General features: G+C 43.7%; 6 protein-coding genes across 10 annotated transcripts; 3 read left to right on the forward strand and 3 right to left on the reverse strand.

The window, feature by feature from the left end:
• Positions 1–18691: 18691 nt before the first annotated feature.
• On the reverse strand, positions 18692–20488 carry LOC136943455 (dickkopf-related protein 1-like). The gene is made up of 4 exons (XM_067236787.1): positions 20225–20488; positions 19960–20101; positions 19688–19810; positions 18692–19545 (listed from the first exon to the last, which is right to left on the reverse strand). Exons 1-4 carry the CDS (start codon positions 20438–20440, stop codon positions 19280–19282), a joined length of 747 nt encoding a protein of 248 aa, XP_067092888.1. The 5' UTR covers positions 20441–20488; the 3' UTR covers positions 18692–19279.
• Positions 20489–23468: 2980 nt separating this feature from the next.
• LOC136943259 (cGMP-dependent protein kinase 1-like) lies at positions 23469–76605 on the reverse strand. Of its 2 annotated transcripts, none has more exons than XM_067236520.1 (18): positions 76142–76605; positions 68583–68749; positions 55732–55845; positions 41836–41941; positions 38409–38472; positions 36124–36201; positions 34692–34786; positions 31018–31083; positions 29856–29930; positions 27279–27375; positions 27012–27151; positions 26511–26600; positions 26191–26332; positions 25880–26043; positions 25657–25779; positions 25510–25572; positions 24889–24955; positions 23469–24760 (listed from the first exon to the last, which is right to left on the reverse strand). In XM_067236520.1, the coding sequence occupies exons 1-18, from the start codon at positions 76396–76398 to the stop codon at positions 24662–24664; spliced, it is 2007 nt and encodes a 668-aa protein (XP_067092621.1). In that variant the 5' UTR covers positions 76399–76605; the 3' UTR covers positions 23469–24661. The 2 variants fall into 2 exon arrangements, with proteins under 2 accessions (XP_067092621.1, XP_067092620.1); XM_067236519.1 differs by lacking the exon at positions 76142–76605 and adding an exon at positions 72093–72458.
• An 11497-nt stretch (positions 76606–88102) lies between these two features.
• Positions 88103–105591, reverse strand: sgms1a (sphingomyelin synthase 1a). Of its 3 annotated transcripts, none has more exons than XM_067236549.1 (6): positions 105442–105591; positions 94838–95754; positions 94495–94612; positions 92448–92601; positions 91239–91405; positions 88103–90930 (listed from the first exon to the last, which is right to left on the reverse strand). In XM_067236549.1, exons 2-6 carry the CDS (start codon positions 95458–95460, stop codon positions 90754–90756), a joined length of 1239 nt encoding a protein of 412 aa, XP_067092650.1. In that variant the 5' UTR covers positions 95461–95754; positions 105442–105591; the 3' UTR covers positions 88103–90753. The 3 variants fall into 3 exon arrangements, with proteins under 3 accessions (XP_067092650.1, XP_067092652.1, XP_067092651.1); XM_067236551.1 differs by lacking the exon at positions 105442–105591 and adding an exon at positions 99206–99302; XM_067236550.1 differs by lacking the exon at positions 105442–105591 and adding an exon at positions 98966–99107.
• Positions 105592–106574: 983 nt separating this feature from the next.
• Positions 106575–111107, forward strand: LOC136943667 (multiple inositol polyphosphate phosphatase 1-like). The gene is made up of 5 exons (XM_067237074.1): positions 106575–107181; positions 107354–107548; positions 108006–108103; positions 108528–108658; positions 110185–111107. The coding sequence occupies exons 1-5, from the start codon at positions 106611–106613 to the stop codon at positions 110558–110560; spliced, it is 1371 nt and encodes a 456-aa protein (XP_067093175.1). The 5' UTR covers positions 106575–106610; the 3' UTR covers positions 110561–111107.
• A 305-nt stretch (positions 111108–111412) lies between these two features.
• On the forward strand, positions 111413–118993 carry LOC136943196 (bifunctional 3'-phosphoadenosine 5'-phosphosulfate synthase 2-like). The gene is made up of 12 exons (XM_067236441.1): positions 111413–111584; positions 113766–113880; positions 114035–114270; positions 114424–114562; positions 114757–114875; positions 115572–115685; positions 116044–116155; positions 116259–116464; positions 117125–117260; positions 117482–117750; positions 117826–118055; positions 118224–118993. The coding sequence occupies exons 1-12, from the start codon at positions 111558–111560 to the stop codon at positions 118363–118365; spliced, it is 1845 nt and encodes a 614-aa protein (XP_067092542.1). The 5' UTR covers positions 111413–111557; the 3' UTR covers positions 118366–118993.
• Positions 118994–120465: 1472 nt separating this feature from the next.
• Positions 120466–129685, forward strand: LOC136943492 (phosphatidylinositol 3,4,5-trisphosphate 3-phosphatase and dual-specificity protein phosphatase PTEN). Of its 2 annotated transcripts, XM_067236834.1 has the most exons (10): positions 120466–121220; positions 124424–124508; positions 124628–124672; positions 124767–124810; positions 125055–125293; positions 125463–125604; positions 126990–127058; positions 127700–127866; positions 128155–128445; positions 128588–129685. In XM_067236834.1, exons 1-10 carry the CDS (start codon positions 121142–121144, stop codon positions 128771–128773), a joined length of 1347 nt encoding a protein of 448 aa, XP_067092935.1. In that variant the 5' UTR covers positions 120466–121141; the 3' UTR covers positions 128774–129685. The 2 variants fall into 2 exon arrangements, with proteins under 2 accessions (XP_067092935.1, XP_067092936.1); XM_067236835.1 differs by lacking the exon at positions 126990–127058.
• The last annotated feature ends 9058 nt before the right edge of the window (positions 129686–138743 follow it).

The following is a 138743-nucleotide window of genomic DNA, read 5'->3' on the forward strand; positions in this document are numbered from 1 at the left end:
CTCTTAGATCTACAGCTTCTGGATTCAAATGTGACCAGTTGTAGCTCTGAAGCTGTGGAGCTCAGCAGTGTAGAAAAGTCAGACTGTTGTTTTGGATTATTTCATTTCAACTGTAGGGAATGGGTTAATATCTTTCTCTCTCTTTCTCTCCTCCTTCTGCGGTGAGTTGATAGCATATGTGAGTGTTATTGGGCAAATTATATGCAATATGAGAGCAAACACACAGTAATAATAAAAGGATCTGGGTAAACATAACGTTTATGACTGCATGCCAATCTGTGTGGGCTTGCCAGCAAACACAATTAGACTGACTGAGAGAGGAAGAGAAGATTACTATCCAAAGCTCTCCTGTTAGTCAATTCAAAGCTCTAAAAAACGAATATTTGGTACACTGCCATCATAAACTAATAGTCTCATTAGCTTTTTATAAACTGTTGAATATCTGTATTGAGACAATTTAATACCCAACAATCCTCCGATCTGTGAACAGAAACCAACCCTGGAAACCAGAAGGGGTTTTTAAGATTGCCGTCAAGCCTTTGGGAGGAGATTCTTTCACCTTCTACCTGCTAGTTCTTGGATCAATTCCTGTGGAGGTTCTACCCTGGGCTGGTTGCTCAACATAGAAGACATTCCACCATGTGCTGAGAGAAGCTGGAGCTAGGGAGTGTGTGTCTTTCTGTCCAAACACAGATGAAACCACAGTCAGCGGACTGTGTCTCCAACACTCATGGAGTTGCTGGAAGGCTGCAGTTTCCTCCGCTCCCCAACCCCTGTTTGTCCACTGTCACACCAACAGGATTATGCTTTCATCACAGAGGTACTCTGTCTGAGCTGGGCGGGAGAACGTTCTAGAATCAGGCTGTTCGCTTGTTCACTTTTGCCAGAAATGAAACGGATAAACGTCTTGTTTCAAAAGAAGCCCTTTCTCCACTGTAGTTGCTAAAAGTGTGTATTGACCCCTCTATCCATTCTCTCAAACAGACTGGAACAGTCTTCCAATCTGACTGACAGGATGCCGTGGGCCCAGATTGATGACTCTACTACTCCAAAGAATAACATGGAGACTGCCTTTGTTTCTGATCTCTGATCAGGTCTGTGGTAAGGAGAGGCTGACACTAGACGTCTGTCTACAGGACGGCTGGGCCTCTCATGCCCAGAGCTCTAATCTGTCTGTGGACAATTTAGTTGATTAAGTCTCTGATGAGAGGAGTCTTCAGTCTCCAGTGCTGATGAGCTGCTAGCCGGCACTGTTCTCCTGCCTGGCTACTGTGGTCTAGACCTCCCTCCAATCCCAGAGTCCGTCTGTCCCAAGACTAACAGACACAGTAATTGTAATTAAGCTCTGCTATTAGGGACCGGGCTACAAAGAGATTAGGGGAGGAGCTGTGTTTCTTTATACTTGTATAATTGTAAGCAGTGAATTCATTATGTGAGGATTAGGGCAGTGTAATTAGGGAATCCACAGTTCAATCTCGGTGGAGCATCTGAGTATCCTGTGGTAGGACACATCTTGGTGGTAGGCAGCAAGATGCGAATGGCAGGTCTTGGAGGGACCCTTTGAAATGACCGAGGGAGCCGGGAGGGTAAAAGTTTTGAAATTGATATTTTCTACTTCTGGGAGGATTAGGATGAGTGGGATGGTACCTTGTGAGTGACTGACAGAACAAAGTGAGAGAAAGAGGGAGGGGGGTGGGGGGAGCAAGGCAGGAGCCTGTGTGGCGGACCAACAGCAGCTTTACTCTTCAATCTAGGAGATGAAAATTACCACTCCTGTCAAAGTGGAGGTGTTTACTGGGAGAGGGATGAGAGAGAGGGAGAGTTATGCAACCTGTGCTGGAAGCTTCAGAGAGAGAGACAGAGTATTGGCTAAAGAAGAGCTACAAGTTATACTGGTCTGACCAATCAAGGCTGTGCTGCATGACTGTCGATAGGCTGGGTTGGAGAGAATGGTGTTGGCAGGTTTTGATTGAAGATTTCACAACAATGTTTGCTGACACACAAAACGAATTGTTATTGCTAAACTGGGCTGAATAGAAAGTGGAATTGCAGTCTGCCAAGAATGCCTGAGAGATACACCACATCACAAGGGAGTAAGGAGACAGATAGCTTTGTATTCAGCCTTGTCTCGCAATGGGGGATCATCCAGAACGCCCCAAAAACTGAAACTGTACCCATGACATGGAGCGTTTGTAAAAAATAAAAAGGAGAGAGAAACACAGTTGTTTGATTGCCCTATTATTTTGAAATAGTAGATCATAAAATACCTTACTCATCACATTTGACAAAGTTGCCCACATATACTGGAGCACTATTCAGTTCCATGTCCTCAGTAACACCATGATAAAAATGCCCCTATAATGCCTTCAGAGAAAGTGGATCACATTTTGTGAGGCGAATTCTGACGTCTTCATAAATCAGCTTAATGGTAGGGTTGTGGTACACCCCTGCCTTGTTTGCGTCTTTGTTAATACCATGCACATGTGGCCAATGACATGTGTGTGTTTATCAACGGGCCGCACCACTTTCTTAGCTGTAGGGGTGGTTAGTTTGACGTCTGCTTGAGATAGACGGTACTCCACGGAAGAGGGGATGCCAGACGTTGTTGGGATGTTTGGCTTTGGTGTTTGGCACTAGAGACAGCCTTGCTAATGTAGCGTGTAGCAATGCTCTAAGTCTTAGAGGCTAACCCCCTACAGGGGACTGTTATTGCTCTTCACTTTTATCACTCTTGACAAGGACTTCAGAGCTGATGTTTTTCCCTCTTCCAGGGGTTTTACCTCAATTTAATTTAAAATATTTGTTGGTTGACTTCCATGGCTATTTTTGTGTATATCTATATGTTCTTGATATTCTGCTGTACTTTCAAAATGCACTATTTATAAATCGCTTCGGATGAAAGCATCTGCTGAGTGACTGGAATGTAAAATGTACAGGATAATGTCAGACAAGTAAAAGCAAATGTGTGTTGTACAAGGCCTCTCTTCGCTACACAACTTTCCTTAGCTGTGTGCGTCCTGCAGTTTTGAGTGATTTAAAAGGTCCATTCCAAACTTCAGGCCTTTTTCCACAAAGGTTCTCAGTTCACGCTGAATGTAAACCTAGGAACAATCTGGTGAACCGGGTTAAACTTGACCCTTCGCAGACAGCCCCCAGCTGGATAACACATGCCCCCATAATCTGGAACATTCCACCACCCCATCCCTAAACAAGATGGCTGATCCTTGCCTTCCTGCTCTCTCGCTTTATCTCTGTTCCACTCCCCTATCGACAAACAAGACATGGGGGTCATTTATTTTCTCTTCGCTCGTCACGTGTCCACGTCCTCTCTAAGCCAACGTACGCTGTCTAAAGTGGAGACAGCCACTGGGGTGATAGCTGATGAATGTTGGAATGCTTTTGGTCTCTCTATATCACTGACATGATCACCGCAGCGACAGCCAGGGGTGCTCCAGACTCGTGGCCCAGACAGGGGCCATCCCCTCTCCCCCCACCCCCTCACCCCCTCTCCCCCCACCCCCCCACCCCCCACCCCGAGGGACCCTCTGAAGTGGGAGACACTTGCTAAATCAACATGACATCTCTCATTTCTCTGTGCGACTAAAAGTGACAGTCTTTCATGGGACACTGAAAGGGGGAAACAGGCTCAACCTGGTGTTTTGCAACAGCGTTATTTGCTGTTTGATATTATTTGTTATTTTACTCTAAGCAAAGTGATGAAATTGAAAGTTTATTTTCTGTTCAGTCACTATCCCCCCATTGTATATTATTATTATTATTATGGTACTTTTCAAAGGTAAGTTGTGGTTTTTGTCCCGATGTACCGTGTCTGTTTAGTCTGGTGGAGGCAGTGTTTGCTGTGTGTGAGTCGGACACACATACTATATTCTGCCTGCCTGCATGTCAGACCGTGTGTAAGATCTGCATGTGATTACTTTAACGGAGACTGTAAATCACGACACAGCGTGAGACCAATTTGTGGCAGGCGGAGAAAGAAAAAAATGCTGGTCCAGGTTTATGAGGTGGCCGTTGACTAAACACGACCCATTTACATGTGTGAGTGGGACAGGCTCAGCGGCAGCAGGACTCTAAAATAGGTGTCAGCTGTATCGCTCAAATATTATGTGGGGAAAAAGTGAATATCAGTGGGCCTCTAATACAACCACATGTAGCACACTCACCGTGGGCTTTTCACTAGCGCTGACAAAAACTCTTCTCACGGAGGGAAACATGTTCATTCTCATACGCAGTGTAAATGGTGTACTATAACTGCCTGTGTGGTTGTCGTTGACCTGTGTGAAGTATATATATTGACACAGACGTCCCCCTGTCAGTCTTCCAAACAGTTTAGTCACAAGTTTCCACTGTGGGAGCCCAATATAGTGAGTCAGCATCAATCAATGTTTGAGAGCCATCAGGTCTACTGTGAGCCAGAATACAACTATCAGATGGTCCAGAACGGCTGCAGATCCTCTTACTGGGCCAACCAGAAATAGAGAGTTTACCCTATGTTCCCTACACCCTTTTTAACCATTTCAATCAGTAATTTGGAACAACTTTAGAGTATTCACGCTACAACAAGACAAAAATGGAGATGTGTAGTGTACGTTCTTACAGGATTAGGGTGTTGGAAAACATGAGGACTCAAACACTCATGGCCTTTTTCCAGCATGTTCTCCTACAATATCAATGATGTCATCCCGCATATGCCATTCCCAAGAGCCCGTGTGAGGTAATACACGACACAGGGGCTTGAAAGCGTTTACCAAGGACATCTGCGTCTCTTCACATAGGACAGATGAGAACCAGCGCAGACACAAGTCCTGCCGCTGCTAATGTTCCATGCCTCCTTCGCTACACAAACAGTGTTTAAACAGCCCCAGCGTCTCCACCTCAGTCTGAGGCTGAGATTGTTTTTGTCTCTAATGCGCCCCTGTTTTTTTGGTGGGTTTTTTACCTCTTTGAATCGTCCCTCTCTTTGTCACCAGGTCAAATGATTCCCTGGCTTCAACAGCAGTTCTGCGGTGGCTCCACTAATAGCGCTGTCATTTGACATCTCTTTGATGTCCTCCCCGACCGTTGTGTTACCTGAAGTCTCTGAGGTTTCAGGATGGGGCAGGCTCGCTCCCCTTTGCAGCCTAATTAAATGTAATTGCTCTATTTTGTAGTGGTGCCCATGTGGAGAAGGGAAGCCTTGTAATAAGGGAGATTGCGTGAAGGGTCCGAGGATCACAGACGCCAAAAAGGAGCCACGAGGAGACGATCGGAGGCGCGTCCCCCCCCCCTCCCCCCTGTCGCCTCCTCTGTCCTGAGCAGACCTAGTCATTACCCCTCCACCTCTCTCTCTATCTCCATCTTTTCCCCCTCTCTCTCTTTCTGTCTTCTTCCTATCTCTCTCTCTCTTTCTCTGTGTCTCTTGCATAAAGTGTGAAATTGTGGACCTTGCGCTTGTTTTCAGGAACAAGTTATGAGCATGGGAGCTGGCACCAACATCTATCTCCATTCAAAGTGAAAACAGAAATGTTGTCTCTTAGACCTTATAAGTATGACTGCATCCATCTTACTTTCCTTTAACTTGGAAGGAATCCCGCAGGGAGAATTCCATATTGCTAGTGCAAGGAAGTGTGTACTGTGACCTGCATGACATTCTCCTAGGTAGCGTCACGGCTGTGGGCGCGAGTGTCGGGATTCTTGGAATAACTCAGACACCTCCAGGTCTCCATGATTTGAGTCAGACACTCAAATGGGCTGTTTAGACCCCGAAGCTGGCTCTCTGGAGCGACGGGAGACGCATTCTTTCCGGGAAAGAGGAGAGGAAAGAGAGGAAATTACAGGCCACAGGAGGACAACATGACACAGGGAGAGATCGAAAGAGAGACAGAGAGGGAGAGGGAGAGAAAGAGACAGAGAGGGAGAAAGAGAGAGAGAGAGGGAGTGACAGAGTGAGGGAGCGCCTGCTCGACCGTGACCCTAGAGTGGGCTGAGAGGTCGTGAGGGGCATGAGGTCTGTACACGTGTGTACAGACCTCATCAGGGGTTTGGGGTTGTGTGGGAGGTGTGTGTTAAGAGGTGTGTGTGCGTGTTTCATGTCCAGAGGTGACTGAGGGGGGGGGGCTGTGGTGGATGATGGAGGCTCCACTGCTGAGATGATGACACTCCTTCCTGCTTTGGCTCCACATGCCTCTCTTGTGACAGGATGTCCAGCCATCCTCTCCCTCCTCTTCCTCCTCCTCCTCTCCCTCCTCCTTCCCCTTGTGGTGCCAGTCCGTCTGCCACTGGGCCCGTTAAGGCTAATGTGACACAGGCTCCAGATCGGGTTTCAGCCCAATGTGAGCCACCCGCATCTTCCACTCCCATCCCTCCACCCTCCTCACCCCCCCATCTCCTCTCCTCCGTGCTGACCAGGTCTGGCTCAGGAAGCACACGTCCGATTGGGGCTCACAGATCAATCAAAACACAGGATACCACTGCCACCATTTTGTGTTTTATGATCCAGGAAAGCGTCCGCAAAATGATTTCTCTGCTTGTTAAAATACTTTCATGAAGATGTCTGGAGAAAGGTTTTGGGCGAGGGGCGTTAAGAAAGAAAAGACGGAACGATAGAAGACAGAGAAAGATGTGTATGCGTTGGGTCGGAGGGGGAGGGTGGGGGGGGGGGGGGTGGGTGGGGGGGGGGGCGGGATTTCTGTTTTTGCATCCCGGTCGATTTGAGCTCCCTGGTTTACTGACTGGAGAGGGAGTCTCTTAAGTAGCGCCCAGTGAAAGGGGGGGGAGAAACTTCAAAAGTGAGACTGAGAGGAGCTGTGGTGGGATCCCACACAGCGTAGAGGCCTCTGTCTCTCCCATGACCCCCCTCTCATGTGGTCGCTGGGAGAAGCCACCACTCCCTCAGCCACAGTTGTTTCCATATAAAACAAAGCAGCTTCGGTGATCTGTCTGCTTTTACCACACGTTACCACAATACTAATCATTTGGCCGACTCTGGGTGTTTGCAGGTTCTGTCCCCTTGCATCAACATCATGCACCTGGCCTCATTACCATACAGAGCACGTCATTTGTAAGTATTGTGAATATTTCCATGTGTGTGGAATGTTAGGAAATGTTCAAAGGTGCACATTAATATTAGCTCTTGGAATATAAATACAAGGCAATGTTTTATTACTTTGGATTGTTTACTGTTAAAGTGAGCTTTGAAAATTATCTCATCTTGAATGAAGCAATTGTTTACTTACATATAATGAGGCTGTGTTATATCACCCTGCCAGCCAAACAAATGTGCCCTCCCTGTTCTGCATGGGGTTGGACATTTAAACAGCCCCACGTGCTAATTACCGGTAGCTGTCTGCATGTTAAATAACTGTTCTCCCCTACTCCCTATTAGTGGTTTAAGGGTGTGAGAGCTTCATAATTATGTCATGAATTGTATATGCTTGATTTTGTAATTATACACTTGATGTAATTACATATTCATGCTTCCTCTGCTACCTGTTGTGACACACATCCAACTCACACAGTATTTGGAATCAGAGAGAGAGAGGGAGAGAGGGAGAGAGGGAGGGAGAGAGGGAGAGCGGGAGAGAGAGAGAGTGGGAGAGAGGGAGAGAGGGAGAGCGGGAGAGAGGGAGAGAGGGAGAGCGGGAGAGAGGGAGAGAGGGAGAGAGGGAGAGAGGGATAGCGGGAGAGAGGGAGAGAGGGAGAGCGGGAGAGCGGGAGAGAGGGAGAGAGGGAGAGCGGGAGAGAGGGAGAGAGGGAGAGAGGGAGAGTGGGAGAAAGGGAGAAAGGGAGAAAGGGAGAGAGGGAGAGAGGGAGAGAAAGGATCACCTACTGTACTGTTGCTGATTGACTAAGCTGAGGAATGCTATCATTCAGGTTCTTGTTTTTGTCCAAGATCGCTAAACCACATGATAATGTTATATTTACCTGTTGTGAAGGTGAGTATTCATTCACATGTGATTAACATGGCCTTGGGGAAGATGTTGACCCAGTACTCAAACCACTCCCTTTCCCATTTCAATACTTTTACGGTTTCTTTCTCAAATCTTCTGGACCGTGACTGAGGGTATTATTTTCACTGACTTACAGACAGCTATAAAATATTATGAACGTGAAAGATCACACTTCCTAATCATGAGTCTGAATTTTCATTAGCTCAATATTCTCTCTCAATAGCCAAAGCATGGCAGATTAGTTTGAGTCACTGGCATTGTTTGAAGTGTAAAGTGTAAAATCAGCTTCAGATGGCCTTCATTTAAGGAATTATCAGGACCATATGGACCCATATTTTTCCCAGCATGATTCAAATATCCCACCCGTACAGTCTGCTTGCAATTAAATCACCCAGTGAACTTTCAACAGCCTGAGAAAAAGTGTGTCTTTTGGAATAACAGGGACACAAAGCAGGGGTGTGCTGTACAATGGAGAGGACCACCCTCACACACATAGTTGTAAGTGATTACCATGCTAACTGACAAATGTCAATGTAGAGTTTATTTCTCCTCTATCTCTCTCTCTTTCTCTCTCTCTCTCTTTCTCTCCTCATAATAATAATAATAAGACTTTATTTATATAGCACATTTCATACAAGAATTGCAGCTCAATGTGCTTTACATGGAATCAATAAAAACAATAATACAAGTGATAAAAGTAATAATTAAAGTAGCAAACAATAATATAACTAACAAAAGTAGTAAAACCCTTCTGAGAACAAATTAGTTAAATGCTTTGGTAAAAACGTACGTTTTAAGCTCATGATGATTCCAGTTTTAAGGTATTTCTTCCTGTGAAGAAACAGCTGTGACCTGCTGACCTGCCAATGGAAGTACAGCACACTGTCCTCCTCCAATCAAGTTCCCTGAGCACAGAATGAGAGCAAGCAGGCCAATGAGAGCTCTCAAAGGGAAACTCCCAAGGTGGAAGAGAGCCTGTCAGAAAATGCCCTCGGGGTACATGAGCTTGTAATTCTTCCCTTATTAAGACACATTAGTGTTAATTTGTTTAAAGGCAAGGCACTGTTGTGTTTTGATAAGGGTGCCTATTGTACTGAGAGCTGAATGTGAAAGAGCAACAATTTAATCTACCTGCAAAGGTTGGGATGGGAAATGTCAGTTTTAATTAGGTGTTGATGAATGGAAAATATTTGCTCTCGCCTAATAAAAAACACAAGGGACCACAGACATTGTTGTACATTGGGTTCATGGAGTCATGAAATACATGGACTGGTGAACATATCCTTTTCATAAATGGTACGTTTGATGAAGATATGGAGAGTTGTCCATTGTTTCCCAAAGAACAACAACCGAGCCATGGATCAGAATGGTCCAACTGTCACATCTGGACTTATTTTCAAAGCTCTTTTTCAGTGCATCTGAAATGTTCAGTGTCTAGACCAGGCTTCCCGGTCTCCTTCGTGACCTCTCTGACCTCTCAGTCTGAGCGCTGCTGGTCACCTACCAGACTGGAGGGGTCATGATAGAACAGTGGCAAAGACGGTCAGAACGTGAGCTATAAGGTTATAAGACAAAACCAGTTCCTTTCAAAGAGATGATCCAATGTGATCTTCGGGGACTGAGGCAGTTAACCCTAGCCACTGAGACTCCACAGTAGTGATGTATGCTGGTGAACGACAGCAAGGTCAAAAGGGCGATATCTAAATGAAAACTTTAAATTAGAGGAAGGTCTCTTTCATTAGAGCTGACTACACCACAGGGACTTCCTGGGCTAATAGGCAGGGTAGAGACTGCATCAGGATGTGTCTCAGCAGCGGGACATACACACACATACACACACACACGCACATACACACATACACACAGGCCTCTAATTCAACGGCTTCAATTACACTGCATCAGTGAAAGGATGCACGGGAAGGTCTCATTCACAAAGAGACACGTGAAAAATGATGTGTGAGTGTATGTCACCTTGACTGTTACACAAGTGGGTTTTCAGAACTTCCTTATTCCATAGGAAGGTTCCTGGGTTCCTGCAGACTGTGCTTTGGTGTAGTTGTCCTCCAGACTGTTCTGGAAAGAAAAATGTATTAAAAGTCCCCAGCAACACTGAAACATCTGCTAAATTGCTCTCACTGATAATAATCCCAACTACCGGCAAACTGCTCCATCTTATCGTCAGCAATTAACAAAATACGGAACTTCTAAAATACCCTCTGGCTGTCTTTCTCTTTCTCTCCTTCCCTCCCTCCCTCTCTCTCCCTTAGTCCTGTAGGCCGGTTTCTCTCTCTTTCTCTCTCTCTTTCTCTCTTACTCTCTCTGTGCTTGAAGAGACTCTTCAGAAGATAATGCAGTGTTTGGGAACGTCTGTTGCAGAGAATGCCCATTGAAGGAAACTATTTGCCATTGAGTGTTGCTTCATATCCTGTCAGATAAGCCGCCACAAAGACCTCTCTTTTTTCCTCCTGCTGTCGAACCATTCTTAACATCCCAACATCCTCCTCTCTTCCTCCCCCTCCCCTCCTACTCCCCTTGTTAGTCGATAAAGAACGCTGTAATGTCAGGAAGGGCGCACATTCCTCGCGACAAATTCACAGATCTCAGAGGGGAGAGAGGGGGGTTTGCTTCCACGCGACAGTCACCAGCAGATCAGAGAAGAAGATGGAGACGGAGAGAAAAAGGAGGAGGACGATAGAATGACAGATGAGTTTAAATTTGAGGGGGTGTAAGGAGCAAGATAATATGAGTTGAAGAGAAAGAGCAAGCAGAAGCGAAGGAAAAATCGTTTTTTTCTCATGATCCACTGTGTTGCTGGTTAAAAGTATACCAGCCATGGCACATAAACAGGGTAGACTCTGTACTACCCACCTATGAACCACAAATGAGTTTTGTTTTCCAAATGAATCAGCAGCTATTCTACTATATGTCAAGGCTGTAAGGGTCCTAAGGGCCAAAGTGCTGACTGTTTCAAGTCTCAGAACACCCGTGCTAAACAAATGTACTCAAATAAACTCTGTAAGACCTGGTTTATGTGATTGCGCCACGGGAGTCAACGGTAGCAAATTTTAAGTGCATCAAATTGATTGTAAATGACATGCAGAGCTCGACAAAGCCTCAGTGTTAACAAACACGCCAGGGTTTTAAAACCTCCTTTGTGGCTGTTTTGGATGGCTTGCAGCTCGTATGCTCCATAAAAGACCCGCTTGGTAACCAGCCTCAGACCATTCCAGTTGGACTGAGGCTGCTACAGAGAAACCCAGGCGTTAACTGTCGGTCATTTAGCTATTTGGAATTCTTCTGTAATGCGTTTTTGTACACAGGGCTGTTTGGAAGGGATGGTAAGCACCTGTGTCCTAGGCAGAGAAGTGATCAGGACACTGTCGGAGAATCTGTCTCCAGCTGATAAGTTTATGTAATGTTATCAGCATGTCCACAGATGGGGGATTTCTGCTATCTACCCAGGCTTCGTTTTTCTGAGTGTTCGTTTATAGGCTTTTATCCCTCCCCCCCCCCCCCCTTTCTCTCTCACTGTCTGTCTTTCATCCTCATCCTCTAATTCATCCTCCTCTCCCATCCCTCCCTAGATGGAGCTCATCTCTGGAGAACATCTCCGTGATATATGGCTCTGTGATTGGTGCCAGGTCTGGACAAGTGGAAGTAATATTGTAGAAGCATGCTGATGGAGCCGTGGCTCCTTTCATCCGAACACAACATATTTTACCTATATACTATATCATCCTTTCATCTGAGAGAGGATATACATTACCTTTAGCATCAGCCTATTCTGGACCATACACCCCTCAGCAGTCTACTTCCAAAGTAGCTGACTATGGGAGGATGTTCCAATACATCGATTCAAAAATAATTCCCTTCCATATGGTAAGGTAGTGGCCTTGACATATGTAACATTTCAATTGTTTTCAAAACAACTTTCACTACTGGAGAGAAAAACAACTTGTACATGTGACAATGCCATGAACAGTATTACATGTGAAGCTTTCCAGCATGGTTCCCTATCAAAATGACTGAGCTGCCTGTGGCTTTGTGATTAAGCTGTTCTGAACCACATAGGCCGAAAGAAGTAAAAACCAACATTTAAACTCCAGCCCAGAAACTGGCAGGCCAGGCAACAACAGTGGCATATTAGTAATTACCCCAAGACAAAATGCCCGTAATTTGTGTCTGTAACCCACATTGAGGCAATTCTGCATCTCAGCACATGGAATTAAGTCTGGAAAGGTTTAGAGGGAAGAGGCTGCGTTTACCAGTCCAGCATACTGCCTTGAGGAATCAAGATTACTTTTGACAAACTAGAGAGGGGTGCACTTCTTGCAACTCAACACAGAGAGATTAATTGCTGACTGTGTTTTTTGTTATTGTTCTGCGCGTTAGCTGGGCATTCTGACCATTTGAAAGAAGATACTGGAAGGGTGACTTCTATGGGACAAAGAGAGAGAGAGATACATCATCCAACTATTTGAATAGATATCAAAGTCCCATCAACAGAAGATTGGGATGTTACAAGTCCATGTGAATCTTGTTGTGACCAGCGGGACCTTGTCCAAAAGGGAACAGAACCAATCTGCTTGGGAAGTGTTTCCATATGGACACAAAGAGAGGGGCGCATTCTTGTGGAAATGAAAGTCGGTCCTTTAATCTAAGAGACATAATCAATACATGATAAGGCTTGTAGCCGCAGGACATTGCAGTAGTTTGAAGATAGCTAAGAACAAGATTGGTGATGGGACACAGAGGGGGGGGGGGGGGGGGACTATGGCTGAATTAAAACATTATGGAGTTAGCCCTTCGCTAATCAAGACTCCCTATCAGCTTCTTAGATCACTTCCTGCAAGCTTAACTATGCTTTCTTCTTTTAAGTGATCATTGGTTTATCTCTTAGGAATGCTAATTGGAGTGGTCAAAAACTCAACCAGAGATCAGTAGTGACAGCAGTGACATCAGCAGGGGTGTAGCAGGTTACAAAAAAATTGGGATGTTGCAGCTGAACACTGACATCACAACGTAGTCGCATGGAGAAAAGGAGCCAACATATGGCTCATAGGGGACAGTTTTATCTTACCAACCGTAAATTGAGTAATCTTTAAATAAGATGTTAGGACATTTCAGTTACATTGCTCTGCACTGAGGGCTGTGTAATGTGATAGTAACACACGCTTTTACCAAGAGAATGTGCTGATTAGAACTTTGGTAGTTTGCAAGATCAAAGTCATAGGATGAATTCTGCTGGATCGTCATGGTACAGTCTCTAAATTGATCCAAAAATATCACCAAGGATTCAAACTCATTTAGACTTGGCTAAGTGATGTACATGACTGTGGACTGGGTATCAAGGCCTCAGATTTGGGCTGCTAGAGAATGTCTGGCGCTATAAAGTATCCAATGACATTACAGTTGAAATCTAGATGGTTCCACTTGTCTGACCCATCAATCTAAGCAAACACATCATTTTTCATTCTCCATGAAATATATTGTTCTTTATGTATAGTATGTATTAAAACTTGGTTCACCTTTGTGACTAGATTTTCTCATCAGAACAGAGTTATACATCTTAACATGTACAAGTAAGCAGTTACCAGAAACATGAGGACTGGGTATCTTCACTGATAACCGGACCCTGGATTATGGGGAGATTGATGGTTCACTGGTCATGTCAGCTGTGAGAATGACAGTAATGGGATGTTTCCCACCCACAATGGAGGAACACACACAGGCTGCAACCTCAACACTGCTCCATGGCTTGGCTGTGGGGTGTTCTCGATCACTCGCTAACCCACAACCCTGACACAGTGGGGGCTCGCTAGCACCAAGGACAGACAAGTCTGGATCGAGCAACCGAGCAAGATGAGCAAGTTAGTGAGTCTGAAATGAACTTCAGACCTCTATAAATATGTGCATACTTGTCTAATCTCTGTTATTTGTCAGATAAACATATTCAATGTAAGAACGTTTTGATCATGCCAGCCCCAAATGTACACAAACGTGTTACTTGATACTTAATGTTCACTATTTCCATCTTTGGAGACTTCTATTTGGAGAAAGGATAAGAGCTGTAGGAATTTAAGTAGGGGCCTTTGTGTTCACAGAGTTGAACTTGACCACTGCGGTAATTTACGAGTGTTGACAGTCATTTAACAGTCATTGAGTGTGCCTTTTAACACACCTCACCCTAAGCTCCTAGGATGTTGGTGTGAACGAATCAACATTTAGACAGAGAACTAATGTGCTGGAGATGACCTCTTGTAGATCAACCACCTTTGATTTAACCCCCTGTGACTCCCACCATCTCAGCCTATGGTCCCTCCAGCCGGGCAGGGGCAGGGGGATCCAGCCCATTTACCCCTCGGTGAGATCAAAGTCCCCGAGTCTCCCCTTTCATTCTACTCTCCAGACTCCAGACCTTTGTAAAGTCCCTCACGCAAATGAGATTGTGCACCCACCAGACCCTCTCCTTTGTTGGGTTTAAAGACAGTCTTTTTAGGAGGAAAAACAAACAGGGGCATTAAGAGGTTGGAGGGATGATGAGGGGAAGAAGTGGGGGGGGGGGGTATCAAAGGAAGAGGTGAGTGGCGGAAGAAGCACAAGGGTTTTTTTGGTGTGGAGGAGTGGGGGGGCAGGGGGTCAAACGTTCCCTTATTAAGCCCTGATGACTCTTAATAGGACAATGGAGGGAGTGCTGAGGCCATTACTGTGCCATTGTCTGATAGGGGAGCTTCCCTCTGAGGTGGGGTGGTGGGGGCTTCTGTAGGACTCAGGCCTTTGATGCTAAAGCTGCTTTTTGGGCGCTAGGGTGCTGGCCAGGGTGAGTGAGGGGTGATGTTCTCCATGTCCCCTGAGAGTGGGAGGGAAGGGGGGGACAGACAGGTAGACAGACTAATCTCCCGTGGAAGACTGTCTTCCATAGTTTCATTTCCAAAGCTCTGTTATTAAACAGAAGGTTCTGAGACACATATTTCCTGTCCCAGCGAAAGGCCAGTGGCTGGTGTGTCAGTTGAGAGCATACTAGATTAGCTATGGTCACCCCAATTCTCTGTCTATGTCTCTTTCGACTCTCCAAATATCCCCAAAAGGTTGTTCAAAAACGTTTTAACGGTTGTGTCTTTTGAAATCAGCTGTTCTATCTAACTATCCACTGGAGTCTACACTTTTACAACAATAGAATAACAGCTCTGCCTTTTAACTTTTACTGAATCATGATTATTCACGCTGTAAGAGTTCATTTTCCACCATGGCTCTCTTCACACCAACCTTCTTTTTTACTTTAACAAATAATGAGTAAATTATACGTGTGAAGCGGCTTTTGCGCAATGTGGTTGTGGCTGAGTATGGCGTCGTTTCTCCAGCAGGATTCTGGCCAACTCTCTGGAGCTGGCCGCCTGCAGCAAGGCTCATGTAAAGTTGGCATTTTTATTTCCCTCTGTGACTTTGCCCCCCTTGAACATCTGTTCACTTTGTTTTGTCTGGCATAGGGGCACAGACATGGCATATTGTCTTACTATTTGTATAAACAATGGGTGAATTGTTTGCTGTGAATGAGCTCCAGCTGTAGGAGCTGCACTATCTGGAAACATCAGGAAGGAGGAGACGAGAAGGGAGAGAGGGCGGAGAGATGGAGGGATTGAGTAACAGATGAAAGTACAGGTGGTGAAGAGACCAGAGAGGATAAAAATACTGGATGGCCATTGGCATTATTTGATCTGGAGGTGATCTGATATGATACAGTATAAATCATTGTTTCTTTTCTTCTTCTATTCTTAGCTTCCTTCATGTGTCAAAATGTTCATGGTGTGACAACACCAAAGTGGGACTTGGGACCACATCTGTCAAGCCCAGATGAATGGAACACCAACCTGGATCAAACCAGACCCCAGGGCCCCCCAGGAGAGTCAGTCCAGCATGGAGCACCTTCCCAGGGGGAGAAAGAGAAAGCTACTGGGCCCCTGGCTGCCACATGGGAAGCCCCCCCAACCATTCAAATGAAATGTGTGAAGAAATAATGCCCCTCCTTTTCTCTTCACACAGGGTTTAAGATACTTACATTTACATTTAGTCATTTAGCAGACGCTCTTATCCAGAGCGACTTACAGTAAGTACAGGGACATTCCCCCGAGGCAAGTAGGGTGAAGTGCCTTGCCCAAGGACACAACGTCATTTCACGAGGCCGGGAATCGAACCGGCAACCTTCTGATTAATAGCCCGACTCCCTAACCACTCAGCCATCTGACTCCCTGCTTAACCAAGTACAGTAAGTTTATGGCAATAAACAGTTAAAGAAAAGTAATCTGCAAGACTGACTTACCTGTGAGTGTCATAACCTTTAACACATGAACCTTACTTCTTGTAATCATGGCTCTGTTCCAACTTTTCGATTTACGTCATCCAGGAGTTGAATCAGTGCGCCTTACTTGTTTTCACGTTTAGAGGTTGGGCACACACACACACACACACATGCAAACACAACCGTACACTGAGAGCTGTCCTCTGTTTAATTACAATTTCCCAGAGATGGGGAGATTTCCACTGTTGCGCAATCAGGGCAGATACTGTGATTGCTGCACAATGATGAATAGTCTGCATTGTGTTTCTCTGGAGATAAACAGTGACAGCATCGAATGGTATAACATCTCCCTGTGAATAATGTTTTGATAAGAACGGGGTTTTGCTCTGGATCCACATTCCACATGTATGCCCCTTTCATGTGACAAAGAAGCACGTATAAATCCTCTGTACACGCCACCTGTTCTGGGAGGTGCCATGGATTCTGTAGCTTGTTTAAGACACAGTATCAAAGATCTTTGGCAACCCTGTTACAATAACAACAGAAGATACACCAGGTACTTGAGCAGAGAAAAGCTTTATTTCAACTGCCTGATGTGGAAATTAGATAGGAGATTTGAATAAGGCTCTCAAAACAAACAAGTGTATTGTTTTATTGTCTTTTAAGTATTATATGCACACTGAGCAATCTTTTGATTCAGGTTTGACCTATGACTACGCCAGGTCCCTGGGCTCTGGGATATGAAAATAATCTCCTAAATAAACAACTGGCTCAGTAACTGTATCAATAATGATTTAACGTTATCAGCAAAGGTCATTGCAGATTACACATCATATGTCACGGTGACTGACAAACAATATTATTCGTGTGATCGTCTTGATAAGATCAAACGAACGGTTGTGGATGATGATTGTGAGCGCCCAGATCATTCCCAGTGTGGCTGCTTTCAAGCCCTTGTACAGTAGCGTTGGTAAACACAAATCCGCTCACTTCTTATTTCATTGGGAAGGCTGCCACTGATTTGATGGTCCTTCTGGGACGGAGACTTTCAAACTATTCAAGGTTACTATGTTGGTTGTGTTCCACAGTTTTGCAGAGTTGGATCCCAATAAGGGTAACCACAAGTGCACGCACAGATACACAGACAAATACACACGTACACCCCTGGCCAGGACACATGCCTGTGGCCACTGGGAGTGTGTGGTTGGCCTAATGACGAGTGGTTGGGCACACACACACACACAGATTCCAGGACCCCCTCAGAAATGACTTGGATGCCATAACAGCATAAAGATGACAAATGGATTTAAATAAGGGTTATATAAACCCAATTCACAGTGTGAAAACACATCCCATCTATCTCACTCCGCCATACGCTGTAAAAAAAAATGGTTTCTCCATTCAAGGTGGTGAGCTCTGACATGAACTTCTACTTTGCTTGTTCACGAAATCAAACTCCCATTCCAGCATGTTCCCTTTGATGTACAGTGCCTGGAATGTCAACAAAAGAATCCTCCTGAGTCAGAAGACTCAGTCATTTGCTCACCCGCCATCTTGTAATCCAGACAGTCTTAATTACAGACAGCCAGGTATATGAGGTTGGATGCTCCTACATTAGAGCCCATCCTTAACACAATGCCGGGATCTGTGGCGTGCCACACCGTGCCCACCAGAATGTGAATGGAGATCTCTGGGATTGCATCATCGTAACCCCCTTTGTCGTGTTGTAGCTACAATATCTTTCTCCCATGAAGTTGCTATGTGTAGATTGAGAAAGATGAGGAAAATTAGAGGCTTAGCCTGGCTAGCAAGCTGTCTATGTAATTAGATATTATCCAAGAACACCAAAGGCTAAGGTGGGTAAACACTCAGCATGACACCATCATGTGTTATTACTTATCCTTTGAAATATTAGTTCCGCATTATATTTCCTGCCTGCACTGAAAATGTGTTTTCCAAATGATTGATTTAAATCATTCAAATTTGAAACTAAATGTTTTACTAGTATTCTGTTTAGAACTATTTGATTTCAGTGGGAAATATATAGAACTATGTGGTAATGTGTCATAGTCAAAACATCAACATGTGTTTGTGTATAGTTTGGTCTCTGATGTCCTCTCTGATTGACACAATACATCACAGCCTCAACATTTACCTAAACTAGTGTGTGTTGTGTGTGTGTGTAAGTGGGAGAAGGCATGTCTATGTGACTGGGTAACACATGAGCTGAATCTGGGCCAATAGGCCATGCTTCCATCCATTCTACTGAGTTCACACAACTGGTGTAGTGATAATTACAATACTAACTCTTCCTTTCTTGGAAAGGTTGCGAGCTTGGAATGCGAAAAAAAGAACAAAAAACACATTCCTCTTTCAGTTAGTAGCTGCCTCATAGTTTTAGTTAAAAGCTGAATCGGGACTGAATACAATAAGAGACAATTCAATAATGTTATCAGACCATTGATTTTAATAAAACATCTTCACATTTTCTTTACATGTAACTTAAAAATATAGACATTTACATTACATTGTATATAACATTTTGTGTACACATTTACAATAATGGAAGAGAACCATACAACACCAGGAGTGTATAATATTGGTGATGATGGAGTTCGATAGCTCACTTAAGTGCAACCCCCATTATAATTATAATACAGTAATTTACTGCAATAATCAAGGCTTTAAGTTTCATAAAAAGAGAAACATAACAGTACTGCCATTTATGATGACATGGATTCATCGCCTGCATCCTCATTTCCGATTCTGTTTCCGATGGTGGGGAACCAGATAGTTCCAGGTCAGAACTCTGCGTCCCTCTGGGTGTATCACGTTCCTTTTGGATCTGTTCTGTTTGCTACCGTCCTGGTGGAGTGTGAGTGTCAGCATCTTGGACGCTTGGCAGGTTTCAGTTGGTGGAGTCAATGTCAGCAACCCCGGCAGTGTGTGTGTGTGTGATTAACTGCGTGTGTCAGCATCTGGGACATATGTGTACGTTCCAGTGCAGTGTCTACATATGTGTGTGTGTGTGTGTGGGTCAGCGTCTCTGGCAGGTGTGTAGGTTCCGGGCTTGGGTCCTGCTGACGGCGTGATCTCGTTCCCCTCTCTCTGGTCGGCAAGCGAGGCCGTCGCCACAGTCACAGCGCTGGAACAGCTCCAGGCCGTGGGAGCCCTTCCTCCGGTGGCGCGTGCACGCCTGGCCCTCCGTCAACACCGGCTTACAGATACGCGACCAGAAATGGCGGGCACAGCACAGTCCCTCTGAACAGTCTGTGGAGCGCAGGCATGTCTCCCCCTCCAGACCTGAAGCAAGAGAGAAAGAGATTGTGAGGGAAACGGTTTGCTGTTGTACCATTGTGTCAATGAGGTGTACTCCGTCACATAAACAATTGAGTCTTTCAGTCAACATGGTCATGTTGCTCCTATCTGCAGTGCGCACACCTACCTTTGACAGAATGTACTTGATGTCCCTGTGTAGGACTTTTAGCATGGACGTCTATGGTGTGGTTGTGTCTGTTTCCCACACTGATAGTGTCCATGACATCCATCTCACCAGCCTGACACACACCTAGAGGCGCCAAACATGTTAGTCACTTCATGAGTAAAACATTTTGTTTTTTTCAAATGGGAATCACAAAACTATACATATACAATTGAGCTGCACTTCTATATTTACTTTCTGGAACTTTCTGAACATGAGTAGGCCAAAGAGCTCACCATTAATGCAATGATTCCCTCCGCAACACATCGAGTCCCGAGCGCATCGCTTGCGGCTCTTTCGACATGGAAGGCACGCGCCTCTAACATCGTTGCAAAATTCATCGGTCCCGCACTCGTCATCATCCGCACATGTATTTGACTGTAATGATGAAACGGAACAGAAGATAGGTGTGACTATAATGATATGAAATGCCTGGAGATGACACAAGATTTTCTATACATTTTAGGAACTGCGCACGGTTAATTGGAGACATGGGCTTACCTGTACTGTGTCTACTACCAACCTCTGGCCATCGCTACCAGATGATGGGGAACGTGGGCTCGGGCTGACTGTGTGGGCAGGATTAGGACCCCCGCCACCAGGCAAGTTTTTAATGGCGTTGGAGTTCACTAAGACCGAACCGGCGTAAGTATCCCCAACGTATCCGAGTAGCGTAAGATACAGGGCCATAAAACGACGCATTGACAGTTGAGACATGCCTGTTCCTTCTTTTCTCTCTTGGTCGGTTCAGGATGAGATGCGTAAAATCCTTTGCCTCAGGGAAGTATTCAGCAAAAATGTCCAAGTTATACTTGAATCCTCTCGCAGTTCCAAAGTGGTTGTTGCAGGGTAGTTGGAGATCTCCTGACTCACTACACCGTGATGCTGTCTTTATACATGTGGAGTTGTTTGTATTCCCGCCCCTAGGAGTGCACAACAAAGGCGGAGGGTGGAATTTCAAAGGCGCCTAAGCTTCACTGTACGGAAATGGCAATCAATTTAGAATTGAGTTTCACAATGTTTGTCTGTAGTACTGATCAACAAGTCTGTGACTGTCCTCATAAGATTGCACACCACGTGCATTCTTATGCTACGGTTATTGGAAACATATTTTACCAGAGGTTGTTTAGTGTAGTAGTCACTACATATTTTATTTTGTTTGTATATGTTATTTGTGTACTTTTTACATTCCTATGTAGCCTACGTTTTAGTTTTACTATTTTGGCGTTTCCATTTAATCACTACTAGGTTATCCCAAATCCAATCCAACTTTTACGCACAACTAGAGTGGAAGGAAGTCTTTCTTAAAACAAATTATAATACTAACATTGGACGGATGTGTGGATATTCATATTCAACATCTTCAATCGTGGTATTTTGATGTTCAACTGTAGCGGATACAGATGAAGTTTTCTGATGGTGCGTTGACATTCCTTTGACATTCAAGTAGCCTAACAGCCCGCTGGCTGTGTGTAAACGGTGATTGAAGTTACTTTCCGTCGATTAACTACTTCATTTGATCCTTCTGATTGTAAAGGGGCAATTATCCTTTAAGTGTGCTTGATTACACTAGCGGCGGACATCAATGTAAGATATGTGGACCATTAAGGGGTGTGAAAAGTTTACCGAATTAATGGACTTCCGTGGAGAGGTCTTTCAGAGCTGACTGGCACTTCGAGATGAAAGACAACTCTGATCTCTCGTACTCTGATGATCCCTCAAACTAGGGGAATGGAATGACTTGGTTGGGGAAGAAACGACACAATTCAACTAATCCGCATTCTTTCAATTATGTGATCCGGCCCGTCTATTGTATAAACCTAAACAAAACAATCAGTGTAGATTCTAGACTAATAGTTCCTTTCAGTAGGATGCATTATGTTTTAATCGTAATAACATTTGGGAACGTAAGGAACACATTTTAGGAACGTTTTCAGAAATACTATTTGTTTCCACTGTTTTGTTATGAACACGGATTTAATCTTAAACATGTAGGCTACAGAACCACATAGATAAGGTTTTGAAATGAACAGGTGCCTTATGCGCCAAGGTTTCACAGGAAGACAGAAAACAACCTTAGCACATGGACATCATCTGGTGGTAGAATTTGTCTTCCTATTGACAAATATAGCACTTTATCTCGTGAATTGCCATGTTTCTTTTATCTAAACGACCCACTAACTGCTAGGCTACTACTTTTTAAGTGACCGCCTTTGATGCACCTTGATCTTTAATCTCACGAAGGTGTCACCTGATTGTGGACATTAGGAAAGAGTCAATTTCCGCATGGATGAAAACGTATACGTTACATACACCTTCCTTGGAGTAAGAGAAAATTGTTCTTATATGCAGTAGCATTAAGGTGCACTAGTAAAACTAATATTTTATACAGAATTATGCATCATTAGAATCGGTCCACGAGCCAACACGTTTGGTCGTTTGATGACGGAATGCAGACACACGGCGTCCTCTAGTGTCTGAGTGATCGTCATTACATCTCTCATGTCAGAGGTCCTTTCCGAGAACGCAAATCTCATTATCAACAATGTGACCGTTAAATTGCAACCAATCTACATTTAGTTTTCAGATAAATCCGAAAATGTACACATTAAAAAAGTGGTCACTATTTATTTATTTGTGCCCATTTATTAAATGTTGAGGATATCGAGAATATGAAGTGTCATGAAAGAATACAATTAAAATGTTTTTCCATGCAGTAACATTTTTAAAAAGGGTCAAACTGGCCCGAACGCTATCAGGAGGTTAACTGGGGGTTAATGATAGTGTGTCTTCATATATATAATATAATTAAGTTTGTGCTAATGCTGCAGTCCCTTTAGCCTCACCCACTCTCCTTCCACGTTTTCCTGTTCAGAGGGTGATTGGTATCAGGACGGGGTCAATGTGAGAGGTGCATCCTTCCTTATGTGCTCTCAGTCTTCAGATTTAGCCAATCCATAAAAACAGGATAGACCAGGTGTACAGTAAATATCTCCTTCTTCCTATCTATTTTCACAATAGATTCCACATAACTTGAAAGCGCATTCCACAGAACTGTGTCTGAGGAACTGAATAGTGAAATGAAGTAGAACAATTGTTTATGTAAAAAAAAGAAGATGTGCCCTCATAGTGTTTCATGTGTTTTATTGTAACAGGGCCCATGGGAAGCAGCCAGCAGAGAGCCAAGAGGACACATACAGGTTTGAGGTGGTTCTTTGTTCATGCAGCATTGAAACAGTGACGCCATGTTAATTTTGGGATGCCATTGATTTAAGGCACTTGCATTGTCCTATTGGTCGGCCATTGTAATTGGTGGTTGGAATGGGACAGGGGAATGACAGACTGACCTATAGAGAGAATATGATAATGAGGGAACTAGTAAAAGGGTTTGTGGCTCCCACAAAATAGAACATCGCTGACCATTCACCACTCGTCGTCAGAGCACGGCTTCGAGACCAACTGACATGGGATGAATTTTCAAAGTCTAGAGTTTACCCATAGTCATTTCAATAAGGCATGTGTGACAATAAATTCTTGATTGTTTTTCTGAATTGTGTGACTTAAATATTTTTGGGCCTAGGGTTATATCAGGTGGTGAATAAACCATTATATTACAGAAATAGCACTCTTGTAAAAGTCACTTAATTAACAAGTCATTTTATACAAACCAACACAATAAGCACATTTTCTAAGGAAATCAAGTGCATAAAATCACAAGCAATACAACAAAAACAATAACCAGGGCTCTAAACAATATCACCTTTTTATTACAGCACCAAAGTCCTAGTAAACACTGTGTCTACATAATTATGGAGTGAGATTACTGTCTACATTGTTCCCAAAAATGCATTTGAAATATATTGAGCCATTCATTATTTGTTAAAAGTAACAAAGGAATCAGCTATAAATAAGTATGGTTGATGTTCATTTGAACTAATGGTTCAACGGAAATCTATTGGCTCTCACATACCTTAAAATTGTAGTTAGTCAGAGCATCTCTGTTGATGAATTTAGTGGAATTAACTGCATAAAAACACATTGCTTACATGTAATGTGTGTTTGCTGAGTGTCTGTTTGTGTGTCTGTGTAACATAAGCTGGTAAGCTGGCAGGGCACTTGAAGGGTCATACGTTTTCTGTCAAAAGCACAAAACAGCACTTGTGCGTCATTAAGGTATGCAGTTGTTCTAAATCGATGATTGTTGTCTACTTTATGTGCATGTGTGAGAATGTAACTTCAAATAGTATGTACAGTACTTACAACCTATGCTTGTCTCACAGTAACAAGAGGAGGTACAGGAACATTCAGGTTGGTCTGAAGCACTTAGTACCTGCTTGACTTCCTAGACCCAGTGCTGAGATGGGACTTCAGTTTTCCAGGTGAGTCAGCGACCAGCGACCAGCGATGCAGACAAGCTACTGCAGGGCACACAACAGCTACAGCAGTCTGGGAAAGAACAGCGGTTCTGGCCAACCTTTTTAAGAGCAGTAAAGGTGTGTGGCAGCAAAATAAAATTCAATTTCACCCTCATTCTCATCATAGTCTTTTTTTCCCCCCTCTCCCTTTCTTATATTCTTTAATATTTCACCTGCAATCCTCATCTCTGCCTAATGGACGGAAGTGGTCTCGCTCTATGACTCATTGTCTCATGTTGTGTGTGTGTGAGTTGTTTGTTCCCGTGGGTCTGTGCATGTGTGTATATGTGTCTGTCTGTGTGTGTGTGTGTGTGTGTGTGAGAGAGAGAGAGTGTGTGAAACAGAACACTGAGGGGAGTGCTACAGTCTCAGAGTCCCAACGTAGCGAAGGCATATCGGTGACCCCGAGGGCTTGCCGTCTGTCTCTTTCCTCTTCTTCTCCTCCTACTCATGTGAACGCAGTCTTTAAGATGCAGCTATATCCTGAAGATGTTTTTTTGGTATGTGCATGTGGAGGAGAAGCTTAAAAATCGGTGTCCCAGCCAGAGTTGTCGTCCGGGGGTGGCTCCTCGTTGTCCTCTGGGAAGCTGTCGAAGTTACTTGTGTCTGTTGGCGCGGTCACCTGATGGACAGGTAAAGACACAATGAACCAATCGGTGGGCATTTAGGAAGCAATTGCTTTCAGTGAATGACTGGTGTTTTTCGTAGGGCTGCTGCGGGGGCAGCAGGGCTGCCGGCGTCTCTACTCACGTTGGGGATGATCGGGGGGGTCAGCGTGCCCTTCTTTAAACCCTCCCAGTTAAAGCCCTCGAACCATCTGCAAAATAAAGTGTATGCGTCAGTCTGTGGTCTTTAAATAAGGCCCTCGAGAATTGTTGTAATGGTACCAAATATGTAATGGTATTGTGGGGTATGGTTAAGGCTGTACACTGGGTGGCGCTGTTTGGCTCGGCTATATGAGCCAGGGGGAGACAGGTAGTGCCAGGTGTAGACCCCGGAAGGGCAAATGGTTTCGACCGTTTATGGCGGAGTTTGCAACAACTACTCGTGCTGTATGGATGTTTTAATTTTAGTTGCAAACTCCGCCATAATCAGAATCAGATCTGATTCTGATTATGGCGGAGTTTGCAACAACTACTCGTGCTGTATGGATGTTTTAATTGTACCAAATCCCTGGAATAAAGGATCATATCTTTAGCCGGCTTCTGGACTCATTGACCCAAGACGAGCAGCAGGTAAAGCCATAGCCGCCTAGCGCGTCCTACCAAAGCCTGGGGCAACAGCGCAGCATTAGGCTGCCTGTTATAATTGTAGCATGTTCTTGTTAGATCTGTGTCTACGAAACTGTGTATGAGCGTTCTATGAACTCACTTGTGCTTCTGGATGTCTTTGACTCCGTTTTTCAAGTTTCCGAGGCGTTCCGAAGGATTGTCCCTAGACACAGACAGATGTTGTCAGACTGGAGGATCACAAAGAACACTGGGAGATTGTTCCAAATGAGACGAGACAGGTACTCACCTGCATAGCTTCTTTATGAGATTGGCAGCGTTTTTGGTAATTTTCTTTGGGAATTCTATCATGTCAATGCCTCTAAGGATGATGTTGTAGGTCTTCATGGGGTCTGGTCCAGAGAAAGGAGGGCTGGAGGGAAGGGATGGAGAGATCAAATCTTTTGACAACAGTCCTAAATGACTAAAAGTAGGACAGAAGTTAAAAAGCCTCGTCCATGTTTGTGGTTTACCTGCCAGTGAGAAGTTCAAACATGAGGATGCCTAGGGACCAGTAGTCAGCAGAGATATCATGGCCCTTGTTCAGGATGATCTCAGGAGCCACGTACTCTGGAGTCCCACAGAATGTCCAAGTCTTCTTCCCAAAGCCGATCTTCTTTGCAAAGCCGAAATCCACCTGGATGAAGACAAACATTCCCACAGACTTAGCATTGGCCAGGGGTTCGGCTTGTGTGAAATGTTGAGAGCCCATGTTCAGGCTTGGGCTCGTTTGAACAACCAGTTAGAGATAGAAGTGAGTCTTTAGGCTCTCCTTTTTCCTCACCAGCTTGGCGTAGCCCCGGTGATCCAGAATGAGGTTCTCTGGTTTGAGGTCTCTGTAGATGATACCTTTGGAATGCAGGTACGCAAAGGCCTCCACCACACACCCAGTATAGAACCTTGTAGTGGAGTCCTCAAAGGAACCTCTGGAGAATTAGGAGACGAATACAGTCACTAGACCGACACAGAGGTGAACACACACATTCCTGATTTTCAAGGTTTCGAGATGAGGAATTGATAGGAGTCACAAGTGGCACATTGCAAAGAATAATTGAAACGTTACGTGGAGGTCACAAGGGGAAGCAGACCGTGTATGAGACTGACCTGTCTCTCAGAATGGTCCATAGCTCACCACCCAAACACGCCTCCATCAGCATGTACAGGTATTTGCTATCCTTAAATGTCCTGTATAGTCTGGAGGAAAAATACACATAATCTCAATCAGATCCCTGAACATAATAAGAAAGAGACATAGTAAACAGATAAACAGTATATGCATGTGTGTATCTATATATATATGTACAGGTCTGTACAGCATGTAGGTATACTTTACAGTATGTTACGTGTCACTTAAAATTTTAATGGAAAGTGATAAATTATTATAATTATGCATTATTTATTACTTGACATTTTATAATAGTTTGTTTGATGATTGATCAAACATGTTTGTTATCTGATGTGTGTACCTAATAACATATGTTGTCCCTTTACTCCGGACTGCTGAGGTGGCATTATTTAACCCGAACTATCGTGCCAATGAAGCATATCGAATTGAATTGGCTTGACGGAGAAAGCTGAGGAGAGAGAGAGAGAGAGCGTGTCTACCTGACGATGAAGTCCGAGTGGGCCTCCTGCATGATGAGCTTCTCCGAGCGGATGTGCTCCTGCTGCCTCGTGTCCACGATGTGCCTCTTCTTCAGGATCTTCATGGCGAACGTCCTGGTCTCGTCGCTCTTCAGCTGCACCTGAGCGCGCCAGGAAAAGAACGGGAGACGGCAAACGAGAGATGTCATCGCGCCCCGGCTGCCTATGCGTTTCCACATTCCGAGCCCGTGGATGCTGAACTGTTGGAGATGGTGAGCGGTGACCTACCAGCTCCACGCGGCCAAAGCCCCCGACGCCCAGTGTGTCGATGATGTTAAAGTCAGCCAGGTTGATGCTGAAGAAGAAGGCATTCTCTACCTCGTACCTTTGGGGACAAGAACAGACAACAGCACAGGGATGAAAGGAGTGGAAAGGAACAGCAGCCTTGCTGTCCTTTGTCCCCAGGGTTAGGGTTAGCGTTCGTCCAGAGAAAGCAGATGTCCCCGTCGCACACACACACACCCAGTTACACACACATACGCTTCTGTGTCTCCAATGACATGGCTGGCAGGGGCCAACTAGAACACACCTGGCCCCCAGCCTGTCACAAACTCTGATAGCCAGCCCCAGCCCCCCCCCCACCCCCTACTCATTGTTTAATCCTAGGGGGCCTGATCAGATCAGGTTTTAGATCTGCTGGATCAGAGCGGATAGGGCTTGAGCCCAGAGGACGAAGACTTTTCTGGGTCACACAGAAAAAGAGGGACTGTGAGACACGAGGCCCCGTGAGCTGGCGTGTGCGGAGGCAGTCCACAGCCCGGAAAACAGCCACCAGCACGTGCAAGGTTATGGGTTTTCCACTGTAAAGACCAGTGGCAGTTTAAATGTGTTAAGCCTCAAACTCGCAGTCTTAAAATACAGGGCGTGTAAAAAAGAATTGCCACACGGTTGACGGTAGGAGAACGATCCTTAAGCTTCACGTCATTCCCAGCTGTCTTGTCTGACCGTTTGGGTTCTCAGAGGGAATGTTTAACAAGGCAGTGGTGCTCACCTGACCCTGACCTTAGTTCCTGGGCCTTCCCACAAGCTTGCCCTCTCTGCTCGCAACTTGTCAGAGCCTTTTCTTGGTGGCGGCAACATTATAAATCATATTATATATATTATAAAGCATTTTGCATAAATATACTGACCACTAGATGGTGTGCTTGTACCATTTTCCTCATAGCTTAACCCAGAACAGTAGCTGACATCCAGTTGGTTTGAATGGAAGTAAAAGAAAGTTAAAAGAACTTAAGCCAATAAATATGTAGAGTAATGAGGAAAATAACATAGAAACTTTCTCTGTTTCTCTTATTACTTCTGTAATACGTTCTGCAATAATTCTCGGAAAAGCAGTTTGCTCTGTTTCTGACTGTTGTGTCAAGCTGTTTTATTGACTAAATACCAGGATGCATGCAAATGTATACAACCTTTTGCAGTTAACATCGGAATTTGTTTACCTCACTATTTCACCAGTTTCTGTGTTACAAAACTATGTAATAGTGCCTGAATATTTGTTGCCTGAAAAAAAAAATCAGCAAGCTATTTCTTATTATGAATAAATCCCATACTGCTGACAGAGGGACCAGCAAAAGAATAGCAGAGGAAAAGAAAAAAAGACTGCTTAACTAATAAACAAGGAGGTTTCTTTGAGGAGAGAGACGAGAGGAGTGAGTTGTGTGGTTAAGATACTGCTGCATGGTGTTGAGCCCACTGTGACCAATTAAAAACTGTTTCCATCTCAGTGACGGTTTGAGACTGGCTTTCCACCAGCGACAGCCTTGCCTGTGAAGAGGCAAACATGCTAAGCTGGGTTGGAAACACGCACACACACAGCGATGAACCAGCCATCTTAATCAGTGACAAAAGCAGCATCCTTTGATGTGACAAAGGAAAGAGGAAAGCAGAGGGGACTTATTTATTGAAGAGGATATGGGAGAATAGGGAGGAATATCAAAGGCAAACTCACCATCAGACTAAACTTGGAATATGTTGGTGGAGCTAGTTTGTGTCTTTCCTGATGTCTACTTCTAAAGCTGAAAGTAACCTGACTGTAGCCATATTGGTGTGGTCCCATTCCATTTGGCCCTCTATTGACTTGGGTTGGAGCCTGTAGACATTGGTATCATTTGTGGTGCTTCACATGAGTGCCAATGACCGGCCACTCACCAGTCTCTCTCCTTTCCTCCTGCTCTAAGATGATCACAATACTAGTGCTGAGTGACCACATAACTCAATACATCTCTTCTGTCATAAATCTCTCTGACTATGGTGATAAGTCTTTCTTTCTAGTATATTATGTTACTCTTAGCTTGATCTCTCCTCAGTGTTCCACACTTAGTTCTGGTTTCTCCTTACCATGTCCCACTAGGCCTGAGCTGGCACCCTCTCTATCCCCCCCAACTCCTCAGCAGCCTGAGCTGCCAGCCCTGTCAAACTCAAGTACTCTCTTATGTCTGTGGTTAAAAAGAGTTCCTCTCCAATAATGTAGAGCTCCTCGTCGGTCGAAAGACAACAGCCTTGTTACATTTGTTCTTTTATACTTTTATCCAAGGCAAACAATATTTTGGTATGCTAATACAGTAATATGCTATGTCACATACCACACTTACACAAATATGTGTATCTTTTGGTATGATAGCAGATGTTCATGTTGACAAACACACTTCAAATCCTAAGGGGACTTGATGGGAAAGTGTGGAGGAGGAGGTTGAAGGGGAATAATAAGTGACGGTGTACTTTGAAACCCTGACATTAGCCTGAAGGACCAGTGAGCATGCACAGAGAAATGATTAGACAGACAAAGAGGTGCCTGTCTGACTTTACCTGGCATCGGCATCAGCATCCTCATGACCTTTACTGGAGACATCCTCTAACCCTCCAATCAGGTGTTTGAATGAGCTGCAACACAGAAAGAGAGACCTATATGGATTTTTATGAAACCCGCAAGATCAAATTTCCCATCAGTTCTAGAGGGGATTCTTCCATGGTTCATTGACCATATTTAATGGGATATAAGATAGCTAAAATGCGACTGGAGATCAAATCAAATGAATTATTTGTATAGCCCTTTTACAACATGTCACAAAGGGGATTGCTTATCTTTCAACACAAGAAGTAAGTAGAGAAGACAAAGAGAAACTAAACATTGTTTAGAGCTTAAATAAATGTGAAAGCTAAATTAATGCCATTGGGTTTCTGTTTGTCTCCTCTCAGGCAGTTATGAAACTACAGCCACAAGCCATGAAATATTTATCATCCTACTTCAAAGATCAATTTCTAAGCATAGTCTGCAATGGTAGAGTTGGGCTGACATGTCTGGGCAGAAGTTCTATTTAAGGATTGAAAATTCGAACACACATCAAATGGAAGAATAGCCCACAACAAAGAAGTTGGCTTTGACGTAAATTAGAAGTCAACATGAAAAGTAAACATTGCTAATTGGTGTATTAGTTTCAGTTCATCTCTGATCTGATGAAGCAGTCTTAATTGGCCTATCAGAGTTACCCAACATAAATGGCCTCTTATTCTCCCCCCTTTAACACTGCAAGTACCGCACACAGTTAGTGCGGTTGAGGGTAGCATCAGCCGCATGTGTGATAGACAGGTTGACAAACCATAATAATCACATCGCTCTCACCATGGGTGACTCACTTACTCCACACTCACTTAGAGCACAGCCATGTGTGGTCTTCTGCCTGAGAAAGGGGACTCCTGGTGTCAGCTAACACACGCACACTACCCAACCTGCTGCCCGCTTTCACAACCCAGCTCAGTATAGAGGTATTAAGACAAACATGTCCCAGTAAGACCCTACATCATCTTACAGTGGTGTGTGTATGTTAGTACTTTCCAGTTCACAGGATTTCACATTGGACCAAAAAGAAAACACATCAGATTAGAGTAAAATAATGCATTTATGCACTGTGTTATCCATATTAGAAACGTGTTGACACCTAGGTAGTCCCAGGCTGTTGTTCATACTTACTCTCTGTCGATGACCAGACAGGTGACCGTTTCTGCAGCAATAAAGTTTGCTGTCCTGACGTCCTCACTGTAAAGGCACACATACGCACAATCGGTTATCAGCGACAGGCAGGTTCATACAAAGTACTAAAACCATCCACAGTGAGTGCCAATCTAGTTCAACTGGAGTTGTGAAACCAGCATTACTCTGTATTGTCTGTGACATCATCAATCTCATCTTCATCCTCATCAGAGGATGAAGACGACTTCTCGGAGTCTCCCCAGTCACAGGAGTTTAAGTCTGAGTCCCAGGGGTCCATGTCCTACCGTACCCCCACTGCACACACACACACACCTTACACACACACAGCTGAAAGGTCCAAAAGTCTAACCGGGTCTGTACGACTGGTGCAGTGCACTTGAACACACACTAGAGACAAAAAATTGAGCACTTTGAGGGGAATTCCATATAAAGGCTATATCCAGGCCAAGAAAGGTTATGGCGGCTCTCTGATTCCACCCCAAAAACAACACACTCCGATTCTCTGTAGACTATTAAACCAGAATAAACGCTTCTGCTGTATTCCAGACCAGCGCATTCTCAACTGACTCTGTTTAACTTGCTGAACACACACTCTCGTCCTTGACCAAGAGGAGGATAGCACACACACACACACACACAGACAGAGGGCCCTGTATTTCATAGGGAGAGAGGTGACAATCCTGTGCATGTTCTCTATCCAGTCTATGCCTTAATCCTCCAAATAGTCATTCGCCAAAGACACACTCAACACACACATTCAACACACACACACTCAACACACAAACACACCCCTGGAAAAGGTCACAGCTGCTGGGGAAACAACAAGCTCTGCTTTGTCAGAGACATGAGGAGAGGAGGAGAAGTGAGGAGAGCACATAAGAGGATAAGAGTGGTTATAGTTGCTAAGGGGAGGGGGGGTGAATTAACAAGAGGCCAACATCCAAACCCTGAGTGGTAGGTGTTTGTCTCTCTAAGCACCTGCCATATGTCACCTGTGAATATGTGCCAAGCAGAGCACCACTCTCAGAGCCATTGCTGTCAACTCCCTGGGATGCAGTGCCAATGTGTGGGCATATTGTCTCTTCCACACTGATGTGTTTTAATACAAACACACACAAACTCACATCTATGTTCTCACCTCAGATAATGACCTGCTTCATTAGTCTTAGCACTAGGGAGAACCAATGTTTCTTGAGAAAATTCACCCGAGCCCTATTTGTATTCTTCAAGCAATACAAACTAATCATTTAACCAAGAGCAATGCACAGGTCCATGAGTTATATATACACTTAGTTCCATAACTAATACTTCCTTTTAAAGGTTTTGGGAATGGTATCTTTCACCTGGGGGGGAAATGGTTACCTCACGCCCTTGTTGATGTATGTGGTATTATGTTACTGCCGTAAGCTAACCATATCTGTCAGCATGAATCATTTTCTAACTTCTTCGCTCAAAATATCATTAGGACTAAATACGCCTACAAACTTGTAAATGCACACGCACGCACCCATGCACAAAACCTAGCACAAACAGACACACTTGTCAACACACACAAAGCAGCTGCATGTGTCTGAGTTGTCACAATTCCCGCATGCGCACCCACAAACACATCAATCTCATGTACACACACATGTACACACAGCACCCTGTGGTGCTCATATCCAGTGGATGGATTAAGCTGGCAACTGGAGGGTGATCTGATGTCCCGGGGAATGGGTTATACAAACAGAGCGTGTGTGCATGTGCACATTTGTGTGTGTGGGGGTGGGTGTGTGTGTGTATTTGTGTGCGTGTGTGTCGAGAGATACCAGGACCAATCAAATGTTTTTGAATGTTAAAAAGGAAATGTTTTCCTTTTTAACAAGCTTTCCCACTCCTCAGACACTCCCCCCACACACACACTTAAGAGGACAGCTCATTTCAACACAGCACACATTCTCCGAGGTGCTGATGGATCAACACCTCAAATTGGACCTCATACTGGGGCAGGAAGAATGTGCCATCACACATGGTGTTGTCCAATGAGGGACCACAGCTATGTTTGAGGGTGTACCATTTCCTGGAACTTCCACCAATCACAGAAAAAACACTCTGTCCCTTATTTGAACACTAATTAGACAACAAAAGTATACACACAAGCACACACACAGCCAAATACAGATGGAGACCCACATCGAAAATGTCACAAATCTGTGACACCACTCTCTGAAACCAAACCAACATGGCAGGCTAAAGCAGCCATTTGTGGTTTGTTATTGAAGATCAAAGGCATTGTTTCCTGCTGCTACAGAGAGTTAGCGTGTAGAAGGCTAGTGAGCTTCATGGCCCTAGGCGTACATGGCCCTAATTAAAAAGCTGCTCTTGCACTTGCAACAAGTCTGCTGAAGATAAAACTCCAGTAAAGACGTTGGGTTCAGTATTTAAATTGAGAAGATATGCTTGACCATCAGAGTCTCTCTCCTCCAGCCAGACCTAGACAACAGCACTTGTGACAGGGTGATAACAATGCTACAGTAAGGAAGCCCTGGTGCATGCTGGGACTTTCTCCAAGTGGATGTCCTTCTGAGATGTCCTTCCCAAGAAGAATTCATGTTAGATAAGAATGAGATTGATGAATTAATAGATGAAAAGGACAGAAGGGAATCATGGAAGTGTTTCATATGTGTTGTCGTGAAGGGCGCAATTTTAAGCAACGCACCAGCTTGATTTTTTTTTTTCGATATACAGATTTCATTGAGGAAGATTATGAATTTCCAGAGTGAAAGGATTTCACTGATTTTTTGCCGTTTTGGTCCTAGCTGGCATCATTAATCTGTCAACCCACATTCATTTTAATGACATGTCATCTTTCATCTCCCATATTCATTAGCCTCCCAGCTCGTATGAAGTGGTTCCAACCATCTGTCTACAGACCTGAGAACATACTGGAAACTGACAGTATGGACCTGGAATCATAAACATGATCTTAGATTCAACCATGATTCACATGATACATGAACCAGATAAATACTTGTATTTATCTTGTTTGCATTTAAACTTACATTAGTTTCACAAAATGGCCACTGGATGGCACAATTTACATCCTTTCATTCTTACAGAGAAGTTAACTGGTGTTGCTCTCCTTGACATTAACTGACAGACAATGATGGAAAAGTAAGTGTGGTGTTACAGATCTAGATTAAGTGAATACTTGGACCCCTCCAGAAGGGGAGGTGGGGTGCATTGAAAATCAAATCAAAAGCCATGACAGAATTTCAGGAATTCAATTATGTTGTTGCATATATAGGGTAGTTGAATGTCAATATAAGAGTTAAGGAATTACATATACTTGTTATACTTTGCTTTCTTATTTTACAATTAATGTTTCTAATGATCAGATGTCACCGCCCCCCCCCCCCCCCCCACACACACACACACATTTGTAACCTCTCCTTGCTTCCAGTTCTGTGTTTGAAAAGTTATTCACTAGGAATAGACAAGGACGCTTTGCATACGTATCCTTAGAAATCGTGGGCCTTCTAGTTTGTGTCTGAGTGGGCTTTGTTGAGGAGTATCAGCTCACTGTAGAGTGAGAGAGAGTGATAGAGAGAGGGAGAGAGAGAGAAAGTTTCAGAAAATAGAGAGTAGGTGAGGACAAAGGGAGGACGCCTTACCCCTGCAGTGCCATCTCTCCAAACCAGTCTCCCTTCCCCAGGCTGTGCAGAAACGCTGCCTCACCGCTGGGCACATCCTCCCTGGTCACATTCACCTGGGGTGGGGGTGGGCGGAGTTGAGGGGGAACAGGTAGAGATGGTCACGGAGGTCCACACGTTCACACGTTCAATAGTTACACATTAGATATCTCTCGTACACACACACATATGCACTTGTGTTCACGTGCAGGGGTACGGCTTCAAGCAACAGGCATCCACATCAGCAGTGTGCGTCCCTGTGTCTAGCTGACCTCCGCTGTGAAGCTAGGCTTCCTCAGACCGCTTTTATCCCCAATGTTGTTGCGCTATGCTTCAAGTAACAGGCATATGATTTGCTCAGACACCCTTTCTGAACAAATGAACCTTTCAATTCTATTTGATTTTGTTTGCGTGAATAGCTGCCGGGTAATAGGTGGCTCTTTATGCCCCTGGCTGTGCTTTGCAGACTGCATGCAGCGGTAAATGGCTGTGAGCTCTCCCTGTGTGTGTGTTTGCTGATGGAGCTCCCCTGACCAGCTCGTTAACCCTTGTGATATGCGAGTGTTGGGCATTCAGCCCAACCGGCAAGAGAAGGAGCTAGAAGGCTCTTTGATTTAATGAGAGATTTATCTTCAGCTGTTTCGACAGGCCTTTGGAGAGGTATGGAGCCACGTCTAACCAAGGGACATCCTAATTCCTTCTTATTAAGAGAGACAGTGGCGTTCTTCATCCGTTATTAAGACATGGAGGACAGACAGGGGTTGAGCCCAACATGGAAACAGATGGAGAAAGAGAGAAAGAGAAAGAGGAGAGAGAGAGAGAGAGAGAGAGAGAGAGAGAGAGAGAGAGAGAGAGAAATATAAGAGAGAGAGTGAACTCAGAGAGGGAGAAAGAGAAAAGGGGAGCTTGAGAGAGAGACATGAAAGAACCAGGAGAGAGAGATTGAGGCAGCGGGAGTGGGAATGAAAAGAGCAAGTAGGGTGAATAGAGAGATATGTGCACCTTCTACACAGATACATATTGATCATCCGAACGGGGGAAATGATTGACCTTATTTGGCTTTCTGGACGGGACTCAAGGTGATACATCTGGCTCGGAGCCACACGTCTCCAGCGCCCTCGCTGTCCATGCTGAGTACTGCAGCGGACGAGCTGACTGTCCAACAAGACCTGTTTCTGAACATGCTGATGGAGATGAGGAGGATAGATGATAGCTCATCATACGCCTACTGCGGGGGGTCTTGCTTATAAATGACTGGAGATAGCGCTTTGTCTGTGCCTGCCAGAGGATGATGATGATAAAGAAGAAGAATTCCCCTTGTCTCCCTTATTGATGTTCGTGACTTGTGCAAACGAAAGTGTTATGGTACCCTTTGTAACGATGAGGAAGAAGAACACGATGATGATGGTCTCACCTTTCCCTTGCTTATGATGAAGAAGGTGTCTCCTCGGGCTCCCTGCCTGATGATGTACTCTCCATCTTCGTAGTGTGTCTGTCAGCAGAGGAGAGGAGAGGTCATTCATAAGTAGGGAGTCAGGTGGCTGAGCGGTTAGGGAATCGGGCTCGTAATCTGAAGGTTGCCAGTTCGATTCCCGGCCGTGCTAGATGACGTTGTGTCCTTGGGCAAGGCACTTCACCCTACTTTCCTCGGGGGAATGTCCCTGTACTTACTGTAAGTCGCTCTGGATAAGAGCGTCTGCTAAATGACTAAATGTAAATGTAAGTATAATCTTCCCTGCGAAACCCAATGAAGCCATCAGAAGACTGTTGGGTGTAATATGTGGGGCCTTGGTAGGATAGAGCCCTTGAACACGAACCTGCGCACCAAAACCTCCTACAGATCCTGTTCTGTCCTCTCTCCATCAGTCCACCACTCCCTTGCTGTCTTCTTCATCCCCTGCCCCCATTCTCTGCCCCCCTCCCCCGCACTCTCCCCTATGTGCCCTGCTTAATAATGGATGAGGGAGGGGTCTCCTGTGTCAGGTAGATGACTAATACCAACCAGGGCTGGAGGGGACGAGGAGGAGTTGAGTATGTCACATAAGTTAGAGGCTGCTTCCTTTGGCTCTCCCCCCCCACTCTCTCTCTCGCTCTCTCTCTCTCAGTCTCTTTCTCTCTCTCTCCCTCTCTCTCTATGTCTCTCTCTCTCATTTTCTCTCCCTCTCTCTCTCTCAGTCTCTTTCTCTCTCCCTCTCTCTCTCTGTCTCTCTCTCTCTCTCAGGCTTTCTCTTTTGCTATGTGGTCTTATGCACTGAAAAAGTGAAAGTTATTCTTAAAGGTGTCTGGAAAATATCTGTACCTATCAATTATGTCTCACATTACATAAGAGTGTTTCCACATCTCTACCTTTTCACAGTGAGGAACTAAACTTAATTTTGTCCTACCACGGTTGACTTGCTGGTTCCAGAAATGATTGGTTCCGAGCTGTCTTGTTTTAATGATAGCCAATACATAATTGGATCATTTTTTGTCCCAGCTGAATATACACTGTCACTTTCTAAGAATAAATCTTCACATTCGTACAGAAGTCCAGTGGGAGACAGAGCACATCATAAAAGATGTTAGTCCAATCTTCCTTTAGGGAACTCAGGCATAGATAGAAAGGAGACAGCTAGCAGTCAGTACATCAATTCAAAACGGTTAAATCCACTCCTCCAAATACGCACGATTACTTCAACAACAGTCTGTTTTATAACTTTGTATCGTTCTTCAAAAGAAAACATGCTCTTGGTGCACTGAACACAAAACATATCCAGCCATATGTGGTGTTCCTTCGCTCAAGCTTTAGTTAATCAAATAAACTGGAACACTTTTGGACGGATAGTCTTAAGTAAGTCAAGGGTGGATTGATTTGCATAGTTTTACATAAATAAATCCCTTTTTCTGTCGTTAAATGAACGCTTCAAGGTAAAAATCGGAACCACTTTCTCTATAATTATGCAGACATCAAACACACAGTCAAATACACACACACACACAAGGACACACACTCCTGTACACAAGGACACACACGCACACATATACACAGAAAAGCAACAGGCTTATAAAAGCCTCCAGCTCAGACAAAATGTCAAATTGTGTGCTGCAAAGAGATCTGTTCTTTCACAAATGTAACCAACTTTGCAACACATGAAATACATCTAAATCTCTAAATCTGTGAACACACAGTTCACATTAGCAAACACCCAGATAGTGGAGACTCATACTTAGCCTGCTGTAAATGGAGAATATCTAATTACCTTGATGTTTTTGTTCACAAAGCAACTTTGCCCGACTTTCATTCATGTCTAAACACAATGTTGTTTCTATGGAAACAGGCGCGCTCAGTCTCTGGCAATGCATGTGATATTTGCGGTGGGTGAGCACATCATGGACTTAACCTCTCAGTTCTGTTTGACTATTACTGTTTGACCTAGATCGTGTTAGTTCTTAAGAAGACCCTTATGATGGTCAAACACTGTCTTTAAGTCAACAATGTTATCATGATGGGAGCCTGGAAACACAGTTGGTCCTTCCGAACAAAGACCAGTTACGGTAATTGTGTTGAAAACAAGAGAAGCATGTCTACGCCTCCTAGAATAGCTGAAGTATAAAACCCTGAACCAACAGTCTCCCATTCACCAGCATGCCTCCTGATTCCTGTCGAGACGAGTGGCCTTGGTCTCACAGACGTCACTTGCTTTCGAACGAAGCACCCACCTCTTCAAGTACATCCGCAAGCTTGCTTAGAATCTCCTCCTGAAGACCTTGGAATGTTGGAACGCTGTGGAAAAGGAAAAGAGAGAGGAGGGGTGAATCCTTTGACATACTGCATGGTTCTTGTTATAGACACTAGCATTTAATAAGCACAGCGGAGTTGTCCTGCACTACAGGCAACTAGGGATATATAGAATATGTGGGGCCGAACAAGAGATTGAACGGATGTTAAAAATCCTGCGTTCTGAAACGTTTCTCATTTGACAACTTAAATGTGTTCCATACTTAATTGTGCTACAAGTAAAAGGTTTGACAAAAATATTGAGTTTCAGTTCACTATGAATGCTCGGTTACTGAAGCCTAAATTGAGTGGAAAAGACAGGGCACGATGAACCGACTGTTCCTACTGTTAAAGTTGAGATGACATACAGTATTTAACTTGTCTGTATTTGTTTCCCTAGTGCCTGTATAATGTGTTGGTACCAGCTCCTGCGTCAGACGAGAATGAATAGACTTGGCCAAGCTTCTAATGTTTGTTCAGTTTGTTCCCTTGAAGCCCTCTGAACAGTATCTGCCTGTTATCGTAGCATTCTAAATAAAACATGGCCAATGTTTATCAGGAGGGGAGAGAATGACCCAGGCTTTGGAACAAAGACCTTAATCTCCCCATATCATCTCTCTGTTTCTCCATCTCCCTCTCCTCCTTTTTTCCATGTTTTATTACAGTATCTATTACAGTATCTACACCATCTCGTGGGCGGAATGGCTGGCTAGCTACCGATCGCCTGGCTTCTGAACTGACTGACCGACTGTTGACTAGCTGGCTGGGTGCTGACTAACTGGGTGGGTGGGTGGAATACTCCTTTTGCTGTTTGTTAACCTGGCTAGGTGACTTGCTGCAGACTGGATGGCAGGTTTCCTGGTTGGCCGTTTGCCTGACTGGTTTGCCGATGTTGCTGCGTTTCCTCCATGGAATCAAGCCAAATTGCGGATGGTCCGATAACCTCATTATTCAAACCATATGAGACCCTGAACTGACACGGAACTGTTAACAAAACGTTAACAAAGATCCTGTGTTATGGAGAAATAGAAAACAATTCTAACAACTTAATTGTGTTGCAATGAAAAGGCAATTACATCATTGTAAGGCCCTGAGCATAATCATGTTGTTAGTGTGTCGAGTCCAAGCTTTAGTGGTGTGGTAGGTGGGAGCAGGGATGGAGACTTGTACGTGTTGCTTGGCTTCCTCTCCTCCCAGAATCACTACCATCTGCCTATGCCCTGGACCACATGGCAAACAGTGTGCAGATAAACACAGTGATTAGGTTGTGCAGGAAACACTGGAAAGCTGAAACTGTTGCACGTCAACATGAAAAATACAGTCAGTAACCATCTACAAGAAGAGGCCTTCTGGCAAATCAACATCATCAACTATTTCCCATTTCTTGGAGTGGGTGCTTGACAGTTGTTAAGTGTCTTTGGGTTGCCCTGTCTGTATCTTTCCCTCTGAGAGAGATATCTGGAGGCGCCTGGCCTCTTTGGAGTTGAAAGAGGGTGGAGAACTTGCTGTCTGACTGAGTGTCACTGTGAGGGGGCACACATGTTGAGAGAGCAGGCAGCAGGGATGATGTGAATGCAGGAGAGCGAGGAGTAAGATTAACCACAGAAGGAAATGGTAAGGCCATCCAAATAACAAGTTCAAGGATGTGCATGTGATGTTTGGGCGGGTGAACCACAGGTACACAGACACACATGCGCACACACACACAAGCACACACACACACCACATAATCCACAATAATCCCTTTTTGTAGAACGTTTTACCAATATCCCTCACTCCCTCCATTGAGAAATGATGCACGTATTCCAGAGGCGGTGGGTGGCATATGAGAAGGTTGTCTTTAAAGTGCTAACAATGATGAGAACAGAACAGTGTTTCAACAGCATCTCTTCTTTTAGCCAAGCAGTCACACTCAACAGGTCTATAACGAATGCATGTTAGTTTATGGTAGCGTTAAATGAATGTCCAAGAACTATTCTGTGGTTCTTTACACAGAGTAACTTTGAGTCTTGTGTCACAGATTGTGACTTTGTCAGAATCCAGAGGTAAAAACATATTTCTGCTGAAAGCTTAAGCTGATGGACTGTCAGAAATGGCATTCCATTCTCTTTGTAACCAGGTGCAGCAGAGTTGTTTTGTGAATTAGCTGCCTCAAGCTACACCCGCCTCTTCCTGTATACAAGGTTCTCTAAGTCAGAGTGCTCAAACAGAAGACTGAGTCCCCAAATAGCTTTAGGCTGCTTTAGAAACCCAACAGTGCCAGGGTTACTTTATCTGTTCATACCGGTATTTTTTTGGTTCACTATGTTTCTATTTTCTGTGGGAAAATACAGAGCTGATACAACTTAATCCTGCCGTGCCCCTGCCCCTGCCTTGTCCTGTCCTGGCTGAATAGTTTAGTTTTTTCTCCTCAACTTGCCTTCAGAGAATGTGTCACCCTGTAGCAGAGACTGAGATGAGAAACGAGAGATTAATGAGCTGTGAGTCCTTCAGAGCTGATGAGAGGTAATGGACAGAGAGAGTGGCAGGGATACAGACTCCAATAAGGTGAATATCCGTTGAGTTGCTCTCAATGACTGTCATCGGAATGAGGTTAAAAGAAAGAACTGCATGACAATCATGATTAGGCACTGACAAACAAGGCTATAGATGACATATCCTATCCAATTCCTAAGGGTGAAGCTCATATATCAATCACGAAGGTTCAATTTCATATTCATATTATTATCCACTTTGTAAAACGGATAGACGGAGAGAGAGATAGGCGTAAAGACAGACTGGGAAAAAAGGATCCTAAAACATCTTCCAAGCTGCACCGTTTTCTCCTCCCCTCTTTTGAAGAACACGTCTTTTATCCCACACTCTCTGCAATATTATAAGACTGACTAGCTTTAATATGATAATGCTGTGTCTCTGCCTCCAGCCCTCCTGCTCCAGCAGACCTATGCTAATGTCATCTGCCCTCAGACAGAGAAAAAAGAGAGAGAGAGAGAGAGAGAGAGAGAGAGAGAGAGAGAGAGAGAGAGAGAAGAGAGAGAGAGAGAGAGAGAGAGAGAGAGAGAGAGAGAGAGAGAGAGAGAGAGAGAGAGAGAGAGAGAGAGAGAGAGAGAAGAGAGAGAGAGAGAGAGAGAGAGAGAGAGGGAGCCGGCAGAAGAGATGGCTGTATCTTCTTAAATAGTTCCCAGCAGAAACATCCAACATTAGGGACTTCCATGGCATCATCCTACCAGGAACATTTAGGAGAACAACATTTGGGGAGAAAAAAGGCTCTCTAACAGGTCAGTTGGACTGACTCTAATCAGGATGATTTCGACGAGTATGTTGGATGTGTATTAAAGCAGGAAATGTTCAGAGTGTCACTGTTCTCACCTCTTGAGGTACTCCATATACTCTGTGTGTTTGATCAGGCCAGTCCTCATCATGATGGTCTGGAAGCACTGTCTGTCAATGGCCCACAGCTTCACGTTGGTGAGGGCTAAAGACAGGGAGAGCAGAGACAGGGGACAGATATTAGTACCGTCAAACTTTAGGTGTATACTAACCACTTGATACCAGGCAATATGTTTGCTTATATTGTATGTCCATCTGTATGTTTATGTCCAAGTAAATTAACAGTAAACGCATACCTACACATACAAACAACCAAAAACCAAAAACACAAACATACGAACAATAAGTGGAGTATTTGGGAAACAAGTCTTCTGTTGACAGTTTTCATCATTTTGTAAATAACCTCAGCAACTTATAAACTTTCCTCTAGGGTTCAAATAGTCATTTAGATAAGACCCTGTCAGACTTTACTGTATAAGATAAATGAATGATTTTGGAACCAGATCAGAGTGATAAGGCCGAAATATACTACTCCACCTCCGTTAGGGACAGACAGACAAACGGAGTCGGACAGATTCATTGAATTTATAGTACTCCGAAGGCTGTGGGTGCTGAAAACAATTCACAGCCAGAAAAGTAGGTGGAGAAACGTTTTTGAAGCCTGCCACATGACATCTTTGTGTGTGGAACCAATTGCGAACCAATCACAGCCAAGGGGTACCCGTAAATATACGGACTAGCGGACGGATAGTCAGGAAAATCAGGAGGTGCACATAGAGAGGGCTCGGAGAGGGCGTTCCACATCGGAGAGGACGTTCCCTGTGTCCGTCTCCGTGAAAACGGAGTAGTATAATTCGGCCTATAGACTCAAAGCTGGGGGTCCAACACCCAAAGCTGCTCCTCTAAGATAGCCCCCATGCACACACGCACACACACACACACACACTGTACATCCATACAAACACAGTCTAGCAGGACTTGTTACTAACATAGCTTGTGTAACAGTGATGAATGGACCCACTAGTGTGACTATGTATCTGTGCCCTTATCTGTTTGTAGTTTTTTGCTTGTTCTGAATCCTCCCCTTGGAGCTGTGTTATTGGGCAGACTCTTCACCCATAACAAGACAGACTGGGGTGACCTCACATCCTTGTGTCCAGGGGATTTCATGGAGATACAAATACAATTGCAATACACACATACAACCCAAACACTCACGCGCACACACACCACACACAGACACACTCACACTCACACACACACACACACAAATAGGTCTTTTAGTGAGATGAAAGTTGGCTTTGCTGTAAAACAGAACAAGACAGGGAGAGAGTCTTCCTCATTAGACGAGGCTATTCTCCTCAGCTGCAGTTTTATGGCACACTCTCTCTTAGGGATGGTAAGACCCCTGCTCACTAACGATGTAGAACACAGGAACCAACACAGAGGCCACAACAGGCTCCTTAACACCATTCGGGCCTGGTTCCAATTTCTGACCAAAAGCAAATAAACTGATTAAGTCAAGGACCACCGAGTCATGTAGAGTATATTATTCTGTTCTCATTATGTGGTGATGTTACATTTACATTTACATTTAGTCATTTAGCAGACACTCTTATCCAGAGCGATTTACAGTAAGTACAGGGACATTCCCCCGAGGCAAGTAGGGTGAAGTGCCTTGCCCAAGGACACAACGTCAGTTGGCATGACCGGGAATCGAACTGGCAACCTTCGGATTACTAGCCCGATTCCCTCACCGCTCAGCCACCTGACTCCCAATGTTTCAGTGGTTCTATAAAGCTTTATTTTGACTTTTGACCTGGAGTCTCTTGAATCTTTCAGGGGATGCATTTTAAATGGGTCTCGAAGACTGGCTAGCCATACACTATTGAGTGGAGACTGTTCAAAATCGAGTCATGTAGGAAACTCTAGCAGATGTACTTGTAAAGCAGTTTCCAAAGCTACTCAGATGGAACCCTCCAGCATCACTTAGAATAAAGGACTTTGGTATGCACACAGACAGCAACTGGGAGCTCAGGACGAGAGAAAGAGAGGGAGTGTGTGATGTGTGTGTGTTGTGTTTGTGTGTGGGCGGGGGAGGGGGTGTATGTGTAGATATGTCGAGGCCTGGAGCGCACTTCAGCAGAGGTAAATGGGTTATTTGAAGACTTGACTAAATTGCGCTGAGACTTGGGGAGCTTGTTAGCCTGCAGTGGGAGCAGAATAATGTCCTCTTGTTTGTGGGCTGTTGGCCATTAACAGGACAGCCTATCAAATGTACGGGCTACAACCACGACTGGGTCTGAGAAACAGGCGTGAGGAATGTGAGAATGTGGTGGCACAGTCAATGGGGCATAGCCCTAGTGGGTTTGGTCTGCTGGACATGCATTGGGAAAAACACTTCAATCTGTACCCTTACTGCCCTTACGTACACCACCCGCCTGTCTTCATTTTTTTTTTTCTCTGTCTCGCTCTCATTTCCTCCCACTCATAACTGCACACACACACACACATAAGCAACCATGTGTGATTGGGAATTGACAAGCTCCAGAACAGGTGTGATGTCACCTCACAATACCTGCCTGTGAAAAGTTGCTCTTCAAGGGACAACAGGCTGCCTGCCTGTCTGTCTTTTCAATGCCCACACTACCAAGAGAATACTCATGTACTTCTCCACCCCCACCGTCCCTGGAGCAAGAGGCTCTGGAGTGCCCCTACAGAGAGCTGATGAGTCTCTCTCTGTTGTGTCCAGGCTGTAATAAAGGGGGCTCCACGCTCCAATGGTCAGTTGTGGAAGTGTTGCTGAGAGCTGGATATACAATGATGCCATCACAGGATGCATTTGCTGGAGCCCAACCATGTAAGAGCACTGGTGCACTAAAAGTTGTCAACCACGTCACATCCACTGTCTCCATTAGTCACACCAAGCAGACGGCAGCCTTGGAACCTTCCGGAGAGTCAATTGAACGGGCCATTCAGCGGACGCTGAGTTGGGAAAACACCAATGAATAATACACTGTAACTGACAGCAAGCGATGATGAGTGAAGCAGACAACCAATCGTGGTTGTTTGCTTCGAGATGTGTTTTTGAATGTATCTCTCAGGTACGACAGCGCCGCAACGCTCTCCTCTGTGTCCCACAGCTCTATCAGTCAGAAGGGAGGCTGATCGATGGCCCCGTGATCAGAGCCCCGGAGCGTCAGTGAAGGACTCACGGAAGAGCGATAGAGAGAGAAAGCCTCAGAGGAGAAGCCAAGGTCATGTCTCCAAGGATCGCACAAAGGATTGAAAATAATCAACAATTATTTCAATTTACTGTGGAATTGATTTGGTTTGCATGCTGTCAGTCTCTGAACTGATGTTGAGACCTGTGTTAACCCATTGAATTATGTGGTATTGATGCTTCTGTCAGGGTGTGAGGTGGGGTAGGACCCAAATGCAAGGGAGTTGCATTTGGCTCACAGTGACATGGGTAGTAGTAAGGACAAGACAAAGACTGGACACAAAACATAAACCTAAATACACAGAACCAAACGACACACTGTGGACACAATGAAGATAACGAGACAGGTGAAGACAATGACAGGGAAACACTAGGGCAGGGCAAAAAACTGAAACCGGGGGGGGCACGGCTGTGGCCGTGACAGCTTCCACAATTCGTTTTCTCTAGTCTGTTTTATGAGTTTGATTCAACATGTATTATGTTTTCTGTAACATAACTGCATTATAAAATGTGTCAATGAACTGTATCCAGAAGGTATGACCTTTATTGATTGTGCCATAATACTGTATATAGACTTTATATTTGAGTCTCCCAGCCAAATGCAATTTTCTCAAAATGATTTCTGAGACACTGGAAATTGAATATTCTTTATATAATAATAATAATAATAAGACTTTATTTATATAGCACATTTCATACAAGAATTGCAGCTCAATGTGCTTTTTATATTAAACAAGTATTCAAACATGAACTGCAATAAGTTATGATCTTTGTTATTACTTTGGTCTGTAGCGTGGCATAATGGCCTTAAAATGACTCTACAATCTCTGAATAACAGTCTCTCCCTCATTCCTGGTTCTTTTCAAAACACACTGCATCTTAAGCTTCAAGATGCTGGCAAACCACATTAGTCAGTTATTCACCTCATACCTCTGAAAACACAACAGGATCATTTCTGGGAACCTTGCCACAGATAAGTGAGGTAATCTTGAACTATCACACAAAAGGTATTTACCATGTCCCAGTTTTTGCCTCCATCAATGACATGGCACAGTGATATATGGTTAATGATTACCAGGTGTTGTACAGTCTTCCATGCATCAGGCTGCATTGTTGTGTCTGTTTGGAGATCTTTGAGAGATGATTGTCTGTCAAGATTAGCTCATCAGTCCCGGCCCTGGAGGGCCTTGTTTACTGACCAGCATACTTCACTCTCCTCATCAGATATTTTGATGACATGACACGAGAGATCAACGTGTTTTGATTACAGTACATGAAAAAGAATTTCAACAAATACGAAAACTCAAACCAAATGGTCCAATATGTTTGTACAAAATGACTGAGTGTACCCATCTTAGTTCAAATTTGAATTATGTGAAACATAATCAGGATGTATTTGTAAAACGCAGACATCTCTTAGGACCAGAGCTGTGTTCCAGCTGTTACTGCAGCTTTCTGGTATACTATAAAAAAAAGTATCAGCAGGCAAATTTTCTTGCTCAAATTCATTTAAATTCTATTTTAATTTCCTCTACTCTTACTTCATATTTACTGCCTCTCTTCTCTCTTTCTTCCTTCCATACTCTCCCACTCTGTCAATTTCTAGTCTGTCTCATTCTTTCATTAACTCCTTCTCTAAAGCCCTATTTCCAGTCATCAAATCCCTGAAATGACATCACTATTCCACTGAGAAGAACATGTCATAAAACACCATAAGAATATTAATGAGTGTGCGTCTTGAAAACGATGGTGATTATTTTTGAGACATGCAGCTACGGTGGATGATTAAAGCTACAGTCTAGTCTATATGTAATTAACCTAGGGTTAGGCAGGACTGAATAAGTTCCCCTTCCAATGCTAACACGTTGGTTTGATGCTTTGATGTTGAGAACTGAGGTCTGTTCATATGGATAAACCCTTGTCTCTTTCTAAAACATTAGTGCTGCTAAGTGGATGCAATCCTCATTCATAAACTCCCCGGTTTAATTTCTCTCTCTACCCGTCTCTCAGCCTGACACTATTCTTTTTCCTGACACGCACACAAACAAACGAACATAAACACATTCTCACACTTTTGTCTCCCTTGCTTTTTTCTCCCTAGGGAGGGTTCCAACATGGCTTTTTCACAGGCCGTTGACGGTTGATGCTGGAGTAGAGGCCTGGAGAGCCCTAATCTCCCATCCCCTAAGCAATTAATAATCCTCAGTCTTATTTGATTATATCTGCGTGGGCTCCACTGGTCGTGAGAAAGCTGGAGAGGCCTGACAAAGTCCAAGACAATGAAGCATGGGGAGGAAAATAAAGTGAGTGTAGTGAGCATTCTACCCACGAGCAAAGTAAGACGTTTAAATTAGGTCGAGTTGGTCAGCAAAGTAAATGCTGCGAGCTACTCCCCCGTCCACCTACCCGGTTCAATCAAGATGCAAGCTGGGTAATCTGTTCAGCCTCACTGATGCAGACTATCATTTCACTTCTTTGTTCCACACGACTGGTTCCATCAAATGCAGGAGGCAAACATCAATGTCCCAGCTGCCAATGCTACCAACACTGGCCCTGTGTGGGAGAAAGGAATCCATGGGCAAGAGGCAGCTGGTGAGGAAATATGCCAGTGTTCGTCATCACGCCTACCATCCTCCCACCCCACCAGGCTCTGCGTCGCACCACACAGGAAAACCAAACTTTATTGCAGTTCTTTCCACTGTAGTAATTTATGGGGAAATATGTGGGAAAACTTCTGAACAGCTGTTACTGTGAAAAGACAATTCACTGAAACTGTATGTCGCAAAACAGGGCGCAACATGTGCATCATCGTGGACTGCACTGTTTCGACACATACATTCTACTGTGTCCATTTCTAAAGAGAAATTATTTTTTTACGGTTCCTTTAACAAGAACTGTTTGTCAGGGGCTGATTGAACAGTATTCTGAACAGATCCCTCTGTGTCTTGTAAACAGGGGAAGCAAAAAAAAAAAAAAGAAGCACTCCACTGAAATATCAACAGACTTTACTCCAGACAAGTCTTCCTCAAATACAGCTGGGCATGTTTGGAAGTTCACCATAAACATTTACTGTATACGGCAGCCGCTTGGTCAGTGTCGACTCTGTTCCATTATGGAGAAAGCTGAGGGGCCTATCAGAAACTGCGAATTTCAATTCCTTAATACTATTCATGGTTGAGAAAAAACTTCTTATCTTGTACTGACAGAATTGCCTTCGCCCACTGCAAGGAGTTTGACATGTGAGGCAGAATGAACTGACCAGACCAACTATGCCTTCAGTCTTTTTTCATGAATGAGGACATTTCTCATTCTTTTTACATTTCAAGTCCCTTCCTCTGTTGCTTTGTTGAATCAGAATGAGCAGTCATCTTCTGAAACCTGGGGAGGAACTCCTGCAGTAGATTCGGTAAGATACTCTGTAAATGAAAAATGAAATTCCATCCAGGGCTTGTGTTGTGTTGTCCATGAGTTTTTGGAGATCCAATTTTGACAGGGGTACGTTTATGGCAATAGGAAGAGTAGAGAGTCATTATGTTCATCGTCTGCCATGGCGTGTTGACAGCTGAGGGCTTGCAGAATGAATGACAGTGCTGAAGGAGGAAATCCAAGAAATACGAATCATTTGAAAATACTACAAGGTATAATAAAAAGAAAGAAGGTCCATATGCCCATGGAGTGTGTGTGTTAAGCGCCATGTGATTGTTGATTATTGATTGTCTAGAGAGTTAGGCTACAGTGCTACACAACTGTGTTCATGTCATTCAGCCACAAAGCTACAATCACATGTGGCCAGCACGTGAAGGCAGGGAGAGTGAAGTCAATGTATCAACGATGATGCTGTGATACTTGTCAGGGTGCTGTGAAGGTTGCAGTAAAAAAAGAAAAATTCTAACAGGAGCTGCCATGATGGCACCAATATCCCTGGACCTTCTCACACAGGCCATTCTTTTTGTGCGTGCAAGTGTGTGTGTGTTCAAAGGCTTCCAAATGAGTGGAGGCCAAGAAAGGAAAGAGAAACCTAAAGGGAATGGAGTAGAATAGAAAAAGCCTGCTGCTACAAGGGCAGATTCTTCTTTTTTAGGGGTTTTATCGACACCATTAACTTTTAATGACCCCCCTTGCTTTGTGTTGTGAATTTTTCATTAAAGAACACTCCCATCTATCTGCCCTTGTCTTTATTCCGTTTTTATTTCATAGTGCAGCAATTGAAACTATGTGGATGATGTCAAGCCGTTCAATGATGGGGAAAACTATAAGTGAAAAAAAGATTTTCGTAATTTCCAGCAAAACAGAGACAAGGCTTTGTTGTTGTCATTAGGGTTCTGTTTCCTGCAGTCTCTAAATGCAGCTTCAAAAATAAAAGGTTTTCTCAGAGGTACACAAGATAAACGTTAATTGTTCGAGTGACCGAGCATTATTTACCAAGTTGAAAAATATTTTCAAACCACCTTTTGAATCGATTACAGTCACATTACAGTCTTGCTGAGGTAAAATGTTATTTTCTGTTTGTCAGAAAGTAGGAGTATATTGGGTGCCTTAGTAAATGTTCATGTGTTTTCATATCTCTCTGGAGAGTTGGTCAAATTTAACCACTGACATACTGAGCCAATGTTAAAATGGCACACATCAGTGCTCGATGTCAGACACAGACATACTACCTCAACTCAGACATGCTAAACCAGAAAATAACAAAGTTATTTTAGGTAAACATTCTCTAATCGTTAAGAACATTCCGCACAGCTTTGCTGAGTATATTTGTGGACAATGTCACAGTTGTGTTCCAATGGCTCCTCCAAGGTTTCCTGCTGTGTCAAAACAGAACAAACATTAGTAAACAAAATCTGAAGTGCCCACACTAATGCAGCAGCCCTGCTTTCAGCCACACAGACCCACACTGAGGAGGAACCACTGGGGGATGCATCATGGCACTAAAACACGAATAAGAACATTTGAGTTAAGCTCTAGAAGCTCTGGGACACCACAACAAACCGTTCTGTGAAGGAAATCAAACAGTGTTGTTTAAAGGGACAGCTTCAGGGTCGTTTTCTGACTGGATCCCTGGTTGACAGAACTCCCATCCCCTCTCTCTGACTGTGTTAACCTTTCAAGCCGTCTGGAGACCCAGCACAGCCTCTGGCTCTCTCTTTCTCTCACACACACACACTCACACACCTGCGCAGTTTATCAACGACCGCAGCAGGGGTCTCTCACGTGCAAGAGTATACACACACAAAAACAGAAAATGCACAAACACAAAGAGAGACACAGTAAAAGAGAAACACACAAATTGCATGAACAGACTGGCGCATCATGGGAAAAGGTTAGAACGACCCAGATCCATCTAAAATGATCAACCTTTTTCCAGTTACAAGTTACTCTGTTCCACCATAACCCCTTCACCCCTTACACCCAACCATCCCAACATGACCTCATATCTCTCCCCCTCTGACCCTCACCCCTTAACATTTCCTCCCCTCTTTTCTCCTGTACCCTCACCCTTTTCCCCACCACCATCACTCCTACATCTCTCTCGCTCCCCCCCCCCATCTCTCTCACCCCTGCGCCTGACCGCCCTGCTGGAGACGTTACCATGGCAGCACATGGAAGCAGAAGGTTTTTTGTTTCCACTCATTCCCCACAGAGTAGTGTGGAATAACACCATGCTCCTTCGATTCCACCTCTTTCTCTGTCTGTCTCTTGGTCTCTTCCTCCCCCTTTTTTTCAACCACAGACTGTCTCTCTGACAGTCAGTAAGCGGGTTGGTCTGTGGATCGGGTTGGTAGGTCAATAATTCTGAGTGTCTGTCTATTTATCCGTATGAATATGTATCTGTATGCTGTACTTGTTCCGGGAGTACAACGGCACTTAGGAATGCTTGGCTGGACCTGATGTTAGTTTCCTCCAGGATCACAATGACTCGTATTGAGAGACTTGTTGCTCTTGTTGGTTAGTTGTAACGGTTTCAAATTCTTGTACTCGCTGTGAAATATTTTACTGTTGATTGTTTTTTCTACAGGTACACTCTTGCACTCTTGTGGGGAGTTTAATGTTGTTCAATTGTAACTTGTTTAACTGCATGCTCTTATGATTCTTCCCTTTGGCACTTATTTGGTTTTCCACCATGTATGTTTCATGTTTTGGCTGCTCGCAATGTTTGGGGCTATCTCGTTGTTATGATCAGTGATCTATGCTCTTTTGTAAAGCTTTCTCTTGGAAGTCGCTTTGGATAAAAGCGTCTGCTAAATGCTTAAATGTAAATGTATATGTTTCAAACATTGTCTGTCTTTTTCTACATGCATAAATTGTTTCTTTCTCTAAAACCCATTCCCATGCTTTTAGCCCTCTGAGGATATCATTAAGCAGCACTCTGTGTTTGTAAATGGAAGCCAGGCCACGGTCGAACATTCAAGGTCATAGAGAGAGGTCAGACAATCCCATGACTCCCTTCTTGTCAACTTCCTGTCCTCATCCCGACAAGCTGTTAGGACACACACACACATGTACTTACTGTATACGAAGACATGAAATGTAGTTTTGTACACGTCTAGAGTGAAAGAAACACATTCATGCTGGCTTGCACCAGCATGAATCTGCCGAGACCTTCCAAACAACAAGTTTTATGATGAAACAGGCAGCACAGGAAGCTGTTGAACATGGTGTCTGTGCTCCCACCATAAACCCTCTCTCGTGTCGCTCTGCCATAACACAGCCCCTGGAGCTGTGGACAGGGTGAACCATGAGGACTTCCAGGCAGGGTCCGTGCGTCACTCTAACCCTGACGGGGGGTGCTTGTTTCGGGTGGAGAGACGATCTTTTACACAGCTCAGTGCCCACGACTACACGCCTCGACAATGTCCACAGTGCACGGCAGCTTCGCCTCATTGGCTTATACTGTATTACGATGATGGAGAGATAGATACAGTAGGTTTTTCAGACGTGTTCGCGAGGACTTCCGCATCTTCACACATCAGCAGCTCAAGCCTCAGCACAGGAGGACCCTGGAGGGGAAGTTGGCCTTCGTTAAACGATGCCAAGACGAAAATAGAAGTTCTCAAACCTCAACAAAGTACTACTGAGCCGTATGGTGTGTGTGTGTGTGTGCTTGGAGAGTGTGCATGTATATACAGTATGTTTAAGTATGTGTGCCTTTTAGTGCTGTGAGTATGGTTTATAGGCATTGGAGATATTTTTAGTCCTAACATTAAGCAGACAGTCTTCTTATATTTGGGTCCAACTTCATCACAGAAAGCCAGCAGCACTCAGGAAAGCGTAAACAGGATCAAAACCCTGGCACATCACCAGAGGGGGGGGACCTGTGCCTTTCTGCACCACTCAATTTCTACATGAGCTCATGTGAGGGACCCCCACACTATTAAATGCCTCCCATCACAAACAGAAAGACCTCTCTAACCAGGTCATATGCAAATCATCACAAAATTGTCATTTCATGGCTGTTAAAGAAATAGGATAATATCAATTTTAACATTACAATATCTCCACCATCCCTCTCCTGGGTGCTATATGTTCTGTGCCTTATGACACAGAAATAGTCAGTTTCTGTTCATAGAAATGTCTCTATTGTTCACTACTGTCTAGCTGTGGACATAATTCATGAAATGTAGCCATGTGAGATGTTGCTCTCCCTATGAGGTGAACTTAAGTAAGTTGTAAGTAAGAAGTGGGAGGTCAGATGGCTGAGCAGTTAGGGAATCAGGCTATTAATCAGAAGGTTGCCAGTTAGATTCCCGGCCATGCCAAATGATGTTGTGTCTGTGAGCAAGGCACTTCACCCTACTTGACTCGGGGGGAATGTCCCTGTACTTACTGTAAGTCGTCCTGGATAAGAGCGTCTGCTAAATGACTAAATGTAAATATAAGTAGAAGTTGTAAAGCTTCCACTAAGCATCCATCTAACACACCAATACACGGGAAAAAAGAAAGACAACATTCATCACTTAATTAGTCTCCAGAGGCAGGCGGTTCCACCTATTCAACTCTGCTAGACCATCGTCTGACAAATAGGCTTATGGTTGCTAGAGAGTGGAATGCCCTCTGGATACAAAACTTACTATAGTAAATTTTCCAATTTGTAGCTCCACCTGTTTACTTATGATTTGTTGGGAAATTTGTTGGGTCTCCTGACCTGAATAATAAATGATTCCCTTTTGAAACCTGTATGCTCTTCCCAGATCCTCCTCCAAAACTAGCAGAAGGTTTGAGACAAGGCCTTATCCAGCAGCCTCGCAACAACAGCGTCTGATCATGGACAATCGCAACCCGATATGTGGAACACACATCCTCCATTATTGAGAATGTGAACATGTTGTGGATGGGAATAGAGTGGTACGAAATAGCACACCATAGATATGTAATTATGCTTCATCTATGCTGATGCTTATACCGAAAGGAATTTGGGTGGGGGAGGGGGTACGGTACTCAAGTTGCCATGTTTGATTACACATGCAAATTAGTTATATTAGAACATAGTATGTTGTGTGAATTAAAGTCACATTTAACATAATTCATACAGTAGAGCAATTCCATATCCATATCTAATTAAATATGATGTCTCTCAAGTCTAGTGATGGGCTGTCAACACCTCCTTCAAATATATTGTTTCTTTCAGGTGTAGTGCTTCCACCAGTGTCGGTGTGTGTGTGTGTGTGTGTGTGGGGTAGATTGCGGTTGGATAAGGTGAGAGAGTGTGACGGGTGCTGGTGGGGGTGGGGAAGGGGGCACTCCATAACCTCGAAGGAGGTAAATCTTATCCCCAAGACACACCCACGGAACCATCCCCTGGGAGCCATCGCTATGGCAACAGAGCCTAGAGATCCAGTCGCTTGGCCAGAACCGGGGAGAAAGGGGGGGGGGGGGGGATAACTGATAGTATGTAGGCTCCCCCTTCTCCCTCACACCTCACCCACTTCCTCCCCCCAGGGACCCCTTGCCCTTCATACTAGGCCAACACACAGAAGACTAGGCTTCAATAGCCAAACAGCATCCAAGGAAAATCAATCGACCAACTGTGCATGGAATGGATTCTTTTCGTCGATACAGCCCTTATCATGGCTAAACGCTGAGGTTTAGCTGCTACTGACAGGGTCCCTTCAACCAGCCTTATCCAGTCCAGAAACAGGCCTTCCTCTGCTTCCTCTCATGAGCATGAGGTGAGATGACGCAGAGGTACGTACACTGCTAAGGAAAGAAATAAGACACCACTCATTTCGGTATCTGTTGAATTCCAATACAGGCACAACTCATTTTACTTAATGACTTACTGGATTAGCTGATCACCTGTACCAAACCTTATGTGATAAGGAAAAGTCATTAAAAAACACTGCTGTGGTTAGGCACGTACACAGATAGACCCCTGGTGGTTCCCGACCACCTGTCCTTTTGGCCCCTGACTAGGTAAGTGCTAGCAAACTCAAGTTTCAGTCTGGTGATGTCAGGCTAGATAAGTGCCCTTTTGCAATATATTTCTTTCCTCTGGAATGTGATTGAGAGGAACATGGATGGTCACAGGCCATCAAGCAAAGCCGAGCTGCTTCAATCCTTGCGCCAAGAGTGGCAGTCACCCAATATCAATGTGAAAGACTGATCGAGAGCATGCCAGAAGACACATGAAAGTTGTGATTGAAATCATGGATATTCCACCAAATATTGTTTTCTGTCTGAACTCATCATAAGTAAAACACTTGCACTGTGGTGTTTCTAAATTAATTTGAACTTTTGTTTGCATTCTTCGAGATCTGAAAACACCTCTTGAAAACTATTTTTTGTTATTTTGACTAGTTACCATTTTCTGCAAATAAATGGCAATAAATGACAATATTTTATAAGGAATTTGGGAGAAATATTTGTTGTTTATAGAATAAAAGAAGCATTTTCATTGTACCCAAACATACCTAGAAAAACGTAAAACCAGAGAAACTGATAATTTTGCAGTGGTCTCTGAATTTTTCCCAGAGCTGTAGTATACAGTATATCCGTATGTTTGTGTACATGTTTGAGTATGTGTTGTATGCATAAAGTACCCCTTACCAGTCACAATACTATTTTAATCAAAAGAGCTTCATTCCAGAGTGTGCACCTTCTGTATGTCCTATATATCATCCTGTAAACACTGTGCAGTGTAGATCTTCAGTAATTCCTATCCAACCCCACGGGTCAAGTCTGAACTCATTTCCTCTCTGTTCTGTAAACACACATCCTTCACCGTCGCACACTGTCTAACAGCACACTGTCTAATAACACACTAGTTCTCACTGGCTCTATGTGTGTGTGCATGTATATTTAGGCTCTGCTCTTCATCTCCCCCGATGTCTCTCTTCTTCCACAGTGTAAAAAGTACAATTGCGGACAGCCCTTTTTCTCACCAAATGGAACGCCACTGTCCTTTATGGTCTGAGACACAGCCACACTCTATCGTAATGAAAAACCGAGATGGTATGCTGCATAGCAATGCTGGTGAACGTCTGAAGAAGCACTCAACCAGAGTGGCATGAAAATGTGTTGTGTTTCACCTTCACTCCGGAATAATAATCAGTGTGTCTCACGCTCCCAATGTTGCAACGACAGTGGGAGATTCCTTGCCACTTTCTGGAAACCCCAGTCACCCACTGGGGGATGATTCACAGGCCACATCCTGTTTGACTCTCCTCCTAGGCTAGCTTAAGCTGTGTAGTGTGCGTGTGTGTGTGTCGACTTACTTTTAACAGTGGCTGTCCTGGTGCAGTTATAGAGGATGGCCAGCTCTCCGAACACCTTCCCTGGTCCCATGGTGCACAGCTTCAGACTCTCCTTTGTTACTTCCACCTTACCGTCTGAAAACACACACAAGCACACCCAATTCAAACATCTCGTCACATTATTTTGGTCGGGTCTACCGGCCGTAGCATTCGCGCCGTAGCAATCGCGCCGCAGCGAGCTCTTCGCTTTCTCGTCAGGAGCTGTGCTGCTTTTCGAAAGACATCTGATGCAACACCTCAAACAGAAGCGGATCTAGCTTAGTGCTTAAAAGGGATTATTGTTTGCATTAAACATGGAGAATTCATTTGCTGCTTTCTGCTGTTTATAAACCCTGCATGCTCATTATCATGAGGAACATCATTAACTGTGCAGCCCTATGGAACATGACAAGTTCCTGCTGAGTCTGAGCACATTTGTTAATGGCGGTTTAAGCCTCTCAACCTTTAATGATGAATTCAACTGTTCAAACTCATCTTCTGTTCAAAAATGAAGAGTGAAAACTGTAATCCTGAGTCACAGATTTTGTCATGAGCCCTTGTCTCTCTGTGTGATTAGGCGGCTGGCATGGTTGGCTGTGATTGGAGGGTCTTTGTTCCTGTGATTGGGGAAGGCAGCAGTCATTGTGTATGGATGAGCCTCATCACCAAAACATTCACACCAGAAAACCCAGGCAGACTAACCACAATAGATGTCTGATTTGGAGTTCCAGAAAAAGACAGATCGAATAGCGAGTCCATGGTATATGATTTAAGGAACTGGAGTAAAAGATAAGAGCAGAGGGGCTGCATTTTTGAAGGAGCTTCATAAGTCTTCTACAGGTCTCAGAGAAAAACCATTGTTTAAGGGGGTGATGATGATGTGACACTATCAGGCACACAGTCTGCATTGCACAACAGCTAACCCATATTAGGCCAAGTTTTAGGCCTCTTTCTAATCTCCAAGATATTATTGAGGTGAGCCTAGAAAATTCAACATGACCTCCATAACTCTGGAGTGAAAGCAGGGGGATATCCTCCAAACAGACTTCATAGCTGGGCCCCAGCCCTGGGACCACCTTACCACTGTTTGCACTGCCTTCACTCAATAGGTTCCAACCCTCGCATAAACCTGCCTGCTCTCTTCCAGCAGTGACGGCTGGAGATGAAAGGATAAACCAGTGTTCCGTCATAAAAAGGAACTTTTCACCTCATCAACAGTGTTGAGGTTTGTTCCACTTCGACGGTCTCCTTTGCCGGTCAGACCATGAATGGAAGTCAGTCAGTCTGTTGAAATCACCTTCAACACCAACTGAACCTATTAATCCTGTTATGGTGCATTGGGTCCAGACATACACAGGACTCATTACATCCTAGTCAGAAACAGGCCAAATTATTGTCAGTGCTAGATTGGAGGGAACAGAAAAAAGACACTATGACGAAGAGAGGTTTCTGGATTCTGGCCAGAGAAATTTCAGTTGAGTCTCTCTTCCCATTGGTTGACTGAGATGGCTGATGGAGAGGAAGGTGTTTCGAGGCGACTGAGGAAGAACACGTCCGTTTGTTATGGCAGAGATGTGAAGAGACTTCTATGAACTGACAATCTGACACCTGTACGGAAATGGTTCTAGAACTAGTCACTAGTGAAGAAGGGAATTAGATACCGCTAATAGGAACTGAGTTGTAGAAGAGAAGTCAGGCAGTTTGCCATGTTTTGCAGGAAGTCTGAGCAGCCAGTTAGCTCCAACATGACAGTGGGGTCTATGTACATACTGTAGGTGAGCTCGCGACAGGACAGGAAGAATCCAATAGCGGGTTTACATTTACATTTAGTCATTTAGCAGACGCTCTTATCCAGAGCGACTTACAGTAAGTACAGGGACATTCCCCCGAGGCAAGTAGGGTGAAGTGCCTTGCCCAAGGACACAACGTAATTTTGGCATGGCCGGGAATCGAACTGATTCAGATTACTAGCCCGACTCCCTAACCGCTCAGCCACCTGACGCCTGACGGGTTTATGGTCTGTTTCTGGACAGTCACTCTGGTCACGTGGGCAGAGAGTTGTGTGTTTAGTATTTGACAGACTAGAGACGTGCTTGGTGCGAGAGCTGGAGATTAGAATGCCGTGATAATGCCAGACTTTGTTGGTTTTACTCAAGCACAGAGCACACAACACACCTTTGTCTAATTTCTCAGGCTGCTCAAGGGGTGTTTACTTAAAGAGTCCAAACACACACACACACAGACAGACAGACACACACAGACGCACACCTCCTGACATCATCATTTCCAGAAGTTTGCGTAGTTGTGCTCTGTCCGACTTTCCTGACAGAGCCAAATAAGAGATGAGCCGAGGGTTTGTGGAGGGGAGAATTACTTCATCCTATTCAAATGCCAGCTGACAGGAGTGAATAAACCCCATAGTTCTGTCTGACCACAGGACATTTGAATCTCTGTATGACCAGCATTTGCCCATACAACCTCACCCAGTGACTCACCTGCCGCATCTCATTAGGTCATAAAACAGGGTATCCACAGAGAAAATGCAAAGCGCCCTCAAAGACTTAATATCTCCAGTGTTAACGCCAGTCTCACCTCTGTTGCACACATTGTTCCCCTGTCCTCCCTCCTTTGGTGATCATTGTCATTTGAATGTATGTTCAGGGTTAGTTCAGGGGCGAAGTTGATGTGTCTTGAGAAGGAAGTGAAGTTGGCTGGCAAGCAGTCTGGCTGCTTTCCAAACCCAAAGTATTAATCTTCCTCTGTCCTTTGTGGGTCACCCTTGAGTTGTGGTGCATGTGACATTGGAGGGGCTCCTTCTGGTATGGAGAAAGTTATGGGGTGTCTGCTATCTTGTTCTGACCAGTAACAATCCTGTTGGTGAGTACAGGTGGAAGAAAAACGGACACGTCTTTCAGTCAGCTTGGCTTTCTTCAAATGGTAAGGACTGGACTATACACAATGAGCTATAGTTATGGTTAAGTACAGGTCAAGCACAGATATCTACAGTATATTGCACTGGTCAAAACCAGCTGAGATAGATAAGGCACTAAAGGAAGAGCATTGGTGGATGTTTGTATAAAGATTATTACTTACTTGCTTATTTGAAATGTCATGCAAAGTTTTAAATTACCATAACTGAATTTGTAAAAGAACAGTCCTTTAATTTCCTGCCTCCACGTATCTCATGTTGAGGTTATTATGTCTCTAAATAAGGCTGTGTTTCAGAGGTCATGCATGAGTTAGAGCGATTATTCCTCTCAGCCTCTTCCTTGTTTTCTAACAACACATTCTGAGGAGACAGAGCAAGACATGGGGGAGGACTGGTCCAGCAGAGTAAAAAACGACCAAAGACCCTTTCCTACTCTCTGGAAGGGGTTTCAACCCAAAACACTCATCACAAATCAGATTACTATACAGTCAACTTCAACCTTTTCCATTAGGAATGTGCAGAAATATCTGACTTTAAATCAGTGTTTGAAGGCCACTGGACCCCTCTTATTGGATCAAGTTAAAGGAAGGTTCATAGCCTCTGAGGCTTATAAATGGGGGACTTGGAGATGGGAGAGATGGGGTTGCCCCGAGACATTGTCCTGTGATCAGCTGGTATAATTCCCCCTTAATGCCTGGTGGTTAGGCCTGAGAGATGGCTGATCCTGAATCTGTGACTGAGTAGGAATCATATTAAGTCTTTAATAGGTCTTTTGGAGGACAGCCCCAAAGGAAGCTGGCCTCAGTCTGACCACCCAAGGGAGATAGGGTAAGCTTTAGGGATAGCAACGCTTTGAAAGGGACAGCTGTGTTCTGAGCAGATTTCTAAAAAGAACATTGTTCACTTTCCCAGGTTTAAAAAAAAGCAAACACGCATTGTGTTTGAGTTGTTGTATTTTCCAAAGGAAACCGTTCCAATCAGCCTATCACCTTCATTGTCATCAACATGATTGCATGCTACAGTAATGACACAAAATGAGCATCATTTTATTACATTAACTCGTTTCATTCAGATGTTGTAATTCATCTGTTTCTACGCTGCTGCTGTGGACTTCTGTACAAAGAAGGGCAGAGGAAAACACTGCCATCTGAAATCCTAACTGGTTTCCTTGGTTCTCAAGTTTGCTTATGGATGGGTCAGATTGTTGTCATTACCAGTTCTATTTACTGACCCGTCAAATTAATTTATTAATTCCTCCTGATCACTTCTGTAACATCTATGAAAACAACAATGCGTGTTTGTTATACCACAGGATTTCAGCACCAGACTCAAACACAAGTCATGCCTCTCTTCGGATCCCATTAAGGGAAAGAAACCCTCTACGAAGAGAGAGATATAAAGGAGTGATGGAGAGAATGAGAGAGAGAAAGAGAGAGAGATAGGGACAAACTTTATGTGACAAGAGTGTGGATGTTCTTTGCACATCAAGCCACAGGAAGCAAAGACACTTCAGATCTTTGAATGCAACGATCTGTCTGTCAGGGCCACACAAACAACAAAGTTGGGCAACTGCTCGATCAGTGATCAGGGACAAGAAGAGCTAATCAAAAGCTGGTTCGATACCTTGAGTGACTTGCACTGGAATACCTAAGCTTGACCTTGTGTTTTACCCCTAGTCTACACGTGTCAATTACCTATTTATATAAGGCAGTAGTATCATAAAAATAACTGATTTAGGATGCAATACTGCTCTGATTTACACTACGATACTATCTTCCGGGCAATCTCCTCTCTCACCCCCATAGTCATTACAGTAATAAGCACTGCAGCTCCATCACTGCCACATCCTGGTCATCAAAGCCACATTACAACTCCTGGGTTGACAGGCTGATTGAAGAGAGGGAAGGGGGGGGGGTGCAAAGTAAATGCCGACTTGTTCAGCATTCCAAGCCAGACTGTTAGTGTGTCGCAATTAGCATTAGCCTTGATGCGGTGTTGTTATTTATTCAGACTGGGCCTAATTAGCACAGCACCAGGATGTTAGCGTGCAGATTAAAGTGACATTTAAAGTCCAGTACAGCGGCTGTCTCATTTCCTGAGTGGCCTGGCTAAAACATCGCTGGGGGTCCTTCACAGTAGGATTAGAATCCCTGTCTGTCATGTCATTATGGAAGAGGGGTCTCTTATACACTCACTCTCACACACACACACACACACATAAAAACACAGACACATTCAAACACAAACATGCTCCTATACTCTCTCATTTGCTCCCAGATATAACTACATTCACCCACTCAGTCTCTGAAACACACACACATACATTGTAAAATTGTATTATATCTAACAAAGACGGGTTGATAGGGGTTGGATTATACTGGTTTCACACACAACTAGCAAACACAAGCAATCACACCCTTGCCATAGGAAGGCTTAGTAGGGGCATTTTCTATGGTGGGGAACGTAATATTGTGCCACATCATAGTTGGAGATAAGAGAAGGGTTTCTAAGGTGATCCTTCATTATAGGCTGGTCTTCAATCTAATATAAGATCAAAGACAGGAGTTGTATCACCAGCATCCTGAGATTCCCATATGCCCTGTCTAGACTCCTGGAGATAAGTCCATCTGTACTCAAGGGAAGTCTTGGGAGAGAAAAAACTGAGATAAAATGAACAGGCCTGGCCTTTTTCTTGGTTATTGTCTTAAAATAAGTTTTGAGCTTCAAGTCTCTCAAAAAGTGCAATTTATGTTAAACTAACAGCAAAGAGCTTTATTACTAAACATGTCCACATCGTAATAACTGCAGCTTGCTCTACATAGACAACAGTGTTTTTCAGCTATGATTTACAGTGTGTGAGTCAGTAGTGTTTATGTGTATGTACTGTATAAGTGTGTAGGTGTGTGTGTGTGTGTGTGTGTGTGTGTGTGTGTGTGTGTGTGACTTCCAATTCTTGTGTACAGAACTGGCGCACTTTCCTGTGGGAGTGGGATTTGTCCATCCCTGAGGTAGAGCATATTATTAGTTATCTATCTTGTATTCCCACATTGCACCTCAGCAAACAGAAAGGGAAGAAGCATGTATCCAGACAGGGCAGACATTCACAAACACACACAAATATATCTATACATTCATAGCCGACTGTATACATTTACATTTACATTTATTCATTTAGCAGACGCTTTTATCCAAAGCGACTTCCAAGACAGAGCTTTACAAAGTGCATAGGTCACTGATCATAACAACAAGATAGCCAAAAAACATCGCGAGTAGCCAAAACATGAAGGACACATTGTGAACAACCAAAGTAAGTGCCAAAGGGAAGAACCATAAGAGCATGTAGTTAAACAAGTTACAATTAAACAACATGAACCGCTATAAGTGCAAGTGTACCTGTGGAAAAAAAAGCAAGCAACATTAATAAAAACAATACATCACAGCGAGAACAAAAATTTCAATCAGTTACCACTAACCACAAGAGCAACAAGTCTCTAAGCAAGAGTCATTGTGATCCTTGAGGAAACTAACATCGGGTCAAGCGAACCATTCCTAAGTACCGTTGTACTCCCGGAACAAGTGCGTCTTGAGCCTTTTCTTGAAGGTGGAGAGACAGTCAGTATCTCTGATGGAGGTGGGGAGTTGATTCCACCACTGGGGGGCCAGACAGGAGAAGAGCTTGTGTTGGGACCGGGCGGTCTTGAGCAGTGGGACCACCAGGCGGTTGTCTGAAGAAGACCGTAGGTGACGGGTGGGGGTGTAAGGCTGCAGGAGAGACTTGATGTAGACGGGTGCAGTCCCGTTCACTGCTCGGAAGGTCAATACCAGGGTCTTGAATCTGATACGGGCCATGATAGGTAGCCAGTAGAGAGAGAGATGAGGAGCGGGGTAACATGGGAGCATCTGGGTAGATTGTAGACCAGGCGGGCCGCTGCGTTCTGAATCCTCTGAAGAGGGCGGGTTGCACATGCTGGGAGACCAGCGAGCAGCGAGTTGCAATAGTCCAACTTGGAGAGGACAAGTGCTTGGACTAGCAGCTGGGTGGAGTGCTCAGACAGGTATCTCCTGATCTTCCGGATGTTGTAGAGGGTGAATCTACACGACCGGGAGACCGCAGCAATGTGGGCCGTGAGGGAGAGCTTGTCGTACATGGTAACCCCAAGGTTCCTGGCAGAGGATGAAGAGGTCACCGTCGCAGATCCCAGGGTGATTGAGAGATCATGGGAGATGGAGGGTTTAGCCGGGATGATGAGAAGTTCTGTTTTGGCGAGGTTCAGCTGGAGGTGGTGCTCGTTCATTCAAGCGGAGATGTCTGTGAGGCAGGCCTCAATCCTAGCTGAGATCCCCGGATCGGTCGGGGGGGAACGACAGGTACAGCTGCGTGTCGTCAGCGTAGCAGTGGTAGGAGAAGCCATGGGAGGTGATGATTGGTCCAAGTGAGGTGGTGTACAGAGAGAAGAGGAGGGGTCCAGAAACATACAGTACATATGTTACATATATCTACTGTATATATGTACACACACACTACCTCAAACATAGAAGTAACAAGTAGACAAGACCTTGACACGTGTTTGTTCAAACAACCTCGCACATTTTGCACAACAAGACATAACCAATCAGACACACCCAGTCACAGACAGTCATAGACACACATGTCCCTCGACCAACTCATTCCCAGCTGAGAAGCTCCCAGTACCAGGTGAATTCAAATGAATCACTGTAATATAGGACCTGTGATCCTTCACAATGACTCATTCATTCCCCTGTAAGACATTTTCACATAATCCCTTGGACTGGAAATAGTAATCAATATTCACTCCTGGGCTGAATAAAAACTCAGTCCTCTATATACTCATCACTGGTAGAGAAAGGAGGGAGCTAAATAAGATAGAGAAGACAGAAAGGAAAAATAATCAAATTATTCTCCATCCTACGTTCACCACCCGTTTACACATAAATGACACAAAAGCTCTAATGGCCTCTAAGCTCGACTGTCAAGCCGTATAAGGGAGTGCATGTGTGCTACCTAAAAATCAATACAAATTCTCTGAAAGTTATATATGGAGGGTGCTATATTAGCTGTTCTCTGCTAACTGTTTCTTTTCTTATCACACTTTAACAGAAAAAACATGCCGTTTTAAACTTGCCAGGGATGCCTTTACTATTTTTGCATACTGCACACACCATTCTGAGGTGTAAATTTGAAATCAAATGAGTCAGAAATGGAATGGAATACATTTTCCGCTTTCCCTCTCTCTTTTTCTTTCCCTCCTATCTGCTGTTCACACCTCCAGATTACAGATTACAGGCCCGACCAAGGTGCAGGAGAGACACACAGATGAGTGCCTGCTCAAACACACACACGCACACACCGTTCACAAATCGAAAGGAAAAACAACATTGTGTAAGTAAGTAAGTAAGTAAGACTTTATTTATATAGCACATTTCATACAAGAATTGTAGCTCAAGGTGCTTTGCATAAAATCAATAAAAACAATAATACAAGTGATAAACAATTCAAACAAAAATAAAAATCCCAATAAGATCTCTGTTCAAGAGAGAAAACAACTTTAAAAGTAGGAAAACCCTTTTGAGATAAAATTACTTAAATGCTTCGGTAAATGTGCGGTTAGCCCTCTAAGCCTGGTTCTCCTTCTCGTTCCAGTAAGAGTTGTAAGGGCTCCTCAACCTGAACAGCCATTTCAATGGCTCCTCTGACTCTCCAGTGTACAAACACACTTAACCTAGTCCAAGCTGTTGTCAGATGGTGGATAGTCTACGAGAAAAAAAAGCAAATCTTAGTCCACTTTTTTGGTTGTAGGGATGATTGATGAATCTGTATTCCCTGGAGCAAGCATAACATAACCTTGATAGCAAAATCCAAACCACACTACCTTAGATTTCCATTTATTTGGTTGCCAAGCAACCCAAAGTCACAGGTGGCTGAGTGTGGGTTGGGGGGCGGAATTGGCAATAGATACATTAATTCAATCGAGGCATAATAACTGTTTTTAATCTGGAGTATTGTTCAAAAGCAAACAGCTTCATGTAGAATACATTACTAGCTGTGTCCACTCGGCTTCCATCCCTTCCTGCTCAGCACATTGGTGAAGTCCCCAAACCTGTCACTGATACAGCCATCTGATCTGGGTTAACTGAAGATTTCTCAGCCTCACTTTACTGTCCAGGGAGCGATGAGCCCACCTCTGAGAGCATACCAATCACCTCCACCCAGGCAGCGCACAGGAGATGAGACACTCCTCCCCTGGCCAGGGGTTTGTGGACCTCTCAGCTCTCAGCCTCAGGTGCTGCTTGGTGTCCCTGATCAATGATCTGAAGATGTCCCAGGAGCCTGCGGCAACCCACAGCTGCTCCGTGATTGGTTGGAGGTAAATCTGGTACAATTTTAGATACAGTCCTCCAGAATGACAGAAATGACCTTCAGTTACGCTCTGTTTGTATCAGTTAGTATCTTAGGGGCTTGAAGATTCCCTAAACTGCAATTGAGTTTATTCGGATGGAGGTGCTCTAATACAAGGGGTGACAAAGGATTGTCTATGACAATAATGTGACATATAGTACACACTGGCTGGGTCAAGGTCAATGAACAAATTGATATGAACGTACTGTGTGATATCAATAAAAGGATCAGCAATTACAAATTAGAAAAAAATTGCACAATATAGACAAATGTATTGCGACCCATTACACCTACAGGAACTTTTATGACATCCCATTCTAAATCCAAAGGCAATAATATGGATGTGCCCCCCTCATGTGGCTATGATTATGCTCCTATGCGAAAAGCGAGGTCCACACAGAAACATTTTGTTGAGTTTGCTTCGAAAAAACTTGACTGGCCAGCATAGATCCCTGACCTAAACACCATCAAACACATTTGGGATCAATTCTAAAGCCATTTGAAAGCCAGGTGTAATCACCCAGCAGCAGTGGCCAAACTCCCTAATGCTCTTGTAGCTGCATGGGCACTTACTCCCACAGACACACTCCAAAATCTTGTGGACAGCCTTCCCAGAAGAGAGGCAGCTGTTAGCGGATACCTTTGCAGGATACATATGATCACACCTCCCCACTCCAAACATTCTTCAGGTTCAAAATTTTGTCTAATCCTGAAATAAGGACCACACACTAATATGTGAGTGAGTATAATGTTTCCAATTGAACATGATAAAACATCAAGACTTAAAGAAGCAGTGTTTCAAATCCCTTGCACACGGCAGTGGATTCACAAAAGAATGAGTCGGGATTGAACATTGCCTAGAGAGTGAGATGTAGCCGGTACAAACATTTGGAGCAATGTAAGTCAACAGGGAACAACACACCCCGAGGCTTCTCAGGGGGTGTTCAACAATGTTTACCCCAGACCTCTTAGACGTGGTGTCACTGTGGCTCAGCACTCAGTCTGGGAAACATCCAGTGATCCCTGGTCACCTGGAGGGATCTTGGCTGTTTAAACCTCCAGAGAGGAAAGTGGAAGTGAAAAAATATAGCGCCTCGCAGCCAGAGTGTTGCACACCACTGTGACTTTCACGGCCCGCGTGACGGTAGGACGAGACGTCTGGGCATCTCACTGAACTATTCCCGTCTCAGCAGCCTCCAGAAACACCTTTCCAGCGCACACCTGTCTGCTATCTGACAGGTATGTCCTTGTTTAATGAGTTTTGGGTGCAATTAAGTTCGCTGTTGAACGGTGGAGAAATAAGGGAAGTTGTAAAGTGTTGGAAGCACTTGATAATAATTGGATTTGATTATCCCTGCTATTATCTCCTTTAAACACCTAAAAGATTGTTCACTGACTATACTCCCAATCAGAAGCACTGATCATCCCCTGGGAACAGGTGAATTTCCTTGATTCTGCAATTAGTGTTTCGAGGCTGCTTGATACAATGTATTACAACCATTAGCTGACATAAGTAGAGAGACATGTCAGCCATGCACACATACACATATGACAACACACAAAATGAGTGCACAAGTGTGTTCATAATGTGTAGAACACAAGTACAGACACACACACACACACACACAGAGGGTGCACACACTGAGCATAGAAACACATATAAACAGAGGACCCACACACAAAGATAAACTACGGACAGAACACTAGGGCAGTGTGACATACTCTGCAACACCCTGACCGTCCTTCTTAGAAAGGTCACAGGCTCTGGCCTCCTCCCATCCTCCACTAAGAGCCTTAGACCTCTGGGGATGACATACCTAACCTTTATCCTTTTTTACAGTGGAGACTTAAGAGGTAAAAGCAGTTATTAGAAAAAACTGACAAGACGGACATATCCTTTACAACCATCAAGAATTAAAGGACTACTGGCAATGACCAACATATTCTCAATTCAGTTTCATTCAATGAACAAATCTTTCAGCGTTGTATTTGATGCCCTTTCTTCCATAAAACACCTCTTACTATATTACTGTCAGTGAGCAACTCCCACAGCCCCCAAACCTTCCCTCCATTGCCATCTATGCATCATTTTCCTCTAACTGCACTTTAGTGAGAAAGGATTCATCAGAAACTGAGAGAGACCCTTGAGCACCACAGGGTGTCCACTCCATTCAAGCAGATGAAGTAGGACATGGAAAAACACGCGCACACACACATAAATACACACCTCCAAACGTCATTGAAAGTGACACACACTGTCACTTTCACTCTCTCCCACAAATGTGCACATGCAAGGACGCACCGCACAGGGACAACCATTTCGTGAAGGTTTGGGGGTCTAATTGACAAATAACGGTTTCTATGAATCAACCCTGACCATGTTTATTCGCAGCACACAGCAAAGCTAATTATTTTGATCTTACTCCCCCAAAACATACACAGACAGAAACAAACAACCCTACATATATTAGCCTTTGCGAAACTGTCCATCAAATATGATGGAGCATTGCAGGGACCCCCCCCCTCGCAAACGCAATCCCACCGAAATGTCACCGGCTCCTCCGTCTCCCATCTTTCTCACGCAGCGAGCGTGGGAGCCCAGCCAGTAGGAGGCGCAAGCACCAGAGGGGAGGGAGGTGGAGCTGGGGAGGAGAGAGGGAGCTCTTCCAGGGAGCAGAGCCTCTCGGAACAGATGGACAAGGGTAAGGACAGAACTCTTCTCGGCTGATGCTGGCTGCTACAGTAAGGAGGTGTCTTCACAAGCCCAGAGTTGAAAGCCCTGAACACACTGTGCTATCCTGAGACCTGAGTTCCCGGACGTCTGCTGGACAAGAATAGACTACCGCCGTTCCCTGAGGCTGAGAGTAGCCCGGGCCGATCAATAATCATGTTTATTATGGGAATTAAAAAAGTGAGTTGGTATTATGTGAGCCGCTCTGAAGAGCAGACAGAATGCCATTCTCGCCTCAGAAATTCCAAATGCCCAGTCCTGATTCAGTAACACACTACAGAACCTATAATTAAAATCAGTGGCTTGAACAGAACCACTGGCCTTCTGGTGATGTCAATCAATATGATTGAAGGTGGTCTCACACAAACACAATTAACTTCAAATGCCACTGATCGCATATCTACCTCCAGCATGGAAACGACTTCAACACTGATTACACACATTCTCATACACACACAATTTTTATTGGGTACTATACTAAAGACCTTGAAATGTCATTTTTCATCGTTCTATGGTAGTAAAAGTAATGCCTTTGAACTGCCTAAAAAAATCCTGCAGGGTCAAAATAGCAGGTGCTAAGGAAAGCAAATGCTCTGAGAAAGTTTTATTTGAGAATAGTTTGACTGGGTTTAACTACTGTCAATGTTTACAAAGAGTCTGACGGAGAGAGTCAAGCTGCTGCACGTCTTATACAATCAAGTAAATATTGTGGGAAAATAGAGTGTGCGCTGCACACTGACAATGAGATGTGTTACCTTCCATGACATAGACCAGCGAGCCCACATCTCCCTCCTTGATGATGCAGCTGTCCTTGCCATAATCCACAGGGTACATACAGTCCACTATCTCCTGGATCTGAGACATCTCCAGGTTCTTCATGAAGTCATTGTCCAAGATGGCCTCCTTGATCAGGTCCTTGGACCTGGGAGAACAAACAGAGAAAGAGAGTGCTCAAACAACAGTCGAGAAAGGTATACTTTGATGGAAAAGCTTCAAAAAGATCAATGCCTGAACTGAAGTAGGTACAGAAATGTTGTGGGCTTCACACGCAATGTACAGTCGAACACTCACAAACATCTACAGAACATATTCAGCTTCCTTTGTACCATATCCGTCTAAGTCCTTTGACATACATTTGTAAGCCAAATCGGAAAGATTGATTAAAATAGGACTGTGGGCTTTCAACAAAAATATTTTTCCTTTGTTACCGTTTCAAGGTGAAACTTTCTATTTGGCTTGCGTCAACCTTATTTCTCGCTCTTTAAAAGAGACATTTATACTGTTTCATAGGCCTATCTTTCTGTCTCTTCAGTGCCTGGGCTTGCCAGATGGGTGCCATACAGCTAACCACGACACATCTCTGAACGAGGCTAATAACATGTAACGGGGTTAACCCAACAAGGGGACCTTGTCTTCAAAGAGGAGCTTTAATGTTGCAAATCATAGAAAAGGCAGAGGAAACGCTTTCTACCCCTCAAAGGATCCTGGGAATAGAACTCACAAAAGGGGCCGGCAGTTTGAAGCGTTGGCCAGGCTTTTAAAGTCCCGCCCCCTTCTCGCTCTGTGGAAAACCTAGCTCCGGCCCCTTCGTCCCCCTCTCCCTTTTTAGGGGCGACCACACACACAGGAGAGAGGACAACCGAACTGCTAGCTAGGCTAATCTACCCATTTCAGACTGCTTTGATGTGGGACGAGAGGACAAAAATCTAAATAGAAACGAGTCATTGAAATACGGCCCCTCTAGCGTGACAACTGTTATCCACCAAACAATCACAGATATGTACACAGGAGGCATCCAACCGTAGCATGTTGTGACTGACTGTACATCTTGCAATTTGTTATATAAACTGGAGAAGCATTCTTTCAAAGTAATGGTGTTCTTTCAGGATTTATCTCCAGCCCTGCCCTAAATATTAGTCCACACTTGAAACAGGAAGGCACGGTAAGCAGAGGTGCCCTCCCAGAAGCATAACTCTCCCAAGTTCCCCATACTGCATTCCTTATGAAGCTTCCCTCCTTAACCCCAGCCTGTCACAGATTTACACCCAGCAGAGTGAGGGTCCACGGGGATCCCCTGAATGGAGCCTCTGGTGACCAGATAGCTCCTCGATTCCCCTGCACTGAAGCCAAACAAGCCGTATGCAGGCCTCCTCGTCTTCTTTTCGTGAGACCAGATACATTTGCGTGATCCACCAGTAAGGTTTGGGAACTGAACAAGGTCTGCCTTCCTTAAAAGGAGAAACTATGCTCTTTTAGAAGCAAAAAAAAAACAAAAGGAAAGGCTGAGAGGGGCAGCTACTGAGAGAAAGAGAGCAAGTGAGAAAGAGTGTGTGAGAGAGAGAGAGAGAGAGAGAGAGAGAGAGAGAGAGAGAGAGAGAGAGAGAGAGAGAGAGACAGAGAGAGAGAGAGAGAGAGAGAGAGAGAGAGAGAGAGAGAGAGAGAGAGAGAGAGAGAGAGAGATTCTAGTGAACATGTAAACAATTACTTTGCACTTTTTACATTCCACTATAACCTACACTGGTAGACCAGATAACAGACCCATCCTGTTTTAAAATCAGGGACCTGAAAAAGTAGAGGGAAAAAAACAAACATGTTCAATATAATCGTAGCATTAATAAGGACTACAAGTGGTCCAAACCAATTATAATTTTCTCCCCAGGTGCACAAAACTCATGTTGACATCAAATTCTGTTTTTTTCGAGGTTGTCTGTACCCATTTCAAATTTCATTTAATTTCTCCTTAATGTCTCTATTCAGTGGGAATCCACACAGATGCACAGGTCCAGCCTGGAGAGAGAAATACCTTACTGGTTGACTAGCTGACTGTCTGAATCCAGATTGTGTCCTTATCTGAAATCACATGGGGGATACCAGCTGACCATGTCTACCAGTGCATTTTACCTCGGCACAGAAAAGTCTGGCAAGTGAATTAGAATTGCTTTCCATGTATGGCAGAGGAACGCGAGAGGTAGAACCAAGATTAATAGCTTCAAACAACAAACCCCTTCTTGTTGACTGTTCTTCAACGAAAGCCCTCAAATCATTTTTGCAGACCAGCGGGATAAAACCACTCTTATCTGGACCTGCATAGGCACAGCTGGGTTCACAGCAGAGGCCATTATACTTCCTTTATTTCTATCTTGTTTGATGTGTCATGTAGCACACTATTTTCAGCGTGTGAGAGTGAGGGGCAGCACATATACAGTGAAAAACTCAAACTAAAGGACGGATATTCCAATTTTGGAAATGCTTTTTGTGTGAATGGAATGTTACAAATTCAGAATTTGGGAAAATCTGCATTGATTCTGCAATAATTGAACTGTTTTGAAGAACTAAATGTGGAGGGTCAGTCAAATCAACTGGGAGGTGACTACACAACACATTTTGACAAGTGAAAGAGGACAATTCAGACTGATTGTGTGTGTACGTGTGTGCGTGTAGGTGTGTGTGTGTACGTGTGTGTCTGCGAGAGAGGGATAAAGAGGAGGATAGAGAGAAAGAATTAGAGAGTGTGGCAAAAGAGGGGGGGTGAGAGAGTGGGGGGTGAGAGAGTAGGGGTTGGAGAGAGATAGTGAGAGAACGAGAGATTACGTAAGAGACTAATCGAAACAGAATGTAAGCATGCCATGCAGCCTGGCACCCTATTTTATCAGCATTTTGATTAAAACAAGCATCCATTCTCCTGCAGTATATTTTCATCTCATCTTAACTGAGCTCTGACTAAGAAGATGTGATGCATCATGTCTCACAAGTGTTGTTGAATGCCACTGAACTGAGACATCTCTCACCCTGCTTGGTGACAGAATGCAGAGGAATACACCCAGGAGAGGTTTAGCCTTCCTAAACTTAAACTCACATCTGCCACTGTTTCCTAATCTTACAACAGGCAATTTCACCTTGTGCCAGTGTGTGTGTGTGTGTGTGTGTGTGTGTGTGTGTGTGTGTGTGTGTGTGTGTGTGTGTGTGTGTGTGTGTGTGTGTGTGTGTGTGTGTGTATGTGTGTGCGTGCGTGCGCGTGTGTGTGTGTCTGTATGTATGTGTTTAGAGAGAGTATGTATTTACAACATTTTGTTTTTAAAAAGGGTACGCCTAATAAGTAAAATGCATAGGATGTACATCGCATGCAGTCAGATCTATAATTTATATACTGACACCACATGTGTCATATTTAATGCACAGCAAACGTCCATAAACAGTGGAAGGAAGGGTTGTCTACAATAGCAAATGAAAATAATCCTAAAACTTCATGTGAGCTGTACACCTACTGTGGGCTTTTGGGGTAGAACGGCAGAGTTACATGACTAAGCTCTTGGATGTCGAATACGGTCGGTTCGGCAGAAATAGCCTGTCTTTTAGTCCGTTGCTGCTCGTGCAGTTCGGTCTGTTTGTGGACTTGTTGGGTTGCAGGTTTTATAACCGAACGGTATTTATCCAGTTCGTTCTGTAGTTTCTGTATTAGCTCATCCTTCTGGTCGAGTTCCAGCTCCAACTCGTCTATGAGCGCGTCTCGCTGCCGCAACTCTTCGATCTTCTCCTGCAGCGCATATTGGAGGTCGCGCAAGGTACCCATCTTCATCTGCACTACGCTAAGAAACTTTATCAAAAGCTTTCCGGTTGATACTTTACTGTGTCTCTCCTCTACCTTTGGAAATTAAAACTTTATCCCGCATCAACAGCTTCAAAAGGCACTCCCTCCTTGAATGGTAGACGGCTTTCCGTTAACGACGGGTGTTCAAAATCTCATTGAGTGGGAGCAGACTGCCAAGGCGATTCCCAAAAGCACACTAGACAGAAAATGTAAAGTTTTCCCTCAGCAGAGTGGACAGTCCTCCCCAAGTGCGTCAGGCTGCGACCCGAGAGAGCACAAGGCGAGAAGGGCGCCTACAGGAATCCAAGGCACAATGCAGTCTGTGCGCGTGAAACAAGTGCTCTGTCATTCGATCCCCGAAGTCTCTCAACTCAGAGAGCATGGCAAACTGTCTTTCAACAATAATAACCCAAATAGGTTTTGAATGATATTGATTTGGTTAATACACAAGGTAGGCTTATGGGAAGCTAAGGGATTACATTTTTAATGCGCTCTAAATATAGTAACTTTATTCATGGTCTGCTTATCCCGTTTCCTGTCCTGTTTTGTAAAGAAAAAAGTGGAGGCCAAATAAGGCACACAAACAGCAATTCCATTCAGAAAACTAGTAGCATGTGACAGGATCATGTCAGTATAACCCCACCTGCAATACTTCCAAGAACATGATCTCCACCCGATGATACCTAACCTACAATTCTGCTGAAGTTGATAACCAATCCGTCTAATCACATCCTGAGTGAACAACAATGACCTATGAGTAGGCTTGTGTAGTCCATCCAGATGACTAGCCTATGAGAAGTTCATATACCAGGGCCCAAGAACAAAGAAAGTACTATAGAAAATCAAAAACAAACTCTGGATGAAAACACAGATCAAGAATAATAATGATAATGATCGATCCCTTCAGTGAAGGTGGAAATTCCACTGGTGAGGTAACCCTAATCTGCATTCCTGGTGTAATAGATTTCCTTAGCTCTAAGCACTACTGGCGCTATAATTTATTCCAACCTCCCACCTGAGACCCATTGAACTACATTAGACCTCTCATTCATTGCTAAAGGTCTAATCTTACAGACATTACATTTTAAAATCCAGTAGTAAAACCTGTGGATAGAGAGGTTAGGATATGATTACCTTTTTGCATTTGTTATACCAATCAAAAGGATGTGTTGTTTGAGGTTTTAAAGTCAGTGAAGATAATCACAGTGTTCAAAGGGAAACAAGTGGTTATATATCTATACGAGCTGACAAGCTTATAACTTTTTCTCCTTGTTCATGTCTAGGATGCAGGGTTACAATGTGTACATTGTAAGTGTACAATGTGAGGTTTGTTAAGAAGCTCTGATCTAGTTATAGCATGGTCAGGTAGTAGCCCCTGGGAATGGCCTCATGACTGGAGAACAGATCATAGCTGCCCCCTAGTGGTGGTTAGCAAACAATGTGGTGAGACGGAGATAGTGGAATGGTGGAAAGTCGTGATCAAGTCACATTTATCTTTAGCACAGAGTTGTGGTGCAGATTCTGTAATAATGTCCTCAACGTTTTCATCAATGTCGAAACTTTGGAGTACCTCCACTTTTAAAGAGGATTTAAGTAGTGTTACTAATCATTGCAGAACCACTGGCAAGGGGATTGTGACCAAAATATTATTGTGAGTCTGTAATGGGATCTACAGTAAAAAGAAATATTCAAGTAAATATCAAACAAATCAATTTAGTTCAAAAGATGTACTAAATAGTTTGATACAGGAAGAATGTGGATCACTGATGCAAAATAATTCAGAGTCAGATTCAAACTTATAAGTATAAACTTAAAGAGGACCTCCAGGGTTTACAATCAGTCCAAACAACTCACCTGTAAAGAATTGTATACAACTTCTCAGCATGACAAATGAAATACACCTGCTGAACACAAATAATCAAGTCCACCCATTGACCAGCACCTCATGTCAAGGACAACAGACCAGGTTTCAACATGGAATCCATTTGCTTTGTGATAAACAGGGAGTGCTTTGTTCACTCATGTTAAATTCCCAATTCAAGATAACTTTATTTCTCTCCTCCCTGTCAGTCTTCTCAAACTCCCTTTTCTCCTAATCTATCCATAATTCTCCTCATCCTCCTCTCTATATTCCCTCAACTCATCAATGGGCCCTCCCATTGCCCTTCAAAGCACCTTTGTGTCAGAGACACAGGCTTTAAATTTCACCTAGCTAAACTTCCAACTCAGCCCTTTCCTATGCAGATCGATGGAAACAGGATCCATTGCCCCATGCTGCTGTAACCTGATGAGCGGGAGCTGTTGACTGGTGCTTGGTTCTGACTCTAATGGGGGTCACACTGTCTCTGACCCCTGCCCATCCTGCGAGGCTGACTGTCAGGTGGAAAGCGGCGAACCTGTTAGATAACCAGTGCTGGGAACACACTCAATAAGCAGCAAGGAGGGAAGAAAGCTGTAGTCTAATCAACCGCCTGTGTCTTTGGAACACGGCAACCTCCTGTTCCAATCAGAATCAGTAGGACAATTGTTCACCATTTATGTTTTGTTTTACTGACTTTTCATGACCAAGCTAACCAAGCTTTGATGTCTACCTGTGGATGCACTAAGAGTCACTCATCCTCTCCAAATTCCTAAATGATTGACACGTGTCAGTTGCACTGTCATATAGAAAGTTGTATGTAAGAATCCAGTACAATTTCGTCTGGGTCTACAACCATGGCCTAGAGTCTGTCTAGCTTGAGGTTTCATTCATACAAATAGAGCTAGATGGACTGACACAGAGAAATTGTCTAGTCACGAATTAATGAATGTTAATACAATTTGGGTTGTAATTTATGTCCATGTGCATTAGGTAAGTTATTTTTCCTAATTCGTTTTTGATTAGAGAGAGGGGAAGGGGGGACAGAGTGTGTGTCAAATCAATGAGGTGCTAAAAGGAGGTAGAATACAATACAATTGATGTACAACAGTAACGATATCCTACATGGCAATTTAGGAATACTACTTTTATATCGAGCTTTTTGTAAAGCTTTTTGGACGAATACGAGTGTATTAGTCTGCTATAGTATTTCAACATCCAGAGATTCACCGAATGAGCTAAAATTGCCTCATCTATTGATTAATGCATTTCTTGCCATTCCCTAACTTTGCCCTAACCATTTATTAGGCGCACTTTTCTGGGATAGCTCTAGAAAAACTGTGGACAATAAGAAAGCTCCGCAGCTTCAAAAGCGCGGCGCAAGGTGATAAAGGTAGCATATGGTCAAACAAAGCGTTTTCTAATGGAGTATTAAATATCCTCAGACGTGCACTTCAAGAGCTCAGTGTTCAGCTACTAAAAGCCAATAATGCATCGTACTTCCTCCACTCCCCGTCCTATGGGACTCCAATGATGGATCGGATCAATTATAATCCCTCTCTGAAGCTTGCCCTGGAGCAGCGTCATCCCATCGGCCCTGAGAATGGGAGCGTTACCCCATTCATGCTCTTAACAGCATCCCTTTCTCCTTAAAGCGTGACTTGTGTGGTCATAGACGAATTGTTGACTGCCAGGTCAACATTCTCTCACTATTTCTACAAAGTAAACAAACCACACACCTTACTCAAAAGACATGGCCATATTCTTAATGTCCTAATTCCGCAAGGCGTAGCCTAATTCATGAGCGTACTTCACTGAACATCAACCACATTCAACGGATGAGTCTCAATATGTTTTTACTTTCTTACCAGTCAGACTTGGCATATTTTCTAAAAGCTTGTCTTGACAGATCTTGGTACGTTTGAGGCTCTGCAGAGATGCCTTGAGCCCTCCTGGTCCTCGGTCCTATAATTTGGGCGCTGGGCAAAACAGACTGACATTTGTGTAGTTTCCTTTTCAATTCTTGAATCTCATCCTCCCTATCAGCCAGCCGCCTCTCCAAGTCTCGTATCCTTTCCTCCTTCAGAATTAGAATCTTGGCAAAGTCCTCCTCCAGGTCACTCATGTTGAAATTGCGTAAAACTTCACTGCTATTCCCAATTGTTACGATAACTCCTATCACCTACGAGCGAACAAGTTGTAATCTGGCAAATACCTTTCTGCGAAAAAATACTGTTACTCCGAAACGCAACTGTAGAGCCCGATAAAATCCACGTGTTTAATTTTGTAGGAGAAAACAGGACAGGAAAGCGGGATTTAACACCGGGGAGCGGACCGATTGATGGACCGCTCTGCACTACAGTCCGCCGATCCTCGAGGGAACTACTGATGATCCTTCATTGAGAAACCAATTAGAGCAGCTCTTTCTCTTTGAGGACGCAGACCGCCATACCGGACAGAAAACTCGTCCTCCGGAGCAGATTGTGGATCGCTGGACGCCCTAACAATTATGCCACACCATTACTTTTTTCTTTACGTTGACAAATTCTCACTGTCTTCAAAAACAACCCTTCAATGAGCAAACGAATGCTACGTGAGTTCTGCTGACGCACAACAGTGAAACTTGATCTGGCATTGGGTATGATTCATTATACTAGACAGGACGGTTGGTTCGGGCATCCCCAAAGCACTCAATTTCATCATCAGACATAAAAACGGCAAAGTCCCTCGCATGCATGCTTACTATTTAGACAAAATAATGAAATGGTACAAATGCATTGTAAAATTAAAAAAAGTATACTTTCATGAAAAAACGCACTCATCACAAACCTATTGTACATTTTTTGCTTGGGTTTACGCTCTAAAATAGATAGTTTCAAATGCTCTTTCACACACACTGTGACACACACACATTGTGACACACACACACCCTCACATACACAAACAAACAACACACCATAGACATGAATACCAGACACAGCCATGCTGTAAACCCAATCTTCAAACAGAGCTCCACTGACTACACATCATTTTTCATCCACTGCCCAAATCCATCTCAGCTCACTGAATTCATCGAAAGAGTGAGTTGGGTGCCGGAGGATTCTTTCATTAAAATTCGAAGTTAAAAATAGAACAGTTAGATCCATCATTTTGAAGCAGAGTTCATATTAATGTGCCCCTTTTCAGTTCTTCGCATCTCAGAGACCTAACTCTTTTTCAAGCTAAAACATATTGACAGGTAAGGTTGGCTACAACTATGTTTCATACTGATTAACATCCATGAGGCATTTTGCTCTTCCAGTTGAGCACCACTAATAAAGCGTGTTTGTTTTTTAACATGAGTACAATGGCATTGTGAGGCTTTACATAAACATTTGCAACTGCTGTGTGATGGGAATGTAATACAACCACAAATAATCAAATCGTATTGATGACCCAGCAAGAGAAGCAACTTTAGTCTCACAGGATCCAAACATTTGTCCCTCCTACCGTGAGGTAATACTGTTGTTTTGTTGACTTGGTGTAGTTAATAGACTGTTACGGAATCAGATGTGACAGTATGAAGGACCGAATCATGAACTGGATTCTGCTGACGAAATTATGAATCCATCACTCATAAATACAACACTGACAGTGTGCCCTTCAAAACCATATCAAATAGTGACAAAAATGTATGTTGACAATGCATGTGTGCAAGAGCTGAAAGAACATTCATTCAATAATAGCCTGTAGGTGTGTACTCAACTCAGTCTATACTGTACATAAAATGTGAGCTCAGTGTTAGCAAGATATATTCGATATCTCCGATGCCTAGCTAAACAATAACACATAGTGTGGAAGAAATTGGGATGTCCTGTGTGCTTACATTAATCACTAATCAATAGAACTAGTCATTGGATACTAGTTAGTACGTTTATCATGTAAGCTTGCTATTAATAACAGTATATTGTGTCTATGTGTCAGGTTAATAGATGTTCGGGGTCAGGAGAAAGTACTGGCTAAACGGTCCTTGTCATGACTACAAGGAGAGCTCCAACTATGAACTCTCTAGTGTGAGAGTTGTCATGTGTTGGGAGCAGTGAATCTTTTTCTCTGAGACTGTTGTAACGTCATTCCTGCCTGACTGTCACAATCTATGTTTACATTCTTGTGCCCTATAAAAGATGGTCCTCCAGCTTTCGGAGCGGAGAGAGACCTGGTTGAGACCTAAGCTTGGTGTTGTGTTGTCATTTATGGTCAGAAGACTGGTTTTCTCTCCCAATCTGCAGATTGATAAATACGTACTAGAATCCAGAACTTAACTGAACTTAGTCACTCCGTTTATGAAGAGACGGACAAAAAACTTTCTTCATCAATAGTATGGGAACAGACAACAACTAGTCAGTGTCTGACACCACAGTCAATGTGATACAATGCCCCAACTCGCTGTCTTCTCTCCCATTGCTGTTTCCCTACCGAATACAGAGTCTTACTGTAGCTTGTATGTTGCAAAGGTGCATTCATTCATGCAAGTGTTATGGTATTTTTAGGAGATCTCACTGGATGGTTCAACCAAAGTGGTTTTTCTTCCTATTGGCACAGTACAGTGGTGCCTCCCTTTAATAGCCTCAGGGACAGATCAGTTTACAGACGAGCAAGGCTAACCATTAGACACTGCTTTCCTGTAACACACCATTTACAACACACACACACACTCACACACCACCTGGGGTTATATGTAGGCACACAAACTGAGACATACCGTCCAGGATTATTGACAAACATACATGGCCCTCATGCAAGGCTCTTACAAACACACACACATGCACACGCATGTACAGGCATGCACCCTCATGACTGTCATTTCTGTGGAAACCCGAGAAGGGATTACACATGCAGAGGATGATGGTGGACACAGTCGATGCTGTTGGCCTCCCCCCCCCCCCGAGCCTCCTGTTGGCTTTGAGCCTGCGATGCAGCCAAGGCCTCCTCTCTCTCTGTGGAACATCTGATGCCTCTGGTCTCTCTGGTGCTCCTGGTACCGCTGCTTTAGAGAGAGATGGAGACAGTTGGCTTCTAGCCCCAGGACGTTCCCTCAGAGGGGAATGAGGCAGGCAGAGCAAGGGAGCAGGGAGAGGGGCTGCCTCTCCATCAGACCAGAGACACCCACTTCCTATGATGTTCCAACATGACAACAGACTGGCTCACATGGCTCAGTTCTACATTACATTGTTACATTCATGTCGGGCAGGTCTGGTTAAGTTCAAAGGATCACAATTGAACTGTTCTCCCTTTGAAAAATAAAAACAATGTATTAGTGGTTTGGAACCAAATTAAGAGCAAAGTGTAATATGGATGTCACAATCCTAGCTAGTATCTTTCCTAACAATGGTGTCTATTTTTGACTTTGGCCATAACTGTGTCATGTGGAACTGAACTTTGGCATCACAGCATACAAGACTGAAACCTCCAATCTGTATCATCGCACCACAGATGGTTTCCTCCTCAGGAAATTGAAAGAGGATGAAACCTCCTTCCTGCCTCTCAATTAGCCCTGTCACAATTTAATAGATAAGATGTTCCTTGTCATTTTCAGCTGTTCCGCTGAGTCTGAACACAGAGCGAAGACAGGATGGCAGCCTTGGTCGAGGTTACAGATTAAGTTCTCTATGATCAAAAGCTCAGCAGTAACCTCTCTGAAACGTGACGGTTGAGACAGTACGTAGAGGTCCCTGTCTTGTTTTTCAGATTTCAACAGTCAGGAACAAGGTGTAGGTTAAAGGTTAGGTCCTTCTAATACTATCACAGAGGTGACGTGCATGGGTGGAATGTCAGAGGTCACAAGCAGGAATGTCTAGCGCCCCTCACCGTCCAGGTGTCCTGAAAGAACAACAACATTAGTGCCTGGAGTCATGTGACCACAGACCTCAGAAGAGGTCTCATGACGCACAGTTTGGTTAGCATGGTTAGATGACTGTATCTGCTTTAAATATACTGTACAAAGCCTGCTCAAGATAAACCCAGAGTAATGTTAATATACTGTATTTATATGTTCATTCCATGTGATGAGAATTATATGAAGCATCATGTTTTTGTTCAAGAGAATGTGACTCATACAAAGTTGATATGATTACGGAGAAATGCCATGCCATGGAAAACTATAAATAAGACCATTCTGAAACCAAACATGGTAAAATGGCTGATTTGGCAGCTAGTTGTTGTATGCGGTTGGTCCTAGATCCTTCCTGGTCTGATAAGGACGCGGGTTGTCTGTTTCGGCTGCAGGGGAGGGTGAACAAGGACATGACACAAGGAGACAGTGTGATTCCTCTCTGTCATTTGCCTCTGTCTGCCCCAGGTTTCCTCTCAGATAGGCAGGCTTATTTCGAAGCAGACTGGAGGGTATCCACTGAGCTGAAACAGGATTATTTTTTCTCCAGCTTCTCCAATTATTTCTGGAATGGAATAATAGACTAACATTCAGTCAGGGGATCCATCAGTGAATCCAGCCAGTGTCCGTTGCCTGTCCCTTAGTATGTGTCTCTTCCATCAGGAATCAAAGATAACGTGTTCAGTTTGAGGCCATCGTTCTGTTTCCTGATGGGGGACGTAATCATTCTTAAACACTCTGGTCCATGTTATCCCTAATGAGGTCCCTGTTCTCTTTTGGAAACTAACTAGATCCTGAAGAGTTACTACTTCAAACTGCTTTTCAAGAATTAAAATCTGACAATACAAATACTAATACATTGCAGAATTAGAAGTTTTTGAAGTTCTACTTTTAGGAATCAATCAGCATTCCACTGTGCATTTCTATCTTTAATAGAAAGAGAATGAATCACATGTAAAAATCACATTTTGACAAAAACTGCTGTGAGGGCAAAGCACAGTTGAATGACTAGATGTGTTATGTAAGCAGGAGGGAATCCCGCACATATCCCAGGCTTAAGACAATAAGCAGACTTCTGTCATCTACCAGGGTTGGAACACACCGCTTACAACAAACTCATGTTGTGGTGGAGAGACATGGGTTTAAGTACAGGTTATGTGCAAAATGAAATTAACTTGTTGACACCTCTCATGTTCTTCTCAAGCATTTTTTCTCACCATCTCCCTCTTTCTGTCTCCATCTGTATGTGTGAGTGTGTGTGTGTGTGTGTGTGTGTGGGTGTGTGTGTGTGTGTGTGTGTGTGTGTGTGTGTGTGTGCACATGCCTGTCTGGATAGAGTAAGAACCCAGTTGAAAAGGTCACCCCCCATACCATACTGTTGTATTCGGAGAGAGAAACTGACAAGAAAGACAAGTAGCTGTGTATTTTACCAGGAGCAAGAGGTATGTGGGGTGAGAAATGATGTGTCTTCTCAAGAGATTCCTGTTGCATACTAAGCCAAACATACCTGATGAGTCACACAACAAGATCACCACATGCTCTGATACGGTTGTTACGCTTTTGAAAAAAATGTGCTAAATGTTATCATGTCTGAGAATGTTTAGAAAAGGTTACAGAATAGTGCGTTAAATGTGAACGTGGCTTGGAGCCTAAATCTAATGATTCAAATGAATTACATTTAACTTCAGCTTTTGAAACACAGCCAGAACAACAGTTATGTAGGCAAGATGAGTTAACGAACATCCATTTCACACATGCACTCGCTTCTGAGGGGCATAACACGTCTCAGCGCGCACCATCCAAACATGGCCGCCTTGACACAGTTAAGGGGTTGGCATCTCGGGCATGTTTATCCAAAAGGTAGGAAATGTTGTTGGTCACGGCGCGGGCCTGTCGAGAGTGTCTGGAGTGAGCTCTGCCCGACGTCCCGGCCACAGCACTTCTTCACTTAAACACTCATAAAAGTCAAAGCGGCTAAAGATAGACGCAAGCAGTTGGAGGGACAGCCGTAAATCAGTAGGCCCCCAGGGGCCCTGCGGGGAAGGGCCCTTAGAAGGGGTAGCTGGTGTTACTTTGACCCTCAGCCGCTGATCTGCTGAACACAGCCTGTGTCTGCCATGCATTAGCGAGCCTCCGTTCTTAAGTATTTTTCAGCCTCTGCTGATGCTCTGACTTTCCCTCGCCTCTTCAAACCTCTTGTCTGAAGCTTGGTCAACACTGATGTTCCCCTGTTCCTACTAGAGAACAAGCAGATGTATGGTACCGACTCTTCTCTTCCTCCCCTGGTCCCTGTGCAGTAGCCCTCCTCTCAGCTTTCTGGTGCCCACAGGGACGGCACATTCCTGGCTCAGCTGGATACTCAACAGGCCACCACCTGCACCGTGTCAACAACCGGGCTGAACTCAGGCGAGGTTAACTATTTCCCCCATGCTGTTAAAGCATTTTACTACCTACGCAACCAGTAGCAGTTATGAACATGTGCCTGGAAATGCCCAGAGGAATGTTGAAAATGTCACAACTTGATAATGGAGACAAGAGGAGAAAATGACATATTAGATGGAACTACTTGCACAACCCTAGGAGAATGCGCAATATTACTACATTCATTTGGTCCTAATGTTTCTCAGTGAGAGGTAATTTACTACAGAGTGATATCCCCAATACACCTTTGGCTGTTTGTGATAACGCTAATGAGTCAGAGACGAGCCCTCCTCTCTCAGCTGTCAGTTCACCGGAGGGGGAGGCAAAACAACATCCTGATACGCCCCTGGGTCACTGAGTCACAGTCTAAGACTCTGGCACATACATGAGAAGGTTGAACAAACCAACAGAGAGACAATGTATAAGCAGGAGTCTGTTTATTTGTGTGTTTATGTGTGTGTGGGTGGGTGTATGTGCGATTGTGTGTGTTTACACTGTACATGTGTTTGGTTGGAAAATGTGACTATTTCTAACTTCCGGTAATATAATGGATAAAAAATCACTATATATCTAAAACATTGACTAGAATGCTCTCCCAGCATCAACAGTTCAATCTTAATTTGCCTGAGTATAGCACAAAAGCAGTTCCAGCTTTGATAGGGTACAACAAAGTCAATGTCATGATTGCTGGTTGCTGTTTACAAACAAAATTAAATGTATTATGAAAGACAAAAAAAGAAAACACTGATTTGTGATAGGGGTCGTGGTATCTTTAACTCATTTCATGTTGATGCTGATTTGCGCTAGGCTACTGTTGCCTGGGAGCCAGTGGTGCTCACTTCTCCTCTAATCGCCATCACACAGAGCCTGAGGAGTTCACTATCTGCTATGTCCATGTTCCGCAATGAAGAGAGGAATCATTCCCTCATTAAAGCTTATTGCTGCTGTTATTATGGCTAAAGACTGTCTGAACTAACTTCATGTTGATGCTCATTGGCTTTGAGCCTGGTTCCTGTACCTAGGCAATTCATATGTTAAACAAAACACCACAGGAAGGCTCAGTGACTGGGAACGATGTCTCCAGACAACCGCGCCAAAATCTGATAAAACATAATAAATATGGACCGGCTTTCGTTTTCACTACAAATATCACTGAACAGCCGAAAGCTAGAAAGAGTGGAGGGAGTAAGAGGGAGGTATGGATGGATAAAAGAGATTATGTAGAGATGCTTGGGATAATTCTGTCAGTGCATTGCATAACACTCTTACACTGAGTCCAGTCAAGAGTTGGTGGTCCTTGTGATTCTCCAGCTATGCAGTAGGACAATGTCCTATGAAGCCTGCTAACCAGTAAAGCCACAGTAATACAGGGAGTCAGGTGGCTGAGCGGTTAGAGAATCGGGCTAGTAACCAGAAGGTCGCTGGTTCGATTCCCGGCCATGCCACATGAAGTTGTGTCCTTGGGCAAGGCACTTCACCCTACTTGCCTCGGGGGAATGTCCCTGTACTTACTGTAAGTCGCTCTGGATAAGAGCGTCTGCTAAATGACTAAATGTAATGTAATGTAATACACCATACTGGGGAATGACGACATGTGGATTTGGATGCTATGCAAGACATCTACACTGATCACTATCTCAAAGGAACCCGTCCTTTGGTTTGTTTTCTTCCTGGAGTGTAGTAATTACAGACGTGATGTCACAAGTACATAGTTCCTGTAAACCTAGTCAAGTGTTTTATTATCATTCCATAAACGCAGTGACAGGAGCAGTATTTCTTCTTTAACAGAGGAGCAAAAGGTGATTTTCCCAAGAACAGTTTGGAATTGTCAGCTCACTGCAGTCAGCTAGTGGGTCAAATACATAAATTAGCTTCAACAACACTAAAGATGAAAGAGGCTCCCTAACCTGTCTCTTGCTACCAGTGCAAGAGACCTTCATTTAACCACAGAGCTGATACACAGCTTTATAAATTACAAAACACAAGACAGTGTTCGACAGTGTAGATGATGACGCAAATGTTTGGCTTGCAGAGCCCCAGATACATCTACAAACACTGGCTTCAAAGGTTTGATGTAAAGGTTGATATAAAACCCAATCAATCATGTTTGTGCGATCAGTCTCTGTCAGTGAGCAGTCCCTCCAGGGGTATTTCGGAGCCATTGGTTCTGTTGAGACTCAGTCAGATCTCTGATGGAGTTGTATGAAACCACTGGGAGAAGAGGGCCTCATCGGACTGTAAAATCTTCATAGCGTTTCATCTCCTGTTTGTGAAGCTCAAACTGTTATGTGACATCAAAAGTCATTGGGGGGTCAAACAGAGCGTCGTTAGACCAATGTGGTCTGAATGCATTGGCCTCCATCAGGACATGTCCCTGCATGCTTGGTCTCTGACCCAAGTGACAGGCCATAGACCAGCCTCCACAACAATCACTGTGACCAGACATGCCCAGGAAAAACATGTTCCATTACCAGCATTTATGTTAAAACCAAACATTTAGAAATGTTTTTCCAAACTTTCAAATCGTCATGCATTTTTTAATTTGTTCTGTGCTGTGTCTGCATTCCAAACAAGACACTGTAGATACTTCAGATATTTCTAAAATGGTTTTTACACGATGAATGGTGATTACACGATGGAAATGTGCCAAAAGAGCTATCAGGAACATGTGACGATCAATACTTTCCGTGCACACATAGAGATGAGCAGCTGCTATGCCATGGGCCGAGGTTGGAGAGTCATTAATGAGGTGACAGTCTGACAGGCAAGCTCTGACAGGCGTCGCTGGAGAGCTAGACAAGCTGACATCTGCTCCATCAAAGTGTCAGTAACATGTCCCACTTTTGCCCCCCTGACCAAAATAAACTAGCCCAAAAGCCTGAGATGAGATCAGGGGCTTTTTGGGTCAAGGAGGATTGATTGAAGCTCCTCTCCCTAACAGAATGTTGAGATTATGAGCGTTAAAGAGTGTGTTGTGTGTCAGAAATTCTTTGACAGATGGATAACAGCTATTTCTGGGTATCGTAAGAGCTCTGTCACTCTACTCAAGTCCAAGACCTTTGGCTGTGTCACGTGAGCCGTGATGTCATTCTCAGAGCGATGCGTACCGATCTGGCACATCCAGGGACTCCCTTGCCTTCGGCTGAAGCCCCTTAGAAGCCCTACGCTTTCCAAGGTCGCCTGCCTCAAAATGTCATTATGCCTGTGCTGCGCATCGCTGTTAGGGTTAACACACCTGTATGACATTTTGACAGCACATGCTTCACATATACCTTTTACCTCACCAATAAGCCCTTTACTGAAAACCTTCATTGAGCTAAAGTGTATCAGCTGAAAGTACTTCCCACCAAATCATGATTCAGATGATTGGTGTTTAGTTTTGTGGACTGGCTATTGCTTCAGTCATGCTTCAACACAGTGAGCGGGAAGGGATGGAGTTGTGGTTGGCACTGATAGCGCATGCTGCATGCGCATCCATTACCTTTAACCCCACTGTTTGTGTCCAGTAGTGGTTCTGCCCTTGTGATGTCACCCCTCGTTGGCTGGACTTCAGTGTGTGTGGTGAAAATCTCCCTTCTCCAGCTGAGTAGTCATGACTTCTTCACCATCTTCAGACAGGGTTTTTCCAGCCTTCTCGACTGTTGTCACACTGCTAAACAATTCAGCGCAAAGAAGAGATGTAGCACATCCTGACAGCTGAGAAACCCTTCTTTAGCTTTTTGCTGTGGAGTGTTTCTATTTGTGGCAAATGAGACCCCACATTGCAGAGCTTTCAACAGCGTCCATTCAGCCGCATACAACAGCCATCAGGAATAGATATTGATTAGTGGGAGAGCACTCTGATTCATGCACCCTCAAACCTCTCTATCAAGTAGTGCTCTAACAACAATCGGCGCATTTTAGAGAAAGAGGGAGAGAGGGACAGAGAGAGAGAGAGAGAGAGAGAGAGAGAGAGGGAGGGGGGGGGGGGACATAAAAAAAAGACAGATGTACAGGGACAGAGACAGACATGTACAGAGACAGACTGGGACAGTCATTGGATTCTGGTTCCTATAAAGTAAACTCCAATCGGCATCCTCCTCAACACTAACATTCAGTCAGGGGATCCATCAGTGAACCCAGCCAATGCATCTATGCTGTAGCTCCATATTTAGCCCCATCCGTGCAGCTTTCAGATCATCGAAAAAGAGGGACAAAGACAGGAAGTCACAGCATGCCGGCTAAGATAAGCAAACAGAGAGAAACACGGACAGGACTACTCCATAGTCCTGTCTGTGCTTAACCCCGTGGTGGTTCTGACTGACCCACAGATGACATGTTCCCATGCTACCCCCTTTAAAATGTTGTCCATTAATAGATGTCTCCACTCGCTCTCCAAGAATTGGTCTCAGACTAAGTATGGTATTAATACTTACGGATAAAGACCTACTTAGAATAGAGTTGGCTTGTGAACAGTGTCATGTTAGCTTTGGCTGTATATTACTACAGAGGAAAAAGTCAATTTGACAGCAACCAGCCAGACTCACTATAACAACACTCATGAACAGTAAATTGATATCTTTACATACAGATCGGACTAGTGAGTGGACGGCAGTAGAGTGTGCCCAGATTGATAGGCAGGCAGATTGATCCTGTAGTGTACAGTGCCAGGACAGTCTGCCCTCTCTTAATGGACTGTTGCCATACACAAACATGAATAGTACACACGCGCACACACACTCAACTGAATACCGTACACATGCTGACAATATAAACATGTGAACCAACTGTGGAGTGGCTGCCTCGTCCTGAAAATGGTTCTCATGAATATACAGACTCCCCGAAAGAGAGCACGTACTGGCCTATTTACTGAAGTAGACTGAGGGTGTTTTGACGATGCAGCTCCCCTGCTGCCCCTCCCTCGTCAAGCTGTGGTCGTGTGTGGGAGTTGTGCTTGTCTGGCCAGTACAATCTTTCCAGAGAGCCAGCAAATACTTGAGTAAGCAGAGGACCCAGCACTCTAGATAAAGACCATCTCCTGTTTCTTTCATCCAATTCATTTGATTTCAGGTCTTTCAACCTTTTCCCAAACTATTAAAATGACGATCCTGGTTATACACACTCCTAATCGTTTAGGAATTGACACATTAGTTACTACTCTGAGAGAGTGTTTCTTTGGTGTGGAACAGTGGAACATTGTCTATGTCGTGATTGCTCAATTTTTTTCACTAATCCTCATCTTTTACCACACAGGTCTTGTGTGGGTGTTTCTATTGTTCACTAAGAGGTAAGGAAAATATTCTCATTAAAAATAGAGACTGTTGAGTCTCCCTGGCGAACATACAGTAAGTGTGCCACAGAGAAAGATGCTACCTCACTGTGGTAGAAACCTGTATATTGGTGATGTTTGAGCAGCCATGGGCTGGATTGAAGCCATGCAAGTCTTTGTGTCCACCTAGTGGCTAATTAGTGCACTGTTCCACACTGGTCATCATGGCAGTGTCGATGGTCAATTCAAGAAACCAAACTGACGGACACCATAACATAACACTGACTGAAATACAGAATAATAAACGCTTTATTGGAAAGCTTTCCAGGTAGGTTCCTCTGTCATATTCAATTAGCATACATCTTAAAAACATCTGGTAAACACATTATAATAAACAACAGAAATGACAACATGGATTGCTGATTCACATAAAATTAACATACAGAAATACATTAACTTTCATAACATTTTTTTCCCAGCTTGCTTGGCAAACAAGTCTGTCTTCCAACACCAACACTGGAGTTAGACATGTAGACTACAACCATTCTAAAACACAAAATTACATGCACACCAAGGTCATGATCTGGAGATGCTCTAGGTACCCATTTTCTGTCCAGCACATGGAGCAAACCTCTTATGGACTTCTGGCCCCGTGTGTTGGATTTGCAACACATGAATAAGGATTTCTGAAATGGTTTCAACATCCCAGCACTGGTGGCTGCCCTCTGTTGACAAAACAATGTTACAGGAAGAAGAACGTTATCCAACCTCGCTCACATCACATGTATAGATGGCTTTTAAGGGATCGGCATTAGGTTAGCATCCAGTACATGTAGACATCCTTCATTGGCTACAGTAGGTTTTACATGTACTAGCAAGCGGTCAAAGTACAGTATACTGTATCTTCATGCCATAGATAACAACACTAAGCCTAAACTAGGTTTAAGAGGGTTTATAACACCTTCCAAACCAACATTACATTAAGTATGTCTACCATACATTCATTGCAAATTTCATATCATATCAATGCAGGATTCACCATTTCCTTTTAGTGATGCCTTTCTTTGGGACAACTGAGAGAATTGCAATCAATACCGTTCAAATTGTTATATCTATTTGAAGGTAACTTAACCGTGACAATGATATAACTTGCTCAGGTTCAGCCTTCAGTTTAGTTTATAAAATGCTGTGTCATTAGTTGAGCCATAAAAAGGTAATTGAGCTTGGGCCATTTTTTATTACACAGCCCTATTGGAATTTCACGTGCAACTGTCTCCACAACCATAAACAAAGACCATAATTCCAATTCATTGAGATCATGCTACAGAACGACATTGCCAGTCTTGTGTTCTTACACCTTACATGAACGTTTTGTCCTAGCTCTGATTTTTCCTGAACCACTTTGCAATTTTGGCAAATGACCAGCTCGTAGTAGTGACTGTAGTTGGTTTGGCATTGCATTCCACACAACTAACATTTTTCTCAGAGCCCGATACTAACCAATTTGGAGAGGGCACAAGTCACACCATGACCTGACTCCTATTAAACTAACCCTAGATGTGTAAAGACACAAGACTGATGACTCCTTACAATGACATGAGGATGACTGTTGTGACTGTGCCTGACAGCAGGATGGACACGCTGCTTTGCTCCCCTCATAGCTGCTAGACATCAGGGAAGGGACTGGATTTCTATCAAAGGCTTGCAGTAGTAGATCCAAGTCTTTAGCCCCAACCTTAAGCAACCAGGAACAGTCCATCAACTACACCATTAAGTTCCAGAGATCTGAGACAACCAACATGATAATTACATTAATCATAGGTTTGTTAAAAGTTAGTGAGAATTAAAGGAAGTACAACAATGATTCGCAAGGACCCGATTAGAACATCATCACAGTCAAGACTGGGTGATATTCAGGATATCATCAGGGTGTCAAGTTAACAGTCAGCTGCTTCTGTCATAATAATCTTTGCTGACCAGGAAAAAAACTTATTTCAGTATGCTGCCATGAACAAACAGGACCTTTTACTCATCTCACTGTGGTTAATTGTGGGAAGACAAATTTGAAATAAGGCTGGCAATATTACTTGTACATTCATGCGAACAAGACTATGCTTTAAGTGCTCACCGCCCTAGACGCCACAGTGTGGACAGCCAGACAGAAACACGCGAGGCAGAGCATCACAGACACAGGTAGTACAATCAAGCTAGCTAAGGAAGGCACTAGAACAATGCTAAATACCACTTTAGATTCTTCTGTTCTCAGCTTTCTGTTTTGAAAAAAGTAGAAATCTAAAAATATTCTTTTGGACATTTGTTTTTGAAAAATAAAGTTGAAATATTTTACAAAAATCCTTTTTTGTTGTTTTTTTGGAAACGCACAAGGATATTTTACAAAAAAGCAATTTTGTTAGAAAAGAAGTTTTGAAACTCTCAGTGACTGCTTATGGCATTTTGGTTATTAAATGTAAATGAACATTTCAGTGACACAGCTTGCACTTAGTAGTAGACCTTATAAGAACATGGAGGACCAAACATGCATATTTGCAACAACAACAAAGACCCCTAAAGGGAATGCCTAACCGAATAAAACAACTTAAACATGATATTCAAATGCTAACCAGATCTGCAAAAAAAAAAAAAGTAATTGCATTGTGGCCCAAAGAAAAGAGAACAAAATGATGATGTAAGTAGTACTCTCAGTTTTCGTAAAAAACGACATTTTCCCCCAAAGACAAAGAAATAACAAACCGAAAGAAATTATGTTGAGAACCAAAGAGGAAGAGAAGGGTCACAGTGCTAGCCAGTTGGACATTAAATAGTCAGACAGTACAGCTACAGTGACGGGAACAGCGCCGGGTCGGTCAAGCCTTTTGCCATTGGTCAGAGCAGCACTTTAGTAGTCTTTTTGAACTACCTCCACCTCTGTCACGTGACCTGGGTCACTGAGTGTCAAGTCTACTGTACTTCACCCCCCTGCTCCACAGCGGCGCTCGCCACGACACCGGCAACTGATAGTTCCGAGGGACGATGCCCTTGACGTTTTCCTCAAAGTACTGGAAGAGGCGGTACCACCAGACCCTGGAGAAGGGGTTGCTCTGTGAGGTCTCCTTCAGAGACTTAACACACACAAGAAAAGAAAAGATAAGGGGTTATCAGGGTTAAGTGTTTAACAGTCAAAAACCTGTCACAAAACGATACTGTAACTTATAATATCAGAATAAGCCTAACATTCCTGTTTGAGAGGTAGTGTATTACATGTCAATGTATGGCTATGTATATTGACTGCATCAAATGAACCACATTAAAAACCATGAAGTGAAAATTGATTCTACCATAATGGAATTCTGCCCATATTTCAATCTGAATGACTAAAACGTGGGGTGAAAAGGGACTGGGACTGGTTGAGTCCAGTGGAAGTACCCACCTGCTGGTTGGCCAGGGTGTGATACCACCAGAAGAGGCGAGTGGTAATGAAGTAGGCCACCACCACATCCACAGTATAGTGGTCATGGGCCAGCAAGATACAGAAAATACCCACGGCACTCAGGCTCAAGCACAACCAATGGTACCACCAAAGCCTTTTGGGGGAATCTGGAACACAAACAGGAAGAGAGAGGATTATTGAAGTCATGGTGCCACAGTTAATCTAGTAGACACCAAATCGTGTAATTTATTAATTTAGCATATATTCATTTAGCATATGCACAGGGAGGAATTTGCACGGTGACCTCTTGATCAAGAGTCGATTTATAACTTATAGTTAGTTATAACTATCCACCTGTCAGGAAACTATCATGAAAAGCAAGAAAAGCAATTCCTCTTCAATCCACTAGATGTCCCTACTGCACAACTCAACCATAGCGGCAGCATTATTTTGATTGCGCAAAAGCTTTTTCTAAAAAAACATTATGTGACACCGACAGCATTGTTTACACAAAATGTACACAGACTAAATCGACTAATCCTTCCTCCTGCTTGAGTAAGCAGTGGCTTTCTCAAATCTTTGTAACAACAGCATAGGGAGGCCTACACAACGCAGGAAACACTGTGGATAAAGCATTGTGGGAGGAATCATTCTAGCAGAGAAAGGACCAAAACACATATTTCAGAGGAGACATATCTGTTGTGAATGGAGTTAGGAGACGACTAAGGTGGAGCTTTGCCATCAAAGCTTTGCTATCAAACTGTTAGGTAATGGACTGCTCAACCTTCGATCTCCGCTATCTGAAATGTTGCAAAGAGGGCATGCCGTACGTAGAGTCCACTCTTTATCATGGTCATATGATCAGCTTCTTACCCTCTATCCCTTTCTGAGGCCTCTGCGTTTCTATGCTGAGGACAGGAGAGAACAGGAGAAGACAAGAAAAAGAGCCTAGGGCCAAGGACTATTGTTATTCGAGAGAGAAAGAGGGCTCTTGCCTGGACAACTGACAGTGAGATAGACGCAGTGAGAAAGCATTATCATGATGGTAGATTGGTATTTCCCTCTTCTTTCACAGTACAACACGTTAAATACAAGTGTTCCTAGATTAGATTCGTATCTGTCTATTCATTCATTCCCCCCCCCCCCAAAAAAAAAAAAGCAGTAAGCATTTTCAGCAAACGGAGGAATGGGTTGAAATGCCGTACTCACACTCTTTGATGAAGAGGTAAGTTAGCGTTAGCATGACGGTGTGTCCACTGTACAGGTAGTCTCCACACATGGTGTGAGAGCCGGTGATGGACAGGCCCCCACCTGCAATCATCTTCATGATCCTCCGAATCTGAGACTCCCAGTCTCCAAAGAGCTGGAATGACACACACGCGTGCACGCACGCACGCACGCACGTACGCACACACACACACACGACAGGCACTATTTAATCACCCTGGCAGCTATCATTTTCAAAGCTCCAGTGACTTGGTCACGTGACAAAATAAGACGTTTACACAACATTAAACCAACAGGCATCGTCTAAGACTTAGCGGGAGCAGCAGGTGCAGAGTGCAAGATTAGTGAAGGTATGACTCAATCACAACAAAGCACACACACACACACACGAACAGGAAGTTGCCACACAGCAGGTCTGTCCATGAAAGGGGGGGAAGGGGGGTTGCATTGATTCAGATAGAGCAGTGTTTCAACAGGAAACCAAACCCAGGGTGTACAGAGGGAGCTTTCTTTAGGTACAGGGGGCTGAACATCTACCCCCCCCCCCCCTGGCCTCTGGCAACACAGAGAGAGACCTTTTACACATGGACGATTAACTATGTGGATCTGGAGGTTGGTGATGGTTCAGATCCTCTGATACTTTCAAAAGAAGTTACTAGGACATGGAGATAACTCTTGTTTAAAAGGGATATGGGAAAAAGCCTTCCATCTCTTTTTACGTTTCAGACACACACACACACAGCCAGCTCTTGTGAAGTTCTCTTAAGATCTGTGTACCGCAAAGAGGGACGCAGGGTAGGGATGGGGATCGATACCCGGTTCTGTAAGGACCCGGTTCCAAATTTCTCAAAGACCGAAGATCAATAAGGTCCGAGCTTATCGATACCGCTATCGAGACTAGGTAGGCTAATATAATGTAACTTATATCTCGAGAGATAAGTGATGTCATTTAAATCAAATCACTGGTGCACAAACGTACATCGATTGTCTAATAAAATTACTAAATTCAATTGAATGGCCTGCCAACCGCCTTTAAACTAAAAGTAGAAGAATTGAATTGACTCACGCCCTACTTCACTTTATTTCTAATTTTGTTGCTGGATACGATGGCTGAACGTACTCTACAGTGCAACTATTTCACTCGCCTATGTCCCTAAAAATTGATGCGTGCGCAAACCAGATTTTTTTTAATGAGCACAGTCAGTGTGAGTAAAGACTAGCCTCCCCAGCCACACTGCTGATCATTCAAAACATAAGTCACAGGGAGCATGGCTCTGTGGGCTGCTTAAGCATCTTGTTAAACAATAACAAAGACAGAACAAAATAGGGATGAGATAAGGAAGGTTTGGGTTTGGTTAGCTGGTCACTTCGCTAGATCAGGTGCCTTTTGTTGAAACTTGTTAAACTTTTCATAAAGTCTTGAACAATGACGGCTTGTCAATGTCACTTTTTGTCAACCAACCAATCACAGTCATTTATACTACTTACTCATCCAGGTTGTGGATAGTACATCTGTAGTGGACAATTGTAGATTTAGCCAGAGCCAGGATCCATTGTGCCAATATGTGCTCCTTTTATCCAGCCTTCTCCTGAGAGCAACGGGTTCCCCTTGTTCTATTTGACATCTGTTTTACTTAAGTTATTGTTATAAATGTTGGTCAGTAATTTTGTTTACATAAAGTGTCTTGTTTACATAAAGTGTGGCGTGGGTAGTATGGATGCTGCTATATATTTAACATTTGCCAAATTCATTCATTTAGATGGTGGTTAGCTCAAGCTCACCCCAGAAAAGTATCGATAGTGGTATCGATAAAGACTCGGATCGTTACGCAGTCTCGAAAATGGTATTGATATCTATTAAAATTAACGATCCCCATCCCTAACGCAGGGTCTGTCGACATCAGAATTCCACGGTTGCGCTGTGATTTTCATGAGATTAACGGCAGGCACCAGAGCCAGTTCGCAGCTGACGGTCTGACCCCTAGCTACGAAGACCCCCGTAGCTAGGGGAAAGAGCCGCTGTACATACCTTTGGAGAACACTTGAAGTGCATCCCTGGAACGGGCAGGGTGGTGATGTACATGGTGACACACCTGTACAGGTAAAGGGTCCCCACGATGAAGAAGAATCGACGTCCGATGATCGACCTGGACACAGGAGAGAACGGAGAAGGAGGCGAGAATGAGGGGAACTCACCAAGGCGAATCATTCAGAAGACTCAAAGATCAACTGAGCCAAGTGAGCCAGACTTTAGAAGTACGACAGTCGTGGACAGTCGCTGCTCTGGAGAGTTGCTCTGAGCGGGTCCCTCGGACCCCCCCCACTCCCAGAAAACCCGTCCCAGGAGGCTTCAGGGGTTTCCTAGTTCGTACCTGTACTTGAGCAGGGTCCACTGCAGCAGCCAGAGCCCCACCAGCAGCATGCCGTTGATCTCGCAGATAGAGAAGGCCCACTCCACCCGGTCAAACAGGTCAAAGAACTTGTCCGGGAGTGGCGGCGTGTGCTCCTTCGCCGGCACCCTCTCGTGGACCACGGAGATGACCACGGTGGTGGTGACGAAGCACACCACGGCGTACAGGAAGGCCACGCCCGTCTTCCCCCACTCGGAGGGGAAGGCCACCAAGTATTCCGAGTCGCCCATGGGGATGGGGATGTGGACCATGTCCTTCCGGTAGCCGTTCTGCCCCGACGCCGACGACGAGCCGTTCCTCTGGGGCTTGCCGGTGCCGTTTGGCAGCCCCGCGTGCCCGTTGGCGTGCCCGTTCTGGTGGGCCTCCATGTGGGTCTCGACGCACAGCGTCTCCAGGCGCTCCAGGAGCCGGCGTCCGTTGTCGGAGGAGACGAGCGAGAGGGGCGGAGTCTGGAAGTCGGCCTCGGAGAGGCGCAGGAGGGCGGGGCCGTCCGCGCGGTGGAGGGCGTCGTTGTACTCTTGCATCCCCTCCTCGTTCAGCCAACGGGAGACTTCCTCCACCGACCACTGGCCCACCCTCTTCATCTTCGTCCAATGGGCAGCGGGAGGGGGGGGGGTCAGAGGGGTCCCGGGATGGAGGGGGAGGGGGTGCAGGAGCGAGGGCAGTCTATGGAGTCGTGAGGGGGCCTCTCCAGGTGTGGCTCATGGCGCCTCTGGAGCATTTGAGGGATTTCACCCAGAGGACCCAGTCTCCTCCTGGGGATAGGACACAGGCAGCGGCTGCTCACGTAAGCCTTTAGCGGGTAGTAGAGAGCTCCTTCAGCCTCCTCCGTCCTCGCTCACCTCATCACTTTACTGAGCTTCCCGTGTGCCTCCGTCCTACACAAGGACATAAACAAAGACGTTAAACACAGACGGGCGGACAATTGTCTGAAAGGACGACCAAATACAGGGGTATAGCCTGAAAAGCCGACCTTGAATCTCTCTGGTCAGGTTTTAACAGGTAGGGTCTGCTAGAGATGAGCTAAATGAACTGTTTTCAGGTTTGCAGTCTTTTGTCTGTTTGCTAATCTTGTAGGCTACTCCTGGCATCCTTAGATTAATCCGAGTAGTTCCTCTACCATAGTAAAGGGGCAGGTGATCTGTATCAGTCATTTATTTGCTCAGTTCAATCAATACAACATACTGAAATCAACTGATATCCAGTACAAATATTGAATGTACTTAATAGAATTTCAGCTGCTTGATTCTTGTTAGCTAACTTTGTGGAAGGTCACTTGAAAGCAATGTCAGTTCCGATGTAAGATACATCAAATAGATACAAAGGCATCCAGCAGACGTTCCTCTTTGATCTCTCCAGTCGAGAGTTTTCAGAGAACTGATAAACATCCCGTGTGGCTTTGACCTTTATGAAAACCACTGACAAACAAGCCTGGGAAATGATATCATGCGCTTTCATTGCAAAACCTGACTCTTGTTTTCCCGTAAAAAACACAAAGGCCAATCTCCAGGCCAAACCCAAACCCTGTTCTTTGTCCTGTTACCTTCCCTCAATATGAGTTTCCATAATACTGTAAAACCATTAAAAAAGTATTTTCAACAATCCATTTTCAACATTGTGATAAAATGAAATCACACAGAAAGCATATCCATCCACTGTGGTTCCAATCTCCCAGCTGAGTTACCTCCCACTAAGTTCTCCCTGGGCTTTGAGTGCTCAGCTGCAGTCAGGTCTCAAGACAGTTCACACACACACACACACACACACACACACACACACACACACGCACACACACACACACACACACACTGCTTGTCCAACTCCTCCACTCTGGCAGCGGTTTGTTTATAGAGCATGCTGACAGCGATGGACACAGGCTGGTTCTGCTTGTGTTCCAGGGAGAGCCAGGTTCAGATGGGGGCCAAGGCTGATAGGCTGGAGGGTGGAACAAGGAGGCTTGTGGAAGAGGAAGAGGAGGAGGAAGGGGGGGCAGGAAGAACTCATAAATCAGCCAGCTGGACGATCCGTGCCGAGCACAGCTCAGCTCTACCACTCATGCCTGACAGTGGGAAACCAGCCAGCCAACCAGCCAGTCAGACAGCAAGCCAGCCAACCAGCCAGTCAGACAGCAAGCCAGCCAACCAGCCAGTCAGACAGCAAGCCAGCTAACCAGCCAGTCAGACAGCACAGCCTACAGGCTCCACAAGGCCAATCACAGCACAACAATTATTCATGGCGTTTAGATACACAGTGTATTTGATCCAGGGTCAGATTGAGGATCCCCAAACAGGGCCCCACTAACAGATTCAAACTAAACTGATCTGAAGTCATCCGAGACCCAACGGAGGCTCCACTTGACAGAAAGGTCCGCAGCACCCAGTTTGAAGCTGAATGCAACGTTCGTTTCATTGTGTACCGCAACAATTGAAACTAGGAGGTGACCGTGTGAAATGGGTTTAAGTAGGCTAGGTGTGTGTGCCCATGTGGGTATTTGTATGTGGATACACACATAGTGTGCCCTGTATGTTTGTCTGAGTGCGTGTACGTGACTGAGCGTGTGTATATTGAGAGAGATAAGACAATGGTTGTCATCGAGTCAGGGGGAGGATGTAGAGAACCTCTGCTCCATAAATCAGCTTAAAGGGTAATCAGTGTGATGATAATCCAGCAGACCTCAGCACAACCTGTAGGGGTGACAACAAACCTGCTATTTATGTTACCCTTATTTCCCCAGTGGGACTCCAACACAGGAAACCTGCATACGGAGGATGAGGACAAACCTTCCACCTCACTCAACCTTAAGTCAAACTTGATTTGCCGACGGGCAGCTTTGATCCAATACCGCGGGCGCAGGGTTAAGGACAGCCTGCGGAAATATCCAGCGGGAGAGTCAGGATGCACACCAGGAAAAGACTCCAGACACAGTCAGTCTACTGTGTACCTCCTGGCACTGCAGAAAACCCCCAATCCTCTTGATATTTAGAGTCTTTCCGCAGGGGCTAAGATACTGGCAATGTGGGCCGGCACCAAGACGCAGTGAACTATAATGCTGAACACACCCAACCCCCGAGCTTTGGCTTCTCTGCTGGACTTTGTTGTGAGCACTACTTCCAGAATTCGTTGGAAACCATGACAACCGTTTTGTCATTCCTATTTACACAACAGTGGAGATAACAGGCTACGGTAACTAGGCAAAGGGTCCAGCTGACCCGTATGTTTGTGTGTGTGTGTACACATGTTGGTCAAGCGAAGAACCACACTGTCCCTGTTTACAAGCACTCCATTATTGACTCACAGATCACACATCTGCTGTGCCCTTGCAGTGGCGCTGCTACCATGAGAGAGCATGGAGAATCCCAAATGAATGCACCAGGGGATCGTAAATGACTTTAAAGCCCCAGAGAACGTGTCATGCTGCTTTAAATCTAATGGGAAATTGATTTACCGTCCATGTAAATCTTCTGCAATACACGAGACGACACCCTCAAGCCTCCACATGATGCAAGAAAAACGCCAGGGACTTCTCTTGTCATGGTCTTAGACAAACTCTCTCGGGGTCACCAAATAAGGGGGTTACCATGAGCATCGTCTGGGAAAAAAACAACGGTACAAAAACAACACCTGCTGCCCTGCACCCACACCTCCTCCTCATACCAACTACTCCTACCTAAATAGGAACACACAGACAAGAGGGAACTGAAAGGGTTAACGACAGAACCCTCACACACACACACAAAGCCATCTGCCTCTGAGAAAAAGTCACAAATTCATTCCCTCATAGATATCGCACTACATCTGAAGGGTGGGGCATCATTCTCGTATCAACTCTAAATCCATGCTGTAGAAGTACGGCAAGAAATGGTACTCTTCTTTCAACAGGTTTTACCACTCTAAAGATTATAGTCAGGGAGCTTCAAACTGCATTGGAAAATCACAATAACACACGTTCCAACCCTTGTGAGCTCTGTTGGACAGGAAACTAAAGGCAACATGTCTGACCTCACCGGCATGCCAAGTCTAAATAAGCACATACAGTTCACAACCCTGCTTAACACAGGCATCACCCTGCAAGGAAACAGACTGACTCACTCAGTTAAATGTGTACTTCACGGTGGTGGGTGAACTCCACTGAGAACACAGACGTGAAGCAGATTCAGTTGTAGAGTTCAGAACAGCTACAAATGTCAAAAACAAGTTGTAAAACAAAAAGTCTGGGAAAGAGGGTTGATTGAGGGTTCCTGGAGCAACGCCAATTCCCATGGCCCAAAGTTACAGGTCTGATGTCTGAGCTCAAACATGAATTATGCCAAGAAAAACCTATAACCTTACCTATTTCTAGTCACCGCACGTTCTCTTCAAGCTGCAGGTCCATGACACATGACACTGACAAAAGGAAACCTTCCAACTGAGACAGGCCACCTCTCTCTTTCTCAGTTCCCCTCCCTCTTCCCCTCCTCTTTGCAGTTTCTTTCTCTTTCGATGAGTCTAAATTTTTCTCTCTCTCTATGTAATCTCTGGAGATAACCCCACCCATTCCGGGCTCCACATGAAGGCTCTTTACACGCGCTTTACATGCATGCGCATGTCTCTGTGTGCAAGTTATCACAGTACTACTTGCCATATGCCCACTGCACCACTGTAAGGTCATTCGTGTTTTTATTCAGACATTCAGCCCCGAGCACCAAGTTACAGATAAGGTGCCACGCAAACAGCGAATTGACAGACTCACACAGGAAAGTTTGAAAGGTATCCATTGCTAATACAGTAAACAATAAAGTAAAAGTAAAAGTAAACAATAAAGTTTCATTTTTTCAAAGTCTGTCCCAGGTTAAAAAATAAATAAATACCTGCCCCAGTCCATCTCCTTATTGGAAAACTGTCACAGTAGTCTCCTATTACAGAACTCAACTTGTAATAAAAGGGTGAGAATATCAAGTTGTCACCTCACCTGTATCGTTTCACAACCGGTCCACTGCCTCGTGTGCAGACAATACTGGACAAATATTTACAGCCCAGGTAGGAGTTGGACATGAAATATTAACAGTCTGCAGCTGTAGCCTAGCGCCTAGCGTTGAGCCGTTGGCTTGAGCCCCGCGCAAACACATACATAGATACTAAACACAACACACACACACCACTGCAGAAGGAGGCTAACAGAAACATATCACTCATTACCGTCCTTCCTGGGTCACACCAAACCTACATTGCGGACCACAACTTAGACCGACATGGACTGTGTGATGTTGACATTCACACTTCAATGAAAACCAACATGAGAAAGTGTGTAGACCTTTGCTCTATGAACAAACAACAGATCCACATCCACCATTACAGCAAAGTACGGGGCAGTTCTACTGTGTGATTGGATTTCTATGGCATTACACTGAGGAAATAGGCAATTGAGGTCAATAAGGGGATGTTGAAAACAATGTGTACAAGGCATCACTGGAACCACGGCGTACAGTAACAACACATCTTCCAAGATAATGAAAATGGAAACAGACAGCTTTTTCAAAAAGCTCTTCAAGCTCAGTCCAACAGGCGTCTTCTTTCCAACCTTCCTTCCTTCCTTTCCTCAGTGACACATTTGCTTTCCTCTGGCCAATCTGACTGAGACAGCCTCTTCCTCACAGTGGCAAAACGACAGAAAACTGACGACTGTACGTACTGAACAGGGACCTGTCTTTATCTTAAGGTCACAAAGCGATAGCCTACACTATTGTCCTTTGCACGCTTAAAGTCATTAGTCAGCACAGCCTACACGGTCAGTGGGCAGAAGTTATCTGACCGAAAACAAACAACACCAGTGGCCTTCTCATAACCGCTGCATGTCACAGATCTCTCCAGAAGCCTGGGGGGTGTACTCCATGTACTCCTGCTGTGCGGGTGGACGGGCCAACCGACATGACTGAACGCATCACCTACATGGAGCTGTTCGGCCTGAATCCAACGCCTTTGTGCCAGCAGCTCTGGTGACAGCGATGTGGGAAACCGGCAGAGTGGCGTTCTAATCCATCTGTCAGGCCCAACAGCTGACGACAGCAGGCCGGGGAGAGCGTGGCGAGTCTCGGCGCGCTGAACAAAGGCACTCTATTACAGATAACAGGGGTGGTGTGCGGGCTTTGAGGAGAGTACAGTTGGTGCCATGCTGAGGAACGTCAAACCTTTAGTCTTGACATAACACTGCAGTATTGCTCACCTGTCACCTCTGGACCCTGAGAGATTAGAGGCAGCGATAAATCAACGTGCCCAGGCCTATCTACCTGGCTGGTCCAGTCTGGTTTGAAACCTCAATTGAAACGCTGCCTGTTTGGATTCCAATCATTAAGAGTCTGAGTGTGGAACCAAAGATAAACCTCATTTTCAAGTTGTGGTTTGGCAACACCGCAGTCTCTTTAATTAATCTTGTGTAACGAAAATTTTTAATTTCATCTGAGGAATCCACACAGGAAACTGGCTCTTGGTACACAACTGAATGAGACCACAAATAGTGTAGGCTATATTTTGAGTGGATACACTGGGGAGCGGAGCACCACAATAGCCTGCATGCTGGTTAGGTGTCACTTGCTAATGAGGACCCACCTGTGGCTTCATGACAACTTATTATTACCATAGCAGATCGACACAGACCAACACAACTTAATATGAACACGGTAGGGGTGTAACGATACACTCAGCTCTTGATTCGATACGTATCACAATACTGGGTGTACGATATAGGGGTGGAACGGTACATGTATTCGTACCGAACCGTATGGTACGGGCGTCACGGTTCGGTGCATGAAATTACACGGAGAATACACGGTATAAAAATAAATAAAACTTGCATGCAAATTAATTATTGTAATGCGGAACTGTTGGATACTCGTGTTCTTTAGGGACATCTACTCTGTAGCTCTGAAGCTCTGATTGGTGCCGCCGTGAGTCAGAGATAGGCTAGCTAGCAGCACTAAGACAAGCACTGTGTGTCGGCGTTGTTCAGCAGTTGTGGGCAGTGACGTGCAGTGACGTGCAGTCTGGATAGGCAAGGTAGGCACTGCCTACCCTGCCAAAATTCAAACGTAAAAATGTTTTTAAAAAGCGATCCTGTATTCTTCAACATGTACGTTGAAAAGCACAACTCTGCTGTGCCTTTGCACGTAAATATGTTATGCCAGTAATCACCTACGATATATTACTGGACATTTGCGCAGCTAACGAGTAACGTCATGACACCAGCTACATTGTAAGCTTACACCCCGCAAAATTCAAGTCAAAATGACATCACGGAGTTGAGGAATTTCTCCAAGCTCGATTTTATTCAAAAAATGTGTTAAATAGCAAGAGGGAGGTCTACGCCAGATCTAGATGGACTACTGCAGCAAAAGGGACAACATGTTTTCGATCGTTTCAAACAGACTGGTATGAAGAAAAGATTGGCTATGTGGCTGTGCTAACAGTCAGCGGCTGTAGGCTACTGCTTGTACTGTTTACTGCGTTTACTGTTTTTACATATTAGCCTAACAATAAATTATGTAATCTGGCTTTCATAACTCAGTGCCTAGCCTCTTTCTGACATCACCGCCCGTTACTGGTTGTGTGGTATGTGAGTGGAAATACATCTAACATGTTAACGCATAACGCATCATGGCGTGTGCTAAATGACTACAAATATCCGACGCCATCACCCAGGTTTGCCAATCACTGGAACGAGACAAAAAAAAACTGTCCAACTTCTCCTCCCTACAGTGCTTAACCAGCCATTAGATACACATACAAATAGGGCCAAAAAAATCACTGACACAATCGGAATTTACATGTCATCTTCAATGCGCCCGTATTCACTCGTAGAGGAACCTGGTTTGTTTTGCTTTTCCCTCCGTTGTACCAAACTCGTACCGAACCGTGATGTCTGAACCGCGGTATGAACCGTGCCATGACTTCAGTGTACCGTTCCACCCCTAGTACGATACAATACCTATCACGATATTTTGAAAAAAAATTATGAAACAAATTCAATTCACAGATTTTTTCCAAAACATGAAACATTTGCAATCACTTTCTTTGTTGTACATACAATTTAGTTCACTCAGTTCAAGCGATTTCTGTGAATGCAATGAATGCACGCATGACGCAGGTGCAGAGTAGGTCGCACACTGGTATCTCAACCAATAGGATCAAATGGACGTCATATTGTAAAATATTGTCATAACTTTACGATACATATTTTTTTGTATTGCGATATATTGTTCCACGATATATTGTTCCACCCCTAGAACATGGTCTACTCTACTGCACAAGCAGTACTGCTAGAACTAGTAAGTTAAACCGTAGCGTTGGCAACGGAATATCACGCATCCACTACAGGTTACTTTATGGATACAAGCAATGTCAAATAGTTAAATCCGGAAATATGTTGTTAATAAACTGAGGATGAAATTGAGTTTATTTAGACAGTACACATTTGTCACTTGATATTTGAGATTGAAGGAAACAGTCACAGATAGATCTTGATATGTGATAACCTTATTCTGGCCACAATCTATATTTGGGCTATCCATGTCTATGACCATTTTTGTTATGTAGGCCAAATCTGTAAAAAGAAAAATCAGGACATGGTGTGAACCTGTACTAATAGCCCAACTGTTTTTATACTGTAGACCCTCAAGGATAAAGATGCAGAAGCCACAACATTTTACCCCTTACCCCTTCACAGGTGTAAACTAATGACGAGATAGATGAAAATGTCCTACTTCCTCTTTACAGAAGTAGGCTACTCCACTTCAAATGTTCAATTTGCTGCATATTAAACACTCTCTAGGAGGAAACAAGAATGGCATGTAAGCAGGATAGAGCATCAGGAAAATAACTTCAGAAAACACAGGTGGAGAATAAGGAAGTATGGGGATAGCCTACTTACATAGATTGTCATGCTGATCCGCATAGGCAAATATTTGTACTACAGCTCTGTCAGTTTTGCATTTTAAAGTTTCTAAAGCATTCTGTTTTTGTAACCCCCCACAACATGACAATTACATTTACTGTGTGAGTTGGTTTATTAAATTACAGTTTTGTATCCAACAAATGTTTGTAGGAAATAGGTAGGCTGACATATTCAAGGAATAACAAAAAAACGTAACTCTAAATTTGATTAGATTTGCCAAAATTCTGCATAGTCTAAATTCATCTACAAAAGGACGTTCCTGGCAATTGAAACTAGGGCATAAAATGGGATTCACTTAAACAGGTTTTAAATTAAGAGGTGACCGGAACTGACTGTTATCATAGTATTATGTTCTCTTGAGAGAAGCCTGCTGTGTGCTGAAGTAGAGTCAAATCAATTGCTAAATGCTAAACAAGCCAGAAGTCAAATTTTTACTGAATACTGGCTGTGTTTGGGATAAGCAAGTTAGTGTGTGACAATGTTGGTTGGTTGACAGCTGGAACGTTTGCTCATGCTCATCTAAACTATGCTTACAGCAATCACATTTTTTCAGCAAGCATGCAAACATCCACTGACTTGTCAAGTCAGATGGGCCTGTTTGCTTGTTCGTAGTCAGATACACTTGGCAATAAGGCTTGCTCTGCAAAACTGGAACTGCTGACATTAACCAAATAACTCTTTCTAGTGTTTGTTGACATAATGCTGTCTGATCCCCCCAGCTCCATCTTTCCAGTTTTCTGTGTTTCTGTCCATATAGACTTGAACACTTAAAGACTTTTAGGTTTCCAATTCACAGCACAAACTGTTTCTAATATGTTCTTTTGTCTCGCTGTGTAAAAGAGATATGTTTGGGACATTTGGATCTGTTAAAGTTCCTCTCCTCAAGGAAGAGGACCATTTCGCGTGTGTGTGTGTGTGTGTGTGTGTGTGTGTGTGTGTGTGTGTGTGTGTGTGTGTGTGTGTGTGTGTGTGTGCGTGTGTGTGTGTGTGTGTGTGTATAAACTTACGTTGGCTCAACATTCAAACCAGAATTAGATGCAAGGGTGCAAATTAGCACATTGGCCCGATGTGTGAGCAACAATGACCTAAGAAAATACGAACTATAATTTGCGGATTTATTCTGACGCTATATGTAAGTTGACTGCCATCTTATCTTATCACTCGACCACTAGTATTGTAAAGCCTGGTGGTATACTGTAGTATCTCACCCAATATGCTAGTTTATTACACAGCCTACCTGTGCAGGCGTGTTGTTTACAGACATAAAAACGCTTCTAAAATAGTCTATTGTCTTTTACTTTTGTAAGACCACGGTGTATTTTGGTGACAAACCAAGTCAATACAAGATAATGCATTATCCGTCACAGTGTAAGACTTTACCCCGAATCCAGTCGATTCAGGACAGTTAGCTAACGAAGAGCCGAGGTTAACTAGGGATTATGTTAACAAGCAGATAATTACCATGTAATAAAGTACAGACAGCTAGACAAATGAATGATAAAGGGGACTACTTAGTTATAGAAGATAATACAAAATCATGCATAAATAATCAAATATATCTGGATGGTCCATTAGTTTTTTGGTGCTGATACTTTCCAGCTAGCTACTACAGTACTATAGCTAACGTTAGGTTTTTACTTACCGCATAACATCACATCGCGGCGACTTGTAGCTGTCACACACAAGAATTGAATAATGGCAACGATGATCCAGCAAACAGAATTCCAGGGAATATTTCTCCCTTGTATGATTCAAAATTGCTTAATCCTTTATCAAGGCTGTTTTAGAATTATACACACTACAACACGATCATCTGTACAACATAAACGTTAGTATGGTGTTGTTTTCATGGGAAGACGGTTTTATCTGACTCACTTTTCATTTTGAGTGTCCGGGTCGTCTCGCGGTGCACCGTTTATTGAACGCTTGTGTCCTAGGATCCTATATGGTGCAATTTAATAGCATTGTGCTAACATACGTAGTGGATACGCTCCCGTGTTCTTTTTAAGTTCAATTTTTTTACCACAATTGGACAGTTAGTGGACAGAAGCCTGTCTAGGCATAACATATGCCCCTCTTTCTATGATCAGCGTCTCGCCCGCTTTCGTTTAGCCTAGACACGTGATGGTCTTTCAACTATGATCTATAAAACGAGGGTTCAACGATCTGCGTAAAGGAGGGAGGGGGAAATAGGGTCAGTTTTAGATCGTCATATTACGCAAAGCGTGCACTGTTGGAAGTCCAACCAATATTGTACACAGAACCAACCCATTGGGTTAGATAATGTTAGGCCTAAACCTACACTAAAGTTATTAAATACATGAAATATCAGGTATTAAATACTGCTGATTTGAGGGCTCTATATTCAGAAATGTATCTTGTTGTTTGTGTTGGTAAATTTCTGGCACAATGTCCCATTTGTATAGATTAATTAATAGATTAATTAAATAGCACAATTGGTCCGTAAATGATAGTCTGGGTTGTCAGCACTCTTAAAATAGTGATTTGTGAAGCTGACTAGAGTCAATGCACCAGCAAATAGGAATCATTATTTGCCTTCTAGGCCTGCATAAGATTGTAATCAATCAATTAGTAGCTGTTCCAGTGTTTGTTTAAAACACTAACACCCCAGTATTCTATGTTTAAGCCCATTCCGGATCAAATCATTCTGAAACGACAGTTTGGTAGTCCATAGAAACACAGGGTAAAATACCGTTAGGTCATCTGATTTTTATTTGGCATTTACAACAACGTTATTTCCACACGGGGACAGTATGACTTCAGTTGTGAACAAGTAGCTACGCCATAGCCATGTGGTTTACTTTTTCTTTCACAGTGTGTGTCGCTAATTTCTTTTGTAGTATTTCTTTTGTTAATGCGTGCCATACGACTGGTACAAATATACCAGTGATTGCAAAATATTTTAGCACTAAAGGCAGGTATGAGGAAGTAAATCCATACTTGATAGAGGACATACTTGCTGTAAACAAATCTCTTTTACAGCCCCCATCTCCAGAATGTCGCGGAATTCATCTGACCGCGATTGTAAGGCACGGTACACGATATCCAACAAGCAAAAATGTTAAGAAAATGAGGCAACTCCACAACCTGATTGTGCGCGAAGTCTCGGACCCGGAGGTGCAGCGTGAAATAAAGCAATGGAAAATGTGGTACACTGACGAAATGGACGGTCGGTTAGTACAGAAGGGTGTGGATGATCACAGGCATCTAGCAGTCAGGCTGTCAAAGTTATTTCCCTCATTGATAACCGAGAAAAAGCTTCGAGATGGTAATATCAAGTTTATGACAAGCTCAAAGCACAGATGTGTGAACAGCACTATGGCTTTCAAGGGAGGATTGACACAGCTGTGGAATATTAAAGGTAGAGGATGTTCGTTTGGGGAATTTGAGTTTACTATTGAAACGAAGTAAACAATTCAATTGCAATATCAATGCACACCCCCATTTACATTACAGATATCATTGTTCAGTTGTCTAAAATGTTGCTTTACCTGTCAACTGCTGCTTTGACATTGTTACTATTTCCTCCATAGATCAAAATGTTGACCACGAGGTTAACGATGCTCTTATGAGATTCTTTGACCATTGTACCAAGTTTGTGGAGACAGTTGAGAACAACCCACCTGCTCTGGCTGAGTTGGATAAATTTAAGTTGGGGGCAGAGATGACAAGGGTCCAGGAGAAGATTGCAGACCGACTCACTGTCCCTTATTCACGCATCACTGCAGGTCTGTATAAATTGCAGTTATGTACAAGTTGCTGTTGAAATGCAGAATATGTTGGGTTGTCTCTCTTCTTTATTGTAGGCCTGTTCTCCCGTCCAACTGTCAGACTACAGTATGTGCAAAGACTGGTAGGCTATATGACGAAGTTCTGGACTATCTAGTCATTTACTGGATTGCAGGGGCTTATAACAATAGTGGATCTGTGTTTCTATTGACCTATACATCTGTATTTTTATTGCAAAATCATGTATTAAATAAGAAACAATCGTAAGAACCACTTCCTTGAAAAAGAGGAAGTGGCAGTAGATGGAGACATTTTCTCATTTGTGGGTTAACTTACAAGTGTCACATGAAGTCACATGAACAAACAAGTTCTTAACAATTATTGAATCTGTGGAAATTCTGAACCTTAAAATATCAATTAGACTTGAATCTATATTCTGTAACCTTTCCCCTAAAGATATGGCTGAGGCTGCATTTTACCTGTGTGCGTACGAGTTTGCAATCAAGACGGAAAACTCTCCCTGGTGTCAACTGTTTGATGAGGTAGACGCACAGGTACTGTATCCCACCACATGCTTTGAGATCTCAAAGCATTCTCAATACATAACTCTGAGTAATGACTAGGTAAAGCAGATATGCTTGCTTGATTTAAACATGCTTAATCTAGTTATTAAAGTGAAAAAACAAACATCCACTGAGACAGTGGGAAGCATAACCAAATTCATTAGAGGAAAAAAAATAATCTACTGATCCTCTTACAATGTGGCCTGTTCTCTTCATTATCTAGGCGTATGTCAGAAACTACTGGACATTAAATGGGGGTGTATGTAATGTTGATCTTCAAACTGACAAACTCAGATGGCCCACACATATCTAAATATTACCACATAAAGAAAGATTCACTCAAATCCCTGCTAACAATCTGCAATGTTGCACAGTATTATTATTAAATATAAGGCTGCATTTACCCTAACTTTAGGTTTTGGAGTATGCAAATGATCTGAAGCAGTTTTGGAAAAGAGGTTACGGTCACGACATTAACAGCAAGACAAGCTGCATCCTCTTCCATGATGTTTTTAGTCGTCTGGAAAGAGCTGCCGGAGAAAGCAGGTAATTGGCTGTTGGTAACCCAGTGAACTACACACTCAATCTTTGAGTATACACTCTGGATATTCATAGAAGGCACTGGGTTAAAGGGAAATGTACACATTCCTGTTTCTTTATCTTCATCTTTTCATACAATGTGTGCAGTTAGAAATGTCATAACATATTTTGTAATGTAATTCTATTGGAATCCCAATGGAAAAGACTAGGTGACACACCAAATGGATAAGCAGTGAAATGAGCTATTTACAAAAGCTTAACTGTCAGATACAGTGTCTGTTTCGGTCATTAACGGCCCTATTCAGAGGCCTGTGCAAACCGGACACTCATCCTCATGTGCAAGGCAACTAGTGCAAATACTGTTAACCATATCTTGGTTGCACCGCAGTCCACTATCACTATACAACCACTAAGTCAAGTACAATTTGTTGAGAAAATGTATACATGTACTTGTACCGACACTTACAGGAGAAAATGAGAAAAACATGGACATCACACACATCATTCCCCATTACTGTATGAAACTGGCTGGATGTTTCCCCATGATATATATCTTTGGTGTATTTGTGTGCATGTGTATTTTGAGTACAAAATGAACACATTTTCATCATGACAACGCCCCTGAACTATAGCAGTAATTTCACAATGATGCAGCAGAAATGTGTTATCTTTCTCAAAGAAACTGGATGGGTGAGTTAAGCATGCACATTGTGTGTGTTACAGAATATGCAATACCATACAGTACACAGAGCTTTTTTCCCCAAGTTTGTAGAGTAGTAAAACCTCAATCCACATTAGCGGTGCACAAATAACCGTTGGTTAAAATACACTGAGATAGATGATTGATGTTTTTGTATTGCTTAAAACATTAATGCATTAGGGCAAGTGTAGACAGTAGGAAAACAAATTAAGTCTGAAAAGAAAATGTAAATTCACAAAGTCTCCCTTGATGTTTTAAAGTGAAATTAAAGTAAAAAGAAAGAGGAATTAAAGTAAAAAGAAAGAGGAATGTGTAATATTTTTTCTCTAGGGCACCAACCAAATAATTATAAGTGTAATTTGAGATTAATGAATCCAGTCACCAGTCAGTTGCACACTCTGTTCAAAGGGCAGGTGAGTCTCCTCTTACCTGTGATTAACAGGCCGACTGTTCCCACAGAACAACGAGTTTTGCAAGTCATAGTGATGCAAGCATTGTGTGTATGTGCACTCCTCAGGTTGGTTGCTGTATCAATATGAAGAAAATACATATTTTTGGCAGGAAGGTGGTAAGAAGTTCTGATAAAACCACTCAATAAACTAGTAAATTATGCAGTTTAAAATGTATTTTAAAAATGCACTAAATTCAGTGACAAATGACTTTGCTACTTCATTTTTTTTGGTATAGACATAAATGTCAGAGGTTTTTTGGTACTAATTATTTAAATGTGATGTGAGCTTATTTATTATCAATTTGATGATCTTTTGATAAGAATCAACACTGGACATATAGGAGCACCCCCTCACACTGTATGTACCTTGTGATCTGTCAGATCCGGGGAGAAAGTGACAGAAGCTGTTACCATCCAGGTGGGCCATGCCGAGACACTTCTGCCCCTGCTTACCCTCCTAGGCTTCTTTAAGGACAGTGAAGCCCTGACCTCTACCAACTACGCCACACAGAGCCAGAGATCCTTCCGCACCAGCCAGATGCTTCCCTACACAGCCAACCTGCTCCTGGTGCTCTACGACTGTGGGGACCAGGGCCTGAGGCTGCAACCATTCCTGAACGAGAGGCCCCTAGCCTTCCCAGGCCTGGGTGCCAACGAGGGCTATGCCCCACTCTACAAAGATGTCAGAGAGCACTATAAGTATCTGCTAGATGGCTGTGACTTTGAAACAGAGTGCCAGCTGTTTCCACCTCATTAAATGGATCTAATGCTATCAGGCATCCCTATTCAGGAATTGAATAACAGTGTACAATGCTTCATGATAGTGTGGTTGAAAAAGATTGTTATACCTAAACATAAGTTAAACGTTAGCTACCATAGTATTATACAGGATGACTGAAAACTATTTGGAACTGTCCACAGATTAGACACATAGGTGACCAATTGAAATGAGTCCGTTCAGATCTTCAGGATGTGTTCAGACGATGCCAAATCCTCCCATTTTAAGTGTTATCAGTTGCTTTTGGAATGTAAAACTCCATTAAGTGATTACTATAACATGTTGGACATACTACATACTTTAGCTATTATGGCTATGTTTGTGCTGCTTTAATGTCCAAAGTAATGGTTATGCTTATGATCAAAGATAAGACACACCATATGGGAAAAGGCCATTTAATTATTGAGAATGGTTTCATCTAAATGCTTTGTTGATTGTGGTAACTGGTTTGGTGTGTTTTAAGAAAACCAAATACAACATAACAAGTGTTATTCATGGATAATTTGTGTGGATATTAATACAAATAATAATCAAACTAACAAAATCTAAATGTCTACTTTGTTTACAATACGGTTTGGAGTCAATGGTTCTTCTATTGTACAACCGCTTCTTACTCTTTGAAAACATTGCATAAGCATGACTTGGTTAATGGTCTAAGTCTACCCTCATTCTGGGTCAGCCCCACTACTGCACATTTGTTTGACTTTATGCAAAGTTAGTTCCGAAGCTAAACTACCATGTCGTGAGCTGAAAGTATTGGCTGGTATTCAGGAATATGCAGATTTCTGGACCTTGGAGAAGAAATGGAGGATGGGCCACAGAAATGCAACGTGTCTGGGAAGTCTCTGGGAAAAAAAACAGTTCTATATATGACCGTCGGAGTTGTGATTTGAAAGCGACAAACCGACACCGGCAGTCAGCGAACTATTTATGACCTAGGTCCAAAGTTCATTGGTTGCAGTTACTATTGTGCACCATGTCGGAAGTTAAAAAGCTGAAGACGGTAAGTTGCATAGAACTATAGAATTTGATGGTGGATTTTTTAAACTTTTTTAAACTTTAACTTTAAGCTGTTTAATAACCATCTACATTCAGTATGGCAATATCCTACTCTGGTTCACTGGACGATTATGAACCGTTTTTTCTTTTGTCAGTAACAAAATACTTGCACCTTACTCTGGTTCACTGATAATTAACAACACTTCTGTTCAGGTAGGCCTACATAATATTAATAATCATCATAATTGGCTAAATTTACCCATAGCACACACAATGTTTGATAAAACTATTACATTCTAGTTGTAACTCATGGCATCTTACATGACATACTGTGGTGTTACTTGTCTTGTGAGGAGGGATGCCGTATCATATGCTAGTAAACCAGTGAAATATGGGATTATCATTATTTCAATGGTATGGTATGGTATGGTATGGTATGGTATGGTATGGTATGGTATGGTATGGTATGGTATGATAAACAATCCAACGCAAGAATTTGATTTTTCACTTATTGTTGAAAACATTCAAAATAATCTTGTATATGAAGACAGGTAGTGACCATCAAAAGCCTGTTTCATAGACATTCAAGGTAGCTTTTACTTTTGAGGTTGGAATACGTTTGCTTTCATATAGTGTAGTATCTCGCTTAAAAAATCCCTGCAGGCATCCAACTGAATTTGTTTAGCGACCACATACAGACACATTTGTGTACATCCTTTGCATAGTCAACTGTGTCCACCGAGGGGATCTGGAAAATGTAACGTGTTACATAATATGGATTCATAGGCCTACACAGCAATAAAAAGACTGACAACATGATTGAAAAAGCTTTCAGTTATGGAGAGCAAGAGAAAGAAAGGCAGAGTCTAATGTGTACTGCTTCTCATACTGTATTGAATGCAACTCATGGAAGGATGAGTGATTAGAGAGTAGTGTTTGCTCAGGCTGACTGAATGCTACTAATGGTTTATTTTCCTTCTATTCATTCTGCTATGCATTTTGGGTGCATATTGTTGGCTGGTTGATAATATGTCAGATGTTGAAGCACATTAATCGGTGTGGGAATTTGACTATATTATTCAGAATTACGGTTAGGTTGAAGCAGTTGGCTTCCCTGCAGCTTATTTTGCATACTAAAATAATTACTCAAATCCACATTCATAACAGAGACTGGGTTGTGTGTTATGTCCTCCTCAGAGACACACCTTAGTGTGTCAAGGTTGCTAGCATGCCGGTTCTGCCAGAAATGAGTGGTGCAAATGACGAGAGGATATGTGTAGCCCACACCCAGTGGGATCACTGTAGCTAGTGTAGTGGCTGGTTGTGAGAATTGACCAAAGAGGAGGAGGGATGCAGGGAAGGAGGGAGAGGGTCTACAGGAATGGGCAGGCGTGTGGACATTGGGTCTGCCACATAATTTCTGGGACTCGGCACACTGGACACATTGTCCAGCTGGTTCCCTCCCAGTCAGTAGGTAAAACAAGCTCCATCTGACTCTGCAGGAGTCCATTCAGCTGTGCTGAACTTACATTTACATTTAGTCATTTTAGCAGACGTTCTTATCCAGAGCAACTTACAGTAGGTACAGGGACATTCCCCCCGAGGCAAGTACGGTGAAGTGCCTTACCCAAGGACACAACGTCATTTGGCACGACCGGTAATTGAACTGGCAACCTTCAGATTAATAGCCCAATTCCCTAACCGCTCAGCCACCTGACTCCCATAGAAATGTGCTGGATGAAACCCAGACACATCAGGTTGAATGGAAGATCATTTCATTGCTATGCTGTAATAAAGTTGTATCTGCCACACTCTGGATTATTTTAAGGACAGTCTGGTCCGGACACCACCTGATACATCAACATAGACTGTTAGTTTGGCGACCATAGATACTAAGTAAATAAAATAGGTTAATTAAATGCAATATGGAAGCAATTTAAAACAGAAGCAGATCTAAACCTATTGGATTCCCGTAACAAAACTTGTTGATACAGTAAATTGCAAGTCATTCATAGCACCAGCTCACCTTAAGCTACATGACTTAAACAATGCTGTAAAATGGAGAGAGCCACAGCTATAAACTTGAGCATCTGAGCTGATCATTTTCTGAACTTCTACTGAACCTTTTTTTGTTTTTTTTGAGTTATAAAAACAATGTTCTGACAATGTGTTCTTTTGATTTCAGGTTCTGAACAAATCCACCAATGTGGTGTACCAGTCCCCAAATGTGAGCAGGGTCAAGAGAGGCCAGGTGGTGGGGACCAGAGGAGGCTTCAGAGGCTGCACTGTCTGGCTGACAGGTAAACACTCTTGGCCATCGCTCTCCCTCTTGAAGCTTGGACATGGGTTTCTCAGGGTGTACTTAGGACTACTGTACCCCTTGACACCTCCCTAAGAGAACTTGGCTTTCGTTTGGCAGGGTATCTTACACTCTATCTCCTCTCATGTGTCCAGGTCTGTCAGGGGCTGGGAAGACCACCATTGGCTTTGCCCTGGAGGAGTACCTGGTCTCCCATGGCATTCCCTGCTATTCTCTAGATGGAGATAATATTCGGCACGGCCTCAACAAGAACCTTGGTTTCAGCGCCAGTGATCGCGAAGAGAACATTCGTCGCATCGCAGAGGTGGCCAGGCTTTTTGCCGATGCCGGCTTGGTCTGCATCACTAGCTTCATCTCCCCCTACACTAAGGTACATACAAGGCGTACACACTTTTCATTCTCCAAATCTTACTGTTGATGTCTATCTGAACTGCTCTTTCTTTAAGTTCCCACAGAGAATTTAAATAACATACCACATTGCAGCAAATAGATTCAGATACTCATGAGACTACTGTTTATAAAGGATCGTGATGATGCCAGGAAGATACATGAAAGTGCTGGCTTGCCTTTCTTTGAAATGTTTGTCAACGCTTCTCTGGAGGTGTGTGAAAACCGCGACGTAAAGGGACTCTACAAGAAAGCCCGAGCTGGGGAAATCAAAGGTATTTGTTAGGAACTGTCCTTAACTTTCTTTCTCCTCTGCAGAACTATGCCATCCTTAGATTTGAATTTCCGGCTTAAAATGTAACACACCTATAATATACCTTTCCTCTCTTAACTTGAAACATCTTCTTTCTATTGAGACTGTAATTTTCGGTAATGATGTGATCGATAATGCCTTCCACCTGTTTCTCAGGGTTTACCGGAATTGATTCAGAGTATGAACATCCTAACACCCCAGACTTGGTGCTGAAGACTGGAGACCTAACAGTCAACGAGTGCATTCAACAGGTGGTGGAGCTGCTTAGGGAACAGGTGGGTCTGACATACAGACACACACCACGCACACAAGTCTTCCAGAAGAGAAACTTATTTGCATCTCATCCATAAAAGAGCCACAGAATGTTTAAAGCAGACCAAAGACGCTTTCCCACCGCATAGTATCAGCTCATATCAACTCGACTATACTCTCTTAGTACCAGGTACTTTGCTTTTCACAGCAGATAGTACTTCTCAATGTAGCTGGTCATCATAGCGATGCAGCATGAAACTGCCGTAATGTCATTTTCAATGCGACAAACACCACTCTCACTGGATCCTTTTGTTGGCAACAAAATAAAGGATCATCTGCTCAATGTGGTTTGCCAGTTAATCAAGTACTCGGGTAAATGAAAACATTTGTGGAAGCTATAGTAGCAGCTTGGGTATTTAAAAATGGCAGATTTGTGCAGGATGTCCCGTTTCGCGATTTTCTCCCATTAGCAGTCTGCAGTGTTTTCATGTCACCCCTTTGGTATCGCCTCAGTTCTCTTAGAACCTTGAAGGAAGTGACACAAAAAAGTAGCCTACCAGGTACCAGGTTTGCCTAGTAGAGTTGAGTCAAGCCGGCACCATGCAGTGGAAAAGCACTATATCACAAAAGCATTTATTGACAGTTCACCAGAGATATATATTTAAAGTACAGTCATGAATACTATTTAATCATGTTTTACTCTATTGCTACTTGCACAGAATATTGTGCCCAATGGAATCACGGAAAACGTGAATGAGCTGTTTGTTCCAGAGAACAAGCTGAAGCTGGCACAGTCTGATGCTAAAACATTACCAACCATCAGCATCACCAAGGTAACACTCTGACCCATAATCCATATCTTTTTATAGGGGCCCAGATGGACATGGGTCAATACTGGACTGGAGGCAGACCTGGCTTTTCACAACCTGCTGATCAGCCATTCTGTTTAGACTTTGTATTTTTTACAATGTGTTCTTACACACTGAAATCCACATAAAGTATGCCCTATGCAGCAGTGTTCAGTATAAATTGGAGCAAAGTGAAATCTAAAGAACATAATACTCAGAATACATTCTAAATACATATATATATATAACTTCATGATCTATATCACCTCTCATCATTCATGTGTAATGTAATGCATTGTGTATATTATTGCCGTGTTTTAAGGGCTTTTCCATCCTTCCTCAGATGGACCTCCAGTGGGTGCAGGTCCTGGCGGAGGGCTGGGCCAGCCCCCTGAAGGGCTTTATGAGGGAGAGAGAGTTCCTCCAGGTCATGCACTTTGGCAACCTGCTGGACGGTAAGAGTGGGAAGGCGTTTAAAGGAAGACATATTATAAGAAGATTATATTACCTAATATCCAACTCAGGTCACACATCCAATTACATCATTTCCTGCCGCAGGTGGAATCATAAACCTGTCAGTCCCGATTGTCCTGCCAGTTACCATGGAGACCAAGCAGAGCCTAGATGGCTGTGCAGCGGTAGCTCTTGAGTATCAGGGTTCCAGAGTGGCTATCCTTCGAAATCCTGAGTTTTATGAACATCGCAAAGAGGAGCGCTGTGCCCGCCAGTGGGGCACCACCTGCCCACAGCACCCCTACATTAAGGTGACTTTTAGCTTGTTTTTGTCTTTGAAAAACCAACTACTCTAAATAAACTACTGCAACCAGAGGTAAAATGTACAGAGTTGAAGCCCTTATTTGTATATAACAAATGTTGGAACTATGTCTTTGTAGTATTATAACATAATAGCATTATGTAACGTGTAATTGTATCGGCCAAACATCCAAACTATGACCCTTGATCTAATGGAAGAGGGGTAAACACCGGACAGTGTATTAGTATTTGTTTAATCATTTGTTTCATAATATTGCAAATTAATTGAATCAAATACAAGACTAACAGGTTTAAAATTTTATTTACTTGAGCATGATTATTGTAAATCAAAGATAGAAAGAGTAAAAAGAGATCAATGAGAAGTAGAAAGAGAAGGAACTGAGGGGAAGAACCTCAAGAGAAGAAGAATCTAGAGAACACTGTTACACATTTCCTTTTATACCCAACAATTATCCGTAAGAACAAACAATCAAACCAAATATTTACCCTTGCTTATCAACTGAATGACTACCAATGAAACAGTAAGTCACACAATGAGGTGTGAGAGTCATCAAGCAAAGGAAACTCCAGTCTTTAGGCGGGGGACAGAACATCTCCAAGCTTACATAATTGCATATTTAGTTAATTTAAGTGGCAAATACTTTTTCCAGATGGTGATGGAGGGAGGTGACTGGTTAGTTGGTGGTGACCTTGAGGTGCTGGAGCGAATCCGTTGGAATGACGGTCTTGACCAGTACCGCCTTACTCCACGGGAGCTGAAGCAGAAATTCAAAAAGATGAAAGCAGGTTAGAGGGTCCTCTGCACACTACTGGACATAAAGTCTCCAGGGAGGGAGGGTCAGTATGCAGAGGTTGAAGGATGAATGCATACATCTTCTGTATGTATAATCTCTTTCTACACTTGACAAACCCTTGACAAAGCACCATATACAAAAATACCTCAAATGGTCATTTAAAAAGGCATGGCTGATAGAGGGTTTCTCTTTCTGCCTCGGTCTTGTCTGCAGATGCCATTTTTGCCTTCCAACTGCGGAACCCAGTTCACAACGGCCACGCCCTGCTGATGCAGGATACCAAGCGTCGTCTACTGGAGCGTGGCTACAAGAACCCTGTCCTGCTGCTTCACCCTCTGGGGGGCTGGACCAAGGACGACGACGTGCCTCTGGACTGGCGTATGAAACAGCATGCAGCGGTGCTGGAGGAGGGAGTACTGGAACCTAGCAGCACCATCGTGGCCATCTTCCCGTCGCCCATGATGTACGCTGGGCCCACCGAGGTATGTGTAGGGCCTGGACAGTTGAAGAGTGTAGTGGTGACTGCTGCAATCCTGGTATGTCGTTCTCTCCCTCAGGTCCAGTGGCATTGCAGGGCCCGGATGGTTGCAGGCGCTAACTTTTACATCGTGGGTCGTGATCCCGCAGGCATTCCCCACCCAGAGACCAAACAGGACTTGTATGAGCCAACTCATGGAGGGAAGGTCCTTACCATGGCCCCTGGCCTCACCTCTGTAGAGATCATTCCTTTCAGAGTGGCTGCCTACAACAAGTCCAAGAAGGCCATGGACTTTTATGATAATGAAAGGTAAGATGGATCTTCATTTGTGGAGAACACAATAAGAGGAGAACCATTAGACAATACCAACAGTCAAAAGTAATTCTCACTGTTTTCCTCGTTTCCTACATTCTCATTCAATCTCTCTTTGTTTCACGTTCACACTCGTGACCTCTCCTCCTCTCCCTTCTCTCTCAGACATGCTGAGTTTGAGTTCATCTCAGGAACCAGAATGAGGAAGCTGGCAAGGAGTGGGGAGAACCCCCCAGATGGTTTTATGGCTCCCAAAGCCTGGAAGGTCCTGACAGAGTACTACAGTTCTCTACAGAAAGACCAGTAGCTAGACCAGCCTGGAGGACACAGCACTTATTTCTCATACCAGGCTTTCACTAGAACAGCCAGTGACCTATGCACCAGAGCTCTTAAACTAAATAATCCCAATGTTGTATAATTATTTAATAGATACCATGTTGTCACCTATCTTTTTACATTTTAAACTTCCATAATATTTATACTGTATGACTATCACTTGAATGAGGCATTTTATGTTGCATGTGAGATTAAATTGCATTTTAAAAACCTTTCCAGAAATCAATCTATATCAAGAGATCATGAACATTTAATTATTGTTTATGCATGTGTAGCCATACTTTTTCACTATCAGGAGAAAGTGCCTTTCCTATTGAATGTAAACAGTAAGGAGCTACTGCACTGTGGAAATGTTTCTTTAATCTGAAAGGACTGAAATGAAGACCCCATTACCTAATGGTATAAGTACTGTGAAGTGGCTTTCATCTCTCAATACATCATTGTTTATGTTTTGGCATGGTCTATGTGACGACTGACAGCAGTGGAGGGGAAATGTAAAATAAAACAACAATATTACTGCATTCAAACAAGAAAACTGCCCCTTCATAGAAATAATGTGTCAGTCAGTTATCTGTCTATACATCGATATATTCATTAAACATTGCAAAATAAATTATTAATCAATGTGATACCAGCTTAGAATATTTTATTTTAAATTTTAAATTGTCCAGGACGTGTGCATCCAAAACCCAAGTTTCTTACGTAACTTGAAATCCAAGATCTAAAATCAATGCAAGAAGAGAAACTGAAGGGTAATCCTGCCATCTGCTGGTAGTAAAATGTAGTGGAAATACAAGGTCGGTACACGTAAACTGCATCATGCTATGCCTAGAGCTAAGAAACAGTAAGACTGGCTTTATCTTCAAAATCATAAGGGAAGGGAGGCTATATCAATACAGGAATATACAATGGTAAAGCATATTAATAACCTGACTGGAAAAAAGAAACAATCAGCAACTCTCATTATGATAACTGTTGGAAGTCACCTTTTCCCTCACTGTTGGAAGTCACTTTTTTTTCCTTGAGATAGGATGGTTTTATTAAAATAACAAATTTCTCATGTTGACAACATCTGTGTCTAAACAATACCACATACAATTTCATCAGTCTCTGTCATCAGATAGGCAGAGGCTGAAAATATTCGAATTACATCCTAGAGAGTCAGATTGAGGCAATGATGAAATATACGACTGGCAGTCGACTGCTAGTTGATGTAAGGTGAATAGGGGAATGGTCTCTCTTTTCCATTGGCTTTGCAGGGGATCAGATCAATGAATATGCTGATCCAGGTAACCCCATTAAAATGTAAGTGCACCCTCAGTGCTTTACATTATAAAGTCGACATGCGGTGCATCAAATGTTTGCATGATGTCTCATTTGTTGGATAATATTGCTCTAGCCGTACGCATGGTGTTAAGAGACGTCCTGTGATGCAGTAACTTAGGGTGTTGTCAGTTTTACCAAATAATTATAACCCATACGTAACTTTTAAAATGCCTACAAAGATAGAACTGCAGATCACGGCCCCCGCAATCACGTCTTTTTTTAAACTATTGAGCAAATCATGCAGATTTTTCCTTGAGCGTGTGCACGGCTCCAATCATAAACCCAGGTGACCTACAATTCATTTAAATCAATCGCAATCTGATTTATTTTATGTAAGCTGTTTCGGTAAAAAAAAATTATAATGAAAAAGTGAAAGCGCTATAAAGTTTTTTTTTTCAAATAGGCTATCTGACTACAGCAACGCAAAAAGTGACATGGATTGTTAGAAACTTCCCTAATTACAGACACACGTGATCACTTTGACAGGAGGGGAGTGTTGCATGCGCCCTAATTGTGTCCTTCCGCTGCCAACATTGAACTAGCTAAGCATTAAATATGATATCTGAAAGGGCACGTAAATATCAAGCGACCGTACATTTTTGTCTTTCCATGAATGTTTAATAAATTTTGAAGTGGAGAAACCCGGTTTTGTTTTATTTAAAGGACTATATGTTCACGGCGGTAGGATATTTCTCCTAAAATCCTAACCTGCTCTACATTATTTTTTCCTCTGTTGGAAGCCATGATGGGAGCTTGAGAGTTCAGCTGGAGAGAGAAACGAGAAGAGAAGATGATTCCCCGGGACTTAACTGTCACACGAATCTGTGCATATAATTGATCTTTGTATAGCCATTATACAGTGAAGGTGGAGCCTGTCAGATTTTCAGATGTATTTCTGCAATCCATTGACGACTATGTTGATTCGCTAGGAGGGTTTTGGATCAAAAAGCTAGCTAGCTAGTTAGCTAGCACTAGCTAGCTACGTCTGAGTGGATACTGCCTGCGAGGGTTGTCTTGCTGAAATTCTTCTAGCGCTGGAGAGTTTTCTATCCTTGCTGTCAATCACGTTGGCTGCTATTAAGCCAGGGGACTGGACCGTGTCTGGTATCTTACCGTTCGGCGGGAGGAGAACTGTATGCTTTTTCTTTGGAGGACCTGCAAGACAAATTCCAGGATTGGAAAGTCGGGCCTGCACAGAGGAGCAGAGCAAGGCCCGTCTTTATGATCCAGAAGAAGAAGCCATTCTAATCCTACTCACAACGACAACCACTGCTAGCTAGGCTAGCTAGCAGCTTGTCTGTCAGTGCGTGGAAGGGGCTGTCAAAATCAAGAGAGCAAAGAGCGATTGAGAGACAAAGCCATTGTCAGCGAAAGCAAGATTTCTTTTAATCATTTTAAAACCATAGACTCCTGTCACTACAATGGCTGCGATTATAAAAGAAATGGTCAGTCGGAACAAAAGGAGATATCAGGAGGATGGGTTCGACTTGGACTTAACATGTATCCTTTGCGCCATGTAACTGGCAATTTTTCTTGTACAATTGCAATGGGTATTTCTCTGCTGTCACGTTATTTTAATTATCTTTGTCAGTTAGGCTAGTGTTTATGTTGTGTGCATCTTCACTTAGCTAATGAGCTAAAAAGCGAGTAAGCTAACGTCATTTCGCTAGCTACAGTACCCAGAGCAGGGTTTAGTTGTCTGGCTGTTATTACTACCAAGTTTAAACCAGACACCCAAACGCATGTGTGGGACACGTTGGATCTAGCTTCAAGAGCATGCCGAAATGCCAGAATCAGACTATTATATTTGGTAGAAAGCTAGACTAAGTGCCAGATATCATCAGAACATTAGCTGTGCAAAGTCTGTTGTCCCCCGATAGACACCTAGTACTGTACAAACTGGTTGACTACAGCTTCAGCAATGATAATGAAGAATAGGAATAGCAGTCGTAATAAGTGGACATTTGATTAACTTTTCTTCTTGGCACATTTTGCATGATTAGGTGATGCATTTTCAGTTCATACACACACTGGCATGGATTCGATAATGTTTCAGTTGATAAGTATGTATTCGCATACTTATGTATTTACTTAAGTGTTTGCATGCACATTTGACTAGATCCAACATCTTTCAGGCATGCCTGTCATGCTGCCTAACACCAGCCCAGAGCTGTCTACAGTATCGCAAGTGAAAGAATTCTAGCAGAGATGGATCCAACTGCAGTCCTGGATAGTGTATTTTCATTTTGCTGTAGTATTCACATGAGAAGAAACATAGTCTCTGCGTAACCAATTTCATATTGGTTGTGATCTCAATTCATTTGACGTGTGAGTTGTATCACAGCATTGATTTGGTATCTGATTTTTATCTTTGGTGGGGTTGTCTAGTAGTGTTGTCTGGTAGTGTTGTGTCTTGTAGTAAATTAAGCAAGAAATGTGTCTGCAGTTAATAAGACTATGACCACAAGTGACAGTTTCCGCTTATCCATGTCTTATCCGCTGGATTGAATAATCCTGTGTATTTTTATTTATTTATTTTTGGGGGGGGAGGTTTCTTAAAACAATATGGAACCATCGCAGTTATCTAATACACTGTCACAGTTCTTAGAAAAGCCCTTAAAATAGAGCAGCAGTGATCTTTTATCAGCATTGTTGCCCAACTAAGTGCCCCCCATACATACACACACACACCTTACCCACCATTGCTCTTGCTCTCCAACGATTCTCTCTTTCCTTCCCTTGCACTCATCCCTTGTTCTCTTCTTGAGCTTTCTTTTTTTCCCTGTCCTCCCCTTTCCTCCCCTCTGGGTTCTCCCTCCTGCTCTCTCTCCCACACTCGCGCACAGTCAAGAAGTTGGCCAGAACACTGAGTTGAGGCAGCCCTGACTTTGGAGAAAAGGCGTGCCTGAACACGGACCCCCCCACCCCCCGCCCTCCCTTTTCTTTTTTTAAGAAGCTTCCGTCGGGGGTCCTGCATGTGTTTCCTCCCAGCTGCAGAGAGCAAAGCCCCCATGCCCTGGACTGGAGCTCTCCTGGGAGCACTGGAGCTTTTTCAAAACACTTAGAATGGTTTGACTGGAATCACTCTGCCAGTATGACCAAAGGTTGAAGCCTATTAAATGTCATAGAGCATTGCTTTTGGCTCCTAATTAGGTCTTTGAGGCATTAATGGAAATTATGTTACAGTATGTATAGACAGTCTGGTAGGATCAAGGCCACAGGGAAGTAGCCAGGCGTTATGCAAATAAAGTATCTGTGCTGTGTTCGTTATATTAATGCATTGCATTATGATTAAAACCTCAGATCTGTTGGCTTTAAAAGCTGGTTTTGAAGTCTTGTAGTTACTGCATTCGTCTTAACAGAGATAACCCCCCCCCCCCCCCCCCATTTATAACAACATAGATACTCTTCAACATTTTTGCTAAAAGAATTGTGCCGTATTGAACCTTCTGAAAGGGAGTTCAGCTGGTTGGCATTGTGACATAATCACTCGTCCAGCATCGGGGCAGTCTTTTATCACTCCATCTACAGATGGAAGCACCCTCCATGACGTGAGGCAGCTGGGAGAGACAGTGCTCTTTGTCTGAGGGAGTGTGCAGGCAGCAGGATGAGGAGTCTGCAGAGAGACGGGCAGGAGGCTCACCTTGCTCACCACCACAGCTGTCAGAGGCGCGTGTCGAATCTTTCCGACCAGTTTGAAAAACGAATTTCTGCTCTCTTCTTTTTTTTTTGCCCAGAGAAGAAGTTGAACTAGAAATGAAAGACATATCCAATTAGAAATGTTTAGCCCTTCTATTTTTGACACCGTGACAGAAAATGTAAGAAAAGGCTGCCCTTTAGTCAGTGGTTAAAGTGCAAAATCCCACATCTTCTGTAGACACGCAGACTGCAGTAACAGGTAGGCGTTGAGACTGAGCTGAGAGAATATGCATGCCAGCTCAATTATTTTTTCCAGTGCTAACGCATACAATTGGACATGGGTATTATACATCATCAAGCTGTTGGAATAAACAGTAATTGGATAAGACATCTTTGCACTAACTGTGAGAACTTCAGTTCACCGATACGCTCCGCAGACTTTGCAAAAGTCCCGAAAGATCGTTGCAAGGGCAACAAGGCGCAGCTGAATGGGACCGCTTTAATGACCCTCTGAGGGCGGATACATGTGTGAAGTCTATACAGGTCGGCCTGTTGTGTCTTGTAGACTGCAGACCCACCAGACTTGTGTTTTCCTCTCCCTGCTGACGTCTGCGCGGTTAGCCGTGGCCGTCCTAGGCCTGCGTTCGATCCATAGAAATATTCGGTGTGATTAGTCTGAGCTCGCGGGAGAGATAAGCCCAACAATTTGTGATGATCTCAATATAACTTGGCCTCTAAAAATACATGCAGGTCAAGCAGCGGAGGCTCTCCCACATGTGGGCCCTGCTAAAGTAGGAAGAGCACTCCAGTGCTCTGCATCGCACAGGCAAGGCCATCTGTCCAAGCTCTCTTCTGGCCTGCACTCATCTCACCCATTGCTGAACAATGAGGTCCACGTTCAAGCAAATGTTATCCGTTTTTTTGATGGAAGGAGAGTGGTGGTGGTGTTCTAAAGACACCCCCTTCCCATCGCTACAGCGACTTGGGTGTTGTTGGCGTGATGGGAATATGTGGGCTTGTGTCCAGCACATGAATGCATTTGTCCTTGACCCTGCAATGAACAGATATCTATCCCAATATAATTGCAATGGGCTTTCCTGCAGAGAGACTTGAAGGAGTGTACAGAAACAATATAGATGATGTTGTACGGTGAGTACCTGCTGCTCAGCAAAGGGTCGACTATTGATTGACATTGCAAACTTTAGTTGAAAATGTGGACCGAGTGTGTTTGGACTGAAACATGGAATAAACTTTTCTTCTTCCAACAGGTTTCTTGACTTAAAACATAAAAACCATTACAAAATCTACAACCTGTAAGTATTGTGCCTGTTTAATCTGTCTTTTGTGTTCAGAGCTGTTTAAATTCCCCCGTGCGAGCGCTGACATCAAATGTCCTTCCCCTTTCAGCTGCGCAGAAAGACACTACGATGCTGCCAAATTTAACTGCAGAGGTAGGCCATGGCAAACAGTACATGCACAGAAACGCCCACCGCAGTCACCATGGCAATTGACCCTCACTCTCAGCCGGGCATACTTGTGCATGTTTCGGGGAGAGCAAACAACACACTTTGTTAAGAAGAAGAAAAAAAAAGAAGAAAAAAAATCTTGGTCTTTTTCTTTCTCCCGTTTACTCCCCATCCCTGTGTCCCTCCCCCGTCTCTCCTGTCTCCCCCTCCTCCCCCGCCCCTCCATCAGTTGCACAGTACCCCTTTGAAGACCACAACCCCCCTCAGCTGGAGCTCATCAAGCCGTTCTGTGAAGACCTCGACCAATGGCTGAGCGAGGACGACAATCACGTGGCCGCCATCCACTGCAAGGCAGGGAAGGGCCGCACGGGCGTCATGATCTGCGCCTACCTGCTGCACCGCCGCAAGTTCCTGAAGGCACAGGAAGCCCTCGACTTCTACGGGGAAGTCAGGACAAGGGACAAGAAGGTCAGTCACCTGGGCTCGAGAGACATATTCTCGAAGTGGTAGTTTTTGCAGAGTAGGCAATAGTTCTCTGTCTCTCTCGCACGTGAAGGCCTAGTTTAAAGAAATTATAACTTCCCTTTCCTTAGAACCGTTTTAAACCTGTGCCTGTTTTCCTGTGGTTGTTGTCCAGGGAGTGACCATCCCTAGCCAGCGTCGCTACGTCTACTACTACAGCTACCTTCTGAAGAACCAGCTGGAGTACAAGCCCGTGGCACTCCTCTTCCACAAAATGGTGTTCGAGACGCTGCCCATGTTCAGTGGAGGCACCTGCAGTGAGTTTCTCTTTCACTCTTTTCTTTTTATTGTTCTCTCTTTTTGTGTCTCTGTCGTTTGTTCAATTATAAATCTAACCGGGGCAAAAGCATATCCTCTTCAGATGGAAGAAAGGTCAGAGTGTGTGTTTACATACAGCCTGCCTACAATCTAGTGGCGCTCGTGTTAGTATGAGCAGTAATCATTGTTGGCTAAAGATCCTGGGTCATGTGTCGGAAGTGTAAATGGATTCTGTCCTCGTTGGTGGTCTTGGTATTGATTAGAATGAGGGAATGGTAAGCAGTGTTAACCTCTCTTCTGAAAGCTGTATTTGCAGCAGGGCCTGTGACCTGTAACTGGAGCACGATCCTAAAAACCAAGGACAGAGGGTTGGTTTTTAAGACTGTTTTAGGTTTTCAGGTTTTTTCTTTCGGAAACGATCCATGCTTAGTCTACCAGTTATCAGTTCCTGTGGGGTGGTGAATAAGTGCCGCAACTGCATGCCTCCTCGTTTTTGCTCAAGGGGAATTTCAGACTTTTCTACTTGCCAGTCTAGTTCAGATACGAGGGTGTGGAACGAGGCTATGTACTTCTATAAACAGAGACCCTGGTGCAGACACAGTCCTGTGTAGTCCTTTTGCCCAACCAAAATCCTTTTATCAAATAAATCTGACGTATTTCAATGTGCATCAAGTAAGCCAATCATTCAGTTATGTGCTTTAACTTTTTGGAAGTCATGGGTCATCGCTCTTTCTCCTCCTCTCTCTTTCTCTCTCTGGATTTGAAAAGGTTCCACCGAATGTTGCTTGTAGAAAATGTACTTCTCTCTTCCTCATGTGTGGTATCTCTGTGCTCTCTTCACCCAGCTAACAACCGAATGTCCTCTTTCCCTCTAACACTCCCCGAAGGCCCCAATCTGAAGTTTGAAGTTCTCCTTTTTATCCAGGCGGACACATCACCCAGTTAGCATGCAGCCCCTAGCCACATCAGCACAGCCAAGGCCTATTGGAAGACGAGATCACTTTGAAAATATTAGTTTGCCACCCTTGGACAAGGATCAGACGCGAATGAATGCACAAGGCCGTATGTGGTAGATTTAAGAGCGGTCTAATCTACAATCTGGAGTTTCCATCTCTCCCCCCCCCCCTTATAAAATCTGAATGTACAAGACCGAGTACCAGGATCCTTTCGGACTAGATTGAGTCAAGATGGCAATCTCCCTTTGAAAGCCATGTATGTTGTTTTTATCTGTGTGGATGCCTGCAGTATGTGCATAATTGATATCCTAACATTCATTTATAGAGATAGGACTGCTGTGCTGGGAAACCCCTGCTGGCCCCGTGTGTGTGAAATGTTTGCGTGTGTGTGGCGTGCGTGTGTTAATCTCCTTCTCTCTCTCTAAAAGGGGACAGTACCGTTAAAAACAGGAGCGAGCCAACCCCTCAGGGCTTCAAGAAAGGGAATTGGCATTGGGGTAAATGAGACTTTCATCCATTTTTCTTCATCCATCCACTTGTATTGGCCCTTCGATATGAGTACCAGAACAAGCCGAAGGGAGTCTGATGGTAGGAAGCAGATGTAGGCCTAGCTTGCTCTAAGTTAACCCCACAAGGTGAAGGCCTGTGAAGCACTATCTCCTTAATTTCTCCAGCTCTGTTTGGGTCTCGCTACAGTAATGTCTCGGGGCCTAGAGAGAGCCAAACACCATATAGAAATAAAGACCCGCATTTTCCTTTTAGTTTTCGTTGCGCCTTGCGTGTTCTTAACTTAGCATACGGCCGTGAATCATCAGAATAGGGCTGTAGGCCTTGGTTCTTGGTCTCCCTGGGTGGCCTTTGTTTTCCCCTTCTTTCCTTATTTTTCCGTCAGAGGTTTTGAGTCTGTGCGATTTGAGAGGACTGCCCTATCTTGTCAAACTGCTTACTTTACCTGGGGATGTGGCTGAAACTCTGAAACTAACACTGGTATCCTCTGTCCTCTACCTTGTTGGCCTCTCTCTCTCTGTCTCTCTCTCTCTCATATGCCCCCCCCCCACACACACACACACACACTCGCACACACACCCACCATCATGCACTTTGATCTCTCCATCTCTCTCTGGTTGACATGACTCAGACCCCCAGTTTGTGGTGTACCAACTGAAAGTCAAGATTCACACGTCCAACCCGGCTCACACAAGGCGCGAGGACAAGCACATGCTCTTCGAGTTCCCCCAGCCACTGCCAGTGTGTGGAGACATCAAAGTCGAGTTCTTTCACAAGCAGAACAAAATGATGAAGAAGGTAGGTCAACTTCGAATGAGTCTGTAGTCATTTTTTCGATTTTATTCTGGTCCAGAACTGCACTGTGGCCTAGCACGGTAGCTTGGACTTCCATGACTTTAGGTGTACCAAATGGATCACTCATGTTAGTCTCCTATGCCGGTTTTGTCAGTCATATTCTCATCTGGTGAACACGCAGTGTCTCTGATCCAAGATCCCAGAGAGGCTACAGACATGACAGCTAGTAACTTGCACATCCCTTCTCTCTCTTTCGCCGCCTCTTCCTCCGCCTCCATGTCCCATTACCAGGACAAGATGTTTCATTTCTGGGTGAACACCTACTTCATCCCCGGACCATCCCTGGAGGACATCGGGGAGAAGGTGGAGAACGGGTCTGTGGTGAACGACGTGGACCCCCTGACGCCTCAGCCCCCGCCACCGCCACCGCCGCCTTCCTCCCAGGGCCAGGGGCCGCACCCCCGAGCACCCCCTGAGCGCATGGACAGCGACAGGGACTACCTCATTCTGGCCCTCACAAAGAACGACCTGGACAAGGCCAACAAAGATAAAGCCAATCGCTACTTTTCCCCCAACTTCAAGGTGAGGGTGAGCAGGGCAACTTGTAAATGTGCTAGAACTGTGGCTTGGGGAATGATGATCAAATGTTTTGTGATACCTTCAAGTCATTCAAATTTGTACTAAATCTGCTTGTGCAATTGTCTTTTATCCCTCACGGCTGCAGGTGAAGCTTTATTTTACAAAAACCGTGGAAGAGCCTTCGAATTCCGAGGCAAGCACTTCGACATCCGTCACTCCGGACGTTAGCGACAATGAGCCGGATCATTATCGATATTCCGACACCACTGACTCTGATCCGGAAAACGAACCTTTTGACGAGGAGCAGCATACACAGATCACGAAAGTGTGAAACTTTTTAACAGCAAAGGAAAAGATACACCAGAGGAAAAACAAGGAGAAAACTTGAATGAACATGAACTCAAAAGAAGAACCTTTTGTCCTTTCCCTCCCCCCCAACGGCAATAGAGTATCATCATGTCGAATGCCAATTTTAGGAGAAAAAAAAATTAATATCCTGACCAATATATAGTTTTTAATATTCTTTTCTTTGGCACGGACGTTTACCATGTGCGAGGTATTGACACTGTTGCCCCGTGGGAAAAGGTGCTGTAGCTGTACAATGTGTGCATGTATATATATACATATGTATGTGTATTATACACACACACACATATATGTATATACATATATACATGCGTAAACAAACTTTTTTTGGTGTCAAAGACAATGGAAAGAGTAACACAATCAGGAGATGAGGAGTTGACACGTGGGAGAAGTTAGCTAGAATGATATAGGACTATGCTGCTCCTTCTCCTGTTGAAACCAAGGCCAGTGCTGCAGTCACTTTGTTTCTCTCCCCCCCCTCTTCTCCTTTCCTCTTCTCTCTCTCCCTCCCTCCACCTCCCCTCATCCTCCTTTACTGTGAATGCTTCTTGTGCTCTTTGCAGGCTGTCCCACGCAACTTTTTGCCTTTTTGCAGTGAAAACTGCATGCAGGCAGTGGTCGGGGGAGGGCAGGGGTTATGAAGAGGCTGTGATGTCTAAAGCATTGCCATTCCTTTTCCCACTGTGTATATGTTAAATTATGCAGAACAAGGCATCCAATGTAATTGTCAATGTTTTTTTTTTTTTTATCCTAAGATAATAAAAATATAATACACGAAAAACAGCAGGGAGACAAGTGTTTGCAATAATGTCAACACTACATTTAAAAGACAGTGGTGGTGTGCATGTATTGGAAGTAGCGTCCATTCCTAATAAATGTATGCAATGTTGTCTTTTATTCTAAAAGAAGCTTTCAGATGTCTCAGCGTGGGGTTCCCCAATGCATTGGATGAGTCATAAAGACCTTCCTGGTGTGTTAAAAGTGAATTACATCACAGGGTTTATGTAACCTGCTCCCTCTGCCCATAATAGTTAACCTGTATACAGGGACATACTGACTGACTTGGATGTGTAGGCTCAGATCTATAGATCATTACAGGTAAAGGATAAACTGTAGGTGTTTGTCTTAATGCCTGGACCTCACATTTTTTCTACTAGTTTACGATCTGTAGCAGTGTACCCTGATGTGCTTCTACATATTTTATTTGAAGACGAGGGATTCTTTAAGGAGCATATACTTTTTATATCAAGTTCTTCTGGTTGTTGCTCATTTGCTTACCGACAGAATTGACTTGTTTGGAATCTATGTACTTTTGATGTGCGAGTTTGGGTGAGAGGAATGGAGTGTTGTACCAGAAGATGAGAAAAATGTTGTATAGCAGGTTGATATGGCTGCTGCAAGAAAGTCTGTGTGCTCACAGCAACTTCCTGCTTAAAGGTCAGAGTTGCAAATACTGGGTGTGACCTGCGGTAGCTGGGAATCAACTGCTGGAAATGTCTGTACAACAGTGACTGGAATAGTGGCATACAAGACAGACTGCAGAGTGAAGAAAGACTTGAAATGGGCTTTTTTTTTTTTTACCAAAACAGAAAGTTGTTGATTATCAGAGGAGGAACGAGACCAAGCCTGGGTAATTATTTCCCATTTTGAGATTACCAGCACCTTAAAATAGCATTTTTGTATCTATAACTAGTTGATGTAATACCAAACCATCATAATGAAGTTGCTGAAGATTTTTTGCCATGCAGACCCACTCCCATCAGAGTAGAGAGATGAAATTACTGTAGATTATTGAGTTTTGACCTTGGAGACAGTGGCCCTGGGTCTAAGAAGCCCTGCTTCGCATACACACTTCGGTGCCTCCCCAAATGAAAGAGTAATGGGATTAGCTGCCGTGTCACTGTGATAACAGGCAGAGGCAAGTCCATGGCATAAGCAAGACCCCGGGTCCTCCGACTATAAAATAAAAATATGAATAAGAGTACCAAAAAAAAGAGTTTCTACCCCAGTGGCAGTCAGTCCTCTAATCCTCCCTCTGCTCTATTAAGACTCCCTGCCCCAAGCCACCCCCCTCCCAGCCTCATGTTGATAGAGACATCAAAGACATCCAGCACAGCAGCGAAGGAGACAGGCTACAGTCACTGGGGCCTTCCTGTAATTGGCTGGGCCGAGAAGGAGAGAGTGAGCAAGAGAGTCCCTGGTATGTTAGATTAATAATGAATGTGCAGTACTGTGCTGGCTTGAGAGACAACAGAGAGATGCCTCAGCCCTCTCTGGGCAAATAATACTGAAGTGATTGAGCACCCTGGAAGACAGAGCTCAATCTGGAAACCCACATGTTGTTTTTAATTAGGTCTACATGGCACAGATCTATGTAGAATAGAATCCATCAATCCATAGTTTGTCACAGTATAGCCAAGCTAACTGCTCCAACATGCCGTTTGCAAGGCTGTTTCCATTTCCTTGTATCATTGTGAACTACAGTAAGCTATTCCTGTGCTAGCACTGGAGCACTGGTGTACGGTAGAAACAACAAAAATACAGATTTAAACACAGTATTATGTACAAATGGGGGGTCAATTTGGCCTACAAAGTGGAGATAAGCCCAAACTGGCAACCCCTTTTCCATCCATCTGCTGATAGCATTTGCAGAGCCTGGCTCAGCTCAGCAGGACCTGGCAACCCCTCCCCCAGTCCGTCGCTCTGGCTGAATGCACAGCTGTGTTGCGTTTGGATTAGGCCAAGAATAAAACAGGAAGTAGAAATTAAACAAAAGCTTGAAAAAAAAAAAACACAGGCTCTGTAAATGACCAAAGACTCGGCAGCACGACTCTGACAGCCTGTGGAAAAAACACACACACATACTGCTTGCATGATCATGTTGCAAATAGTCACATATGCACACCACTACACACACTTCATCCAGCCAACTCAGAAAGTCATTGCATTACTGTTCTACTTACTCATGTATTCTACCACCAACTGACACTCATAGACACACAAGCATTCCCTTGCCCACACTCACACATATGGTCAGTTCACATGCAAAGTGCCTTTCTGTTTTTCTTCCTGGTGTAGTTTATTGTAGTAGCTGATGAAGGCCATAGCAGACTATCAGATGCTCAGAATAACAAATCTGTGTTACGTCTGTTGAGAATCACTGTCATGTATATGAGTGTTCTTTTTAGAGCCTATAACTTCAATAATAATATACCTGTTTTGGATATTGATTTCATTATGACTATGGCTATGAGTAGTTCTATTTCATTCTTCAGAGTCAACTTCGGAGTTGTTAGGCTCTCAAATCTCTAGTTACAGCAGTTGAGGGAATTATACAAATCACAACTATTTCTGTCATTTCTGTTTCACGCCCTTACATGAAATTAAGTAGGAAGTAGAGTAAAAGAGGAAGTACAGATTATGTTGAATATCAGGGAAAGAGTAATGTATTGTAGCTTACAGAATATTGCCATAAAGTCTCCATAGAGCTGAGATTTCATTTCTGATACTGAAATTACTGTTTACAAATATCCAGTAAAAATGTTGTCTGTGGTTAGTGAAGCCTTACTGTAAAAGTACTAGTCACCTTATGACTCAAGTATAGTGAAAATGTGTAAAAGGCATATGGAAACAATTATGGCTGTCACACATACACACACACACACGCACAAACACACACACACCCTTCATCAGGGACAGGAATTTGCATTGTGTTCAGTTTGGCTGTCTCTGGTAGGAGTCAGGTCTCTGCTGAGTTGTGGCCTGGTGTCCTCCAGCTGAGCCTCGGCATTTATCAGCCTCTACTGTGACAGGACATGCTTTCTACCTGTCTTCCACCGTGACATCTTAGAACAGGCATAATCCTCCCCCCAAGCTCTCTCTCTCTCTCGCTCTCCTCTTTATCTAGTGTCTAATCCTCAGTGATAACTGATAGTTACCCACACTCTGTAGCCTCAACCCTCAAACTGAGATCAGCCAAGCTAGGCAGCCAGCCAGCCAGCCAGTCAGTCAACCAATCAGTCAGCCAGTCAGGGAGTCTGGCAGCCAGGGCATTTTAAAGGGCCTGTGATTTGACAGAATCCCGTGGGGTGAAAGGGGGATTAGGATTAGCAGCTGTTTCCCCTCAAACACTGGAGACGATATGCCATGGCTATGCCACACTGATGGCAAATTAATAGATGAATAGAACATGCGTGAGTCGTCTCAGATAACATACTAAAGCCCTCCGCTTCATAAGCAGCGAGGAAGGTGTCCTTTCCTTGAACCCAGCTGTGTGAATCTTCTGTCACACACGCAGTAAAGCAGAGGAGAGGAGAATCCATATTAAGACCGTGAGAAAAGGTTTAAAACATCATCTCTCTAATCTGGGAGCACAAAGCCAGCCACCAGATTATGCTGCTGGCACTTCTCCTTCCCAGCTACTCTGCTGCAGATCCGGTTCAGATGACCAACAGTAACACGCTGAGAGACAGGACCTTCCAACCCCGAACAATCTAATGACGGGAACCTGATGCTGCCTGCCTGTCAACAAATGCATGCACGCATACACACACACACAAACACGCATAAACAAACTAAAAGGGGAAGACGACTCATGACCACATCAATTTAGTGTAAGTCATGTTCCTCTGAGTCGAACCTTTGATCTGATCAGCATCTCATCCATCAGACTCGGACAATACAAGGACTCTGTTAACTATTTTTAATTGATTACACTTTTTAATAAAAAATTTAAATGTAAATTCAACATTATTGTATAGAATTGTCTGCCTTGTCAAATAGCAAGTTATGTGCAAAGAATAGTTTGGCAAACTATGAAGGGAATTGGCCTTTCTCTATGTTCAATCTGCTTCTTGGGCAATGATAATGGGGAGGTTGAATAGCAGGATATCTGGATAATGAACTCCAGCATGTGCTGGTCTGATCTGACATATGAACTTCTGTATCTCCTTCCTCTTGACCCAGGCCATGAGCCAGACTGAGCAGTTCCAGTGGGCCAATTGATTAGCGACCTGAGACAGTGTAAGTCAGCTGATTCTAACCCTCCAGTTAGTGACCTTTGATAGACAAAACAAGCCCTGTTACCTGCATTAGAGAGCTGAGCCAGACTAAATGAGTTAGGGCAGATCCCTCACTCAGGCATGGGACTGGCAGGGCTTTGGTAACTGTCTTCACCTGAGTATGAGGCAGCGCACAAACGGCATATTGTGCACCTACTAGTCCTCTCACACAAATAGGAAACCTCAGCCAGACAAAATGAGTTTAAAGAAAAATGAAATTATAGTGTTTACTTAGAAATGACATGGCATGAAAGTGATTGCCTAATGATTTGAATCACTCTCATGGGTTTGTTTGTGATAAAGTGACACACTTTACTAGCTACAGTAGCATGCGGTTTGAGGTGCTGGAAACTGTCATAACTGAGTATAACAGTGTTTGAGACAATTCACTATGTCAGACTACTTTAGTCAAGAGATCCTCTTTACTTTAAACCAATGCCTGCATGTTTAACTGTTTTCATGAATTAATCAAAACCATTATCATTGACCTATACTGTAGGTTGACCTTTTCCAAAGACAAAGAGAGAGAAGGAAAGGGTATGGTCAGAGTGCGAGATGACATGAGAGGAAGGAAGAAAAAAAATAGATAAAAAGAAGAGTGATTTGGACAGCAGTTCACCACAAAACACTAGAGACCAGTGAATGATGAGTCAGACTGTAGTGGGACACTTCAAAGAGATTAACTAAAAGAAAGAGGAAAATGTGTGTGTGTGAGAGAGAAAGACATAGAAAGAAAGAAGAAAGAAAGAAAGAAAGTAAGAAAGAAAGAAAGAAAGAAAGAAAATAAAGAGTTGGCTTGGGTTGTCATCTCTAAGGACAGTTTTTACCATCCTTATTCTGCAAAAATGGAAAAGATACTGTAAGCAAGACCAGAATAGAGCAAACCCTGACCATGAACTAGGTACAGCAAAATTCACCCATTCTTCAGAGCAGACAAATGCTTCTCACGCTTCATAACTACAGTACCTGAATCAGAATCAGAATCAGAAAGGGATTTATTCGCCATGAAAGTTTGCACAGACAAGGAATTTGCTTTGGCAGGAAGGTGCATACAATAAACATATACCTAAAATTTAAATTAGTGGACTAACTATACTAAGGGTACATAAACTAGCAGTACTAAGTGTGATTAGAATAGAATTAAATATACAATAAAATATAAGTTGCCGTAAATTACAATATAAAAATATAAAAATATAAAAATATAAAAATACAAAAATACAAATATTACAAAAAATACAATTGTACAAGATACCATGTTGTAATGCAATGCAAAAAGCAGAGTGTTTTAAGCAAGAAGTCATTTGAGTCAGTGTACCTAACCGTACTTGTTGAATGGAAAACACACACACCCTTTCTGCTAGTTGCTGGAGCTAGTAAGAGCACACCCTGACATTTCCTGTGCCTCCAACATGACCAACATTGACGTGTGCATGTTTGTGTGTCTGTGTGAGTGTGTGTGTGTGTGTGTGTGTGTGTGTGTGTGGTGTGCCTGTGTATCTATATTTGTGTGATTGTGGATTTGACTGTGTGTGTACATGATATGCATTATGTGCAGTGAAATCTTTACACTGCATAGCAATATGCTGTCAACCATTAGCATACACATGGTAGTTAGACAGTGCACTACAGTTCCCATTAATTTCTAACAAGCTATCTATTTCACCACTGACAAATCCATTGTAACAAGCCAGGCATGGGTGTCATTTTGATTATGTTGTGAGCGTATATGTTTGCATTTATGGCCATGCTTGGGTTAGGGTCAGTATGAACTCCGGATTCACGTTATTCTATTAACCATCATAGAAGGCTTAATCAGATATATATGAACACTGAGGTTTTCTATCTTCTGACTTCCTCTCTGATTTTGGAGAGAGCAGCCTGAACGCTCACCACCACCACAAATAAGTAAGATTCATCACTTCCTTCCTATGGTGTATGAATAGTGCTCAAGAACACATGGTGTTAACCCAGAGCTACAGAGCTATCTCCACCCATCTGTGTGTTTGTGTGTGTGTGTGTGTGTACGTACATGTGCATGCGTGAGTTTGTGTGCGTATTTCAGCATTTGATTGTCTGTGTGAACAATGCTCCCATATATGCTTGGTACGGGTGAGAGAGGGGGAACTCTACTGTATGTGGAAAAGGACCTCGAGAAGCTGTGCTCTCGACCTCTAGTGCCATCTGCCAGTGACAGGGCAGAAATGCAAATCAGCTACAGGGCCAAAACATACGAGACTAGAACCATCTCTTTCCATTAGAGCAGCCTACACAACTAAAATAGGTCAGACAGACCAGCAGCCAGCTGTGTGTCTGTGTGTGAGAGAGTGAGTGTGCGTGTGCCTGAGTGTGTATGTACATACATGCGTGTTCCTGTGCCTCTGTGTTTATGTGTGTACATGCGTGTACATGTGTGTGTGTGTGTGTGACTATAAGAAGGCACACGCTCAGGTCCCTTTGTGTGGGGTGGCTATACGTGTGTATAGCCACATGACTAAAAAAAAAATGACTAAATGTGTGGGGGGGATGGGAATTGGACTGGGCTGGATGCAAGCCCCTTCAATATCCATGCTGTCTGTTTGTAAAGCAATACCCAGTGCTATCTGATGGAGGACAAAGCCCTGAAGCAGCCATAATCTGGCCCTCTTCAGGGAGTTTTTTGAGTCATAGAACACAATGCATATGGTCGCACACTGCATGAGACAAAGAAGGCGACACTGTCAAACAGCAAGTACGGTACAGCCTCTTATCTGCAACTGCAACAAGACCACATCCTCAGCATGACGGATGAGGAACGTGTTACAGTCCTGAAAACCCAACACCCAAGAGGATGATGCAACGTCGAGGCAACACGGGCGTAATGCAGGCAGATGCATCGTCTCTCATATCGGTGCGACGCCTCTGAATTATGAATGAGGCCTTGTGCACCTCCTCGTTGCGAGCGCTTTCTTCAACCCCAGAACACACATCTGTTTTCATTAAGCATCACACTTAAATCCACCGCCGTCTTGCCCAAGTTTTTGTTACAGCAACAAAAAAAACGGAGCAATTTCGGCACCACAGTTTTGCGACACTCGATCTTTCATTGATGACTGCACCGTGTTTAGCTTATCCTTCATTTTACCCTTCTCACTCAATTTTCTCGTTTCTCTTTCTCTCAACAGGAGGTAGATGTAGTCTTGGATGGACAACGTTTCTAGTTGACTGTGGTTACAGCCTATCCACTCGTGATAGCCCTCTAAGGGAGAAGGGCTAAATTCATTTGCACTGTTTCCCATATGTGTGTGCATGTGTCTGCATGTTCTTGCACATGCATGGGTTTACCATTTGAGCATGCATCTATGGTATATTTCTGTGTGTGCGTGCAGGGCGTCAGATGAGAAGGTTATGTGAGATGAAAAGGTTAATACTTTCCAGGCTCGTGGGTGGATGGTAAGAGGTGATAGGTTTGTGTGTGTGAAACGTGAAAAGGAGAGCAAGAGAGAATGAGAACTGAAAAAGAGAACAGAAAGTTTCGTGGGAGAGGTTTAATGGAGCAATCAATGTATTGACACCGGCTTCGCACAAAATAACTCCGGTACAAATACATTATAATGTGAGAACTATGGACTGTAAGTCGTATAGAGTCTTTTGTGAATATTTGCAAATACACCGATGTTTACCCAAAAGTATCAAAACATGAACAAAGAAAACATTGCACAGTTGCAGTGTACAGAGAGTGTAGTGGACGTAGAGAGAGGGAAAGAGTTATAAACAGTGACAGAGCGAGACAGAGCGAGAGGGAGACAGAGAGAAGAAAAAGTGCAAGGGAGAGAAAGTAAAACGACAGGTAAGATACAGCAGGATGACAGGCGGAGGACAAGGAAAGGATGTTTTGGGAGGAGGCTGAGTAAGCCTTGGCCTTGCTGCCTGGCGTAGTGGCTAAGTCTTTTCTGTCTGTCTCTGCTCTGTGCTCATTAAGTCCCTAACCGGATTTCTCCAATACCACCACTCTCAATAAACCCATCTCTATGGGATATTCAGCTGGGATTATTCCTGGCTTTCTCCGTACTGAAGCAAACCCTTGGCAGACTCTGAAACAAGCCATACAATCCACACTCCTCTCCATTGTCTTCCCCACCAGACACCGGCTGACTGAATGTTCCCCACCAAATCCCCCTTCGTTGCACAGACACACTCACCCATAGATACACTCAGCTTTAATTAGCCAGACCACTGGAAGCACTGCAGCCGAGACTCTCTGTTCAGACATACAGTACTGTCTATCGACAGCTTTGAGGAAATCTGTCTGTACATCTTGTTTTTCTGAATATGAGTGAGTTTGTGTGGTGGGGAGTTGGAGGAAAATTGATCTGAACTTCTGACATGATGCCTTGTCTCTAACAAAGTGATTGAGTGACTAGTGACTGTGTGAGAGAATGTGTGATTTTCTCTGTGAGTTTCACATAAAGTTCACGTTCCCTAAGTTTACCAATATTGCAGTGCTGCTCTGAATTCATCATCATAAACAGTGAGGGCATTTTGTTTGACAGCAGGCATGTATTCTTGTTCCCTAAGACTCGTCACTTCTCAGCCTGTTTTAACAGCTGAGAGAGCTCAGAAAAAAGACATATCCAATATCCAACCTCATAAAGTAGGTGAGTTAGGCAGATACCATAGATCACAGATTTTATGCTGGACGCACTCCAAGATCAGAGGTTAAACTTGCACAGCTGAAGACGAAAAGTTTAAATTTACAAAATATACAGTTAAAATACACAACATTGATAGACCTCGATTACTCCGTTGATTTGACCACAGTACTGGATGTCCCGTTTGACTTAATTTGACCCCCAATGACTCATCTCTCACAACCAATCAACCAAGTCATGCACA

This window comes from Osmerus mordax, chromosome 5, assembly GCF_038355195.1.
Source record: "Osmerus mordax isolate fOsmMor3 chromosome 5, fOsmMor3.pri, whole genome shotgun sequence".
Classification (NCBI taxonomy): Eukaryota; Metazoa; Chordata; class Actinopteri; order Osmeriformes; family Osmeridae; genus Osmerus; species Osmerus mordax.

Coding starts and splice junctions, on each gene's coding strand:
- LOC136943667 (XM_067237074.1), top strand. CDS start 106,611: ATGTGGTTTACTTTTTCTTTCACAGTGTGTGTCGCTAATTTCTTTTGT. Junction 107,549..108,005: donor TTATTCACGCATCACTGCAG/GTCTGTATAAAT, acceptor TTTCCCCTAAAG/ATATGGCTGAGGCTGCATTT. Junction 108,659..110,184: donor AGAGCTGCCGGAGAAAGCAG/GTAATTGGCTGT, acceptor GTGATCTGTCAG/ATCCGGGGAGAAAGTGACAG.
- LOC136943196 (XM_067236441.1), top strand. CDS start 111,558: ATGTCGGAAGTTAAAAAGCTGAAGACG. Junction 114,563..114,756: donor CCGAGCTGGGGAAATCAAAG/GTATTTGTTAGG, acceptor CCTGTTTCTCAG/GGTTTACCGGAATTGATTCA. Junction 118,056..118,223: donor GACTTTTATGATAATGAAAG/GTAAGATGGATC, acceptor CTTCTCTCTCAG/ACATGCTGAGTTTGAGTTCA.
- LOC136943492 (XM_067236834.1), top strand. CDS start 121,142: ATGGCTGCGATTATAAAAGAAATGGTCAGTCGGAACAAAAGGAGATAT. Junction 125,605..126,989: donor GTTCAGTGGAGGCACCTGCA/GTGAGTTTCTCT, acceptor TCTCTCTAAAAG/GGGACAGTACCGTTAAAAAC. Junction 127,059..127,699: donor GAAAGGGAATTGGCATTGGG/GTAAATGAGACT, acceptor GACATGACTCAG/ACCCCCAGTTTGTGGTGTAC.
- LOC136943455 (XM_067236787.1), bottom strand. CDS start 20,440: ATGTCTCAACTGTCAATGCGTCGTTTTATGGCCCTGTATCTTACGCTA. Junction 20,102..20,224: donor TGGTAGTAGACACAGTACAG/GTAAGCCCATGT, acceptor TCATCATTACAG/TCAAATACATGTGCGGATGA. Junction 19,811..19,959: donor AGGGAATCATTGCATTAATG/GTGAGCTCTTTG, acceptor TGGCGCCTCTAG/GTGTGTGTCAGGCTGGTGAG.
- LOC136943259 (XM_067236519.1), bottom strand. CDS start 72,403: ATGAAGATGGGTACCTTGCGCGACCTCCAATATGCGCTGCAGGAGAAG. Junction 25,780..25,879: donor TTTGAACTTCTCACTGGCAG/GTAAACCACAAA, acceptor CCTTCCCTCCAG/CCCTCCTTTCTCTGGACCAG. Junction 24,761..24,888: donor CCCCCCCGATCATCCCCAAC/GTGAGTAGAGAC, acceptor CCTGTCCATCAG/GTGACCGCGCCAACAGACAC.
- sgms1a (XM_067236549.1), bottom strand. CDS start 95,460: ATGAAGAGGGTGGGCCAGTGGTCGGTGGAGGAAGTCTCCCGTTGGCTG. Junction 94,613..94,837: donor TGGACCCTGCTCAAGTACAG/GTACGAACTAGG, acceptor TCCTGTGTCCAG/GTCGATCATCGGACGTCGAT. Junction 91,406..92,447: donor TTACCTCTTCATCAAAGAGT/GTGAGTACGGCA, acceptor TTTGTGTTCCAG/ATTCCCCCAAAAGGCTTTGG.